Consider the following 124,096-nt stretch of genomic DNA (forward strand, 5'->3'; position numbering starts at 1 on the left):
CGGTAATGGTAATGGTGGTGTGGCAGTGGGAATGATAATGGTGGTGGTGAAGAAGGGGTGGTCCTGTACTGAATTGGTGAATATCCCTGCAAATGTTGGAGATCCGAATCAAATACCTGTAAAAAGTAAAATGGTCCAACAAAAATCGAGAATGGGCGTTTTTAGATAAGCTGAGAATTTTAGCAAATCACTAAGTATCTGAGAGAATGGACCAATTTTTCAGGACAATATGGTCATTTTCTGCTATCTATATCTCATCAGCCAGGTCATATCTTTATACTTGGTTTGTAAAGTTGCTGGGAACCTAAAGACAAATCTGCACCCCAAAGAAGTTAAAAAGGACGTGTGCACTCACTTCCACATTTGGCTGCAAGTAACATTGCGCAATTTTTTACCATACCATGTGAGCTGTAATTCTGATATGAGATCCATAAGTCATTGGATTCTTTGCAACTCTATGATACTGCTCTCATGTGAATGTTTATACCAAGGACTATTGGTCTAGTTTGTTTTTTGTGTTATTTTACCTTGCTTGTAGTTATAGCTTGTGACTTGGGCCTTGCTTGTACCTTAATTAGCTTGTGACTTCGTACGAGTACCTTAAGTGTTGTTTATGTTGGATCGATTTTCGAATCACACAGTTTCACAATCATCATCATGATATAAAACATGATATAAATCATAATATGCAGCAGGATACAAATCATGATTTTCAGCAGATCGAAACAGAAACAAGGAGTAGGCATGTCGGGTTCCGCATAACACCAAAATACAGAAACAAGCAAATAGACAAACAGATGCAAGAAACATAATAGAAACAACAAAGACATGTTTAGATTATATAAAAGGCTAAGGCATACAAAAGTACTTTATTTAGAGAAGATTCGCCCCCACATACAGTGCAAACAGGGTCCGGCGTCCTTCCTCCAAGATACAATAGCCTCGACGATCAGACCGGTGCACTCCGACGAATCGTCATTCGAAAACAACCTCCACGAACCGAAGTTGCAGAAAACCCCTTTCAGAATAACTCAGGAAAGAGAGAGAGAGCAACTGGGAAAGAGAAAACCGCATAACTCTTCTTCAAAAATCAGTGCGTCTAAGATCTGTCCTAAATCCAAATATCCACAGAAACTTTGAGCAAAAAGATACTTTGGTCTTGATTGGATATGGCCCTAAAGGGCCAATTACCCGAACTTGAACCCGAACCAGACCGGCCCGGCCTGACGGGCGGGCGCACGTGCGCATGTGTGTGGTAGTCATCCCAACCTTTTGTTCTCAGGAACAAATGTAAAAGTTTACATGTGGGTTATAAAGCCCACAACAAACTCAAACACAATCAATATGGAATTATTTCACGTCATCAAAACCAAACATTCTCTAAAACAACTTATGTTTCTTCTTTTGAATTCTCTCTCCACTCCCTTCTTACACTTAACAATTTATACCATGAGTTTTATCTGGTTTACTTATGCATAGTGTAGAAGACTCATAGTTACCAGAGGAATAAGTAGGTGTGCGAAGCTACGTGGGAAGCGCAAAGCAAGAAGTGAGTGCCTAAGAAGTCCTTTAATACATGAAACATGAAGCTGGTAAGAAGCATAAAGGGAAGTGAGTATGAAGTAATTATAAGAAGATAATAAAAAGTAAACACAATTCGTGTTTTTACTTAAATGCATCTTCAAGCTTTATCTTCAAAATATCCATCATTTATATGTTTTATAATAAAAATATTAAATAAGAATACAATTCTTCTAATATGAAAAGTTCATTTCAATATTATAGGGGAAGCTTGGTTTCATATTTGGGGAAGTGGGTCCCCCATGAAGCTTACGAAGCGTGAAAGAAAGCATATGCATATGGTTTCAGGCTTCTCAGGTAAGCTTCCAGTAACAGGAAGTAATGTCTAAATTGGCATCTGGCAAACCATGTAAACTATGCCTCATGTGATCACCATTTGCCAAGTGTGTCCTTGTCTTCACTTGATTAGCAAGATCCTTTATAAAATCACTATGGATGTATACTATAAAGCAACCATCTTTTAGTTTACGTTGATAAACAGTTATTTTTAGTTTTTTTTACTTTTGGTCTTTTTTAGAGTCTAACCAAGGGCATGTTAGTGTATGACAACTCTAGGTTCATCAAATCTGGATAAACGGTCCTAACCTCATTTGTAGAATGATTAATTTTGAAGGCAATGAAACATCAGTCTATTTCTTCAACATAACAGATCATTAAATAGCTTTTAGAGCATCTCAGATCCTTGGATCTAAGATCTTCAAAACACTCTTAATTAAGTTTGGTCATAGATCCATGTAATGATATGAACAGATATAGCTACACTCACCCACAAGCAGACAGGTCTAGATGTGATGCTACATTTTAGAACCATTGTAAAAGCCTCCAAGAGGTTGCTTCATCTTTTAGTTGTTTAACGTCTTTAAACTATTTTGTCCTAGAATAAGCCCTGCTTGGTTTTGTCATTGACAAAAGGCAAAAAGTTACCCACAGGAGTGGGCAACAGGCCCAGCGGCCCGATGGGCCAAGCCGACCCAGCTCGTCATGGGCCGGGTTTGGGTCAAGGTTTTAGGTCCAGTCCTGTTAGTTACCAGGCTAAAACCCGGCCCATTATATATGTGGGCCGAGTCCAGGTCAGCCCGCGGGCTACCGGGGTAGCCTGATGGGCCTGAGCTATTTATTAATAATAAAAAATAAAAAAATAATTAGTTTCATACTATCTTGGTAACTATTATTGTTTATCTAATTAGTTGCATTAATTTTATGAAAACTAGAAAGATAATTAGTTGGGTACATAGGAACTATTTACCTAATTAATCATACTAATTAGTTGGGTTTAAGCCGGGCCGAGCCCGGCTTGGCCCACCTCACATTGGCACATTGGGCCAATAGGCCGGGTCATAGGCTGCTCTTCAAACCCGAGCCCGTTAAGAACCGGGCCAAAGCCCAGCCCATTAGTAAATGAGCCGGGCTATCTCTGGGCCAGACTGCACTTAAAGTCCAGTGGGGCGAGCTCTAAACGGACCCGGGCTGGCCTGATGCCCACCCCTAGTTGCCTGGTAGGTTTATGCACACCTGGCTAATGTTTGGTATAAGTCCATTTCTCTGTGCATTTCATGCTAATAACATACAAAATGAATCAGATTTTATATGACACTTTATGTCTAGATAAAGATTCCTAAATAAGATAAGAATTTGTATCACAATCAGAAATTAATTTGCTTAATTGGTTTTTTGTTTTCAGCATCCTGCTTCAGTTCGGTTCAATATTCTATGTTTGATCTATATTTGGATTTAGATCAAACCTGGTGTTTTTACTTTTGCGTTGTAGTCACAAATATTAGCAAGATTCTGCCTATTCTCTAAATATCATATATAAAGTACAACTTAAGACTAATTAAAGTGTGCAAAGAACAAAAAGCATATTTTTCTTTCCAAAAAAAAAAGCATATTATAATCGATGCTCCAAATGTAGCTATTATAATCATATAACACCACATAGATGTTTGAGCTACTTATATTCTATAGGGATACAATGCATTTCAATCAATATATAGGAATCCAAGAAGGCAATAACCCATCAACAGTTGATGCGGAATACTGATTAAGGACATGAATGGAGTGGATTGGATTCACTACCTTCTTGAACTATTCCATCTTAGGCATTCCCACTTCTTGGGGAAGGGGATGGATGTACTTTATTATATCAAGTTGTAGTTGGGGAGCTTTGTTTTTTCTGTTTTAATATATAGTGCTGGGAATGTTCAACAGTGCAATGCAAACTCTGGTGATGGTTGGGCTTTTTGGAGAAGCAACCGTAGTTTCTTTTTTATATGAATGAACTGGTTGGCAGCCCAGATTGTGAAGCTAAGAGATAGGTAAATAAATGTAAGGCTTTTAGACGTGTTTGAGCTATGAACTAATTGAATGTTAGCGTACTCTTCTGATCTTGGCTTATGGGAGGAACCAGTGCTGTGAGAGGCTTACGCCTCAGTACCTGAAGCTTACACCTGAGAGGTGAAGCGCAAGCTCAAGGTACTGAGGCACTGTATGAGACCTTTACAGGCTTGAAGCGCACGCTTCACATGGGTGAAGCGCACGCCTCGCATCGAGGCGCGCTTCGCTTCTAAAGCGTGTGCTTCATGTACAACCCACGAAAATAAAAAACACAGGGGGGGAGGGTTTCTTTTAAACCTTCATTCTCCCCCCCCCCCCCCCCTTTCCTTTTTCGTGCCTCCCCCAAACCTCTTTAAAAATCGCAGAGGGGAGGGATAGCTTTCTCAAAATCTCAACCTGCACCTCCCTCCTCCTCGTCTCTCGCTCCCAGCACCGATGACCTCGCGTTTGACGCCTCTCAGGGGATCCGATGCCGCCTCCTTCCACGTGTTTCGATCAACACCGTCAATGACCTCGAAGGTACGCACCCTCTCTGCCTCTGTCTTTTTATTCTCCTTCTCCCCCTTTTCTTTTATGTTCATCGGGAGGCCGACAGGGGGCCGGCGGCCCCCTGTTGCGCCTCTCCTCTCTCTGCATACGTTAGGGGAGCGGCAGGAGGTCAGCGACCCCCTGCCGCATCTTCCACCTCTCTCTCCCTTTCTGTTTTTGGCAGGCATGGGCTTGCCCCCTGCAGCTTTTGGAATCTTGGCAGGAGAGGGGAGGGGAAGGTACCTAGAGAAGAGTTAGCAGAAAAGATGATGACACCAACTTTAGCATCACAAAGAATGGAGAGTTCTTGGGCTTTCTTGAACAACCCTCTCCTCTTCTTTGAGAAGGTCACTTGTCTCGCTGTGATGTTGTCGATCTTCTTTATTTGGATCTTCTCCCGCGCCATTTCAGGAACCACACAAACCCTGAAAATAGAGAAAGCAAACCACCACTCTAGAGAATAATAAACTGGCTATCGATGATACCAATACCACCAACAAAGGCCGTACCTTTTTTCTGAGTTGATTTGAGATTTCTTATTCATTCTCGATATTTATTAGCAGTGATGTACCTCTTTTTTCTTTTCTATAGTTTTTCTTTTCTAGTTTTTTCTTTTCGTTATTTTTTTTTTAAAAGAGAGGAAGATAAGTGTAAATCAGTAGAGAGAGAGGGAGATTTCTATTGTGATGTAGACTGTCCCGTCCGTATTTTCTTCCTTGCTGGCTTGGCAGGAAATGATATAATTACCGACGTACTAGCATTAATGCAACTACTTATCTCTCTCTTTTTTTACAAAACTTTCTTACGATTTCAATTCCTATTATCTTAGATCACATACTTTGTTTAAAATATGTATTGATAAATAAACATATTAAATAAAATAAAAAATAAAAAAACATGAGAAGAAAAGCTTTTGAAAAATTTTTCCTTTACCTTTTTTTAGCATTGATCAAGATAATCCTGTCTGTTATGAACATAGAGGAAACCAAATCCATCTAATGACTTGAGAGATATGGGTACACATGAAATGGAAGCTACTCATATAAAATTTTTATTATTTTATTAATATTATATATTTTATTATTTTGATCATGAAGCTTACGCTTCAATGCCTCGAGGCTCGCTTCATAACAGGCTCAACTCCTCGCTTCTCCTCATCGCATTTAACAACCTTGGGAGGAACTGTTTGTACCTCTTGGTTTTGGTCTTCTAGTCAAGTCATCAATGTTCACACATTGTGGAAAATTCTCACTCCCAGATGTAGAGAGATCTAGTGAGAGATTTTCTTATGAGTGCGGTCTATGTCACAAGGATACCACTATGACTGACATGCACGTCACGTGTATTGATTTAAAAAGTTCTAAAAAAAACAAGGTTTTTTTTTTTTTTAAACCAACCTCAAAAGTGTTTGGCTTACTCGTATGGCGCTTAGGCCGTCTAGGTTCAAATCCCATGGACATCACTTCTTGCGCAAGCCAAGTAAGGGTCAAGAGTTTTAAACTACCAGGACAATAATTGTAAGTACAACAGGCAGAGCCTAGCACGACTAGGTCTTTGATTCTATGAGCGGTTTCTCCCTGTAAATATATAAAAAAATTAATCAATACAAAACATGAAAAAAGTATTTTAGTAAAATATTACTAAAATATTTAAAAATATTAAAAGGTAAGTGTCTGTGTCTGCAAGCACGTTGATTGATACCACCAAAATGGTGCAACCCTAGACAGACGATATGGTGTGTGTGAGAGAGAGAGAGAGAATATATATACTTGGGTCTTAATGACCATGAGAATGATTAGTCACACGAACTCTAATGTTTCACAATGTTGTTATCGATGCTATTGACTGATAAGCATCGATCCATACATATCATATCGGCAGAAAATCGACACGCTTCACCCTTGAATAAGTTATTTTTAATAAATATGAAAAAAATACGTTTTAATATTATTTTAATAGCTTTAACACACTCACATTTTGATTGACACATTTGTTATACACAACGGAATAAACATAAGAAAGATTTGAGAAGAAAACAAGCACGTACAAAATGACACATGATTTACATAGTTGGACCAATGGATCGGGCTCATCAGTCCCCCTGCTGCCCAGAAAATTCTTCAATATGATTTTCTTAAAGTGACATATGTCCGGGCTGTAATATGAAATTCAAGGCACATCTCAACACACAATATTTTTAATCACTTTTTGGCCAATTCAGAACGATTCACTTGAGTATCGGTATCGGCTGATTCACCTGAATCGTTGGCCAAACAATTAAGGGCCAATAATAACAACATTGATGTTTCAAACACAAGTATGACACAATCAATGAGCTACATGAAGCTCAATATGCCTAATAAAAAAAATATTAGGACATATGTTATTTCGTTTAGGTGAACCTGCCACATTTTCTAGTAAAATATAGCCTCACATTTTCTAGTTAATGAGGCTAAAGTCATTAACTTTAGCCTCCCGAACATTTCAACAATTGGTTGTTTATTTTCTAAGCAATTATGCTGAAAACAAAGACAGGAGAAAAGCCAGAGGAACACACCCAATTCATGACTACACTGTGTTCTAAAATTGTGAATGACAAATTGCCAAAATTTTGTGATTTTGGTCCTATAAATTATGATTCTTTATAACATTTCACATTTGCTTGGCCCCTAAATGAAAATCATTCTTCCAATGGTGAGATAAAAATTCTCATTGGTCCCATTTCACACTTGCAAACAAACGTGAGAAAGTGGCAGTGAGATTTAGAGCCATATTTTGGCCCATTTAATTTACTCACTTTTCATGTGATTCCAAATCACATTATCCACCCTGTGATTTGGAATCATATGCTTTTCAAATCACGAGATAGAAATGCATATAATTTTGAATCGCAGGATGATTGGTCAAGTTGTCTTCTGGAATCTCCATGGCCTACATCTGGCTTTGGTCAATAATTGATGATCGTATATTAGAATATTATCACCAAAATGAAAGATAAGACACTAATTAGGTAGGCCAACCATACGTTAAGATTGAATTTAACAAAACAATCTTTTTCTCTCTTTTCTTTTCTTTTGTTTTTTCCTTCCTTTTTGTCAAAATAGTTTTTACTAAATGTTTTGAAGTATTCTATAAGCAATATGCAATTTTTGATAGGGTAAGTCATCTAGAGCAGTCTTGTCAAGTTTTGAAGGCGATATCTTATCTTCTCACAGCCATGCATTTATTTTCAATTAGTAGAAAAGAATAACACCCATGATGTTCTTGTCTTTATATTGGTGTCATTATTATTACTGTATTAATAGTAGAACCACATTTTGAAAGGGTGGGGTTACTCAACTTGCCAAATTGGCCTAAAGAAAATTACCCTGTGATGATATAATTCTAGGGTCACGTTTGGATGTTGAGTGAAACATGTCTAAGTTTGTGAACTCCAATGCTCTAAAATAGTACGTTGGCTTGGTAGAATATTTGTGTTGAGGTTGGTCAGATGTCATCATAGGCCAAAAATATACTAATAAAACGTGGCCACCTATTGGCCACAATGGGGATAAACATGCTTATATGGATATTACAAGGTGCAAAAGTATCATAATAATATAAGTGTAGCAGTATTAATAATAATGGCAACTACTAGTGAAAAAACAATAGCTAGCAGTAATAATACCAACGGGGGATCAGCATGGTTGGTAGGAGCTGTTAGTGCACGTCTTCTTGTGGTGGGAGTGGGAAGTTGCAGGTTCAAAGACCAGTGGTACGTTGAATAATAACTGGTGGGGTCTGCCTAACCCCAGCTTGCCTTTCAAAAATAAAAATATAAAATAAAATAATAGCAACTACTACAGTACTTCTACAACAATAATTATAATTTGATAAATATAATAACATTTGTACATAGTCGAATTTGTCAGGCTTCATACCCGGAAATAGTAAACAACGAATATATAGTAATATTCAACCCTTGCATAGCATTATTTTACTAATATGATTCTCTCTCTCTCTCTCTCTCTCTCTCTATATATATATATATATATATATATATATATATATATATATATATATATATATATATATATATGATACAGGATCCCTGTTAAATATGACATGATTCTAAATGAAACATTTTATTTGATTTACTATGTTTTTTCAAAATTCTGACTGTACATATATAATCTATATGCGTGTTTTTATAGGAATCGATTTTTGGAAAATTTGATTATGATGCATGGGATAGGTTTTTAAAAGGTTTGAAAAATCAATTGTCTACAATTTTCATAAAATTTTGATGCTTTAAATACCATTTTTTCATAAAAAATCCATGATCCAAGTGTCGTTTCTATTAAATCAATCATGCTGAACGCATATGTATGGTTAGAATTAAAAAATAAAACACCAAAAATTTGATAAAATATTTCATTTAGCATAGTGCCATTATATATATATGTATATATATGTGTGTGTGTGTGAAAAATGATGGTTGTCTATCATTTTTTTTATTCTACTAGGGGCAAACAGGTGTTTTTCACAAATCTGACATGGAGATGTGTCAACATAGTCAATTTGTTAAGAAACAACACTTAATTATGTTTTTTTGATAAAAAAAATATGATTTTTTAAGCCTTGAATATTTAACCTCATAAGAACCTATGTGTGTCAGAATCAGATAATCTAAGAGTTAATTTCTATAAAATCAAGCGTGCAAAAAATATCTTTAATTACAGTCAGATTTAAGAAAAAACATAAAAAAATCCTTTAGAAACCCAATACACTAGTGGTAGGAAAGAAAAGTGGTAGTACCACCTATATATATATATATATATATATATATATGTGTGTGTGTGTGTGTGTGTGTGTGTGTGTGAGAGAGAGAGAGAGAGAGAGAGAGAGAGAGAGAGAGAGAGAGAGAGAGAGCGCACGGATCAAACCAACATCAAATCCTGCTGTGTACAAAAGTATAAGTATAAATCATTATGTTTTCCAATATTATATATGAAAGCATTCTGTACTAACAATAATAAACTAACAGAAAGCAATCTAACATAGGAATTCTGACCTCTAGATATGCATCAATTTGTCAATATTAGTTTACAATTGAAATTGTCTAATGGATGAAAATCTTTGTTTGTAGCTATTTATTGATAGGTTCCACCAAACTTGAAAATAGGATGAGCCACAACACTGCTCAGGTCGTATACAGTCTGTCTATGAGTTAGATCCGATCCCGACCCCATGGTTTACACCTTACTATTGTTTTATCGTGTGGTGCTTGGATTCAAAAGTTGTATCGTTGACAAACCATAGGTCAGATAGGGGTCTAAATGCGTCGGGTATACCTGACCTGAACATAACTGACACGAGCTTGACAGAGCTGTAGGTTCGGGTAGGGTCTGAAATCTTGACCTATCTTAGATATGGCTAGGTTCTTGGGTAAAAAGAATATAGGCTTAAACCTTTTTTTTTATTTACACGGAGAAACCACCTCCAGAATTAGAGACCTAATTACGCTGGCTCTGCTTGCATAAAGTTTGCATATGAAACAATAACAATGCAACAAAATTCAACAATAACAACGCAAATAGAATCATTCAAATAATAAAAATTCAAATAGTGCGTTCAACAAAATTCAAATAATAATAGTGCATATGGAATATTTTAAAAAACAACAATTCAAACATTATATTAAAAAAAAATTCAAACAATAACAATTCAAACGATTACAATTATACAATCAAATAAAAGTATATGATAGCTTTAATATTCATTAACAAAAAAAAAGTTCACGTTACTGAATCATTGACACGAATGCTGGAATCACTCTCATTACTAGCCCAATGGAATCATTCAATAATGAATTAATCAACCAATCAACTTCATGTACCAACGAACTAATCCTACTTCTCTCTGCGTCCCTACCATAAAAAATAAAACATGTTAGTACCTATAACAACTATTAAGAATATAATGCTCAAAATCACACACACTCAAGTAAACGTGAACACGCCAAAATATTATTCACTTGTTATACATTAATTAGAATTTAAGATATACCAACAAAGCACTTTATAGAGGCTTACCTTGTAGTCAAAGTTAGACATGCCATGAGAAAAATGTGGCTCATCAATGCAAAAAAAAAAAGAAGTAAATAAGAATATTTTAAAAAATCAGTTATATTCTCAAATTAGGTAACATTATTTCACACTTAATTATTTTTTGAGAAGACAAGCAGCTTAACATGTTTGTAAATATAAATATAAAAGCTCATAAGGCCTAAACCCATTTCTGTTATTCAGGATGTTGTCAGGTCTACAAGTAATTGAGCAGAAAAGTGAAGTCTTCGTCTTCAAAGTAGACCTCATGATCATCGTTGTTGCATTCCACATTTTTTGTTGTCATGTGAGAAAGCTGCCTATCTCTTACCTTGGGCTTAAATCAGTCATTTCAGCTATTCCTTCATACTTTATGTTAAGATGTCTGATAAGATTGAGAGGCATATATATCAAGAGACATGTTTGGGCTTTCCTGTGGGAAGGTGACTTTGAGGATTCTAAGAGATTGGCCTGATTGCTTGGTCCCATGGCTGACTAATAGGGGCCTTGGGGATCCCCACCTTATATATAAAAGAATGATGCATTGTTGTCCAAGTGGTGGTGGTGGTGGGCTATTTCTCATAACGAGGGTGACATGGCACCATACTTTCGCTAAAAATATGTGTTCTAAGTGCCCCATGCGACTGTACTTCGAATAGAGGGATGCAGGTATGCTATGGGATTTGGCTACAATGGTGTAGGGTTTGGTTGTTTGGGTTTATTCACCTTCAGGCGTGTTCACTGTGACATCTATATGTCGTGCATTTGGTGAAATGAGCCTGGCTGGTGCATATGGGGATGGAGTGCTCACACATGAGAACCTGTATAGGAGGGGCTTCTTTTCCGAGCAGGTTGTATGTTACCCCCTGAACACGGGGCCGCGTGTTCAGGGGTCTGAATGAGTGCCACGTGGCACTCATTCGGCTGGTTGTGCAGGGAGGAAGGAATATTGCAAAACCCAAGATCTTCCTCGGTACATAACCAGCCGAATGAGTGCCACGTGGCACTCATTCGGACCCCTGAACATGCGGCCCCGTGTTCCAGAGGGAACATACACCACCCTCTCGCTTCTTTTTTATCAGTGTATGTTGTATGTGCAGTGTTGATGTTGAATCTACCCCATTTGTTGTGGTTCTGTTTTTACTTTTAAAATATGTTTTCAACCTCTTGGCAACAACTTCAAATCCCGGTTTGCTCGTCTTCTTTAGACGGGGACCTCATCCTCCAGCAAACACTACCAACTTGGAGCAACAATTGGTACTTCGTGTGGCGTGTTGGTTATTCTCTGCTTGATGAGTTGTTTGGAGGGAAAGGAACACTAGGATCTTCGACGGGGCCTCGCCCAACATCTTCTTTGCTCTTTCATGTGCTATCAAATATTTTCCAATTTGGCTAGGCAAAAATGGCCGACAATGGACCTTCATTGGATGTTCGAAAGCCTAAATACCTAAAAAAGTGGTTAGCAGCTACCACTTCTCTCTCTCTCTCTCTCTCTCTCTCTATATATATATATATATATATATATATATATATATATATATATATATATATATATATATAGGAAAATGAAAACCTACCCACTAAAAAACATGTCAAACCAACCCAATAAAAAAATAGTATTTTTTTAAATTTTGACCGTACAAATATGTTCAACATGATTGATTTACTAAAAATCGACACTTAGATTGGATATAAAAAATGGTATTTGGAGCCTCAAAATTTTATGAAATTTGTATGCCATTGATTTTTGAAACTTATAAAAACCTATCCATGCAACAGAATCAAATACTCTAAGAAATGATTCTTATAAAGCATGTAAATCACGATTGTACCATCAGAATTTTGAAAAAAGCATAAAAAATCCAATAAAATGTATGGTGAATAGGGTTGACATGTTTTTTAGTGGGTAGGTTTTCAATTCTCTATCTCTTTATATATATATATATATGATAGCGGCCTACCACCAATGAACAGGTTGTTTTGTGCAAATCTGACTCTCCATATATGTTTGGCATGGTCCATTTGTTAAGAAATGACACTTGGAACATGTTTTTTCAATTAAAACATGATTTTTTAAATATTTATTTTTTAAAAATTCTAGATCACAAATTTTTAAATCTTATAAAAACTTACTTGTGTTGTCGAAATAGGATGATCCAAAAGTAGATTCTTATAAAATCAAACCTGTAAATCACATCTATATGGTCAGATTTTAGAAAAAAAAACTTGAGGTAGACTAGAAAAATGATAGGCAACTACTGCTTACTCTTGAAAGAACCTCAGATAACGAGTTAATAAGGTGTTGGTAATATTGCTATTAACATCATTAGCTGCCAGAAACGTCTTAGGTTAGGATTCATCAACTTACTAAAAGAGCCAGTGACCAATTAAGATTGTGAGAAACTTTTTTTTTCATGAGTTTTCAAATTTTCTTTTAACTTTTTCTTTTTAACATATGAAAGCCCACATGGACTCCACACACCTGCCTAGGTGGGTTGGCTTAAGGCTTTCAAGTTGAAGAAGATGTAGAGTTCAATACCTGAGGTATGCGTCTTTCTCGCAAGGTCTATTCCAGATGGAAAACTATCTCCGGTGGGCAAGGGGGGGAGTCCTCTACACCACACTAAATCAAAAGAAAGAAAATAAGTTGTTGAATTTCAATCAATTTAAGAATTGCAAATCCGTACAATAGATATTATTGAGAATAGTTGTTCTCATGTTTTCGGTGGCAAGCACACTTTAAATTTGTGAACCATGGTCCTAGTATGCAGTGCAATATGCCAGCTAAGCATACCTAAAATTCCAAGCTATATATAATCTACTCTCAACGTTAATCTGCAGCTTAATACAAGCTAAGTGTAGCTAAAATTCCAAGTTATAATTCTATGCAGAATATTTAACAATAGATATATGGGTGGTAAAGCTCGATACACTCCAAGTAGACAACGAGGGTGGTAAAGCTCAAGTGGAATCAGTTCAAAGAGCCGGGAATCATATATATGCCTAGCATCACCCCCCACGAGAGGGGATGGAACCCTCGCTGCATCAGCAGGGAACGCAGGTAAAAACAAGGACGACCTGACATTCAGCAGCCCCGTTGAGCCCCGCCGGCCGACCAACCGATTCCGGCGAGGCAGCAAACACAGGAGATGGACCCGGACACAATGATGGGAGATACGTTGACCCAGACGGGGGCTGCGCCCGTACCTCTTGCAGAACAGCAACTTAGGGTATTGCCCAAGGAAACGACTGTTGGCTCATGCCATGTCTCTCTCAGCACCTCTGTCGAAGAGGCACACCTGGATAAAGGCACAACTCCCAATTGATTTCCTTAAAGATGGTGGAAAACATGTAACCAACATTGAGAAACTGGTTGATAGAGAACCGGATTTTCCTCCTGATTTCCTACTCACTTGGGGAAACCAGGCCACCAGAAAAGCTCTCGGTTCGCCCCCACATGGACCGAATCCAACTAATAATGATCCAATATTCAAAATCACCATTAAGGGATCAAGTATAGTTACAGATTCTAATGATTAATGGAACCTGGTAGGGGTCTGCCTAACCCCTTTTAAAAAAAACTGGTTTTTGAATCAACAGAATCCTACCTGTATACAAGTGTTTTTTGTCATCCAAAAACTCAACTGTTATCTATTTTTCTGACTTATAAAAACATTTTTTCATCAAAAAGCATGATCCAAATTTAGATTTCCTACTAAATCGAGCATGTTGAACACATCTATAAAGTTAGATTGAGTCAAAACAACTGGCATCATTAGATTCCAATTCAATTGCAAGTACAATCGACTGGAAAATGAAAACCCACCAACTATGAAACATTTTATCAGATTTTTTATGTTTTTTTTGAAATTCTGAACTTATAAATGTGATCTATGCGCTTGTTTTTACAGGAAGCAGTTCTTCGAGCATTTTATTATGATGCATGGATAGATTTTTATAAAGTTTCAAAATCAACCAACTATAAATTTTCATAAATTTTTGAGACTTTAAATACCATTTTTTTCATCCAAAATGCATGATACAAGTGTCAATTTATAGTAAATCAATTACGCTGAATACATCTATGGGGCCAGAATTTTGACAAAACACTGAAAATTTGCTAAAATGTTTCTTGGTGGGTAGGTTTGGTAGGTTTTCATTCCCCCAATCCACTGTAGCAAATATATACAGGGGGAATGAAAACCCTCCTAATGATTTTTTTTTTCAAAATTTTGACTGTACGGATGTGTTCAACATGATTGATTTACTATAATCGACACTTGGATCGTGAATTCTGAATAGAAAAATAGTATTTCGAGCTTCAAAAATTTATGAGAAGTGTACGTCATTAATTTTGGTACTTATAAAAACCTATCGACTGAATCAAATGCTAAAAGAACTGATTCCTATAAAAACAAACATATAGATCACATTTGTACTGTCAGAATAAAACCTCCATTAAGGAGGTTTGGGAGGGTTTTCCATTGAGGAGGTTTTCATTTCCCTCCCGGTATATGTTAACTACGATATTTGGTGGGTGCTTTTTCAGTGTGACAAGTTGGGCTCCTTGATTCAATGTGTGTGAACGATAAACTGATGAAGTGTGTGCGAATTGGGAACTGAAATTCACAATGGCCTATTTACAACTTACATGGTATTGAGCCTTGAAATGCTACAGAATGCTACCTAACATATGAGCTATTTACATGGAGCTGTCCAACATTTCATTTATTACCATTAACTGCCTTCTTTATCCAAATGCATTTTAACATTTTTATTCTTTTTTAATAAACTACTCATGTCATTTCAGGTTTTCTGACATTTTTGTTACTTTTTTTGCTACACAGGCCAACTGACTGATTTTAGGACCGAACATGTCTTTGAAGCATAATTTATAAAAGCAAGCGATTAACTGAAACAACTGCTTTCTGTAAATATCTGAAAGATTAGGTGTTTTTTTGTAAGTTCTCATGATTCACTAGCAAATTGGTAAAGAAGATCCACAAGCTTGAGGCTTTATGGGGGTTATTGGATCATCCTCAGTAGCAAGCAAGATATCCAAATTGATAAAATGCCATTTCAATCTTATCAAGTGGGACCACAAAATTAAACTGTGGACAATACATGTGGTTCAGTGAGGGACCTAGATTCTAGACACTAGTGAAGTTTGGGCATATCAACCTAAACAAATAGGAAACCCCAATTCACAAGCAGTATTTTTGGTGGGTCTCACAAATCAAAACTGTAGATGAATCATGTGTTGGGGGTGGAGGGCATTCAAAGGTGAATGATTCTGCATTTGTAGAGCCCAAAACAAGGAAATCAACTTCAACAGATGGGAAGTCAAATTTACTGTGGGTAGTATTGTCATTTTGTGTGAAAATTTGTACTTCTTCCATGGAGAGTACAGAAATTAAGAGGGAAGAGAAAGGGATATTCAATCATTTTCTTTATTTCAAAGAGAATAAAAAAACACATATTTTCCCTGCAAGCTCAAGTAACGCAGAGGTGTATATAAATTGCAAGGTCACTGTCATCAATTTCTCTCTCTCTCTCCTCTTTCCATCTTTTTTTTTCTTGTCTGAATCTTCTAATGAGATTGGGTTTTTAGCTTCTTTTGGCCTGAATGATAATTACGATGTAAAAGTAGATTGGTGCTCTCTCTCTCTCTCTCTCTCTCTCTTCAATTTTCATTTCTCCCGTCTGCGGTTTCCCATTTGTACTAGTTGGGGGCGCCTAAGAGTGAAGTTAGTTTCTCTCTCTGAAACTCCATAGCCCGCCTCCCACCCTTCCCCCCTCTCTCTCTAGCATGTCTGCCGAATTACCAAATGCACCACCATCTCCACCAGAACCCGGCAGCAGCAGGAGTTTCAGTAGAAAGGCAAGGTCAAGCCTGAAAAGAAACAGCGGCAGCAGAACCAGCGACCATGAGAGCCCCAGATGCAAGCCCTCTCTCTACTCCATGCTCCTCTCTCTAACGTTCACCAACACGCCCGGCAAGAACGCCTTCAGAGGCCTCAGTTGCGCGTCCACCCCCGAGGTCTACAACCCCTCTTCAGGCTACTCTCCGGTCCGGCCGTCCGCAGATTGGGAGGCGAAGAAGGCGAGCCAGAAACCGGTCAAGACGAGCGGCGGGAGGGGGCGGAAGAAGAAGACCCAGATTGTGGACTCTGATGTCTGGTGCGCTCCCGGCATCCCCTTCGCCACCGATGCGGATTCGGTGGAATGTGTGGTTTCTCGCAGGCCGGCCGAATCGGTGGGAGCGAAGAGGCGCTCTCGACATCAGAGGAGTGTGGCCTCTGATTTCACCTTTGATGTCGATAGCAAGCATAGAGAGGTATTTGCTTTTGGGGGTCTTTTTCCTTATGTTCTTTGAAAGATTTGATTTTGCCCCGCTTGTTTTTTTTTCTTTGTTTACTGGTTTGATTCTTTTTTTCAGTTTCTGTGGACATGCTGTTGGTGTTTGTTTTGGATTTGAGTTTGCTTTTTCTGAAGATTTTTTTGGTATGGTTGTTTTAGTTCTCTCTGTCTCTTTTGGCATAGCAAAAAAAAAGAACTGTTTCAATGGGTGTTTCGAATTTGGATCTTCAATGCTTTCTTGGTTGATTGCTTTGATGGGTTTTTGGGATTTTGATTTTCTTTAGTTGTTTGATCATTGGTCCTTTTAATTTACATGCTTCTTTTAAGTAAAGTATTGATATTGTCATTTTGGTACTTCCGGTTGCGCTTCTTTGATTTTCAGTGTTATGGAGAAGTATCTTCGGGACATAATCTTGATAAGTTTATTGATTTTGTAAAATCTTCGTGATATGGATATGGAAGTTGTTAGATTTTCCATATAGTTTGTTTTCGTGTTATTTCTTTATATATCGTTGAGGAATGTCTGATTTTGATTTCTTAATGCTTTCATTCGTCTATTTCTTTAATTGTGTTTCTTTCTTCTCTGCCGTCTTCTTTTATCTCTCTTTTTATGTAATAGTCCTAAGTTTGTCCAGGTTTACCCTGTGGATGGGACAATGCTTGATGGTGATTATCAAGATGATGCTCAAACTTCTTGAGTTTCCTCTTTGAATGTTTTCCAAAAAATTATATTCATTTATTTTGATTTTGTTTTAACTGGCTTGTTCTATCACTGTTACTTTTTTAAAGGATCTGAAAACGTTGCGTGAGTTCTTTTTTGCTTTAACCAGAATGCTTGTAATTTTTTCTGGGGTCTTTGTTTTGGCCTTCCGTATGTAGATTTAATTTAAACGGGTACTACCTCTTTGAATTGCTTTTTCTTTTAAAAGAAAAAAAAACTGTGTTTTTCTTCATCTTTGCAGCGTCCTTACGTTGGAAGACCAAGCACCATAATGGAGCATATTTCTGAACTGGACCCCATGCCTGTATTTGAAACACTTTCTCCGATAAATTATCGGCAATTGCAAGGATTGCGTCGCACGCCGGGAGACCTTGCAGAGGTATGACTTCAGAGTATTTTTTTCATTGTTTTCCCCCTTTATGTTCACTCTCCTTCATTTGAAACATTTGAGTATGAAAAAAAATGATAATTACTGGCCTTACAAGTTGATTATCTGTCAAGTCTTCAGATATGTAATTTTGTTTCATATTCATGTTCTGTAGTCTTAATCATATTTGAACTTTAAAGCTAATGTCTCTTGAAAAATATATTGAACCGTATGATATCATTCAATACTTTCATTTATCTTCATATATTGAACCGTATGATATCATTCAATACTTTCATTTATCTTCATCTATATTTTTTATTTGCACAGTTTCTTCCAGTATAAAAGAAGACTTTGTTTAGGCGATGCTGGTTATAATATATACTTTGTGCATGTCCAAAAGGTAAAGCATGGGGTGAACTTGCACTAATGGATCTTGGCAGTGGTGACTAGCCTCTCCTTCTCTCTTCTTCCCTTGAGTGCCATCTCACTCTGGTGATGGGGCCTATGAAATTGCAAACTCTTGCTAGAAAATAAGCCTTGATTGTTGTTACTGGGACAGAAAGGGTTCAATGTCTACTCATGAAGGTTTTAGATTTTGGATCTTTTGTTTATACAGTCCCCATATATTTCCAAGGTTGTATAATATACAGCCAAACTCATAAAGGTTTGAGAACTGTCCTGTGTATGATAATAGAGAAGTACCACCGAGGTGGTATCCCATGTGGTAAGCGGGGTCCTGTGCCAAGCTGAAGGCCCAGGTTCGAATCCCTCTGCCACATGGGGCTTAAGAGTTATCTGGTAGGGGTCTGCCTAGTCCTAGCTTGCCTTTCAAACAAAAAATGATAATAGAGAAGTACGACCCATCTGTTACTGTCAGGCATAAATCGGTTTCATTTGTCTCATGTATGATTAGTATCAGGAGCCAAATACGACCATCCAGTGTTATCAAACATATACAAGTTGACTGCACTTGTGGTCTGTTATTCAATGTCAATAACCATCCATCCACTGCGCTGTTGATTGTCTAGTGCCACCATCATCCAGTGCCATGATTTCTTTCTCATAAGCTATCATGACCTTTCTTGCTAGTCCTAGCACATTAAAACCATTTGTCAGTCTATATGTCATCCTATCAACATGTCTCTTTCCGTCTTCTGTGTTAAAGCACAGGAAAGAAAAAAGGGCAAACAAAAAAAAATCAAAAGCTTGTGGAGCTGAAACATGTTCATCATGCAAAGTAGAACAATCAGCTGGCTTAAATGATGAATGCTGAAAAGAAAGTTAAATATATGCAACATGTGGGGAGGCTAAGATTGACTTGAGCAGTGGTTGATATGGCTGCTGGATGAGGTTTTGCAAAATAGAAACTCCTTTATTTTCAGCATGTGCTTCCAAGATATGCATGCATTTTTAGGTTATTTGCATTAAATCATTGGTGCTTTTATTCAGCATAGTGTATATTGAAATTTGAAAACGATTTTCTGGGTTGCCGTTTTGTATTTGAAAAGATGGCCCTTTTTATGGTACTTCCAAGCGTAAAAGTGGTCCACAGAATTCCTTGTCTCCATCCCCGTCTAAGTTCCAAAGCACCATTGTTTCTGTACAGCAGGTTAATTTTTAAGATCCTTTTGGCAGTCAGCATATTGATACTGTTACATAGCTAGATATTTGTATATTTCCAGATACTGTTGTTATTTGGACATGGTTATCATGTCATCTGGTCTTGATTCTTGCTCTTAATCGTATAAATGGGTACTCTTTTCCATATGGAATGATAGCTTTCTAATCTTGCACTTCATATGCATTTGAGGCTGATGAATAAAATGTCTTTTTTTCCTCAAAAAATTATGTACCAGTACAATTTTATGTGGATTCCGGCTTTTCTTTCTTTTTCACACAATCTGTTGGTAGGAGTGCACGTCACCTTGTGTTGGGACATTGCTAGTTCAAAACCCAATGTTATGTTGTATAACTGGTGGGGGCCTGCCTAACCCCAGCTTGCCTATCAAAAAAAGAAAAATCCCAACATGTAGTCATATAGTTGAATAGATGTTGGTGGCATTTGATGAATACTTCCTCGATCTCATGCATCTCGTTATGCTTCTGTAGTCATATAATTGAATAGATGTTGGTGGTGTTTGATGAATACTTCCTCAATCTCATGCAGCTCGTTATGCTTCAAACTGGCCTTCTTTTGGGTGGAGCGGATTTGTGTGATCAGTTCAGAGGTTGGCGGCTTGATGTCGACAATATGACATATGAGGTATAGACTGTGTGTGTGTGTGTGTGTGTGTGTGTGTGTGTGTGTGTGTGTGTGTGTGTGTGTGTGTTGAACACCAACATTTTGGACAGGAGCTGCTTGAGCTTGGTGACAGGATCGGATATGTGAGTACAGGGTTGAACGAGGAACGGATTGCCCGTTGTCTTAGGAAAATACATCATACAGGCTCCTTATCCTCACATTTTTCATGCGAGAGAGAGAGGAAATGTAGCATTTGTCAGGTTGGCTTTTTTAACTTGATGGAGAATAGTTCTTTTCTCATCCTCATTTTCCTTTCCACCATTTACCATTTCCTTATGTGATTTGTTACAAGCTAAAATTACTTAAATTGTACAGGAGGAGTACGAAGAGGTGGATGAAGTGGGAAAGCTAGAATGTGGTCACAACTTCCACATGTGCTGCATAAAACAATGGCTCTCACGAAAGAATGCTTGTCCTGTCTGCAAGGCAGCAGCATCTCCCTATTAGAACAAATTCTCTTGCTTCCGTTTCATGATTTTCAGGTTTGGTTCTCTGTTCTGGTTATCTCTTCTATTACATGTATAGTTTTAGGCTTGCAATAAGCAAGCATTTATTCTTTACCATGTTACAGTTTGGTTTCAGTAAAGTTCCGTGTTAGCGCAAACTATGACCCTTCTGTGTGGTTCTGTGTTCATATAACGTATGGATTTTGGGATTTTTCAGTGGGATGGTTCTTTTGAAGTCATGCTAATTTTTGTTCTGTCTAGTCCTGTGTCAAGGGTTTACAGATTTATCTTGTTGGGGCATTGATTTGTAAGAAAATGGAATACAATATTATTCACTCGGTGTTGCTCTACCAATTTTTTGAACGTATTCCTGTCGGTACTTCAAATTTCTATATGTTTGCATATGGCAAAAGGGGGTTTGTATTACATAAGACAATAGGGTGATACTATATTGCAAGGGTGTTCCAACAATGAAAAGAGTTCCAACAGAATAATGAAATCTTTTAGTTCTTTCACTATATGAATTCTTACTATGAAACACCGTTGTGAAACTCCTTGCAAGGTCTATCATTCGTTCCACATTGCATCCTATGTTCGTCCTCATATAGATCAACAAATGAATCAAATTCATTGTTACAAAAGTGGACAGTCACATTTACTTCCATCAGTTTCAGCTCCATCAGAAGTTTCAATAGCAGAGGCTCCATGATGGTGTAACATGATGCTAATTTAGTACAGTACCGAAGCAACAATACCTTGATTTCATGAGCATAGGCAGAGCTTATTTCTCTCGAGTACTATCTAACCGTCATAACGATGTTCCTGTGCTTGATTTTGTTCAAGTAGTAACTGCACAATATTAACAAATTAAAACAATTTTTCTATAAGATCAGTATCCATCTGCTTGGGAACTCAAATTTTTAACTGGTCCACTCGAGCTACCGGTGGGAACCAAGAGCTATTATCAGCTTCCCAAAGATGTCACATTATAATAACGACTGCATTTTTTGCAGCATACTAATTTCCTCATAAAAATTTAGTCATGTCCTGGTCATGTAAATGATTTCTGTTGAAATCTTCATTGATGCACTAAGCATGATGCACCTCCATGAACAGCATGCGCTCAACTATCGATGGATGTCTTCAAGGGCCAAGCACCAGCATCAAAATGCATCAATAACATCATGACGAGCAAGAAACTCAATTATGCAAGGATATACCTCAATATTAGCCTGCAGAAACATGGAAGAGAACCAATGCATCAAGGAGAAATCTGTGTGTGTGTGTGTGTGCGCGCGCGCTTACATGTAGAAATTGGTAGGTGTGACTAAAAAAAAGAAATTGGTAGGTGCCCAAGTTTTGTTGTACACTTGTGTGCACCATCCTTGAACTGTCCAATCCAATAATCAGATGGTAAAGAAAACCTACAGATGTAACCTACATGGTTGCTTGAATGATCCTTAGTAAACAAACCATGCTTAATACGTGAAAGGGGTCAGATTGAGAGAAAGGTTGTTGACCCAAGTGTAAGTTGCGGGCACACTTACCAAGCGTATATATATCTGTGTGTGTGATATTATTTGAGCAGGCATACCATTCGCCCACCAACAAGATCATAATGGGCATAGTGATGACTGCCTCGTTCTCCAAATACTTCGTAAGTTACCACATGTGGTTGACTGAGTTTTACAGTTTCTGTCAATAATATGTATTACACAAAAGGTTATATAAGAAAATCTTCTCAAAAGAAAGGTACATTCCATTGTAGAATTCTTACCATATACAGCCTGAGGTGGGCAAATCAGATCTTCATCTCCTGCAAGTGCTAAGACAGGGACATCACACTTGTGTAGATGATCCTTGTAGCAAAACCTACCAATTCTGTCACGTAAACCACCACAATATCTGAAAGCAGTTGTTGTTGGGTTAAACCACCACGTTGGTGGTTACCCACGATGTGGGTAACACTTCCCCACATAAATTGCTCCTTCCGTTAAACCTACATTAATCCAGAGGGAACGGTTACTCAACCGTTCTAAATTTTTTGAGCTTATAAAAGGGTATCCATGAGCGACCCTTGAGAAGAGCGCAAATATACAGAAATTTTAAGAGGGAAGAGGTCGACTCACCGGTAGCATTCGGAGGCCTGCGCTTGTGGTGGCTGCAGACCGGCTGAGTTGAAGGTAACCCCTCTCCGGCAAGCACATCAGCTCGTCAATGGCCGCCTCAGGTACGCTGTGCGTTTCATTTTTTGCAGGGGCTGCATACTAGCTGGTGGTGGAAACCCTTGTCTGACCCAACATTGGGTTATGGGCCCACTCCCCGCTTCCGCTGCGGGGTGTGCCTTTTGGTCGTCCAGCAAAGCAGGTCACCGTGGGGTGACGCTGCTGCTGGTCGCCGGAATCCGGCGACTGTCGTCATTGGGCGACAGACAGGCATTTATAAAAAAAAAACTTACCAGTGTCGATGGGGTTTTTTCGAGTCTTTCCACCGTCAGGGTTGCCGTTGAAGCCATCAGAACCGTCGCCGGCGACTATTGAGTCGCCAGATTTCTGAAGAGGCTTTTGTGTTTTCTCGTTTTTTCGCCGGCGGATGAATAGGCTTTCGCCGGAGAAGAGACGCCATCAAGCGGCGACATTGGTCGCCGGTCGGCAGGCGGCATAGGTCGCCGGTAGGCGGCGGCTGTGGCCATCTCCCTCTGCAACTGTTGTTGCAGATGCTGTCGCCCCACCGTCAACTGCGGGGTGACCATTGGGTCACCGATGGTGGTGGCTGACACCTCCTCGTCGTCAGAGTCGCCGGCGATCGTTCGATCGTCGGAGCCGGCGGCAACACTCTGCAACAAAAGAAAAAGGCGAAATAGGGTTCAGAAAACCCTATTTCGCCTCTTATGGTTTTATTTTTCGGGTTGGATTTCTTAATCCGGACCCTACCCACCCGACCCGATCCATAAGGCTCCCAGGATCGGATCTGGGATTCGGGTGGGGACACGCTCTGGTCTGAACCGGGTCCGACCCGGATAAGGCAAATACCGGGTTCGAACCGGATTCGGGTCTGAACCGGATCCGGGTCCGAACCGGATCCAAACCTTACTGGGTCCGACCTGGGTCCGGTTCTTACCGGGTCCGACCCAGATCCAGATCTTACCGGGTCCGACCCGGATCCGGTTTGTATTTGTTCTGACCCGGATCCGGTTACAGTTGGGTCTGACCCGGATTCAGAAGGGTCCAGGCACTATTTGGCCTGAACCGGATCAGGGACTGATTCAACCCCCTTTCGGGACCGGTTCAGAGTCATTTTTGACTGGTTCCTTCCAGTTTCTCACCGGTTCCGAGATGCTAAGACCCTGTTTTCTTAAGTATGAGAAAATACAGGGATTTTGGCATACGGTTATAGGGTTTTTATGAACTTTTGTCCATACTTGACCATGTTCATAAGGTTCAGAACCGCTTCGGACCCTTGGATGACCGGTTCGGGGCCATTTCAGACCGGTTCAGAGTGCTTTAAGATCGGTTCGTGATACATATGACAGATTCATTTAGTTTTCGAACCATTTCGAAGGTCATATGACTGGTTCATTCCGTTTACGGACCATTTTAAGATATTTTGCATATTGGCATTAAGGATAGTTAGATGACTCAGTGTTTTCATGTCACCAAAGTGACTGAATACACGTAAGTCATCAATGAATTTTTACTATCATACAGTTGAAGCTGATATGCACATTGTACTTAGATTCATGAAACGATAGATGACCCAAATGTAGTTTTATCGTGTTTGGAATTTAAGTAGGGTAGAATAAGGTAAATGTGTCGAGATACATCACACATGAGTATCCAAAGATACCTTGTGTTGATGGTCTAACTTCACAAGAACCTTAGTTTTACCGAATATGGTCGGTAGGCGAAGTGGTTTCACGTGTCGGAGCTCTTACCAAAGTAGGACTCTGATGACCCCCTTCACTCGCCTGGAAAGAAGCATATCAAGGGCCTTTTATTCTTTTGCTTTTTCCACTAAAGTTTTAGTCTCGTATGAATGTTTCTTGATACGTGTCTTTTGTCATGCAGTTTCTAGTTCTGTGATTTTAAATGACTCTAGCTCTATATATTTTCTAGATGGATCTAATTTTAGTGATTGAAAATAAATTGTTCTTTTTGCATTATGGTATATGGATCTAGATCTGGCCCTAAGGATAGATGAACCTGCTGCCCTCACTGATCAGAGCACTGCTGATCAAAAGATTGCTTTTGAGAAGTGGGAGCGCTCAAATAGGCTTAGCTTGTTGCTTTTGCAATCTAAAGTAGCTAAGAATATTCGTAGTGTTATCTCATAATGCAGAACAGTGAGGGAATTCATGAATGCCATTGAGGCACAATTTATGAGTTCAAAAAAGGCCAGAGCCAGTACCCTGATATCAAAACTCATATCTATGAAATATACTGGAGGGGAAAACATTCGCCAACACATTTTGGAGATGAGAAACATAGCGTCTCAGCTGAATGACATGAAGCTCACCATCTCTGATTCTTTCCTAGTGCATTTAGTCCTAACATCCTTACCCTTGGAATATGGACCTTTCAAAATCTCGTACAACACACATAATGATGAATGTACATTTAATGAACTCATGTCCAAGTGTGTTGAAGAAGAAGAGAGGATGAAAGGTGAGAAGGTGCAGAGTGCACATATGACTTCTCATACATCCAAGGTAAGACCAAGGAAGAATGCATTTAAGAGAAATGCTAGGAAGAAACCAACTGGGGATAAGTCATCCCAAGACAAGCAATCCAACTCTGCTCCCATAAAGTGCTTCTTTTGCAAGAAGAAGGGACGCATGAAGGCATATTGCATAAAGTATAAGAAGTTGTTGGAAAAGAGAGGTAATTTGTCATTTTTTTCTCATGAATGTAATTTATTACAAATTCCTGAAAATAGCTGCTGGATTGATTCTGATGCTACTGTTCATATTTTCAACTGTCTACAGTTGTTCCTGAGCAGAAGGGAACCAACAATGCATGAGAAAAGCATCTATTCGGGAAACAAGATGCGTTCACATGTGAAGGGTGTTGGAACCTGCATGATTACTCTGGATACAGGCGTAGTTTTAGATCTTCATGATGTCTTTTATATTCTATCGTATAATAGAAACTTAATTTCAATTTCAAAGTTTGATAAATTTGGATATTGTTTTAAGTTTGAAAATTCCAAATTGTTCATATTCAGAAATTCAATTGAAATTGGTTCTGCATCAGTTTATGATGGTTTATATAGATTGAATGTGAAGATCCAAACTCAGGAGTCTCTGACTTTTGAATACGCATTGGTTGGAAATAAACGTAGCATGACAGATGATAAATCTTACATGCTTTGGCATCGAAGGTTGGGTCATATCTCTGAAAAGAGAATAAAGATACTGGTAAATGAAGGGATCTTGCAATCTCTAGATTTTACCGACAATGACCCATGTGTTGATTGCATAAAGGCTAAGCATACAAACACATATAAAGAGGGTGTCAAACGCAGTAGTGAGATATTAGAAATAGTCCATACTGATGTATGTGGACCGTTTTCCCCTTATTACACAGGCGAAAAATATTTTGTCACATTTATTGATGACTATTCTCGGTATATGTATCTCTACTTGATCTTTGAAAAATCTGATGTTTTCAGATGTTTAAGGAATTTAAGAAAGAAGTAGAGAAACAAACTGATAAAGTTATTAAGATAGTCATGTCTGATAGAGGTGGCGAATATTATGGTAGGTTTACTGAGATGGGGCAAAGGGAAGGACCATTAGCACGATTTCTTGAAGAGGAAGGCATTGTGCCTCAATATACCATGCTTGGTAGTGCTTATCAAAATGGTGTAGCTGAAAGAAGAAATCGTACGCTTAAAGAAATGGTTAGAGCTATGCTGAATTATTCAACGCTTCCCATAAAGTTGTGGGGTGAAGCTTTAAGGACTGCTGTGCATATTTTGAATAAGGTTCATATGAAATCTGTGCCTAAAACTCCTTACGAGCTGTGGACAGGTAGGAAACCATCACTGTCTTATATGCACATATGGGGATGTCTTGCAGAGGCTAAACTGTATAACCCCCACATTAAAGCCTTTGATCCAAGAACAATCAATGGATATTTCATTGGTTATCCAGAAAGATCAAAAGGGTACAGGTTTTATTGCCCATCTCACTCACCACAGATTGTTGAAACGGATAAGGCAAATTTCTTAGAAGATGGTTCAGTAAGATTAAGTGCATTTCAAAGCCTCGGTTTTGAGGAAGTACATGATCAAGTTTCGTCACCTATTAAGGAAAACATCGAAAGATACCACATTGTTATTCCTAATGATGATGTGGTTGATCATTCGATTGTTAATGCACAAATCCAAAGTGAACCTATTGTGGACAATGCAGAAGAGCACGAACAGGATGATCAGGTTCAATCTGAGCCTAAGGAATGACATGTTTGGAGATCCACAAGGATTAGGAGATCTGCCATACATCTTGATTATGTGGTGTACCTTCAGGAGCCTGGTGATTTCATAGATATGGATGATGACCCGTTGACTTTTATGGAAGCTGTTGAAAGCAAACAATCTTCGCACTAGATAGAAGCCATGAAAGAAGAGTTAGACTCTATGGCTAAAAATCAAGTGTGGGATCTTGTCACGTTACCTAAAGGAGTAAAGCCCGTAGGGTGTAAATGGGTCTTTAAGACCAAGAAGGACTCCAAAGGTAACATAGAGAGACATAAAGAAAGATTGATTGCTAAAGGATTCACACAGATGGAGGGCATTGACTATAATGAGACATTTTCCCATGTCTCAACTAAGGAGTCAATGAGGATAATTTTGGCCCTCGTAGCTCATTATGACTTAGAGCTACATCAGATGGATGTGAAAACAACATTCCTCAATAGGGATCTGAATAAAGAGGTATACATGGAACAACCTGTTGGTTTCTCTGAAGATGATCGTTTGGTATGCAAGCTTAACAAATCAATATATGGACTTAAACAGGCCTCTCGACAGTGGTATATTAAATTTTTCCAAGTCATTGTGACTTTCGGGTTTACAGAAAACATTATTGATCAATGTATATACCTTAAGGAAAGTGGGAGTAAGTTCATTATATTGATGTTGTATATGGATGACATCTTACTTGCAACAAACGATATAAAGTTGCTTTCAGAGACAAAACAGTTTCTTGCATCACATTTTGATATGAAAGATATGGGTGAGGCTGCTTACGTTCTTGGTATTGAGATTCGTCGAGACCGAACAAAATGTTTTCTAGACCTCTCCCAAAGATCCTATATAGAAAAGGTGTTAAAGCGATATGGGATGGAGAATTGTTCTCCTAGTTCTACATCCATATCAAAAGGTGATAAACTGAGCCTAAAGGATTGTCCACAGAATGATATTGACAAAGCACAGATGAGTGCTTATCCATATGCATCAGTTGTTGGCAGCTTGCAGTATGCCCAGACATGTTCTCGACCAGATATTTCTTTTGCAGTAGGGGTACTTGGCAGATTTCAGTCTAACCCAGGTTTACCCCATTGGAAGGCTGCCAAGAAAGTCTTGCGGTACTTGCAAGGGACAAAAGACTATATGTTAACGTATCATAAAGTTGATCACCTCGAGGTCATTGGCTACTCAGATGCGGATTTAGGAGGATGCCTAGATAGTAGAAAGTCTACTACTGGGTACGTCTTCTTACTTGCTGGGGGCGCGATCTCTTGGAGGAGTGGAAAGCAGACGACCACTGCTGCCTACACCATAGAGGCAGAATTCATAGCATTGTACGAGACTACTTCGCAGGCTATATGGTTAAAGAACTTCATATCACAGTTAAAGGTGGTCGATTCCATTGAGAAGCCACTGAAGGTCTACTGTGATAATGAAGCTGTGGTGTCCTTTTCGAACAACAACAAAAGTACTACGGCATGCAAGCATATGGAATTGAAGTATTTTGTCCTTAAAGAAAGGACGGAGAATCATTTAGTGCATATTGTCAATATTGGTACCATAGAGATAATCACTGATTCTCTTACTAAAGGGCTAGCACCGGGATTATATTCCGAACATGTAATGAGGATGGGATTGTTAAACTCTTTTTTGACATATGCATATAAATAAAGTGATCACTTTAAGTTTTTGATTCTCATTATGGTTGTTGTCAATCTCTTAAGGATTAGAGATTCAACTAAGGACCTTTAGAATAGAATAAAAATGCCATTCTATTCATCAAGTTATTCCCATAAGGTTTTCTGGTTAAAGGGTTTATCGTCGGAACAAGTGGGAGAATGTTGGGTTAAACCACCACGTTGGTGGTGGTTACCCACGATGTGGGTAACGCTTCCCCACATAAATTGCTCCTTCCGTTAAACCTGCACTAATCCAGAGGGAACGATTACTCAACCATTCTAAATTTTTTGAGCTTATAAAAGGGTATCCATGAGCGACTCTTGAGAAGAGCACAAATATACAGAAATTTTAAGAGGGAAGAGGTCGACTCACCGGTAGCATTCGGAGGCCTGCGCTTGTGGTGGCTGCAGACCGGCTGAGTTGAAGGTAACCCCTCTCCGGCAAGCACAGCAGCTCGTCAATGGCCGCCTCAGGTACGCTGTGCATTTCATTTTTTGCAGGGGCTGCATACTAGCTGGCGGTGGAAACCCTCGTCCGACCCAACAGTTGTAAGCTGCAAAAGAACTTTGGCAGGTACTGTACCTGCAAATTATTTCAGCATAACTTTGTGAGATGGAAAGAAAACTCATAAAATCCATGTAGAGCAGACACACTGGCAGATATTAGATGCAAGAACAACAAAATGATTCATGTTTTGCAAACTAAAATGAAAACAATCACGTGCACATAAATCGATGATGTTGACAGCAAGAGTCTTTATACTGTAAAAACCAAAGAGGATCAACTCAAAGTTTTTTTCCAACTTGAACAATAATACCGCAAAGTTACAGTTCAAAGGGCTACGAAGAGGCAACACAGTCTGCATCAGTTTCACACCCTGCGTGTGAGATTCTAAAGGCAGAGGATGGACATTCAGATCTAAGCTGCTTACATAGGCTACCATGTATAGCAAAAAACTTTAAAAAGGACATCAAACTTAAAAGTTAAAAACATTTTTTAATGTACAGAAAAAAAATCAACATCTTTTAATACATAACATATTAAGAAGACATAAAAATAGCTCTTATTATGGGCCATGAACAAATTACATAGCTACTAGTTTCTTGAACTTACAGAAATTATTCAAAACAAGCTTCTCAAACAGTCCAGGATGCATCATATTCTCAGCTGTAATTTGAGGGTTCAGCCAAGACAGCACATGGGGAGGACTGGAACAAAGCGGATATGCTGCAGCCAATAATGCACCGAGTGGAACCACAGGAACATTAAGAGCCTGTGCTGGGTCTGCCTACATGACACGATCAATAAATTAGTCCAAATATTTGATCATAAAGAGCATTCTAGAATAGATGTAATGAAACAAGAAAAAGTACAAAAGAGTGCACGAATACAAAGAGCCTCTTATGGGCACAATACAAAACTCACAAGGAGACACGCAAACACCAGCCACTAAGGCTACACTATATAAAAAATATAAATATTATTTAGCACAAATATGCTTGAGAAAGCATAAACATAGACAAGGGGAAGATCCCCTTTTATAGAGCATAGTGTTAAAGGGCTAGTCCCAACAGCTAGAAAGAATATAAAAAATAAAAAACAGAAATCAGTTTTACAAAACTGCCCCTAATGGGCAGTCCCTATTGCAAAAACAGAAATTACCGAAAATGCCCCTAATGGCATTACCTATTAAATGTATATATATATATATATATATATATATATATATATATATATATACATACACAAGTACATATACGTTAACAATAAAAAAATTGCTAAGAAACTAGATTCAGTACCAACTTAATGAACCCCAACATGTAGCCGACATCTTACATTTTTATTCAATTTTTGAAAAATTAAGCTTGCCAGTGAATGGAATAAGCTACATTCTGTTGGTATTCAAAGATAAAGAAGCACTGAGTGAGACCTACAATTAACTGGCCCCGGAATAGGATGCAAAATAGTACCATCTAGGCTCGAGTCAGCCCTTCCGAAAAGCAGGCTAGGCCTGCCACTGTGGCCTACATCAATATGTGGCTATTCAACCTGCACAGGTGGAACTCAAGCCTAGCAGCCTAGTTTACCTCTTTTCAGAAGCATTGCATCCCCTGACTCATGCAAGCAATTAAGAAAATCAACTAGACAAACTTAGAATGTTTTGAGAAACATATACAGATTAACTTACAAGGGGCAGCAATAACTTAAGAGAGGAATTTGAAGATGTATAGTCAAGGGAAGAGGCTAATGTCACAACTGCAGCCAGTGTTGCTTTACTTCCTTCAAAACCTGTTCAAGAAATGGCATATTAGTATGAGGATTATTCATTCGTTAATTTTCTCCAATCATCACATTAATATCTCCATCATGCATAAAAACTCAGAGCCACTTCATATTAAGTTTTTTTCTTTCTGAAATCATGGTTTTAATATCACAAAGATTGAAGGTTAATCTCAATAGTAAGCATAGCCCCAGAGGAACCACAGACAGACGGATGCAAACAAAGATGCATGCACACACACGTTCACATATCATCAACAACGATAACAAGTCCAGGTTGAATGGCCACATGAGAAAGTGGAGCAGCCCCAGGTTCTAGTTCTTTATAGAGATGAATGAGCACATGGTGAACTAGGAAGATGAGGCTTGATGATGATGATGATCAACTCACATGACTGTTTTACAGATAAAATCAAATAGATCCTATCTTTTCTGAAAGTCATCCTTTCTAAGCTCAGAAACTCATTAATGAAAGCAAATTTCAAGCATATGCAATCTCACCATGTCGTGATAACATAGCATATAATAGGATACCCCCCATTGAATGACCAATAGCAAGTATCTTCCCATCCTTGGGATTGGTTTCCGCCAATATGTATTGCATCTGCATGATCTAAAATAAAATAACCCAGTTCACAGGCTTTTCAAGAAGAAAATAAGGAAATCATGAACTTTTCATGCATGTGAAAGTAATTCAGGTTACTTTAGGAAGATTGAATGTGCACATTCCATGCTCATGTAATGGAGGATGCAAGTTCATCTACCCATGTATTCATTGCATATAGTCACTGACTCTACAGACTGTAACTCCATGGATTTTCAATATGTCCATAAGACTGCACAAATTTTTCGTGCATAGAGCCTCTTGTTTGAGTATCCCATTCATTTTGCAGAAGTAAATTTGACATGGAACATGCACAATTTGCAAAATATGGATGACCACGAAACAGGCAAAAATAAACCATGAGATATCATCAATCATACCAACGAGCTGAAGTGTATGATGCAGCTGTTATCTTTAACTTTTAAAAGAGGTAACTAGTAAATAACTGACGAGAGATTGTGCTGCTCAAAATAATAAAAGGATGCAATCATCAATTTTCCATGTCTTACTAATAAATATGCAAATATCACCCCTGTCAAGTTGGATGTTTATCCAGACCCAAAAAAAAAGAACTAGAATTCAGAAAGGATTCTACAGAAAAGAAAATAAAGGTCTGTGAAAATTTTGCTTGGGAACATGCAAATAAGAAAAAATAAAACATAAAGAAACAGTCACCCTTATCATGAGGAAATGTCACCTAACCGCTGCAGGAACATCTTCTTCCAAATAGCGATCAAAGTCCCAATCATATTTCACAATCAGATCAAGTTGCTTCTGGAAGTCCTCTATTGTTGTAGCAAGGCGCTCTTGCAAGTCATATAATTGTGTGGGTCTTTGACCTTCCTCAATGATATTTATAAGCCTCTAGCTTAGATCTCTAATTTGGCTAGCTATAGCAGAATTTTGCCTAGCTTCAAGCAAACCTGAAATTTTTCCTCTCACCTCGTCAAAGCGATCCAATAACTGAGTATCTTCTAAAATTTTTGATATTCGATCAAATAATTTAGCAGACACAATCCTTGATTGACCTTCATTGAGGAAACCAGATAGCCTTTCATCCAAAGGCATAAAAATATCAGATAACATAGATGCTAATTCTGATTCTTCCCAGCAGTATGCTTTTGCTTTGCTCAAAACCTGTACTTCCAGTATCCAACAAATTTCTGGCTTTCAAGACTGACCGTTTTTCAATAGGTGGTGAACCATCTGTAACAACCACATCAATAGATCTATCATGTGCTTCACAGATACATTATATGAAGAAATCTCCAAATTAAACTCCCCTTGTCTTTTGCTCAAACCAGCACCTCGAACTTCAAGAATCCATGTATCAAACCCTTGTCTAGATATGTGCCTTGCAAATGAAAAATGCAAACAATTTTAAACACGTTAATTAGGAAGGCTAGCTGCACAGCACACCACCTGCCCCCGCCCCCCTCCTCCCAATACATAATAACTAGGAACATAATCAACATGTCACTTTAATGTTTAACAATGATATCTAATCAAATAGAATAGTATACAACAGGTAATAATTTACTAAAGCTGGATATGTACAATAAAGACTCGGAATTTGAAACACAAATCTACCGATGTGAAGAATCATGTGGATGGGTTCAACAATGTGGTTGTTTTTCTAACCCATAGTCACAGATATAGGTCTCTAGTAATGTTGACAAGAGTTTTTGTTGTGAGGACATCTGCTGGGGAAAACCTCAGAATTGAAAAAAAAAAAAGTGAAACTTTTTAAATGAAAATTATAAAAGTGAACATGAATTCTAAAACCTGTAACAATAATGTGATATTATCAAAAGCCACAGTGATTTTTTTTTTTTAAATATTGCAATTTTCTTTTCATGAATACAAAACCGTTAGAAACACAGTAAGTTTTGAAAGTTGCCAAAATTAGTGACTATCCTAAATAAATCTCCTACCAACAACAAAAGATGAAATTACAAATTTATATAATTCTTCAACCATGCATTTACTGTGGGATGTAGTTAGGGGTGGCAATCGTGTCGGGTTGGCGGGTCAGCATACCTCAACCCGAACCCGACCCGTTTATTAAACGGGTCGGCTGTGGCAAACACGAACCCGACCCGTTTAATAAACGGGTAACCCGACACAACCTGCCAACCCATTTAATAAATGGGTTGGGTCGGGTAAACGGGTTCTCAGGTTTGCGGGTCGGGTTGGCGGGTTGGCAGACGGGTTGGCGGGTCGGGTTGGCGGGTTGACCCACCCGCCTAACCCGTTTATTAAACGGGTCAGCCGGGTTGGCGGGTTGGCATACCCCCAACCCGAACCCAACCTGTTTAATAAACAGGTTACGCGGGTCGACCCGTTTATTAAACGGGTTGGCTTAAGCCCAACCCAAACCCGCCTAAGAGGCGGGTTGGCCCTAGATGTAGTCACGGTGAGTAAGTGAATTCATCCTGCCACCAACTGTGAATTTAATCACCAAAACTAGCAAAACAACCAATGCATCGTCTCCATGTTAAAAAACAATAAGAATAAGAAAGAAAGTGGTTTTAATAAAGTATCTAACTCTACCTTCCGAAATTCCATGTGCATAATTAAAACTGGAAATGAGCAAAAACTGACAATAAATCCAACAAGAGTAGAGAAAATTAAGATAAAGCTAAAATAAAGGCAATCTAAATCAGAAGAGATAAATCTGCAAATCCAAGAAAAAATACAGAATATACTAAATAAACATACAAAAATCACAAACAAGCGTCTGAAGAACCAATAAAAACTAGCAAATACGATGTAATAATCTCAGCCAATTATCCAACAATTCCGGAAACTCAGTTAATGAAATCCACACAAGGCACAATTCAGAGGGTACCCACCCCTGGTGACAGATCATATCCGATGGCATTTGTTCCCACGCCAGATAATAGCAATAAAGGATGGTTTCTAGCAGTTGCCTGCAATAAGAAACAATAATAATAATAATAATAACAACAACAATACTATTACTACTACTAATAATAATAATAATTTACCCAATTTCTTGAGAGAGAGACAGAGAGAGCCGAAAGTAATTCAACATTACCACTCATGAAGATCAACAAAATGTTGAACCCATGAACTGAACAAGAGCAAAAGCCAAAACAAATAAAGAAAGCAGAAGAGAAAAGAACATCAGACATAAAACGGGCTCACGCCGGAGCCACTTGCCCAGATTGCGGCAAAAGAGAGGTAGCGTCAGCAGGAGGGAGTGGAAGATCACTAAGATGCATATGCAAGATCGCATAAACATCTACCAAGATTTTATGCACCAAGTTTTGAATGTTAACCGAAATTTGACGAAAATGAACATCATTTCACGTCATCCAAACAAACCACAAAGAAGTAAGCAACCACGTACGCCAGATGAACCTCCACCTCTTGTTGCGCCTAATACAAACCGGCCTCAAGATCAGATCTAGCGCAAAGGACTCCTCCTTAACAAACACTTCTGGATGCCTCCAGGTCCTGCTAAAGAGATCCACAAATATTGGGCAAGACCAGAACAAGTGAAACGTAGATTCTTGTGCAGCTTGACAAAGCATGCACCAACTCGGGAGCTGAATGCCCCACTTCTTTAAATTATTGTGGGTTTGGATCCTATCGTGCAAAATTAACCAAGCCAGAACTCGAGAACGGGGAGAAGGACCCTTCGCCCAAAGCACATCCTCGGGCAACCAATCAGCCCCCGGGGGGGAGCAACGATCTATAGACTTTTTTTGTGAAGAACTCTTCGCTTGGCGCCAGCATCCACTGCAACCACTGACCAAGATTCTCGGAGTCCTCAAAATGGTCTCTAAAGTAGACTAAAGCCCTCAACCACGATTTACACAAGTGCGAGAGCGCCAAACCCCGGGTTCCCAGATGAACCGAGATAAGAGCAGGAGCCCCATATTTAGCAAGAAGCAAACTAGCACAAGGGTTACCCGGTTGGTGGGCCAACCAACATTGCTTGGCGATAAGAACAATGCTTCTCAGTCTGAGCGCAGGAATGCCTAAACCAGCCATACGCCGAGATAAGTGTAAACACCCCAAATTTTTTAAAGTTTTATAAAATGTCCTTTTTGCCCCTGGCTCCATCTTCTAAGAAAGTCAAAGCAATTTCAAAGCCAAATTTTAGTTATTCTTCAGATTTTCTGGATTAAAATTCCATGTTGATATATCCAACTCGATTTCAGATCTGGATCCAGTATTTAAAATCCAAATCTGAGCCTCGTTATCCAAATTTTCAAATTAAAATTTCAAAATACCAAAAATAAATTTTGAAAGGCTCAGACAGCCCATCTGGTATCCTGTTGGATCCACAGCTTTGTATTTCTCGATTCGAGGTTTTAAAACCTCGAATATTTCCTCAAATTCTGGATATAAACTCACTTTCTGAAGAATTTTTCAAAAAAAAAAATAGCCTTGAATTCTCAAAAAACCTCTCTTTGTAAATATTTCTCAAAAATACAAAAAAAAAAGTTTTAAATCTTTGATTTCTCATAAATTTTAGAATTTTATTCCAAAAATACAAAAATACGGAAAAACAACAAAAAAAACAAAAAAATCGGAAAAACTATGCAGAAAACAAGTGGTTTTAAACTTCTTCAAGATTAGTTTTATTAAAAAATTGTTTTTAAACCATTTTATGAAAATTTGTTTTAAAAGGGACCTCCTTTTTGAAAAAAGGAAAAGTTTGCAACGGCCGCAGGCTTGCCCCTCTCCCGTGCATTTCCTCTTCTGGAAGCTTCCATCGAGCTCCTGTTCGCAGGATGGCTCTCCATCGTCCATCCTCAACAAACCCCTTTATTCTCCACCCTCAATCCTCAATGGATTTTCCCCTCTCGAGGTTTCCATTTCCTCTTTAAAAAGAGGCACCCAAGCCTCTTCTCATATCGACTTTTCTTCTGGAGGATCCATCATCTTGAGAAGGAAGCCGACCTCCCTCTCCAGCATCCGTTTCCTCACTCCTCTTCTTCTCGATCATAAGAAGAGCATGAAAAGGAGATAGAAGGAAAAGCCCTCCTCTCTCCTTCAGAGGTCCTGCGAACAAGGAAATTGATCCAGTCTCTTCCTTCAGGACATAAGCAAGTCTGGTAAGAGTCCCTTGCTCACTTCCAATTCTCTATAGATATCCCTTTATATTGCTACGTTTTTCCTTCTTCCAACACCTCGTTCCTTTTTTTTGGGTTTTTTCTCCATTAACGCACCACTGAGTGCTTCGGTTTGCTTGTAGCAATACCGACCTCTCTCGTGCAAGATTAACGGGATCACCGTGTTCCTACATTTCTTTGATTGTTTTAGCAATTCAGAACTCCTTTTCGCATATAATTTTTGTTCATATTCTTAAATTCAGAACTACTCTGTAGCAACTTATCACCTTCTATTTTAATTTCACCGTTGTCATCCCCATTATAGCAGTTCATTAGCACTTTTTCCGCACCTCATGCTCTTACACACACTTGTGTATCTGCATTTCTTTTTACTGTATATTAATTTCTGCATCACAGGCGTGTTTGTATGGAATTACATTTTTCAGTATCTCACAATGCACCCCTTTTTATCTACATCTTTTTTTTTATCAGTCATTTTAGCGTTTTTTATGCATTCATTTACTTCATTATTGATCTGCCTAGTATACTGGTTTCAATCTCGTTAAATCAGGATTTTCCCCTTTTAGCCTATACGCTATTTCAATATCGTCTTTGTGTTTGCACATTTTATTTTTGATCTACTTCATTGACAGTCGCCTACTATGCATTTTGTCTGCTTCTTTCTTCGTTGGTCATCTATATGTATGGACATTGATAGTTTCCTTCCATTGGTTCATATTGAAGTCAATCATCTCTTATTCTCAAACCAAGAGAAGCTACAGGCTGAATAAAGGATTCTCATGTGCTCTTTTACATATTTTGCATTTACCTTATTGTCATGTTTCATATGTTCATAAAAAGCTTATGATCCGAAAAGGGAATTACCCCATCTTGGAGCATTTTGATCTTCCTACTGAGAGATCGGCTGGACCGAAGTAATCCCACCTTCAGAAGTCGTTTCCCTTCACAGGGATAGAATCCCAAGGGTTACTTTCTGCATCCCCATTTTTTCATGTTCTCTTCTTTCTTTTTTGCTCAATTGCCAACTTCATTTATTAACTCACTGTATTCCCCTCATTATATATATCTTGTCTAAGTCATGAAGTCTTCAACTAAATTGTTTCCTATTCTTGTCAAACGTGCTTTAGACAGTTAATGTCAAGCCCTAAAAATTTAAGTGGATTATGAGCAATCCTCACGCATAAGTCTTGTATACAATATGCTTGTATGGGCGTGTGTTGTATGTCAGTGCATTTGAAATGTGTGAAAAACTGGTGATCACTGTGTGATAACACAGTCAGGCTATGTGATCCCCTTCTTTATGAGAATCGGTCCAGCAACACTTACTTAAGCCTAATGATATCTGAATTAAAGCCAAATGCTGGTACAGAATTCTCCAAAACCGTGTCATTAGATTGGAATTCCAAGAATGGACTCCACGCTGATAAAGAAAGTAGGCAAGGTAATGTCGCTTCAAAAGAAAACGCGTGTTCAAGCATGATTTCAATGACAGGAAGCACTGTCGTATGCTTCTGTTATTTACTGGCAGAGGATTTGTTATCTATACCTCCTCCTGGAAAATATTCTTAATCTTCAAGCCCAAGAAGAAGATTTTGCAAAACATCCGAGCCTTGGGGAAGAGAAGAACAACAACCTTGGAATGTCCCTCCAATTGATCAGCGGCCCAAGATTCAGATGACCTTCAAAAATCAAATTTTCTCTTATGATCGATATAAGAGCATTAAGGGTTTAAATCATTCTCTGCTAATGTTCTTGTTGAATCAGGCTGAATTTTTTTTAGAACCGGCGCTACAGAAACATTACCTTCATTCCATCTGTTTTCCTGCCACCATTGGCTCCTTCATCCTACTGAAACTCCACTCACATAGCACCCACAGCATCCCTATTCACATAATACACTCGTTACATAATTTTTCTGGACTTCCTTCATCGCTATTCACATTCTAATGTCACTGCACCTATGCACTTGATTCATCACCGTGGCCTCCACGTGCTGTCACTATTTTTTGACATGTCTATCACTTACACAGCACCTCTCACACCTTCACAGCCACACTTTCACATCTTGTTGCACCTGTACATTTACATATATTCTGTGTTATCATCCTATAATATATTTCCAGCACTATTACATTTCCATATATATAGTGTAGTACCAGGTTGCATAGTTTCCATTGACTGAGCATCAGCCATCCTACCTACCACTTTAGCCCACCACTGACCATCTCTATGGTCTTCATCACAGATAACACCTGCAGCTCCTACAGCAGGTACACACACCCACTGCACTTCACTTTCAGCACGCGCACATCAATGTGCACACATTCATTGCTGCATGATGTCTTCTTTTAAATCGTTGTAATTTTGAACAGATTTTTAAATGTAAAACATGTGAAAACCAGACATCAAATAATAAAAACCGGTTCTCACTAGTGGATGAGACCCGGTCGAACTCAGGGAACGGGAATATTTCGTATTCAAGCACACAATTCTAAACTATTCTTTATTGCCAAATTATTGAAATGTAAAATATTCAGAAAAGGTAAAACAACTAACTATTACAACAAATGAATACCCTTCGCAGAGGGCGTAAAGTGCAATATTTATAAACCCAATTAAAATCCTAATTCTAAACTGAAAAGTAAAAAAAAACTTTATTCTTCGTACTTCGTGTCACGTAATCACTTCCCGCTCCACTCCTGTGCTAACTTGCACAATTCAAAGGAACACGAGCAGCGCAAGAGAGAAATATAGAAACTAAACAGAATACACTAACTAAATACTAGAACAATGAAAGACATGTAAAATAACATGAAATGACAATTTCATATGGAATTGATTACTACTCACTAAATCATATGCTAAACATGTAATATTACCAATTCCTAACTACTTAATCTAATGACAAAACAATTAACAATGCTAACTATTATTAAATGCAAAGTATGTTATCTAATGTTAATACTATAAACGAATACTACTACTTCACACAGTAGATGCATCAGATTGCTGTTATCAAATATTTGTTTATTAATCAAGAACAATCATGACTCCGCCAGAGATTTAAATACAAAAGTTAATCAGGAATAGTTATTGATCAATTCAACTACATGTAAAGCTTTCACTATTTAAAACTCAGCAATTCAATCTGGAATTTCACACAGTCTCCAAAAACAATTTTAGCAATCATGTATTAATCAGATTCAACTTTGATTAACTCTGAAAAAATATTTTCTGATTAATTTTGAGTTACTTTGATCAATACAAAACATAAAAACCTTGATTAACTCAATTCTATTCACCGAAAATCAGGTACAACAATTTCAGAACTCTGCTATCAGAACTTTTGATTTCACTTGGCTGATTGATTTCATATGATCGATTGGAGATGCAATGTCCATCAAAGATGCAATATCCAAAACATTAATAAAACTCTTGATCGCTCAATTGCAGTGCAGGGAATCACCAGATACACAGCAAAGGCTATAGTTCACCTACGATGCAATGCTTAGAAACACTCCAAATTGTCGGATAGATGAGGCGATCTACTGCCTGTAGCAAAGATGTCGAAAATTTTGTTCACGACTGTCGGATTTCATTCAGTCTCAGCCGCCAGAGTGATATCACCGGAAAACGTTAAAAACATCCTTGAAGTTCATCAGATTCCTTTATGAATCACGACTGAAATTCTCAATTTTCCAGCTTACGCAGGGAATCACCGAAGATGCAATGCTTCAGGCACAATATCAAGTCGCCGGATAAAAACAGAAATCGATCCAGATGATCGATCAAAATTTTGAAGAAAAGTATTGGAATCCGGCAACTGATTTTTAAATCAAAGAAACTATGGATTTCAGAATGTACTGGAATTTAGAATCAATCGTTCATCTAACTACAACATCAATTACAGAATTAAAAATCAGGAAAAAAAATCAGAAACAACAATGATCGAGTTTAATTTTTTTCTTTCTCTTTTTTTTTAGTTTTTCATTACACAGAAACATCACTTGAATTCCTTAAACGAACCAGAAGAAGAAGATTACTGTGGAAAAAGAAGAAGAAGAAGAAGAAGAAGAAGAAGAAGAAGAAGAAGGAAAAGAAGTTGCAGAACACTCACCGTGGCTTTAGATGGGTTAGAAAAGAAGTGGCCGGCCTCCTCCCGTACGTCGTCGTCGTTGCTGGAAGTCTCTCCACCGGAAAACAGGGAAGAAGAGAGAAAGAGGGAGAAGGAGAAGAAAAGCTCAGAAGAAGTGGAGAGGAGGGAGAAGAAAAGAGGGTTGTAGCTCAGAAAGGGGGAGACGGATTTGAAAATCCCCCTTCGTGGGTTTTTAAAGAGCAAACCGGTTTGTTAAACCGGTTTATTATTATTTTTTCAAAAATTAAAAGAAAAGCTACAAGAAAAAAATTATTTGCTAAAAAACTCATTTGATTTAAAAATATAACTACTCTACTATTTTTATAACTATTTATATTTAATTAATTTTTCTTTTCTTTTCTATAAGGAAGACTAAAACAATTTTAGTAACAATATCAAAATGTATACTAAATTGCAAAAGAAAGCTATTTTTCTCTATTTTCTCTATTTTTTATTTTTTTATTAAAATGCTCTATCCTAGCATATAAATGGGTTTTTTAATTGATTTTAATATAAAATCATGCATGTTTTTATGTAAAATGTACCTAAAATCTATGCATGATCAAATACCCCCATGCTTATGTTTTGCTAGTCCTCGAGCAAACTAGACAAATGCACGAAATCAAACTATCAACTAACTCACTTTCGTAGGAATCACGGTTGCATTTAGCTCATGCAACAAGCCCTTTCAACCCCTGGGTTACCCCAGTGGACGAGTAAGGTCTCGTGAGGGTTTGCAGTGATGCTACGCACAAACATGTTTGTCATGTATGCAAAATATTACACATCATCATAAGCAGTAGGTAATTAAAGACTTTGTTTTCACAAATATTTCCTGTTACAAAAAAAATCAAGACATAATTAGAGTCTTTTATATACCGCCACAGAAAAAGAATTTCTTTCACTTTTCTAAATATCACAATTATTTATGTTTTATTCTTAGAAAATCCAAAAAAAACATATTATTATTTACTTATCCTCACTCATATGTTTTCTGCACAGGTTTTCTCAATCACACTTCTAAGCACTGAACTTTTCTTTCTTTTTCAGCTCTTTTCTCGATTTTTTTCATTTTTTGCACGCTTTTTCTTTTTGTGCACTTATTCTTCTCTTATAGCTTGCGTGTGGTCTGCTTTTATGCCTTGTGCAATGTCAATACCTTCTATACTTTTTCAATACATACCAAAAGATATCAACTAAGACATAAAAGTGACTTCCTTCATTCACCTTTATAACATGAGAATCAAACATTTCAACTTGTATCTGTTCTCAGTTACTTAGGATCACGAAGTTTTCCACTCTCCTTTTCGAAAATGGAATTAAAAGTTTCAACTTACATCTAAGTTCCATCTACTAAGGATTGTGGAATTATCCAAACAACCTAACACATGCTGTTTTTTTCTCTTTTGAGCTCTTTTTTTACACTTTTGTTCATTTGCTTAGTTTTTCAAAAATAGCACTGTGCATATTCATATTTATGATTCAAAATAAATTCTAACATGTATTTATCATCATTTCTTCGAAATCCGCATAAACAACCATAATTTTTAGATCTATGTCAGAAAAAAAATTTCGTGGGGCTTAAAAATCCTCTAAAAACATCATATTTGAAATAACATTCATATAAGTTCAAACTCTTTCTTTAAAAATCTACTTTTCATGAGAGATGTGTAAACATGTGCAAGAACGTAAACAGAAATATCAAGGTGTGCAAACTACACCCTCCCCCATGCTTGAATGACACTGTCCCAGTGGCACTCCCCCATGCTTATATGAAACTAAGTGAATGCACATGAGAGAAATAAATGAGGAAAAAGAGTAGAATAACCTGACATGAATTAAAAATACACGTCCTATGAATGAAATGAATGCAATGTATACATGACAAAACATAAAACTCATGAATGAAACAAAAAGAACATGAAAAACTCATGAAGAAAACTAAAAAAAATAAAAACAAAATAAACTCTATAAATTCTGAGCAAATCTAATACTATACAAGATATGGGTTGCCTCCCATAAAGCGCTAAGTTTCACGTCCCCAGCCAGACGGATCCCTAGAAAATCCTTCATCGTCTATGAGATCAATGGACATGAAGTGCGACTCAACCGGGCTCTATAAAAAAAAGAGTGTCATCTGTGACACTACGCACTGTGTTTCCATCCCGTCTACCTCCAAATGTAGTATCATAACTCTCTCGACGTGAAGAACAAAGATTAGTCTCATCTGAGAGACTGGTCAAGAATCGAAAGTCTAGGACCGACCGACTATCAATGAATGCAACTTCAGACAAGTGGTGAATATGATCTGGCTTGACTTGGTCAAGCACCTTTTGCATCTGCACCTCTTGCTTACTAAAAACAATCGGTGATCCTACAGGCTGAGAAAATGGGGCTTTATATGATGATAATGCATGCTGTGAGTAAGGCCCCTTCTGTTGAGGTATCATGGAGATCGACTCGTCAGTAGAAATGATATGAGGTTCATGAGTCGATTCCTGAGTGGAGTGACATGCCTTCCCATACTGAAGGGATGTAATAGATTTGACTTGCTCATGATGTGAATCGGTGGGTTGCAAGTCAAATGACATGGAATCCTCTCCCTTTGAGACAACAGACTGACTATGAAGGTTCCCCTGGCTTTGCCTACTGAAAGTCTCAACCAATTGTCCCATTTGAGTCTCTAGCTTGGCTATTGACTGCGTATGGGAGCTCAAAACTTGTAATATCCTATCTTAAAAGGATTGACTAAATGAAGGCTCATGAGGATGGGGTTGAGTATAAGCATGTTGGGCTGGGGGATGAACCTGTGGAAAAATGAGATGCGAGTAACCTTGTGAAGGGTTACTGGGTCTATACTGTGTCTAGGAGGGCTGATGGGATGGGGAAATAAACTGGTTTCGCCAACCTGGGTTATATGAGGATGTAAATGAATCGGGCATGGGTTTAGCGAAACCTTGGGCAGCATTCACCTGCTCCTGAACGAATTCAGGATATAATGGCGCTGCCGGACAATCCGCAACACAGTGTGCAGGGCTAGCACATATCTCGCACACTCTTTCTACTGGATTTCTCGAGGAATTGGCTAGGAATTGATCTAACTTCCTAGTCAACTGGTCAACCTTGGTACGCAATTCTAACTCAGACCCAACTTCGGAAATCCCAACTTTCCTAGGACCACTATACAGAGATGTAGTCCTATCGAGCCGCGAAGACAAAGCATGATGCATCGTGTTTTCACTCAAGGTCTCAAATAGAGACCACGCCTCGTCCTCACTCTTGAGCATAAAAGTGCCCCCACAAGACGAATCAACCATTTGACGGTGCTTTTCAGTAAGCCCGTCATAAAAATACTGCACCAACTGCCAACGAGGCACCTGGTGATGGGGACACTTGCAGAGAAGATCTTTTAATCTCTCCGAAGACTCGTGAAATTGTTCTCCCTCAATTTGAGAAAAACTGGTTATAGCTTTACGAAACTGGTTCGTCTTACCAATTGGGAAATATTTTTTTTAAAATTCTTTTTGCATTCCTTCCCAAGTAGTAATATGAACCGTCTCAAGAGATTTTAGTCAATGCTTGGCTTTATCTTTGAGAGAGAACGGAAACAAAGTCAACCGCATAGCATCATCTCCAAAGTTATTGATTCGCACAGTCGAGCAAATCTAAAGGAATTCGTCGAGATGACGATATGGGTCCTCATTGCTAAGGCCATAAAACGAAGGTAACATTTGAATCACACTGGCCTTAATCTCAAAATGGCTTGCTCCTACATCAGGTCTCGTGATGCAAAAGGTGGGAGTATACGTATTTGGCATGAAGTACTCCCTCAAAGGACGGATCAATTGATGATCGTCAGCCATTGCGTACACCTTGGAGTAGACCGGTGTAGCACACGTCCTAACTTTGGGTTTTCTACCTAACTAACGCACTAAGCGGCCAAACCACGCAAACCACAAAGCAAGTGAACTAAAAACAACAAAAACTAAACAAACACCACGCAGTTACACATAACAGAGATTATGCAAAGAAATATGAAATCTATGTGTACGGTACCAATCGTACACAGTCACCTCTAAGGGGGTCCTAATAGGTGGGCTGTGCAGAAAAGTAAGCTCTTCTCTAAGATATGCACATACGTGGTTCTAAACCTAAATGCAACACAAACACTAGGCAATAAAGTGAATACTAATATTACGCCGTTCCCCGGCAACAGCGCCAAAAAATTGATGTCTTCTTTTAAATCGTTGTAATTTTGAAAAGATTTTTAAATGTAAAACATGTGAAAACCAACATCAAAAAATAAAAACCGGTTCTCACTAGTGGATGAGACTGGGTCGAACTCAAGGAACGAGAATATTTTGTATTCAAGCACATAATTCTAAACTATTCTTTATTGCCGAATTATTGAAATGTAAAATGTTCAGAAAAGGTAAAACAACTAACTATTACAACAAATGAATACCCATCGCAGAGGGCGTAAAGTGCAATATTTACAAACCCAATTAAAATCCTAATTCTAAACTGAAAAGTAAAAAAAAACTTTATTCTTCGTACTTCGTGTCACGTAATCACTTCTGCTCCACTCCTGTGCTATCCTGCACAATTCAAAGGAACACGAGCAGCACAAGAGAGAAATATAGAAACTAAACAGAATACACTAACTAAATACTAGAACAATGAAAGACATGTAAAATAACATGAAATGACAATTTCATATGGAATTGATTACTACTCACTAAATCATATGCTAAACATGTAATATTACCAATTCCTAACTACTTAATCTAATGACAAAACAATTAACAATGCTAACTATTATTAAATGCAAAGTATGTTATCTAATGTTAATGCTATAAACGAATACTACTACTTCACACAGTAGATGCATCAGATTGCTGTTATCAAATATTTGTTTATTAATCAAGAACAATCATGACTCCGCCAGAGATTTAAATACAAAAGTTAATCAGGAATAGTTATTGATCAATTCAACTACATGTAAAGCTTTCACTATTTAAAACTCAGCAATTCAATCTGGAATTTCACACAGTCTCCAAAAACAATTTTAGCAATCATGTATTAATCAGATTCAACTTTGATTAACTCTGAAAAAATATTTTCTGATTAATTTTGAGTTACTTTGATCAATACAAAACATAAAAACCTTGATTAACTCAATTCTATTCACCGAAAATCAGGTACAGCAATTTCAGAACTCTGCTATCAGAACTTTTGATTTCACTTGGCTGATTGATTTCATATGATCGATTGGAGATGCAATGTTCATCAAAGATGCAATATCCAAAACATTAATAAAACTCTTGATCGCTCAATTGCAGTGCAGGGAATCACCAGATACATAGCAAAGGCTATAGTTCACCTACGATGCAATGCTTAGAAACACTCCAAATTGTCGGATAGATGAGGCGATCTACTGCCTGTAGCAAAGATGTCGAAAATTTTGTTCACGACTGTCGGATTTCATTCAGTCTCAGCCGCCAGAGTGATATCGCCGGAAAACGTTAAAAACATCCTTGAAGTTCATCAGATTCCTTTATGAATCACGACTGAAATTCTCAATTTTCCAGCTTACGCAGGGAATCACCGAAGATGCAATGCTTCAGGCACAATATCAAGTCGCCGGATAAAAACAGAAATCGATCCAGATGATCGATCAAAATTTTGAAGAAAAGTATTGGAATCCGGCAACAGATTTTTAAATCAAAGAAACTATGGATTTCAGAATGTACTGGAATTTAGAATCAATCGTTCATCTAACTACAACATCAATTACAGAATTAAAAATTAGAAAAAAAAATCAGAAACAACAATGATCGAGTTTAATTTTTTTCTTTCTGTTTTTCTTTCTCTTTTTTTTTAAGTTTTTCATTACACAGAAACATCACTTGAATTCCTTAAACGAACCAGAAGAAGAAGATTACTGTGGAAAAAGAAGAAGAAGAAGAAGAAGAAGAAGGAAAAGAAGTTGCAGAACACTCACCGTGGCTTTAGATGGGTTAGAAAAGAAGTGGCCGGCCTCCTCCCGTACGTCGTCGTCGTTGCTGGAAGTCTCTCCACCGGAAAACAGGGAAGAAGAGAGAAAGAGGGAGAAGGAGAAGAAAAGCTCAGAAGAAGTGGAGAGGAGGGAGAAGAAAAGAGGGTTGTAGCTCAGAAAGGGGGAGACGGATTTGAAAATCCCCCTTCGTGGGTTTTTAAAGAGCAAACCGGTTTGTTATTATTTTTTCAAAAATTAAAAGAAAAGCTACAAGAAAAAAATTATTTGCTAAAAAACTCATTTGATTTAAAAATATAACTACTCTACTATTTTTATAACTATTTATATTTAATTAATTTTTCTTTTCTTTTCTATAAGGAAGACTAAAACAATTTTAGTAACAATATCAAAATGTATACTAAATTGCAAAAGAAAGCTATTTTTCTCTATTTTCTCTATTTTTTTATTTTTTTATTAAAATGCTCTATCCTAGCATATAAATGGGTTTTTTAATTGATTTTAATATAAAATCATGCATGTTTTTATGTAAAATGTACCTAAAATCTATGCATGATCACTGCACATCTGTAACAACAAAATTCTATAGGTGTATAGTTCACATAAAATAGTACACATATTGGAACATTTCAGTAGATTCTCTGTTTTTACATCAGAGTCTCTGATGTTAGCCATCCCATTTGCCTTAACAACACATGATTAGCTTAAGTTTTCACTTAGTGGATGCCGCTGGAGGGTTTAATCCTTTGGGATCGTTGTGCATTACTGAAAATTTATCCACATCTATCAGAATTACTTTGAAACATTAGTTGAGATATAGATTTTCTTATGATCCACTGAACATCAGGGTTTGATCTGCTGCATTGAACTTTGGTCATAAGCAAGCATTGTGAAAGCATTGCCTATATATTAATTTGTTTCATCCATATTCAGCATATTTCACTTGTATACTTGTCCACTTCATCAACATCACTCTCATCCACCTATGTTGCCTGTATGTCATATGTAATGTAAGTATGCATGTATATATATGTATGTAAGCATGTATATATCACTTCTCACATGTTGAATCATAAAAATTGTGGCATGTGAGCATCTCATTTTGCATATTTGAAATCAAGGTGACATTCTCTTCTACTTTCATACTAACCAAGTGTTTTTGCAGGAATCTCTGGAAAATGTTGGTTTTCCTCTTAGATTAGGATTCTATCATGTCAATTCTCATTGTAATAAGCTACCTATTAATGAAATTTTTTTTACATTTTCAGTTCTATATAGAATGAATGAGCATATAAATGTCATAAATCACTTTTTTTCATATCATTTTCATCTTATTTCTCAAAATTTTTACAAATGGGACCACGAATGACACGTGCACCATTTTTTTTAAGAGGTAATTAATCCTAAGTTGATGATTTACATCAATGGCCATAGTCAGGATGTAAACAAAACTTAGGATTTTTATCTTTTATGAAATAACACTGGATCCATATTAGATCCTTTTCAAAATTCATCATATTTTCTTTAAATATTTTTCTCTTTTATCAGAGTTTAGTTTAAAATCAATTCAATACATATATCAATGGCCATAGTCAGGATATATTGAGAGTTAATTTCATTTTAAACTCTATAAAAGCACCAAAATATATTTTATTCTTCACTTGAATTTAAATGTGATTATGATATAATACATTCAATGACCATAGTCAGGGATGTATTATATCTTTAATCTTATTTTTAATTCATGTAAAGAATAAAATATGCTTTTCAAATCCAATTTCAAAATTCTTTAAATTCATTCATCATTTAGGATAGAATTGCATCATATTTTTAAAATTCCCTTTTAAAACTTCAAGTGATTTTGAGTATTTTCTTTATTTCTCAGATCAAATCTTATTTATAGATTCAAATTCAATTCTATCTCATTTTCAAAATCCAAAATTCGATTTCAAAGTCTAAATTGACTTTGAAATTTCAAATTCATTTTGTATTCAAAACTTCAATTTCCAAATTCAAAAATTCAAACTTCAAAGTTCAATTTAACTTTAAGGTTCCTGATTCATCTTCTGATTCAAAATCAAGTTTATCTTCTTATCTTCAAATTCAAAATCAAAGTTCGAGATTGATTCTGAATCTCAAAATTTGACTATTCCTAAATTTTAAATCCAATCTGGGTTTTCAAAACCCAGATCCATCTTCAAAAGTCCCATTTGGACTTTCAAAATCCAAACCCAAAGTTAAAACCCCATTTCATCTTGGATTCCAGATCTTGTATCCAATTCCATTTAGGATCCACAATTCAAACCTATCTTGGATCTCAGACTTCAGATCCAATTCCATTTAGAATTCCAGAACTCAATCTCATCTTGGATCTCAGACTTCAGATCCAAAATCCATTTAGGATTCTAGATCTTGGGTCCAATTCTATTTAGGATCCAGAATCTAATTCCATCTCGGATCTCGAATTTAAGATCCAATTCCCATTCAGGATTCTAGATCCAAGATTCAACTTCATTTTGGATCTCAGACTTCAGATCCAAATTTTATTTAGGATTCCAGATTTTTGATCCAACTCCATCTTAGATCTCAACTTCAAATCCAAATTTCATTCTAAATCTCTGATCCAATTCCATCTTAGATCTCAGACTTTAGATTCAAATTCCATTTAGGATCTAGAATTCAATTCTATCTTGGATCTCAAACTTCAGATCCAAATTTCATTCCAAATTTTGGATCCAATTCCATCTTGGATCTCAGACTTCGGATCCAATTCCATTCCCGATTCCAGATTTCTAATCAAATTCTATTCCCAATTCCAACTTTCAAATCCAATTCTATTTCATTCCAGATTTCAGAATCCAAGTTTATCTTAATTCCCAAATTCCAAAAACCCATTTCATTTCTCTTAAAACCAATTCCATTTGGATTTCTCAGATCTCATTCTGATTTCAAAGCTTCAAATGTAGAATTCAATTCCATTCCAAATATTCATTCCCTCTCCTAGATTCAAATTCAAAATTCTAATTCAAAGTCCATTTATGACTTTGAAACTTCCTTTCTTCTCCTTTTATCTCAACTTCAAAATCATTCTTTTCGAAGTCCAGATTTATTTTCCCAAACTCTGATTATTCCAAAAACTTAGAACTTTAAATCTTAAGTTCTAAGTTAAAAACCATTTTTTCACTCTATTATCAGATTCATCTCAGAAACACTTATGGATTTCCAAATCATTTTTCAAAAAGAGCATATATCCTTGCATTGCACAAGAATGATTCTTCGTGCATTTAGACTTAGGATAAATTCTTATATAATCTTTTAGCAAAGCAAAGAGGCATAAATTCGATCCTTAGTTTGATTAGCCCTGGTAAAGGCGTTAGGAACAGTCGAACCTTGTACTGACGAGCGAATCCCGTCTTCCCATTTTCCCGCAAATATTTTCAAAAACGGAGGCGAGTAATTTTCTAAACATTTTCAAAATTAAGGTCACGTGAGACCTTGCAAAAGAGTTACTTTCTCTTCTTTCTTTTCTTTTCTCTTCTTTTCTGTCTTTTATTTTCTCCCTTCAAAAAGGAGAAAATAGAGGTTGGAAAGGAAAAGAGAAAGGAAGAGAGAGAAAACCACAAGAAAGGAAAATTTTTGCGATGATCACAGTAAGACCACCGAACGCCAACCAATCAAGTGACGCTTACCCTTGAGTTGACACCCAGACCATAGAAAACCTGCCAGCAAGAGCGCCAGCTGCTTCTCTACTCCCACAAGCATCACAAACATAGACATGAAAAATTCTGGAATAGTTGAAAGAACATGTCTGACTAAGGTTAGACGAACAGCGATGGAGAGATAAGACGACTGTCATGAAAGCAATTTGCGCTTCACTTTTTAAAGCGTCAGAGCCCAAGCAACAGAAGAGATGTGCTTCACTTGTAACGGCAAACCCAGGTACATAATAGGCAAGTAAGAAATAGTGCAATTAAAAATTCTCTTTCCAGTTGCAAGCATATTAGCATTAACATTGAACATGGTAATAGAGCATTTGGTCTCATTTAAAGAAAGCCCAGATAGGGAGAGAAAGAACTGAATGATAAGCTTGAACCTAAGCATCTGTTAAACATTTGCATGACAAAAAATGATCATATCATCAGCATAAGTAAGAATATGACCCGGGAAGTTGGAAACCTGCAAGGGATCAATGAAACACGATACAACAACCCGCTTAAGAAAGACCACAAGACCCTCAACAACTGCATTGAACAATAAAGGCGATAGGGGGCACCCTTGCCGCAAACCCCTCCCCAGCTTGAACCGGTCTCCTCTAACACCATTGATATTTAACATGGTCTGGGCATTTGAGACCAGCTCCCTCACCCAACCAGAAAAATGACGACCAATACCGAAATTTGCTAACATTTGAAATAGAGAGTTGGTACCTCACGAGGCGGGGGGTAACGTAGTGCAGCTCATCAGCTATGCAGATGGGCGGCTTGTTCTCTGCATTGCTCATAACTTGGAGCACCGCCAGGGTGGTGGTGGTCGGCCAACCCCATGAGCCTCCGTCACTCTTCGCACGCTGCCACCACCGCCACCGACCAGTGTGTGGCATCACATGCAGAGCTGAGCCGAAATCCGCCCGCTTGCTCATCGCTCCCTCTGTTGGCCATGAAACGCAGGATCAGGGTGGGCATGCAACCCTCATGGAGCCCCTATGGTAAGTGAAAGGCGACCCCACCTTCCCTAATTGTAACAGAGAGGCCATAAATATTGAGACCAACTTTGTTTAGCAAAATCAATTTTTTAATGCGAAACAGTTTTTACAATTAAATCGCAATACCTAAGATCAACTGGGCCGTTTCTCCAGGAGAAACAGTCACCAAGGGAAGGAAAGGTATAAGGTTCTACAGGTAAGATTGAGATATATCAAATCTTATAAAACAAGAAAGTACAAACATCTCAGGAAGAGCCCCTGTGGAATCTTTTCTCAAGATGTTGAGTTTTATGTCATGCACATCAATCAGTGGTATCAGAGTCATAGTTAAGATGAAGTTATACTCTTGTGACACCAGAAGTGTAAACATCAAGCACGCATCAGTCCAGCGGAGAGCAATCTGAGCACTAATAGACACAAGTTGTGGAATTAAGACACAATAAATAACATGGCCCCAACTCAGATCTGCAAACTAAGCCTTCTTTCAGGCATTTTGTCGAACAATTAGCGTGCCAATCATAATCCAATTTGATTCCATCAATGATGTTCAGCCAAGAAACTGGTTATAGCTTATTTTGCTAGCTACCTACAAGAAAGTTGTTTGAGACATTAGAACAAACACTTGGTGGTAGCAAGTAAACATGATGGGTGTCTCAATCAACTGACCCAGTCACAGACAGTTGGGGCACGGTTGGACGGGGAGAAATGATCGCCCTCCCCACCCTTTAATCATGGTGCCCTTTAAGCTAAGGTCTATAATCCCCTTAGTACTCTGAGATTCACCTAGGGGTGTCAACGAGTCAGATTTGGTTTTGACCCAAGACCAGGTCTAGATTTGTGTGTGATCGAATTAGTTCCATAAGTATTACATGAACTCGACCTCAGGTATGAAATTTTACAAACCATGTGATGCAGAGTCGGTGACGAAGTCGATCTACAATCTGAGATTCAAATGGATCTCAAACGTGCAAAAGCAAATATTTTGATGGATGAGTCCAACTCACGAGAGTCGAACAGAACGGTTTGGTGTTGTTTGGGTTCAACGGATTTCAGACCCAGAACGTCACATAGAACAAAACTCGTTTGATAGAGTTCTGGTTAGAACTCACAAACAGGACAAAGAGGTTGCCAAATGTTCAGTCGATGGACAATTTATCAACTTCGAGAGGGTTTTCAAACCCTCAGACGATTGATTTGGGGAAAACTCAAAACATGAAAGTTGTGCTGAACGGTCTCATCTTTACAATGAACCAAAATTTGGAATTTTTGGATAAAACTACAGAGAGTTATGATCAAAATACATTGATGTATTTTTTGTCTTAATACATATGAGATAACAAATAAGTTATTTGACATGCAATAAAATAAGCTAACTTTTGAAACAGTAAACGGGTGATTCACTAATTTGCCAATACATGAGTTAATTCATATGTTATCTTTTGAAATTGACAAACGAAACAACATGGATCAAGCTATGATTCTGGACTCAGTCAGGAAATGTATTCAGCAGTTCAGTAATTTCGTTTACATTCAGACAAAAGAAATTGTCAGTCTTTTTAGACAATTCATGAAACAGATTCAGAAAAAATGATAAATATGAAAGTTGGAGAGTTGGATGTTAAATTTCCAACAAACTAAGATTTAGAAATTTTTGTTCAGCCGTTTGGAAGAACTGAGCAAAATACCAAACTGTGTCCACTCTCATCTGCAGGTTGCACAAACCCGATAATATAAAATAATTTCCTTGAGAATAAAATTAGATTTTATCAGAGTTCAACCTGCATTCAAAATCACTTTTAAAACACTTTTACCTCGAATAAAAATTACCTTTTCTTTGTTTTCAATTTATGATTAGAAACAGAACTATCGAAATAAATAGTTTAGCAATCGAAACAACAAAGATGAAATACAACTTTCAAATTTCAACTAAACAATAACATGCATAGCAGTCATTCAATCACACTAACACAAGTTCAGATCTAAGATTAATCACCACAAGGTATTAATCATAAGATTTCAGTATAAGATACCGAAGGAAGATAGGAAACAAATATATGTGGGTTGATGCCTCAACATCTGACACAAACAGCAACAAAGGTGTGAGCAACAAACACCAGAGGTTCTTGAGCTGGGTTCAGTAGCAACACAACATAACATAAGTTCGACCAGGCCTCAATCATCCGCATAATGGTACAAATCGCATGCCTTCTTGAACGGAAACAACAATAACACCTTCTCGTGACCTCTCCAAGGTCTCACATCCACAACCTTCACACGTTAAGTTACAAACACAATCTCACAAGCCTTCATGCACCAGCCTCCACCAAGGTCTCTCTACCTAACTCCATCCTCCTCTCCAGATTTTTTTTTTCAAAAAAATAATAACAAAGCCAAGGGGTTGGTCGACTTCTCTTAGGGTTCTTAAACCCTAAGGGAGAAGCCTCATAATAGATGGGGGTTCTTCCAAAGCTGTTATCCTTCTTGACCACTCAGAAAGCAATATTCAAAAAATGTTATTATTACATTTTAACAACCCTTAGACTTTTTGAGTTAAACTAGAATTCAAATGAGGGTCATGGTTGTCCACTTGAAGTGGCGCCACCTAGGGTTCAAGTGGTTTAGATCTTAGGTAAGATCCAAACAATTATATTCATTGAAACCCTATACAAAATGTTTAAAAAATTATTTAGACAAAAAAAAAACTTTCCTGTATCCTCGTACACCCTCTAGTGCTACAAAAAGATCCTACATGACACTAGAACTATCTAAATCCATAGAATCTGGTACATAAAAATAAAAAATAAAAAATAAAAAATAAAAAATAAAAAATAAAAAATAAAAAATAAAAAATAAAAAATAAAAAATAAAAAATAAAAAATAAAAAATAAAAAATAAAAATAAAAAATAAAAAATAAAAAATAAAAAATAAAAAATAAAAAATATGATTACTTAATTTGACAAAATGTAATCAAAAATAAAAATGCAATTTCTAAGAAGGTAAAAGCAAAAATCTCATAAATTAAAATACGACAATCATAATGGATTTTGTTTCTCAAAGATCCAATTGGACTCGAATAGTCTTATATGTCATTGAATTTATCAGGTATCATATCTCGAATCAGGTCTGGTGAGTTGGATTTGGATCCAACTCATCTTTACTGAATTGATGATTCAGATGCTCTGCGTCACCATGCATAGTTCTGTATACTAATCAGAACCCCTTGAATCGATTCAGTTTTTAATAGGACATCTTTCTTTATTAATGCTTGAAGTCTTAAATAACTATGTAATGGTTAATATATTGATATGATAGTCATCCTATATATGTTGGAATCAGCCCATTCTCATAAAATCGAGCAGATCACATCTATATAACTAGATTTTAGAAAAAATAGAAACAATCGGTAGGCACAAAAAGCTTCACCTACCCATTACTCTCTCTCTCTCTCTATACATATACATATATATATATATATATATATATATATATATATATATATATATATATATATATATATATATATATATATATAGAGAGAGAGAGAGAGAGAGAGAGAGAGAGAGGTGGCTAACTTTTTTGTGCATACCATGTGCTTATTGAGCTTTTGAAAAGATTGTTTTTATTTTTTCTAAAATCTAACCATACAGATGTGATCTACATGTTTGATTTTGTGGGAATAGGCTTTTAGATCGTCCGATTCCAACACCAAGTAAGGTTTTTATAAGATTAAAAAATCAATGGTCTACAATTTAAAAAAAGAATCAATGCTTAAAAAATCATTTTTTTTTAAAGTCATGATTTAAGTGTGATTTCCTAATAAATTTGTAAGGTTAGATTTAAAAAAAAAACTTGAAAACCTCTATCCAAGCTAGGTAGGCATGCAGTAAGCACAAAAAGAATCAGGCACTATATATAGATATATATATATATATATAGAGAGAGAGAGAGAGATAGAGAGAGAGATGACTTTTAATAACACTTTACAAACATGGTTAAAGGTGTGGATAGGAAGACAAATGTGCCCTTAGGATTGGTGATCTAAAGATGTTGGATTACCTTGAATCAGAGGCTGGATAAAATGAAAGCACCTTGTTAATTCTCAAGTATTCCATCATTTTGGAGAATTTTGTTGTATCTTTTAATTCCTCCTAAAGTTTTTCAATAGTTGCTTCATCACGTCAAGATACTCTTGACTCTTGATCATGCAGAATGAACCCCTTCAAATATTGCCTAATTTTCAAATACACAATGTATTGTTAGTAAAGGATGCAAATAAAAAAGCCCAAATCAATCTCACCTTATTTGAGATTGAGACAAGTGCTTGCAAAGTTTGGATTTTTTGGTTGAATTTGTCCCTTCCTCTCTGTCAATGAAAGAAACCCAATCAGCTTGTAACTTAAGGGCTTGTTTACTGGCTGGTCTAGGATTGAACGAAATAAACAAATAAAATGGACAGAACACTCTTTCTGATCGTTCTATATATAACAATTGTACCAAGTCCAATGTTTGTTTCCAATATACAAGAAATTATGCTCTTTGTGTTCAATATTTGTTTTATGTTGTGTGCAGACAACATGAACACACATGGCTAATGGGCCAAATAACTTCATTTTGAATCGTAAGACTCGATCAACCCGACCATATGAGTGTTTTAACATGTTTATTATGGATTTTAGCCCTGGATATGGATTTTGGATTGAATCTAAAAACTAAAAATGTTTACAATTTGAGTAATTTGAGAAAAACTAAGAATTGATATTTTTATATATAAATGATTTAATCATTGTCATATCACATCTAATTATGAAAGTTTATCATAAAAATATCAAACCCTAAAATCAAATTAACTATAAAAAATCAAATTATCAAACTGTATTAAATCATAAAACCTTAAAATATAATAAAATAAATCATAAATAAACAAAAAACCCTAAACTATAAAAAAAAAGCCATAAAATTAAATAAAAAATCCATAATTCAAACCCTAACCAAAGAAAATAAAAACCTAATCAAATTAACTACAATAAAAATATAAATAGAAAATAAATAAATATATCATAAAACCCTAAAATGCAAGAAAATAATTCATAAATGAACCAAAAAACCCTAATCTACAAGAAAATTGAACCAAAAAAACTAAACTACAAGAAAAATAAACCATAAATAAACAAAACACCCTAAACTAGAAGAAAAATAAACTATAAATAAACAACAAAAACCTTAACCACAAGAAAAATAAACTATAAAATTAAACATAAAAAGCCCTAATTCAATCCCTAATAAAAAAAATAAAATCTCTAACAAAAGAAAATAAAAAAAAAATCCCTAATCAAATCATAAAACCTTAAAATATAATAAAATAAATTATAAATAAAATAAAAAAATTTAAACTATAAGAAAAAAAACATAAAATTAAATAAAAATCCCTAATTCAAACCCTAACCAAAGAAAAAAAAATCTCTAATCAAATACAAGAAAAGACCTAATCAAATTAAATATAAAAAGCTTTAAAAAATTGATTCAAAGCCCTAATCATAAAAAATCAAAGAAAAACTCTAATCAAATTAAAGAAAACCCTAATCAAATTAATTATAAAAAGCTCTCATTTAAAAAATTTGATTCAAAAAATCTAATCAATGAAAAAAAACCTCAATAATAAAAATCAAAATGAAAAAGAAGAAGAAAAAGAAAAAAGAAAAAGAAAAAAAAGAATGAAGAAAAAAGGAAGAATAAGAAGAACGAAGAAAAAGAAGGAGAAGAAGAAGAAGAGGAGAGAGAGAGACGGTTGCCGGTTGTTGGTTGAAAAGCCCTAATTCAAATCCTAACTAAAGAAAAAAAACTAATCAAATTAACTATAATAAAAATATAAATACAAAAAAACATAAATATAGCATAAAACCCTAAAATATAAGAAAATAATTCATATATAAACAAAAAAAAACTAATCTATAAAAAAAACCCCATAAAACTTAAACTACATGTGAAATAAACCATAAACAAATAAAAAAACCCTAAACTAGAACAAAAATAAACCATAAGTAAACCAAAAAACCCTTAAACTACAAGAAAAATAAAACATAAAAAGCCCTAATCAAATTATAAAATCTTAAAATATAATAAAATAAATTATAAATAAACCAAAAAATACTAGACTATAAGAAAAACCATAAAATTAAATAAAACCCCCTAATTCAAACCCTATCTAAAGAAAAAACAAATCCCTAATCAAATACAAGAAAATCACTAATCAAATTAACTATAAAAAACTCTAATTCAAAAATTTTGATTAAAAAAACCTAATTAATGAGAAAATCCTAAATAATTGAAATTAATAATAATAAGAAGAATGAAGAACGAAGATGAAAAATAAAGAAGAAGAAGAAAAACGAAGAAGAAGGGAAGGAGAAAGAGGAACAAAGAAGAAGGGTTAAAAAGAGAGAATCTTGGCCGATCGCCGGTACCCTCACCGACCGTTGGTGGCCTCGCCCGACCTGCACAGGGTTGAGAGAGAGAGACCCCTTCCCCCGATTTTTTTTAACACCCACTCACTCACATGTTTACGTTCTAAACATAACAGTGGGGTGTTACGAAAATTACAGTGTTTTTTGGATGCGACGAACAAGAAGTTTATTAGAAAATACATTCTTGGTGTGTTTTTCATCTCGCGTGATGTGCAGGACGTGCCATCAAATATGCCCTAATTGTTCAAATAAACATGTCCACACATGCACACAAATGCATGACCCCCCCATGTGCACAAACATGTGTGCATGCACGCATACATGTAGTCATATGGTGAAATTGTTCACATGATCATGATCATGATTGCATACTAATGATCATGCAGTTTCCATCACTTGTTCTTATTGATACAATTACAATTTCCTGTGGTGCAAATTCTATAAAATTCACCAATCATTGAGCTTTAATCAAATATGATATCAGGAGTATTGTCTTAATTTGGTTGGAGCAACCAAGAGGGATTCAAGATGTGTGTATTTTATTTTTTGAGAGAAGGGAACTTAATTTTATTAAAACAGAAAACAGTGAGAGTAAGAAGCTCAGGGTGATGAGAAATCGACCCCCAGTTTTACAAGAAAGGCAGGGCAACTGCGAAAGGAATTCCATAGATAATAATATCTTCTTGAATATAACATCAAGTCTTGCAATGATACATGTCAAGGAGCCAAGCACATGTTTCCCGAACAATATTCTTGAAATCTTGCAATTTTTAAGTTGGTTTACTCGAATATTTGAGAATTAGACCTTGCCGTATCTGACAAAGACTTAGATGACACTAACTTTTGCACAGAATGTCAAGATTGGCTACAAATTAGAGAATAAGACAAATCTGTTCAATTAATTTTTTTCTTTACAATTTTGCCCTTTTGTCAATTAAAAAATTATGCATCCACTTTCTAAGTTGTCGTTTAAACAAATCAAGCGCCATGTAAGTTGTCACATGAAAAATTAGGCACTAGGACAAACTGCAAAACTGTAAAGAGAAAAGGTAAATCGATCATGTTTGTGATATTTTGTAGGTAAACTGGCCATGTTTGCAATATTTTATAGTTTGTTGCTGGTATTGTGCCAAAAATTAGTTTCGTCTACCACATTTCCCGATTAATATATTTTCATTTTCTTATGTGATTTTTCATAAATAATATCTATATGTTGAAGTCTAAAAATAAATTTATATGATGATTTTGTCACAATAATGTTCTTATAAATTTTTTAGTTAGATATTTATAAAGTTTGTTTTTCATTATTTGCTTGATTATCTTCAAGGATATGGAATAACACCTTAAGCTTCTAGTTCTTAAACCCCCAGCAAAAGCAAAGTGAAGATGGAAGAAATGAAAACATTTAATGACATCTATGGCATAGGTTCCCACGGTCCACAAATAGCAACCTAAGATTATCAAGGGTATCCCAAAACTCCAAGTGTCTAAGTTGTTGCATGAAAAAATCAAGCACTATGGAAGTGTCGCTTAAGAAGATCAGGTGTCATGTAAGTTGTTGCCTGAAAAAATCAGGTGCCATAAAAGTTGTCTCCTGAAAAAAAAATCAGATGCCTAAATTTTCAGTCGATGGGCAAAAATGTTAAGCGGTAAATTGGCCATGTTGATATTTTTTTTTTAGCTTGTGGTTAGTAATGGTATTTCTAAAAAAAGTGAGGACCATCTATGCAATTATTCGTAAATTAAATGTAATTTATTTTGTTCAAAGATATTAATGAACATTTTGGTTAGGTAATTTTCTAAACCTTTTAACCTTTTATTTTTATTTCTAGTATAAATGCTTTCAAGTTTTTATCTGTTTTAGCTACAAAGCTGTTTGGATCATATAAATTGATAACAAATTCCACATTTGATGTTAGATTTTCCCTTTTTTTTTATAATCCGGAAGGGGTCAAGGTTGTGTTACAACTGTGAAATAAGTAAAGAGGAAAGAAAGAAACAGGTAGGAAGAATAGTTTTCTTATCTTCCATTATGTATGAAAATGTGATATTTAAATGTACAACCAGGTAATCCCTTGACTATAGGGATGACAAAATAGAAGCAAAGCAAAATACACGACGATGCCAACCCACGTTTCTTGATTCACGTAGATAGGGACATCTTTACATTCACGGTAAGCTCTATCTCTTATCTTTTTTTATATACATTTGGTTATGAAACTGTATACATTTCATATATGTCCAATACTCATCCTCAAGTTGGTGAGTGTAGATCCATAACTCTTAACTTGCTTAAAAGAAATAGGAACTGGTCACATCCACCTTCGTTAAGTTCATGGGACCAGTTCCTATTTACAATAAGCAATGAGTTGTACTGAACTTTTGGCATCCAGGGGAACCCCTTTGCTTGGACAAGATTTTAAATATCCAACACCTTGATAGCTGCATCATAATGAGGTTTTTGTGTACGTGAAGTGACTCATAGTGTTGACTGAATAGACTACGTTTGGTTGGGTCACTATTAAATAAATGAGTCTTCGGACAAGGCGACGATATTATGCAGGGTTATCTCGTTCATCACTATTAAATAAATGAGTCTTCGGACAAGGCTACTCTTATGGGATGATATTCTGGTTCAGCAAAAGATCTTGAGATAGTGTGTTGCTTCTTAGTCCTCCAGGGGATAGGACTGTGGCCCAAAAAGGTGATGTAGTCGATTGTGAATCGGTGTGTCATGGGACAGCTGGCCCAGTCTAAGTCATAATAAGTAACGAGTTGTATTAAACTTTTGCCATCTAGGAGAACCCCTTGCTTAGAGAAGATTTTAAATATCGCAACACCTTGATAGCTGCATCATAATGAGGTTTTTGTGGCTTATGCACAAACTAACTCATTTTGTTGACTGAATACACTATGTTCGGTTGGGTCACTGTTAAATAAATGAGTCTTCCGACAAGGCGACAATATTGTGTAGGGTGATCTAGTTCATCACCATCCTATGCATGTACGGTCCCACCACTCACACAATCACTGGTAAGTATGATCCAAAAGAAGAGTTCATTTTCTAAATTCTCAATGTTTTCAAATACGAAGAGTCAGCACTAATCTATAGGTGTCGACCTTTAGGTAACTCACACTCATGAGAAGAATTCAAAGGAGTCTATTCGCCCCACATTGGAGTCGACTCATAGACCATTGAGTACAAACACAAAGAAAGAACTCAAGAGAAGTCAACCCTCTGCTTAAGCTAATTTACTCTAAAAGAGCAAGGAGGGGTTGACCTTGCAACACCCATGAGGCGGCCCTCAAAACAAAACATAATATAGAATAATTGAGGAGTTGACCCTCCTGATTGAGGGGTCAACTCTCAGTCCAACAGAACCATGATGAAACATAGAAGAGTCAACTCTTAGCTTATTTAAACCATAACTGAACAAAGAGGGGTCGACCCTCTACTCAACTGCTCCACAATGGACTCACAGAAGAGTCGACCCTCCCAACTCAAGGGAGAACCCTCAGTGAAACTGAACACTAATTGAGGCTAACAGGAGTCAACCTTCCCAACTCAAGGATCAACTCTTAGTGCAATTGAACTTTAAATTGAAACAAACAAAGGGTTGAACCTCCCAACTCAGGGGAAAACCCTCAGTGCAACTGAACACTGATTGAGGCTAACACAGAGCCAGACCTGTAAAGAGGCTAATGAGGCTTGGGCCTCAGGGCCCCTGGGCCCAAAAAAAATTTAGGGGCCCATTTTTAAGGCCCGAGCTCCCCCCATTTGTTTAGAAAAGGAACAATCAATTATTTTAGGAATCAATTCTTTTTCCAATTTACTAGTCCCTATAATGGATCCGAGCTAAAATGTCCAGATATTAAAAGAACCTACTTTTTTTGGCGATAGTGTATGACACACTGTGTTGTATGATATGTATAGATGCAATGCAATGATCTATATGTTACGGTATCATAAGATATGATCATAAATCTTGTCATTTTTATGACATTTTTTACCACATTGCTTCAAAGTAATTTGTTCTTCATTTTCTTTTTCACCTACAATCTCTAGCATCACGCCTCCTTGATATTTTATTGGACCAAATTTTCATCTTTCTTCTCTTGATGGTTTCTGGCTCCTGTATTGTTTCTAAAATTAGACCTTCCTTACATACTGTGTTTCTTTTCTAATGTTCTCTTGTTTTAGAACTTCCTTTGTCCTTTGAGGAGTTTGCACCACTGACCACTCTCATTTCTCCATTTATTTTTTCCCTACCCTCACCATCTTGATTTCTCGTGTTCTTTTAGTCAATTTTCCACCATTAGGTTCTATTGGTCTGTGCCCATTTGCGTGCTTACATGGCTTTTTACTTGCTACTGATCTTTTTTTTTTATTCTTTTTTTCTTGAAAAAGGCAATTCTTCTGGTTAATTTTGCCACCACCATGCACTTTTTTCTTCATGTCTTACAGTTCTTATAAATTTAAGGGAAATTGTCAATAAAAATTTACCATTTTACTCTTTGGAATGTGTTGTGTATGATCATGGTGCTACCGTGTTGCCATAAGGGTGGTTCCCATCTGTGGTGGAATTGAAAAGAGTCTCCATTTGATCTTTTGAGAAACCAAATGGGTTGGTGCTGAAACCAAATATTAGTTTGTTTTTTCCATATTCAGAGGATTTGTGCATGAAATCTCCCTCTTTGACCATTGTGGGGAGTTTCGCATTCGCTCCCGGAGTTTCCCATTTTCCAGTGTCATGGATGAAGCTAAGAAACTAGCAAGTGACATGAGGTTTGAACCTAAATTTCGAGAAAAATGCATAACCCGAAGAAAGAAACAGTTTGATGAAAGTGGCAGTGACGATGTAATACTATCAAGTGAAGAATCTTTTAGAGTAGAATATTTTCTGTTTATAATTGATCAAGCTCGATCTTTCCTTCAACTCCGATTTGAACAATTTAAACAATATGAAGAGACTTGGATTTTTGTTAAACTTAGAGAAGTTGAAGACTGAAGCCGATCCCTTAAATAGCTTAAATAAGTATTGTGAGAAGCTTGATAATTTTTTAAGTCACGATGGACGTTCAAATATTGATGGTTATGATTTATCTACAGAGTTGATGACCCTGATGTGTTATTTAACCACTGAAAGAACGACAATTGATGTACTACGTTATTTGGCGAAACTGAATGGTTTATTCTCAAATGCTTATATTGCTTATAAGATTTTGCTAACAATACTAGTTACCATTGCATCATCGAAAATAAGTTTCTCAAAATTGAAGTTAATCAAGAATTATATTGGATCAATTATGTCTCAGGACAGATTGAATGGATTGGCTATGTTGTCAATTGAGAAAGAAATGGTTGAACAACTTGATTATACTGATTTGATAAATATTTTTGCATCTAAAACAGCTAGATGAGTAGTGTTTAAGTAGTTTATATAAATATTTTAGACATTGTTATTTGATATAATATAAATATTTAGAATATCATATTTGTTTAGTAAAAATATAAATCTTATCATTATTTGAACTCAGGTTGTGTCTTATTCTCTTGACTTTCTTGTTTCACTGTAATTTCTAATTTCTAATTTTTGTTAGCAGTTAATTTTTGTTAATTAATTACTATTAATTATTGTTAGTTAATTTCTGTTAATTGATGTTATTGCTAGTTAAATATAAAAATAATATAAATATTTTTATTAGTTAATCTTTGTTAATTAATGTTGAACAACTTCATTAAACTGATTTGATAACTATTTTTGCCTCTAAAACAATCAGACGAGTATTGTTTAGGTAGTTTATATAAATATTTTATACATTTTTATTGAATATAATATAAATATTTGGAATATTATATTTGTTTAATGTGAATGCAAATTTTATTGTTATTTTGATTCTTTAAAAAAAAATTGGAGGCGCTGCCCCCCAAACTCCTACTATTAATAGGGGGCCCATTTTTTCCCTCCGCCTCAGGCCCCATAAAACACAGGTATGACTCTGGGCTAACAGGAGTCAACCTTCCCAACTCAAGGATCAACTCTTAGTGCAATTGAACTTTAAATTGAAACAAACAAAGGGTTGAACCTCCCAACTCAGAGGAGAACCCTCAGTGCAACTGAACACTGATTGAGGCTAACAGGAGTCAACCCTCCCAACTCAAGGGTCAACTCTTAGTACAATTGAACCTTAAATTGAAACAAACAAAGGGTTGAACCTCCCAACTCAGGGTTGATCTTCAGTCTAATTGAACCATAGATTGGAACAATAGTTGTCGACTCTCTCAATACAGGGGACGACCCTCAGTGCCCAAGGCACTTACCCGTGGACCCATGTCATGACTATTTATGCATAAATATTTTATTAAGTTTTTATGTTTAGTTGTTGCATTACATGCCATGTTCCACATACATTTATTATTTCAATCTTGTTTAACTAGAGGGGCACCACTCTCCAGGCCCACTTGAGCACCTAGGACCCATTCAGGGGGTTTATTAATCCATTTGATTGTATATTTTGACCTTGGAAGATACCATGATACTTGCACCGAGGTTAGAAGCACGTCACTCCATTCCCATGGAACAACGTAGTATACTATAAAAGGCATACTACAACAACTCCACCTTCGCCTCGAGTATCGGAGTCCAATATCCCCTAAGTTCCGTGGTGGGAGACAAATCCTTTAGATCCAAATGATAGGAGCTGGCTCAACTGTCCAAAAATTTTCCCACGATGTTGGTGCTACTGCTCGTCCATACTTGACAAGCTTGCTCCAACCACACACTTTGACGAGTATAATAAAATATTTAGTGTAGCTTGTTTAAATTATTATTTTTTGATGTGTCATAAAATACTCTTTGGGTACCATAGTCCAATGCCCACACAAACCACACTCAAACTGACATCATACTTATGTCATGCATTCAGTCACATATTACCTATCCTTGCGATACAAAAATATAAAATTTTATGCTCATATAAGCACCATATAAAATTTTATGCTCATATAAGCACCATGATTTCATATTGCCATACTTGCAAATACGAACCAACACAAGTCAAACCATGCCTACTCAATTCAGTAATGTCACACTTTCATTGCGATATAACAAGTTTTCATCCATAGTTACTGAAAAGAAAAAACATGAACATATTAATATGTAAAACACCATGCATGCATGCATGCATACTCGTGCATCTCAACACAAACTGAATCCCTTCATAGACCACTGAACACAAATCAATGCAGCAAACCCAAAAATACTACAAGCAGAGGTCTCTCAGGATGATTTACTTGAATCACAGGCTTAACAACCCTAATTTGAGCCCAAAACAAAAGAAAACACATTTTATTACACAAGAGTCAACTTTTCTGGTCACCAGAGTCGACTCTTCCCTTAACAAGGGTAAAAAGTTTAAGCAGGAGCCGACTCTCCCTCTACAGGAGTCGACTCTTAGACCAAAAGAGTCGACTCTTATGAAATAAGACTCAACTCACCCAATGCAAGAGTCGACTCTCTAAAACTAGGAGTCGACTCTTTGAAAAGCATGGGTCAACTTAACCCCACGAGAGTCGACCCCCAGAAAGCAGGGGTCAACCCTCGTGTCTTCCCAAGGACTTGTGAGGCAGCAAGGGTCAACTTTTAAGTGCAGGAGTCGACTCTCTAAAACTAGGAGTCGACTCTTTGAAAAGCATGGGTCAACTTAACCCCACGAGAGTCAACCCCCAGAAAGCAGGGGTCAACCCTCGTGTCTTCCTAAGGACTTGTGAGGCAGCAAGGGTCAACTCTTAAGTGCAGGAGTCGACTCATGTGCTTCATAGAGCCAGGTAACTCTATTAAAACAATAAAAACATCGATCGAAATATCGCCCAATAGTCTTTTTATCTCATTAAATTTCACCAGAGTCTTCTAGGGGTGAGATAGAACAAACCGAAAGCTCATAATTCATACAAATCCAAGGCATGGAATTGTTCTCAGCAACCATAGCCATAAATATAAACTTTAACTTAAAAAGGTAGAACATATTTTGCAAACCACAACTCTCAAAAACATAGATTTTGTTTTCAAAACTCAACTCATCATTCCCATCATAGCTTTTTACTCAAAGAACAAAAAACTACACAGTTTACAACATATAAATACAGAAAACATGATAAAACAAAACTTTCTTGAACATGGATCATGTTGTACATAAAAATCTCTGATTTACATGCCTTAAAACATGCTTTTCTTCAAAAATCAATAGCTTAGATTCAAAGGAACCATGCTCAGAAATACACAACAAGATAGAATAGAATCATAGGTCATGGATTATGCATGCGATATGCAACAGAAACCTCTTTTCCTAAACATGGTTTCTAAAATACATATTAAAAAATTCATCTACATGTTGCATACTTCCTGAAGTTCTTGGGATTTGGGTATCGTACCTCTTAGATCGTGCAAGAATACCAAAATGTAACTTAAAAACTACACCAAATCAGCCCAATTTTGCAGAAATCCTCAAGGTACTAAAACTCTTCTATAACACAGGTTCTACTAGTTCAGCAATTCCTTCTGGCAATAGAGTGAGAGGGCAAGATGAAGAAGTTGAGTGAGAGGGGGGGGGGGGGGAGAGGATGACAGGGTATGCATCTTGGTTGACTGTTTGCATTTTGGATGAATGCCATGTGGTTTTGTTGACTTTTGAGCTTTTTAAAATGCAAATCAGATGGCCACGATGTCAGCATGAGAAAAAACACTCATTTTCAGCATGACCTGATCTGCTTCCCACTTGGAGCAAAGCAGGTTATATGTCCCCCCCCCCCGAATAGGGCAGTTAGCTACATCTCATGTTAGGGGGTCCCAAGGAGCACCACATATGTAAGCATGTGCGTCTCGTATCCCCATGTTTATCAGCATTAATTAGCATTGGAGTTTGATGCGATTGCAAAGACTTAAGTACCCTCTCCTCCATTGGTGCAAAAAAAATGACGATTCTTGAAAAGGAGTGGTTGTAAAGACTTAAGTGCCCCGAAGATGATTATTTAAGACCCAGTCTCTGCACTACAGGATTATCTGAGAAAGAAATTGCCCCTGGAAGAGGCCATGAACATCAACCCTCTCACTCTCTCTCTCTCCCTTATCTTTCTGCTTCTATGCACATCCAACATAAGATCTTGCATTGCTCCATCAAGCACCGGCTGACCTGCACATTGACTGTTGTGGAGCCTGATTCAGAGTTTTTACCCTTACAAGAGGAGGGTTTGGGGGCTCCTCCCAGCGTGGGTAGCATCATTCAACTAAATGAGTTGTAGATCCTGATTCAGAGTTTTTACCCTTATAGAAGGAGGGTTTGGGGGCTCCTCCCAGCGTGGGTAGCATCATTCAACTTGATTTGTTGTGGAGCCTGATTCAGATTTTTTGCCCTTACAGGAGAGGGGTCTGAGGGCTCCTCCCAACGTGGGTAGCATCATTCAACTTGAAGAGTTGTAGAGTCTGATTCAGAGTTTTTACCCTTACAGAAAGGGGGGTCTGAGGGCTCCTCCTAGCGTGGGTAGCATCATTCAACTTGATGAGTTGTGGAGTCTGATTCAGAGTTTTTGCCCTTATAGGAGGAGGGTTTGGAGGCTCCTCCCAGCGTGGATAGCATCGTTCAACTTGATTCATTGTGGAGCTTGATTTAGAGTTTTTGTTCTTATAGGAGGAGGGTTTGGGGGCTCCGCTCAGCGTGGGTAGCATCGTTCAACTTGATTCGTTGTGGAGCCTGATTTAGAGTTTTTGCCTTTATAGGAGAAGGCCATGAACATCAACCCTCTCACTCTCTATCCCTTCTCTCTCTACTTTTGTGCCTGATTTAGAGTTTTTTCCCTTACAGAAGGGGGGGCCGGGGGCTCCCCCCGGCGCAAACGCTATAGCGATTTGCGATTTGTAGTGTCTTCCGCAAATCGCTATAGCGATTTGTAGATTCTTCCGCAAATCGCTATAGCGATTTGTAGTGTCTTCCACAAATCACTATAGTGTTTCGTTGGAGACCCGAAAATGCTACAAATTGTTGTAGGAAAGCCCGATAATACTACAAATCGTTGTTGGAAGGCCCAAAAAAATTGCTATAGGAATCCGCGCCGGGGGGAGCCCCCGGACCCCCCTCCTGTAAGGGCAAAAACTCTAAATCAGGCACAAAAGTAGAGAGAGAAGGGAGAGAGAGTGAGAGGGTTGATGTTCATGGCCTTCTCCAGGGGGAACTCTTTACCTCCCTTGATTTCTTCTCTAGAGAGAGGGGGTTTTACAGTGTTTTACGGAGAAGGAAAAAGAAGAAGATGGCGATGGATCAATGTAGGATCGTCTGTTGGATGTGCACAGAAGTAGAGAGAGAAGGGAGAGAGTGTGAGAGGGTTGATGTTCATGACCTTTTCTAGGGAGAACTCTTTGCCTCCCTTGATTTCTTCTCTAGAGAGAGAGGGTTTTACAGTGTTTTACTGAGAAGGAAGAAGAAGAAGATGACGATGGAGCAATGTAGGATCGTCTGTTGGATGTGCACAAAAGTAGAGAGAGAAGGGAGAGAGAGTGAGAGAGTTGATGTTCATGACCTTCTCCAGGGAGAACTCTTTGCCTCCATTGATTTCTTCTCTAGAGAGAGAGAGGGTTTTATAGTGTTTTACGGAAAAAAAAGAAGAAGACTTTGAAGAGTCAACATCATCCTCGACTTTCTGGATGGAGGACATGTTTGTCCTTTTTTTGAACGGAGAAAGAAGATGAAGACTTTGAAGAGTCAACATCATCCTCGACTTTCTGGATGGAGGACATGTTTGTCCTTTTTTTGAACTGTTTGTTTTTTCTTTTTTGAATGAAGGGCATTTTTGTTATTTTCTCAAACCATCACTTTATGAGAAGAATAGCAAAAAAGGGTATTTAAGTCTTTGCAACAACACCAGAGTCTGATGCAAAGTTATGTCAACATACACGGGAATACGAGCCCCATGTGCTTGTATATGTGGTTCTCATTCAAAGCCCCGAACACAGACGTGGGATTCAGTGAATCATCGGGGGCGAACATACACCACCCTCTCCACTTGGAGCCCTACAAAATTTGCTCCTCACAGTTTAGTTATCTTGAATGACAATTGATTAGCTTGCTTGGTACAGAAAACCACGTGCTCTCTCTCTCTCTCTCTCTCTCTCTCTCTCTCTCTCTCTCTCTCTCTCGTACACGAGGGTGGATCAGGTTGGGTAATGGGTACTACTATTAGTTGTGGGACCCAACAAAAAATGATGGGCAGATCAGGTGCAACGGCACACTAAAGTATGCAATGTGATTGCACCTGATCTACAGTGGTCCGGCCTTGGTATACTGAACTTGAATAATGTCCAATTTTAACATCAATTCTTGTCATTTGTTCATTGAGAGCGATTATTGTACATGATGTTATATTCCATCACCACCTTTGAAAGTTGTTGCCCATCTGGCCTTACATCTCACTTGGTGGGGGTGTGTATGGGGACACTCACTTGGTGGAGGTGTGTACTAAAAGCTCTTATGTTCTTTCGGTCATGTCCAATGACATAGCTCTAAGTGTTTGTGACATAAATATCCTAATATCATTATTATTTCCTTCTATTTCCTCCAAAAGTTTTACAAATTCATTGTAAGTTAATTAAAATACTGTGAAAAGCTTTGAGGCATACCAAGGCGCTCCACTAAAAACTGAGGCTATGGGTAAACTTTGATGCTTAAACTGTAAATCTCAAAAAAAAAATGGAAACTTAAAAAAAAATTATAAAAATATCTAAAAATACAAATAAATAAAAAATTACTTTATTGATGAAACAACAACCTTTATTGATAAAACAACCATAAAAAATCTACGCAGCCTAACTGGATTAAAAAAACTGATTAAAAAATTTATAAAAAATAACAAAAACTAATTATGTCCTAACTTTATGTATTTCGGTTTTTCACACAACTTTCTTTGTTCTTCATGCCTTTGGGCCTCAAGTCGCGCCTTTAACAGCACTGAACTCAACATTTCATCGTGCACTTACTTCGTGATCTTGCATCATGGTGATAATTCTTGAAATGAGCCCCATACTACATTCTCTCAATACTATTTGGCAAGAAAGTTGGTACAGCCAAAATCAGATCCACATTTCGTGCTCAAAGATGGTTCGATGGTTCGCATAAACATCCTTGAACCTGAAAAAAACTGTGTGGTTAGCAGCTGCAAAATTTATAATAAGAGTGAAAACAAGAAGGATATCGTGGAAGGTTAGAGGGCATAGCCAGAGGCGGAGCTGGGGGAGGACTAATTGTAGCCATTTTTTATTTTATCTCAATTTTTTTTTCTGGGGCGCTGCCCCCCAACCCCCGACTACCACACCAATTTTTTTTTTTTTTGCTATACCCCTGTTTGCCCCTCCCCCCCCCCCCCCCCCCCTCACATGAATCCTAGCTACGCCACTGGGCATAGCAGTACCCAAATTACTACTTTTCATTTTGCCAGCTGACTCAGTCTCCTGCTGCTAAAAGATAAAATAATATAGTTAATGTGTTATGTATATAGGGTTAAGATTTGCTATACGACCTAGTAAATAGAGTGGAACCCCCTTGTTTGTTTGTAGGGGTGGCAATTTTGACACGACCCGCCAACCCACCTCTTAGGCGGGTTCGGGTTGGGCTTAAGCCAACCCGTTTAATAAACGGGTCGACCCACGTAACCCGTTTATTAAACAGGTCGGGTTCGGGTTGGGGGTATGCCAACCCACCAACCCGGCTGACCCGTTTAATAAACGGGTTGGGCGGGTGGGTCAACCTGCCAACCCGACCGGCCCGCCAACCTGCCTACCTGCCAACCTGATCCGTCAACCTGCCAACCTGACCCGCGAACCTGAAAACTCGTTTACCCGACCCAACCCATTTATTAAATGGGTTGGCGGGTCGTATCGGGTTACCCGTTTATTAAACGGGTCGGGTTCGTGTTTGCCACAGCCGACCCGTTTAATAAACGGGTCGGGTTCGGGTTGAGGTATGCTGACCCGCCAACCCGACCCGATTGTCACCCCTATTTGTTTGTTTGTTTTTTTAATCACATCTAATGCCATAATGTAATCTACAGGTTTTATTTAGTGAGAACCATCTTTTGGCTCGTCAGAATCTGGCCTGTGTGTAGGTTTTTTGGGTGGTAAAAAAACATCTATGAGGGCATCAATTTTTCATGACTTATAAAAATATTTTTTTGTCAAAAAAACATGATCCAAGAGTCAATTCTTACTAAATCTAGCATATTCAAACTAGACAGCAGGTACATTAACGATTATACCAAATACTATATATATATATATAGCCCAGGCAGGTTATATGTGCACCCCCGAGCACTGTAGCTACAGTGCATGTTCCGGAGCTCCGACTGAGCGCCACACGATTGAGCACCGCGTGGCGCTCAGTCGGGTGTACGGGGTGTCGTACATCCTGCATGCTGATGTACGGCAGTGTACAACACCCTCATACATCCGACTGAACGCCACGCGGTGCTCAGTCGGGACCCGAGAACATGCACTCTAGCTACAGTGCATGTTCCGGGGGTGCACACACAACACCCTCTCGTATTTGGCAGATCATGTGATCTGGGAAAGGTTGTGGCACATGTTATTGCCCAAATTAAGACTTGGACATAATTTTAACCCAAGGACCGAGTGTTGCTTAGTTCACTTTGTAGCGTAAGAAAGATGAGCCTAACTGAAAAAATATGGAAAGCTTGACTCAAATCCAGGCCCTCTCCCAAACAATAGCAATGAACCTGAGCTTATAACAGAGTCTTATTGTAGAGAGAGATGAACCTGAGCTGATACGCGCAACTGCTGATCATAGTTGGCTGCCACTGAAGGAATTAACATGCATGGCAACATTGGCAGTGTTGAATGAGGGGAATGGCCCAGTGAAGGGTAAGGAATCAAAGGAACATTTGAGGAGCTTGCCCCGCCTGGATTGCCATTACCAAAACACATTCTTTCACTGATTCTTAGTCCCATTGTTCCAAACTGAGGATAGTGCAGATATTGAAGTCCAGTTGTGGAAGTAGCCAGTGGAATTGCACAGTGACTACTTCCCGTCGACATTGCCTGATCAATGAATGCCAACGTAAAAAATTAAAAAAAAAAAGAAGAATCAAATAAGAGTATAATATGAAAAAGATACCTTTATAATTTGGTTCAATTCAAGGAAGAATACCCTTTTTTTGATCAATAAAGCATAAATAAGCATTTTGAACTCGCAAATAGTACTTAGTAAAGTGATCCAAATTTTCAGTTCATTGTGTTTGGGGCCATATGGTCCATTCAATATTACACAGGTCCCAATATTGAATGGACCATATGGCCCCAAACAAAATGAACTGAAAATTTAACTGTCCTCCCAATAACGTGAACTTTCCAATGTGAAACCCATTTATATTGAACTTTGAAAGGAAAATGATTCATTGATTCTCAGTAAAAAGAAAGCATTACACAGAATAGGAACTCAAGTAGTCGGCATCCATAGCATTTAAAAGGTCAGGAAAATGAACAAACAGGTTTATCGAGCCTAACCGAGCTGGACTACCTGTTCAAGCTCGGCTCATTCTCATGTACCAAGCTTATACTTTTGTTCAAGCTCAGTTCATTTATTTTTGAACCAGCTCCAACCGAGCTTAAACGGGTCGATCCCTAGCTAACTTAGCTCGTGGTGTATCCCTAATTACAAGAACACAAAAGGAGCAAATAAGGTTGAATAATACAAATCCTGGAAGGATCATCCCGGAAGGCAACCGAATCCATTGAGGTATTTTTTACTATGAAAGACAAAAGAAAAAGGTTGAATAATACGGAGATAGCACTTGAAATGTATCAATGGTGACATCATCCAAAATTTGAGTCAAAAGCAAATAAAGGAACAAGAAAAATTTAATAATTAACAGCATACTGAAGTTGAAGTGATTTGACGTATTCAATGACTTCCTCAAGTATAGAGGCCATGTCAACCTGAAAAAATAAATGGTAACTCAAGTATAAAGTTGTAGCTAGTACACATTAATATATTGCCTTACTTTCAAAAACATAATATAATGTTGGCTCAAGGTAGAAAAGTAGAAGGGATCTGACCTTATTTTTGGAATTGGGGACAAGTACTTGCAATGATCTGATTTTCTGGTTGATTTTGTCTCGTCTTTCCTGTTGAGAAGGAAACCCAACCAACCTGTAACTTAGAGTTCACATACATAACGCGCCCCCACACACACAAAGAAAAGGCCTCACAAGCACGTTTTAGGCAATAGGATACAACTCCAAAGAAAAGATACAGATGGCAGCAAAAGAGATATCAGGGGTGAGAATTGGAATCAGGTGCAATCAAATCGCACAGATGCAATGTGTCGCTTTACCTGATCACCCTTCATCAGTTGTCAGCCCGACGGTAGATGAAGGGTGATCAGGTGCAGTGGCATATCTTACTTGTGCAATGTGATTGCACGCCTGGGGATGTGAAATCAAGTCTAAAGGAATATGCTTTAGACTACCTACAAAAAGGTATAATTGGAAGCTTCGACAACAAAAACAAAAAAAAACAAAAACAAAAACCAACTAAAACTCACTCTTTCTGTTCTGCTGTGCTTTTCTGCATCTCTAACCTTTTTCCCATGCCTCTTCGAGACCTTCTGTCAATGAAAAACAAACAAAAGAAAGACAAACTTCATTTGTAGGTTCTCTTGCTTAGCTTTACTGAACCCTTTCCATGTTGGATCTGGTATAGGATTCAATGTGTGGTCATAGGGTCTCACAAATGGAATCTAGAAGACCACAAACTGGTGAGCTCATGACTCATAAGATACTCAACACTCTTGAGAATCCAAAGGGTCAGCTTACAGGAAAGATCGATCCAGAAAATGGAGATCCTTCTTGAAGCAAGCCTTCTTCTCAATCTCCCTCTTCTTCTCTCTATTCTCTCATTCTTCACACACTCATATCCTAAAAACCCATCCCATGAGTGATCTCACATCATCCCTTCCATCTCTAGTAGGAACCTCCCTATTAACACAACCTATATCACTCACCGAGTAGAGTTGGGAACGTGTCGAGTTCACTTGACCCGAGTCTTGTAGGGATAACCAATCCAAAGTCATCCCACTCAAGGTGGCTGGTGCGCAGGCCTCAGAAGGCAAGGACAGATGAAATGATTCACGAAAACACTCTTGATTAATCGGATTCGGCAACAAAGACGCCTTGTCATATTCATGAATGTCAATAGACGGCAAGTTGCCACCGTTCCCGTTGCCGTCGACGCCCTCAAATAGAAGATCAAGCATTTCATCATACTCATACATGATGACTGGAAGATATATTTACGAAGCAAACAGTGCAGGGGAAGCAAGCAAGTGGGGTCTATTTATAAACGTTGGATGCAAAGGAAGAGAGCACCAACAATATTTATCAACATATGAGCTGCTCTATGCTGTTATATATATATTTTTAGGATAGAGAAAATGCGAACCGCACCGATTTGTAGTCCAGCCACAGGCCAATCGCCCGAAGGATGAAAAAGCTGTGGGTGTTGGAAATTTATGTGCACTACAAAATACAAAGTCATTTACAAAAAAAAAAACAATGTGCTCTCTCTCTATATATATATATAAATATAGAGAGTAATGGGTACGTGATAAATTGGTTTTTCTGGTTTTTTGCAGTTTTGACCTCATAAATGTGTTGGGCATGGTCGATTTACGAGGAATTCACACCTGGATCATGTGTTTTAGATGAAAAAAATAATATTTGGAGCCTAAAAAGTTTACAAAGATTTTATACCGCTGTTTTTTTTTAATGTTATAAAAATTCACCCATGTATCGGAATCCAACACTTCAAGAGCTGATCCCTATAAAATCAAAGTGCATAGAAAACATCAGAATTTATAAATAACAGGAAAAAAACCTGAAAAACTCATTTAGCATAGACTCATTACTCTCTCTCTCTCTCTCTCTCTCTCTCTCTCTCTCTCTCTCTCTCTCTCTCTCTCTCTCTCTCTCTATATATATATATATATATATATATATATATATATATATATATATATATATATATATATATCAAAAAATGGTTGATGCTTAATGAGTTTTGTGCTTAATACAAACGTGCGTTGAGCGTTCATATAAATCTCTCTCTCTCTCTCTCTCTCTCTCTCTCTCTCTCTCTATATATATATATATATATATATATATATATATATATATAATCTCTCTCTCTCTCTCTATATATATATATATATATATGTATAGAGAGAGAGAGAGAGTGGGGATGGTCCTACCCCTTTTCTCATTAAGTCCCGTAAGGACTAGGGGTGCCAAGGGGTCATTTCTGGTTTAGACTCAGGTGGAACCAGACATCGACAAGATTTTTGGGTATGGTATTTAATCGGGTCCACTATAAGAAAAACCATACCCGGTAAATCATATTTTTTATCATTTTTACATTCAAAATTATGGGTATTAATTGGAACTTGGGTCGGGTCTGGCATAACATTTCATAAACTATACCTGGGTCCATGTATTAATCGGACCTTTAGGTCCTAACCCGTGTCTTAATTGGGTCTTCTTATTTATCACCATACTCGGACCTATAGGGTTTGGTTCAGGTCGAGTCCAGGTAAACCAGACTCGTTGATGCGCCCTATTGAGTAAAAAATCACAAATACATCTAACGGTATAGATCAAGAAAAAAAATACTTTATGATTTTCAAAAAGTTCTCATGAAAAAAGGTAGGATCATCCTCCTTTTATATATATATATATATATAAACTAATTTTATTTAATATTAGATAGATTCAACCTTATTAAAATGATTAAAATATCCTTAAAATGACATTTTTGAAAATATATAGTTATTTTTTGAAGTAAAAAAATAACTTTGATAGATTTATAAAGTTATTTGTTTGACTTTATATTTTCCACCTAGTTCAAAAGACCTATAATGCCAAAAAAGTTACCATTCATTTTTCAAAAATACTATTTTTTAAGAGTATTTCGGTTATTTTAATTAAGTTAAATTTATATAATATTAAATACAATTAATTTAATGTCAGATTAACTCTCTCTCTCTCTCTCTATATATATATATATATATAAGTTTATATTTGGTACAATCAATTGTACCTTCAATCTAGTTTGAATCTCATTATACGAATTGTTTTGAGCGTTGGAAAAAGAATCATAGAAATCTGAGTGTTGGGAAAAAAAATCTCAAAACACGAGTGGTGACAAAGAGAAGACTGTGGGAGTGAAGCAGGGTTTGATTAGCCCCTCGTTTGGGGAGATTGCTAAGGAGAAACATTTGGCAAGCCTTTGCTATGCCAAACGTAAGAAAGGTTTACCTCAACAGAAAGTCCCTTGGATGTCTCTGGGTTCTTCTTGAAAGCTCATCAGGTTGTAAGCTCTTTGGGCTCTCTCTATACGTGTCTCGCATTCTCAGAGTGAGAAGGGTCTAGGCTCATCTAACCACTTCTCAACCCACCATCTGACTTCGACTGTTCCTGGTATCCCCTTCTCTCCTTCTCAGATGATTCTCGACTCATTCTTTTTGCGTCCAAGTGTTTGTTCTTTCCATCATAAAAATGAAACGGCACTTAAAGACAATCAAAAGTTTCTTGTTTTGAACGAACCTCAGCTGTCCATTTTTTCGACCACTGATGTCAGTCATCTACAAAGCGAACGGCATCCAAAATTTTTGTGGGACCCATCTAGGTGGGACCATCCTTCTTTACAAAGTTTGGGTGCCATTCATCTTGATGATGGACAGCATATAAGTACTGTCCAGGGTTCTTTGGATCCGATCCGCTCTCCACGCTGTAGTGATAGTATGATTATTTTGGAGATGGCACAAAAAAAGGAACATTGAGAAGCTTATTTTGAATTATATATCCTTACTAAGTTTAAATATAAATATGAATAAATATATATAAAAAATTTGGTTCCTCTGTCAATAAATTGTCGACAATATATATATATATATAAGAAAATGAAAACTACAAAATGGGCACAATGCTAAATAAAACATACTATCGGATTTTCGGTGTTTTTTTCAAAATTTCAACTCCATAAATGTATTCGGCACAATTGATTTACTTGATACTTGGATCATGCATTTTGGATTAAAAAAAATTATGAAAATTATAGGTTGTTGATTTTTGAAACCTTGTGTAACACCTCGATCTGAGGCCTCGGGAGTCCGAGTTCGGTTGATATTACTTTCCAGAGAAAAAATATACAGAGAAAACATGGGTTTTTTTTTCATTCTTTTTTCAATTACTCACTTTTTTTCACAAGGTTTATCATTCATAACAAAAGAAATAACAAATACAACAATGTTCAATGACAAAAAAATTAAAAGTTATTAAGTGCTCTGATGAAAAAAAAGTTGTTGATCATGTTCTGCCTGTGCTAGTGTTCTTGGAACCTACAATTGTAATTATACAGGGGGTGAGTCTACAACCTAGTAAAAAATAATTATAAGTAAATAAACATTTTAAGTTATAACTTTAGTGAAATCTAAGCTCATAATCTGAGTTTAGTTTTTGACACAACACACTAGTTTGTATATTTTAATTATCCTCTCATTAACTCTCTTAAACACTTTGTCACACCAAACAAGCCCTAGGTCAACTATACTAGTTATAGTCGTCTATGGGCATAGCAACCTGCGTAGAACACCTCAAATTTTACATATTAGCCATACAATGAACCATAAACTCTCAGTGATCCCCAGACCACCAGGCACTACAGTGAAACAAAAAAGGAAACCCACCGATAGATAAGCGGGAGGTCATACTCAATCTCAATCTCGACATGGTTTATGCTATATCCTAACCATGATGGTTTCCAACTATCCATGGTCGTTTAGAGTTCCAACCATTGTGTGAGTATAACCTTAAGTCATAAATTAAGTTTAACACATTTAACCACATTCTCAAACTTGTATTTTATTCGTTCTATCATGAGTGATATCGTGAAATGATCACGATGAATCTCACTCTTTAATCTCGAATTGATATTATGATTCATATTTATCTTATACTAAGCACACAATGATGTAGAGTCCCTACATTGTCAAATCACCACCGGCTGGTAGCTGCACTTTGAACACAAACCAGGTAGCCTTTTTTAGAGGTCGCTACTTTCGGGATTTAAGGAGTTATGCATGCTAATCTCAAAATATCTATTCACATAATATGAATAGAATAAAGGGATTCAAGTCTAAACACAATCTTATCATAATATATGTTATTAGCAATTTATCATACAGATATACTATAACAAAATAATCTCTTTCTAATATGCATGACATATCACGACTAACATATGTATGTAATTATCTCATAATTTTATGCATATCATGTTCACACTCAAGCGCTAACTTTATAATCATGCAAGTTTACAATATTACAATAACATGCAATACAAAAGGTTTATTCATAACTAAAATTACTTATAATATCCCTTACCTTGAATATAAACAATGTGCTCTAGTCGCAAATGAGTCTCAAGATGCTCTAACAGTAGAATCTAGTCATTACACAAGAATATTCATATTAATACACATAATCTCTTATATTTTAACAAAATTACTAAAATACTCCTAAAATGACTCATAAGACCTTGATTTTTGTGCTCCTGATTTGACTAAAATTAGATAACATAAAGATTTTTCTCTATGATATGAGTTCAATGCACCAAACCTCACTCAATTCTGAGTTCAAAATGCAAAGTTATGCCCATTTTACCAAAAACGGATCTTGGGTACACACAAGGTTACTTTGATTATTTCAATAATTATTCTCAAAATTAAAAAATAAATCATCAATTCGATCCAAATCCATTTCTGATCTAGATCTAGAACTGGTCCATCTAATTATGAGTTGGATCTAGATTCAACTCTGATTTGGATCTAGAACTATCAAACTAGATTTAGACCCAGTTCTGATATAGATTCAGAACTAATCCACTCAATTAGATCAAGATTCAGTTCTGATCTGGATCCATTATTAATCCAAACCAAATCCAGTTCTATGCTAGATCTAGAACAGTCAGACAGGATCTAGACCCACATCTCTCTAGTTCTAGTTCTAGTTCTATTTGGATCAGTCCAGATTGACTAGATCGAATTGGATCTAGGTTTGATCTGATCCATATTAGACTAGTTTAGATCTGAGATCCAGTCAGACCCAACTCAGTCTGGTTCACACCTGGACCGGTTCGGTCTGACTGAGTCAGTCCAAACCAGTTCAGTCCAGACCGGTTTGCCCTGAACTGACTCAAACTAAACTGGTTCAACCCGATTATTATTATTATTATTATTATTATTATTATTATTATTATTATTATTATTATTATTATTATTATTATTTTAACATACATGGTTCGGTCTCGGCGCGACCCAGGTCGACCTGGTCTGGTCTGGGTCGCATCGAGGTTGATCCAGTCTATTTTTTTTTAAAGAAGACACGCGAAAGGGGATCTGCCACTTCTGTCATCTCAAACATAGAGGGGTCGGCCCCTACCATCCCTCTCCTTCCTTCCTCATTGTGACAAAGGGGCTGACCGTTCTCTCTCTCTCTCTCTCTCTCTCTCTCTCTCTTTTTCTCTCTCTCTCTCTCTCTCTCACACACACACACACAGTTTCCCCATTTTTTTTTCTTCACTGCAACTCATCGACAGCCATGGCTATATGTCATCTATTCAACTAGAAAAAAAAAGAAATGGGGCAGGACGCTTACCTGTTGGCGGTGAGCTCTGATATGCTTCCTCCTCTCTCTGCTCCTCGTTACCCCTCTTTCTTTCTTTTTCTTCTCATGCCTCTCTTTCTCTCTCTATCGCTCATTGTTGCATGGTAGAGGGGGGTTGTGTGAGGACTATAAAGCCCCGACACAAGGTGAGGGGGATGAGGATAAACCTCAACCGCTTTCGTGGATTGTGGGGGGTGAGGTTTATCCTCATCCCCCTGGAGGAGGTTCCCCTAAATGGGGAACTATCTTCACTGTTTTTTTTTTAACTCTATCTCCTTCAATAATTTCGTCAGAGGGGGTGGTGTTACAATTATACCTCTCTTAAAAGAAGATTCATCATGAATCTTACCTGGAAATAATTGTAAAAATTATACACACATGTTTGATTCGCGCTCTCATATGACCTCATTTTTGTTGTGATGACCCCATTTGACTAATATCAGAGATATCTTTTTGTTTCTCAGCTAAAGTATTTTTGTGTTCAAGATTTCTATAGGCTTCTCACTCATGTTCAAATCATCTTGTATTTTCAAAACTGACTCAACTGCATTTAGTATGTGGGAGGGATTAGGCACATATTTCTGCAATATAGAGATATGAAACACATAAATTCTAGACAAAGATGGTGTCAAAGCCAATCAGTATGTTGTCTAACTATCCATTGCAAGTATCTCAAAGGGTCCAATATATCTTAGACTCAATTTTTCCTTCTGATCAAAGTGAATTATTCTCATAAAGGGAGATATCTTCAAAAATACATGATCACCTTGCTTAAATTCTAACTCACGACATCTTTAGTCTGCATAACTTTTTTGTCCACTTTACGCTGCTAAAAGATGCTCTTGAATAAATCTCACTTTGGCTGTTATTTGTTGCACCAAATCAGGCCCTAACAATCTTCTTTCTCTGACCTCATCCCAACATAAGGGTATTTAGCACCATCGACCATACAGTGCCTCAAATGGAGTCATGTCAATGCTTGCTTAAAAACTATTATTGTAGGCAAACTCTATTGAAGGTAAGATGTCATTCCACGAGTCACTATACTCTAAGGTACATGCCTATAACATGTACTTCTAGGGTCTGAATAGTTCGCTCTAACTGTTCGTCTGACTGAAGGTAAAATGTTGTGCTCATTTTTAACTATGTTCTTATTGCCTTTTGAAAACTCCGTTAAAATTGTGACGTAAACTTGAAGTCTATATCTAAAATAATTGAATCAGGTACTCCATGAAGTCTAACTATTTCTCTGATAAAAAGTTGGGCCAACTGGTCACAAGAGTAAGTTGTCTTACAGGCCAAGAAGTGAGTGACTTAGTTAGCCTGTCTATAATCACCTATACTGAATTCATTTTATTCTTGGTTTTTGGAAGTCATAAGACAATGTCTATAGTGATATCAGGCAATTTTCATTCAGGTAAGAGAAGTGGTTGTAGTAGTTCACCGGGTCATTGGTGTTCAATCTTCACTTGCTGGCACACTAGACACTTTCTTACAAACTCAATAATGTCTCTCTTTATTCTGCTCTACCAAAATGTATCTTTCAGATTTCGATACATTTTGGTACTGTCAGGGTGGAAGACATATCTACAATGGTGTGCCTTGCCCAACAACTGATTCCTGAGTTGATCATTCTTAGGAACACACACTCTATGATGAAATCTGAGAAGTTCTTGATCATCAACTTTGAAGTCTCGCTCCTCACTTTTCAAAAAAAAAATCTCACTTGGGCCAACTCTAGATCTAAGGGTTGCTTTTTCTTAATTTGTTCCCATAATTCAAACCTCAATGTGCTTTGTACAAACAATAACTGACTTGCTAAGCATCGAGCTTCTATTTTCTTATACGCGATTATAGAAAATAAATCCCAATCTGCGAGTTTGGCCAATGCTCCTGATTTTCTGCTAAGAGTGTCAACGACTACATTCACCTTTACCGGGTGATATTTCAATACAAAGTCCTAATCTTTTAAAAATTTCAGTCATCTTCTCTGCCTCAAGTTCAAGTCTCTCTACGAAAACAAGTATTTAAGGCTTTGATGATCAGTGAAAACTTTAAACTGCTCGTCGTATAGGTAATGTCTCCATATCTTGAGGGCGAATACAACCGCTGCTAGCTCCAAGTCATGCGTCAGATAGTTGACTTCATGTGTCGTCAGTTGGAGAGATGCGCAAGCTATCACCTTGCCATGTTGCATCAGAACACAAATCAATCTCTTATGAGGAGCATCACTATAAATAGTAAAACCTTCAGATCCATAAGATAAGACCAACACTAGAGCAGTGGTCAAACGCTTCTTTATTTTCTGAAAACTTTGCTCACACTTGTCATTTCACTCAAACTTTATGTCTTTCTTAGTGAGCTTTGTTATTAGAGCTATCAACATAGAAAATACTTGCACGAATCGTCGATAATACCTAGCCAATCCTAAAAAACTACGAATCTCTGTAGGATTTTTTAGTCTAGTCCAATTGGTGACTACTTCAATCTTCGTAGGGTCTACCATAATTTTCTCTTTAGATACAATATGTTCAAGGAATGACACTTGCTCTAACCAAAACACACACTTAGAGAATTTGGTATAGAGTTGATGTTCTTTAAGTGTCTATAGAACTATCCTTAGGTGTTCCTCGTGTTGGTTCCTCGTGGTTGAATAAATAAGAATGTCATCAACAAATACCACCACAAACTTATCTAAATAAGGTTTGAAAACTCTATTCATCATGTTCATGAAGGTTACTGGTGCATTAGTCAGACCAAAAAGCGTAAAAAAAATCCATAATGGTCGTATCTTGATCTGAATGCCATTTTAGTTACATATTCTTCCTTAATCTTCAGTCGATGATAACTCGATCTCAGATCCAACTTTGAGAAACATGCAGCTCCTTAAAGTTGATCAAATAAATCATCAATCTGTGGCAATGAATATTTATTCTTGATGGTCACTATATTTAATTATCGATAATCTATACATATTCATAGTGATTTGTCTTTCTTCTTGATGAACAAAATTAGATCACCCCAAGGAGATACTGATGGTCGAATAAAACCTTTCTTTGATAATTTTTATAGTTGTTCCTTGAGTTCTTTAAGTTCTATAGGTCCTATCTAATAAGAAGCCTTCAAAATAGGCATTGTTTCCAAAACAAGATCATTTTGAAACTCAATTTCTCGATCAGAAGAGAGACCTAGTAGTTCCTCTGAAAAAACATCAGCATATTCTCAAACTATGTTCATATCTGATATGATGAGGTCCTCTCTCTATTCGGTCTTTATGTAGTCCAGAAATCCAATACATCCTTCTCGAATGTATTTATTGGCCTTCAAATAAAATATGATCGTTGTTTGGGGCAATTTCCTAATACCCTGATATGTGAAAGTTGGAGTCTAGAGGGTTTGTAAACTGACACACTTCTTTCTGCAATTATTGGTGGCATGGTGGTCCGACAACCAGTCCACACTAAGGACAATGACTATATCTTTGAAATCAAGTTGCAATAAATTCACAAGCAACTCATGATTTTTTATTTTTATTATACAATTGTTATACACAGTGTCTACTACGGTGGACTCGCCTATAAGTATTTTTATCAAGTAAGAAACACTCAATCATGAAGGTGCAACTGGCAACCCTTTCGCAAAAGTTGAGATAGTGAAACTATGCGTAACTCCAAAGTCAAACAACACATGTGCTAGAATACCATAAACATGGAGTATACCTTCAACCACTTCAAGGCTGACAAGAACTTCCTAAAAAGCAATCGCGTAAGTGCGACTTGGTACTACAGACTTCTGCATCGGGGCTGCACTGCTTCTTCGATCAGGTGTGGGCAGTCATTGGCATAGTGACCCATCTGCTGACAGTTGAAGCATCTAACATTCCTTACATCACACTTGCATGTGTGCCTCTGAAGACCACAAGTCCTGCACGAACTGTCCGACTTGGCCGACTTCTAAATCTTTTGCCTCTTAGCTTGTTGGCCTCCCGTATTCTTGACTTGCCTATCCTGGTTCTGACCTCCCACTACAAGAAAAATGTCAAGTAGTGATGGATGTTATCTGTCGCTAATCCATCACCAATTCCATCGCTAACGTGTTTAGCAATGGATAGCGTCCGTCGCATAATCTTAGTTACTAAATTTCAATGGAATTTATATGTCGCCAGTTCATCGCTAATTATCGACAGCTTATTTTCATCACAAATCCATCGTAATTAGCAACGGATTTGCGATGGAGTATATCCGGATAAATTTCGTCGCTAACTTTTGGTCTGCAAGTTAGCGACTAATTTGAGACAGAATACAATCTGTCGCAAAACATATCATCATTGAATATTAGCGACGAATAATAGCCATCGCTAATCCATCATAAAAATTAAAAATAAAATAAAAAAGAGAGCTCTGAGGCGTGCGCCTCATACGCCTTGAGGTGCCCCTCAAGCTGAGGCGTGCACACTCATACGCCTTCCCTAGGGGCAGTGAAATTTCTCTTCATTATTGGTCTTGAGGAAATAAATCTCAACCACTTTTCTAGGGGCAGAGTTCTACTTTTCCACTTGCAAATTTGCCTGATAAATTAGCATTGGGAAGATAATACCATCTGTTAGCATTACATGTGGGCTTCCATTCCTTTACAACAGCTACTAAATGAAGAAAAAATCTTTTTTTAATTCCATTTCAATATTGTGCACTGCAAATGTGATTGCACAGAGTTTTTTTAAAGACAACCTGAGAAGCCATGACTCGTAAGCTCATAATTAATGAGAACATAAAACAATACATAATGAGTATAAATTACAATATAATCCACTTCTTCTGAATTCAAATGCAATTGCACAAAGTATTTCTAACTACAACCTGAGCAGCCATGACTCATAAGCTCATAATTAATGAGAACATAAACGACGATACACAATGAGTATAACTTACAATATAATCTACTTTTTCCAATTTTTTTCCTAAGTACGTCTTGAACATCTCATCACTACTCATGTCACTTTATCGTAAGTGACGTACCTTCTCCAATCTTCTTGTGGCACTGGAGGCATGGTAGTGAATTTTGCTTGACTTCTGGTGGTGGTAGTGTTACATCAACAAGTAGCAAGTAATCTAAAAATGCAACCCAACTAAAAGAGTTTGAAAGTAATAATCATATCACAACAGGAAATGAGACATTAAGCTACCTCCATTCATCCTGGTAAAGAACTTCCTTCTAAGTTTCCCACCATGAATCACCTTTTGTATTCTTTTCAGATTTCTCCACACCTACCAAAATAAAAAATTGGTCAATATAAAATGTAAATTCAACTTGCCTGGATATATAACAGTGTTCAATCATGAGAAAGGTTGTACCAGTCCATGGCAGTAACTTCTGCTTCATGGCCTTCCAGCATCACAGGTGCAGCTTCAGGTTTATCTACCAGAGTATTTTAGATGTTATTATCCAAACAACACTTAAATAATCAGGAAATAGTTCGAAATTTATGGATCTTAACGGGCACCCATATCTATAACAGTTGGACTCTTAAAATATTTATCACACGATCTTAGCATAGACCAACTTTGCCAGTTGCCAAAATGCCTAAAGTAAAAACTCAACAAATTTATGATTGGTAAACTCATGCAACAATGTATGTGTTAATAAACTCAATGGAAACACCTTCTAGTCGAGGTCACTATTTTCAGAATATCACCACAAGCAACGAAAGTCTCTGCTGTGATATTTTTCTCTTTAGTACTGCAACGACAAGGACAAATGATTAAGATAATCAACAAATGAAAAATAAACAAAAGAAAAGTGGTCCAGGGGACCAAGGAAATTATTTTTAAGGAAGCATTTCATTTTAGAACCAGAAAAAGTTGTCTCCACTAAGTAGGTCATACACACAACACTTAAAACACATTACATGAAAAAATTAACATTCATAACCCCCCATACAGTGATCAACAGGCTGATCAGGGTTGATGGCCTTAAAAAGTTGAAACATAACGCAATGAACAACACAAAAAATTCTAATCAGACAAAAAGCTAAAACAGAGCTGTGAAACTAAAAATAAAGGTAAGAAGTACAATCACAAACAAAATAAAAAACACAATTGCTCTAGCAAAAAATTCTAGAAAATTGGAAACTGGAACTCTCGCTTTCTCTAATTAAACGAACCGAGTAGTCTGAAACTTCTAGAACCAGAATCGGAAGCGTACTCATTCAACGGAGCTTTCTAAAAAAAAAAGAAGAAGAAGAAAACAAAAACAAGAATGCGACTGGAAGATTCAGCTAGAGAAGCAAGAGAAACTAAAAGAACAATCTTTGCATCAGAACAAACAAACGAAACATAGAAATTTTCAAGAACAATATCAACATCTAGAAATCGTGAAATCGAAAGATCGTTCACCTGAAATTCCAACATCGTAGCATTCGAAGCCCGTCGCTGGAGAGCGGGAGGTGAAAGAGGGAGGGTCGCCGGAGAGCGAGAGGTGAAAGAGGGAGAGCGGGAGGTGACTGGGGCCGTCGCCGGATAGCGGGCGTCCAAAGAGGGAGGGGGCTGTCATCGGAGACCAAAAAGGGGGAGATCACCGGTAGCTGAAGAGAGGGAGGGGGTGGTAGCCTGTAGCTGGAGAGAGGGAGGGGGAGGTAGCCGGAGAGAGGGACGGGGAGGTAGCCAGAGAGTGTGAGGGGGCGGTCGCCGATAGCCAGAGAGAGGGACAGAGCGATAGCCAAAGAGCGTGAGGGGGGTAGTAGCTGGAGAGAGTGAGGGGGCGGTCGCCGGTAACCGGAGAGAGGGAGGGATGGTAGCCGAAGAGAGGACGAAAAGTGACGCGAGTGAGAGAGAGAGAGAGGCGCGGGTGAGTAAAAAAAAATCGATTTCGTGCCCTAGGGCATTTTACATCGACAGTTAGCAATGAACTAGCGACAAATTTTTTCTGTCTCTAGTCCAGCGCTAATTAGTGAGATTTTACAGCAGCATTTAGTGACAGAATATTTTCATCGCAAACTCCATCACAAACTAGCGATGAAGGTATTCTGTTGCTGAGTGCGACAAGTTTTGCAACATAAAATTTTAGTCGTTAATCCGTTGCTAAGTAGCGACGGAGTTGGCGACGAAAAATTTTTCGTCGCTAATTTCGTAAATATTTGCAAACTTAGCGACATATGTTTTTCTCTCGCTAATCCGTCGCAAATTTTTGATGAAAAAAATTTGTCTTAAAAGTTTGCCGCTATTTGGCATTTTTCTCATAGTGTCCATATTGCCTCTTGTGCTCTCACTGGAATCTCTCTTTATACTAAAACTTCCTTCGAGAGGACTCTGCCACATCACCACCATTATGCTTGGCTTTAACTTTAGCCTTGAGCTTTTCTTTCTCTTGGGGCTTCTATTTCGTCCTCAACTCCCAAAATTCATACCTTGAGGCATAGTCCACGAGCCAACTATATTTCTTTATCTGTTGTGGCCCTACTAACCTTAGAATTTTGGGTCTCAAGCCCCTCTCAAATCATTTATACTTCTCTTTCTCATTTGTCACTAAGGACTCGGTAAAACGAGAAAGAGAGTTAAATTGAGCAGTGTACTATGCTACAGTCATATCACCCTGCTTCAGCTTCTTGAATTCATCTTCTTTCTCCACCCTCTAACACTTTTCAAAGAATTGCATATAAAACTTTTTCACAAAGGTAGACCAAGGCAAATAGGTGTCCTGCTCCAGGGTGTCACGAATAGTCCATCACCAGTGTTCTGCATCGCTGGTCAAATTTAACACTGCTATCCATACCCTTTGATCCTCTGGACACTGAATGACATTTAAGGCCTTTTCACTTGCATGAGTCAATTCTCTACTTCGATGCCAACCGGAGTGTTGTCAAAAAGTGGAGGTTGCATGCTCTTGAACCTTTCATCCCAAGAGGTAATGCCAGAAATATTCGTCTATGGTTGACCTTGTTTAGCTCGGGTCGCCTGCAAGAGCTCGTACAGGAAGCGGTTCATGGTATATTTAAGAGGTATCCTAGTTCTTTTTTCTACTGAGCTTCCCAGTGGGATCTCCATACTCTCTTCTCCACCAACATGTGGAGCATGCTTCTTAGGGGTACAAAAAGATGAAGGCGCTCTTTGAATTGGTGCATCTTCTAAGGTGAAGGATGATAAAGGCACCCTTTGAGATGGTCTGCCAAGGTGCTCCGCATCTTCAGCCACTGCGTCGAGCAGCCCCATCTCTCGTCTGATAGCTACAGTGTCCTTAGATAGATAGGATGTTCTTATACAAGTAGCCATGTATGTTGCATTGGAATAATCACGTAATAAGTTTATCATTATTTGAATCATTTATACATATACAAAATTCTATCACATGCTAACAATTATGATACTCATTTGTTAAAAAATATCTTATTTTATTTAATTAATCATCCAAGTACACATAAATGAAATATTACTAAGCAAGCAAGAAGAAAACAAAGAAAAACAGAAATAACCGAACTAGACTAACTAATACTAAGCATTCCTAAATGTGACGTCAATCACTCTTTAATGCATCTGAAGCTTAGTTCTCTCTCTGAACTTCTTCGCGTCTACTAAGTGTGTGTTATAGGAAGAGCATTCAAGTCGTATTGGGGCAAAGCAGGAGTGTACGTAGGTGAGACATGATCAACTGTGGGAACCTCATACTCGCTTTCGTTCCATAAACTTCCTGATGTTGCTCATCCCTGTGCTAGTCCGGAGTCGCTTTTGTTTGCTTCTACAGCTTGCCATGTTGCTTTTACGACCTGAATTATTGCTCTCCTGGTTACTTTATAAAGGAACTCCCCAGTCAAATTTGAAACTCATCGATTGACTGCACTTATAGCAGCCGCATAGCTGACTCGGTACATATGTCATCTCCATGCACTAGCCATAAGGGACCCTCCCTGAGAAGCAAAGTTTGTGCTAGGGGATGACCTCCTTGTGACTCCTCCTCGATCAGTCATATAATCCCTCGTCATTCCCTCATACACTGATTGAGCTCTCAGATGGTGGGACAGATGAGTCCCTCGCCCGTAGGACTGTGGCTATCGCCTGTAAGTAGTTTTAAGGTAGTCTTATTAGTACGTATCTCTTTCCCCGGCTCCTGTGATTGCTTCATTGCATAATCATTTGTTTCTCTGTTTCATTTGATTTCTGTGTTGCATTTGTTCATCTCATTCACTGCATCGTGATCTTTTAATTTTATGGCACAACATCGGATTAGCATCATCATTTCCTGTGTTCTTCGATTCATCTTCAGCATCCCACTGCATCATAGCATTCATCATGCTTTTGATCCATCATTGTCAGACATCGGTTCATAGATGCTCTACAAAGGACCATCCTACAACATTCACAGTTTTCTTTATTTCATCAATTGCATGTACTGACCACCCGATCATTCCCATTTCAATTGAACTGTATTACTTGAACCGACTGCATCTTGTTTTATCTTCCTATTTCATCACCCTCTCTCGTGTATTGCATTTTGCAGATCCTATATGTAGGTACATTCATCTGCATCTATGGCGTCATCTGATCCACTTGATCTTGCATTCATCATCTATGTATTTCAATTCCCTGTTTTATATCTATACCTGCATCGATCTGCTAATGTCTGAACCTGGGCTCCTGCAATATGAATTTGATCTACAGCAGGTTATGTTGTGTGAGTTCAACTTGCTGAAATCGATTGCTGCAATCGATTTATGAAATCGACCTACTTATGTGAGTTCAATTTGTGAAGGTCCGATGTATGAAACCGATTGGCTATGTGAAATCGATTTGAGAAATCTGCTGTGTGAGTATAATATGAAGTAGCATGTCATAATCATATGCATTTAGTAGTGTGTACTAACATTTAGTGAAGGTGTATGTGTGTTTAGCATTACATGTTTATTTATGTTTACTCGTTATTTGGCATTTAGTTGTTTAAGGTGTGTTTAGTATTTACTGCGAAGGTGTATTTGTTGTTTAGCAATTGTTGTATAAGTTAGTATTTTTACCTGTGTATGTTCAGTCTTGTTACTTTACATTTGTTTGCATTAGCATTTAGCATTCACTTAGTAAACTTGCATTCATAATGGTATTGCATCCCTGCGATTGTTTCAATATCATCTTCATTATTCCCTTTGTTCTTTTGTTTACTCATATCTAAGCATTTCATTTGCATAAGCATGCCCTTTCAAATATGAGAGGTGTCTTCATTGGCGTGAGTTTAGCCTGTATGCATCGACATCCCCTCATCAATATCATCTGCATACCCGCATTTGTTTCAATATCACTGCATTGCATTCACTTTCCTCTGTACTTTGAAAACCCCTACAATCCCTGTTCATTCCCTTTGTTTCAATATGTTATTTTCCTTTTTGATTCATAAGATTTCCTCACTTCCATTTAGCATCACATTTTCTGCTCAATTTTATGCATCTATGTGTTTTTGTTTTAAATTGATTGCATTCTCCCATCATGTGTTTCATCTCACTGCACATATCATAATTTGCAAGTTAGGCATAGCATCTTAGCTTAGCATCCAGTTGCATCCTCATATGCATTTAGTTTGCGCTTCAGCATCTTAGAATGTTGCATTGTAATCGTCATCAACATTGCATCCACCATCGAATAGCATTACCTGCATATAAGCATCTACGTATATATCATCCAACATATGATCTAACATCTTCATCTATACATCTTCATTGAGTCAGCATTTGTATCGTTTGGTTCATTGTATTTCACTGTTACCTGTGTATATACTTCACTATATTAATTTCAATTTGCATATCTGCATTTCATTGCATCAAGTAATGTTTTGTAATGGTCTAGTGCACAACAATTAGGTGTTATCATCTTATGCACAACACCAAAGTCCAGTCCAACATTGGATTTGATTAGTCTCATAGCAAATGCTTCGGTTCGATCAGTTGTGACATCTGCATTCGGTCTTACCATAATAACTTGAGTCTATTTTTGCTATGAGAGCAGAATGACTTTATTGTGAAAGTGATTCACCCTGTCGTGAAATCAGATTTGCATTTTGATGTTTCTTTTTGTATCCTTGCATAGGTTGTCGCATGTTGATCAGTTCGTGGTATAACATTATTGTGCTATATGCAATCGATTTGATGAAATCGAATTGATGTGTGCTATGTGAAGTCGATTTGCAGTGCAATGTGTAATCATTTTGAGAAATCGATTTGCAGAAATCAATTGACAAATCGATCTGTTGTTCTTGTTTTGTTGATTAACTGTTTTGTTGATTTATTAATTGACTTTTGCTGAAATCAATGTGCTAGCTGAAATCGGTTTGTAGAAATTGATTTGTTGTGTGCAATCGACCTACTGCAAATTGATTTGTTGTTGCTGAAAGTGATTCACGGATCTACTGTGCTATGGTAAATTGATTTGAAAACTCAAACGACTGTGAGCTGCTCACCCTGTAGCATACATGATTCATCAACATTTTCATTTTCTGTATTTGCATATTAGCATATGCATATGCATATGCATTTCCTCTTAGCACATACAATGTACTTAGGCACATGCATATGCATTTCCTCTTAGCATATACATTGCATTCAGGCATATGCACATGCATTTTCTCTTAGCATATGTATTACATCTTAGCATATGCATTAGGCATTTCATCTATGTATATGCATATGCATCTTATCTATGCATATATATTACATCTTAGTATACGCATACACATCTCATTTATGCATATGCATTGCATCTTAGCATATGCATTTCATTTAGCATAGGCATATGCATTTTCATTTTAGCATAGGTATATGCATTTTCATTTAACATAAGCATATGCATTTCTATTATAGCATAAGCATAAGCATTTCAGTTTAGCATAATCATATATATTGCATTTTTAGCATAGTATTTTTAATTTTTTTCTGTATTTTGCATTTCTGCTGCCTTGTGTTATTTTGTGTTTTGTAGGGAAGCATGGAAGACCCTAATTTCTTGTCCTAAATTGGGAAATTTCAATATTCCATTTCAATTTGGAGTTGTAACAAATTCATATTAATGAGAATTTCAATTTTTCCTGTTTAGATTAGAATGGATGAGCATGTAGTTATATTTTAATTTTCATAATTGACTGTGGCATATCATTTTTATCTTTTTTTTCAAAAGGAGCACTATGGTGAAACACGAATGGCACGTGCACCATTCTAATAAGAGGTAAATAATTCACATTTATGGCTATAGTCAAAATGTGAATAATACTTAGGGTTTTTATCTTTTATAGAATAAAATTTCACCTTCACTTTAGGTCCTTTTTGAAAATATCATATTTTCTAAAAAATGCTTTTCTTTTTTACCTCTATCAGAATTTAAAATATAAATTAATTTGAGATATATTTGTAGCCATAATCATGAATATATTAAAAGTTAATCTTGTTTTAAATCCTGTAAAGGCACAAAATCTATTTCATTCTTTATTAGAATTCAGATAAAGATTAGATTAGAATATGTTTGTGACTATAGTCATGAATGTATTAAAATTTAATCTTATTTTAATTCTATTTAAAGAAAAAAATTTAGTTTTTAATTCCAAATTCAAATAAAACCTTTTTTTATAGAATCACATCATTATTTTTCATCTTTTTCAAGTTATTTCAAGTTATTTTCAAAATTCTAAGTGATTTTCAAAATAAATTTTCAAAAAAATAAATTTTCATTCCTAAATTCAAAGTCATTTTCAATTTCCATCTATAAATTCAGGTTTATCTTCATTTTTCCATTTCATTTTCAATTTCATTCAGTTTTAAAACTTGTTTCAAATTCCAATTTTGATTCTTATTTCTAAAACTTCCCATTTTTGAATTTCTTACTTTTAACTTGGAATTCCATTTCAATTTTAGATATTAAGTTCAAAATTCTTTATTCCTTTTCAAAATTCCCAACTTTGAATTCTATTTTCACTTCAAGTTCTATTTTAAAAAATTTGAAGTTTATTTCAATTTAACATTTAAATCTAAACCAAATTCTGAGATTCATTTCAAATTCCCAATTCAATTTCGATTTTAAACATTAAATCAAATTTCAGAATTACTATAAAGTCTCAATTTCAAATCTTGATTCAATTTCAAGTTCCATTTCAGAAACAAACTTCATTTATCAATTTCAAAATTCCAAACTCAGTCTTTTGATTTCCAATATCACTCTTAGTTCTATTTTTCTTTTAAAATCAAAATTTCATTTTTAATGCAGATTTCGAATTTCCAAACCCTTAAAATCTTAAAAGTCTATTCTAGTTGCAATTTCAATTCTTTTCCCTTAAATTCCTAATTTCATTTTTTGATCTTAAAATCCATTTCGATTACAAGTTCAAAGTCCAAAATTTGGATTCAAAATTTCAATTTTCCAAATCAAGTTCAATTTATGGATCACTGAGATATTTTCAAAATTGCTTTAAAATCACTTAGAGAGCCCAAATTTTTGAAGTATTTCCAAGAGCATACATCACAGTACAAGCATGATTCTCTGTGCATTTAGGATTTTAGAATAATCCCTTAGACCAATTTAGGCAAGTCAAAGGCATGAATTCGATCATTGGTTCAATTACCCCTGGTAAAGGCACTAGGAACGGTTGAACCTCGTACCGACAAGCGAATCTCGTCTCATTTTTTTCCAAAAATTCAAGACGGAGGTGAGTAATTTTAAACCATCTTTTTCAAAAGGTCAAGTAAGACCTTGAAAGAGTTTTCTTCTCTTTTTCCCCTCAAAAAAAGAAAAAAAAAGATAAATTTTTGTAACGATCACAAACATGCTCAACAAGTGGTGTGCATTTTATGAAAATGATTTTTAAAACAATATTTTTAATTAAAACAAGTGTGAAAGCCAGACACCAAAAATAAAACTGGCTCGCATGAGTGGTGGAGTCTGGGTCGATATCGGAGAACAGGCGATACTTGTAATCAAACATGCAACTAAACTATGCTTTATTGCCCAAAATGGAAAAGTATGAGAAAATAAAACTACTTAGCTATTACATTAAATGTTTACCCTACGCAGAGGGTTAAAATTGTTTTATTACAATCCAAGAATTAAATGAAATTCAAATCCTAATCTAAAGAAAAGTAAAAACAGTCTTCTATGCTTGCGCCTTACGTTGCATGTCGGATACACACAACAATGTATCCCTCGCTTGCTCCCGCTTCATGCCTTCCTGCACAATCACAAGCACACGAGCAACAAAAGAGAACAAATAACACTATGCTAAAAGATATAAATGCGGAAATAAAATAAATGCTAGAATATACTAGAACTAAGCAAAGGACGTAAATGTACTAAATGAATGCTAAATAAAAATACGGAATTTAAAATGAACAAAATGAAATGCCGTAAAAACCTAACTAAACTTTCCTAAAATGTGATGCTGTGAAATTATATTTAAAACGTCGTGAAACACAAAATGAAATAGCATGTCGTGAGGTGTAAAATGAAACAGCCGTGAAATTCTGGTTCAGTCGTGAAGTGAAAATCACGTTTAAAAACTGTCATGAAATTCATTTAAGGTGTCGTGAATGGCTCAGGTGGAGGGCACAAAGATTCATAACAGATTTCACTGTAAATCACATCTGATTCACAGTGAAATAACAAAAGAGATCACAGTGGATGCTTCACCGTGAAATCAAAGGATTTCATGGTGAAGAGTGACAAGCATTCACTGCCAACTGAGTCCGGCAAATCAAGATGTCGGTGAACAGAGGGGTTCCTGCCGGTCTGAAGCAAACCTGGCCGATGAAAAGGATTCCAGCAGACGCTTGAATGATTTCATGGCATCTGCAGAGCAGATTTCGGCAGACAGAAGAGGATTCCGGCGGATCTGCTCTTCACGGCAGAGCATAGGGCAATTTCAGCAGATTTGCCCAAATTCCACGTTCTCCATTTTGATTCACCACAGAAGCAGAGCGGCTTCCACAACAGATCAGAGAAGAGATCAAGTTTCACTGTGAATTCGTGGATTTCATGGTGAATCTGAGCAAAACTTTAGAGCCACTCCAAGCAAAGGGATTCACAGTAGAGCTGATCAACTACTTGCACAACTGATGATGGATGATGCAAGTGATGGATGGTGCGATGAATGAAATGATCAAATGGATGCACAGTTCACAATGCAATGCACAAACATAAGAAAAACAATGAACAAAGGGAAAATCAATGAACAGAAACACAACAAAATGTTAAAAATACTTGCAACAACAGAAGCTTTATCTACTTTTTTCTTTCGATTTTAAATCAAAATAAACTAATCTAAAACAAGAATCGAAAGAGAAGAGGAGGTAAGAAGAGGCAAAAGAGGAAGAAGGAAGAAGAAGAAGAGAGTTCTTACCGTGGATTTGGTTGAGAGAAGAGGTGGCCGCTCCTTTGTCGTCGCTGATCCATTGAGAGAAGCCACCGATGAAAAAGAGGCTGAGAGAAGGAGGAGGAGGAAAGAGAGGGCAAGAAGAACCGGTGGAGAGGGGTTGGGAAGGAGACGAAAGGAGGCTTGGCAATGGAGGACCCCCTATTCTTCCTCTACGTGAGGTTTTTAAAGAGAGAAGGGTTTGCTACTTTTTTTTCAAAGTACTTCTACTAATTTTAAGAAATTCTAAAAAGAGATCTTAGCTAAAACATTTTCCCTAAAGTGCAAAATCCTACACTATTTAACCTAAACTACTTTTATTAAACTTTCTAAAAATGTGCCTCTTTATTTTTTGAACTTAATCTAATTAAAATCTAAACTATTGAAAAGAAATATGAGTGACAGAAATTTACTAACTTCTAAAACAAACACTAAATCATAAAATAAAACTTGTAATTCATGCTTTTTCTGATATTTTCCTTTTTCGCACGATTTCTTGAAACTAACAATAAACTTGAGAATTTAATGCAATTTCTTATTGGATCATGCATGAATTAAATGATTTAAATAATTTAAATGTTAAAATAAATGCATGATCAATAAGCTCGGGGTCAAACAAGCATCAGCCTTGCATACACCTCAGGGTAGACCAGTAATAACAACTGTCCTAAATTCGAGCTTTCTACCTACCTAACATGCAGTGTATTCAAACCACAATAACCCATGAAGCGAGTAAAATAAAATAAAGAAAGAAAGCAGTAGATACACACCACACACTTGCACCCAAACAAATATTTTGCGAAAAGCAAACTATGAGCATGGTACCAATCGTGTGCAATCACCTCCTAAGAGTAGCCTAATAGGTGGGTCGTGCAGGAATAGTAAATTGGTCTCTAGGGCTCACAAGCACGTGGTTGTATAATCCTAAGTACTGAAATAAACTAACAATCCTAAGTAATAAGCAGAAAAATAAACTAGCAGTCCTAAATAAGCAACAAAAATGAAACTAGCAATCCTAAGTAAAATGAGAACATACAATGGGCAATAAAATAAATACTTGTATTTCTATCATCGTTCCCCGACAACGGTGCCAAAAATTTGGTGTAAGTTTTATGAAATAGGTTTTTAAAAGATATTTTTGATATGTACGGATTTTCAAAATTAATCAATAAAACTGGGAAATAAAAATTAACCTAAGTTATTCAATAATCAAATAAAATAATAGAAGAAAAAAATGACTATCTATTCATTTACCTAAATATGTATGATAAATAAACAACCAAAAAATAAATCTAAAGTAATTAACATGACTTGAATCTGATCTAAACTCACTAAATTGATTAAGCACTACTCTAAGCTACAACAAAATGTGATTAACAAAGTATTCTACACTATACTAAAACCATAATGGAGAAAGAACAAAAACCAGCTAAATTTATTTCTAATTAAGAAAAATGATAATCAAATGAATAACAATATTTTCTAAACTAAATACAGGAAATAACGTGCTGGAGTTAAAATGACATAACTAATTAATAAAGAAAAGAGAATAATCGGCTGAATAAAAAAACTAAATACTCTAATCTATTTTAACTATCGATTAATCTACTATTCACCAACTAACGACAATTACAATTAATAAAACTAATTTAATCATGATGAAAACAAACAAGAACGTGATTCACTCAATAATTAAAAAAAAAACTAACTTGTTAATGAATATAACTAGAAATGTTAGATCTAAGGATCAAAAATTAAGAAGAATAAAAATTACTATAAAAAAACTCTAATCAGCTAACATATATTAAATCTAATCTAAATTTTAATTAACTAATTTATGTTTAATGAACACAACTAACTAATTCTGATAAAAGACAATACTTGACGTGAATTAAATTTAAGAACTAACTATATAAAATAATACACTTCTCTAACTCAGCACACAAATCGAGAAAAATGACTAAACTAAACTATTTTAGTTTTTTTTTAATAATAAATCTAAAACTAATCTAATTTGCATGCAATAAATATGCAATAATCAAGTAAACTATATGCAATGATATGATGAATGCTATGTAGGAACTAAAACTATGAAACTATAGAGCGACGGGAGAGAATAAACATACCTCACAATCTGTTTCTAATGAAGGGATTGAGAAGAAAAAAGTGGTCTTACCTTTGAGCTGCACTTGCCTTCGTCGAGTGTGGGTAAGAAGAATTGACGCCAGAGAAATGTTAGAAGCAAGACGAAAATGAGAGAGAAAGGATGAGATCGACAAAGAGCTGATTGAGAACGAAGAGAAGAGAAGAGAAGAGAAGAGAAGAGAAGAGAAGAGAAGAGAAGAGGCCTGTGATTTCTCAAGAGGCAAAAACGTGTTCCATGGTTGAAAATAAGGTTTTTATATTAGTTAGTTAGGTCAAAACACGATTTTCTAAAAAACTCCATTAAATTTTCAAGTATTTCAAATAAGCTTCTCTAGAAAAACATGTTTCTCAAAAATACACTCCTAAATAAAGAAAAATACTAGTTAAACACTTTTAAACTAACAAGACTAATAATTAAGAGTTATAAACTAAATAAAATACTGAAAAACGTAGGGAAAAGCTTGAAATGTGTGATTTTACCTTTATTTTTTTATTTCAAAGCAGTTTCTCAAAATTATTGATAAGAAAAAGGTTTTAATGCAATTTTTCATTGGATCATGCATAAAATAGTATGAATAAAATGCAAAAATTATGCATGAGCCCTTCTTCTCCAAGAAGGGTGTGTGGGAGGAAGAAGGAACATGAAGAGAGAGGTAGAAAATAGGGATTAGAGAGAAAACTAAAAAAATTAAAGAGAAGATAGCGGGCATAAGATGGTAAGAAAGTAGGTACCCTCTTTATAATTCTCATTGTGAATTTTCTAATTTCATAAAGAAACTCCCTAATTCATATCAAATTTGAGTTTCATTTGAGTTTTATTTAATTTCATGAATACTAGCTAATTATGATTCCTTCATAACATAAGAAATTATTGGCATATTAGCTAACTAAATTTCTTAATAAAATTAAGAAACTAATAGCTAGTTTGACTTAAATCAATAAGAATTTAATTAACTATATTGAATCCTCCTCACATAGACTCTAAAATCTAAAAGGGGCCCACATAGGGTGAAGGGAGTCACACACTATGGTTTCAATCTTACCAAATTAATTCAAACTAATTCTAAATTAAACTCTCAAATTAAATTTAAATTAAAATTTAATTAAAATTTAATTCAAATTGAAATCCAATCCAAATTATTTTTTAAATCAAATTCAAATTCAAATTAGAATTAAATCTCAAATTGAAATTCAATTCCAAATTGAAATTAAATCTCAAAATAAAATTCAAATCAAATTGAAATTCAAACTCAAATTGAAATTCAAATTAAGTTCTAATTCAAACTAAAACTTGAGACATAAAATTCATCTTTATTTATTATAAAAAATTCACATGTATTATACCTTCCAAGAGGGATTTTTCATTCAGAGGTTCCAAAAAAATATTATTTTACTACCCTAAAATTTGATTACATATTCCAATGTGATGATTTTTGATGATCGAAAAAATAAATAAACATACATTGACCTTCACCGCTATTCTTTGTTTTTAATTTTTTGATAATGGATTATGTGATCAACGATCGATGATTGGCGGCAACAAGTAATGATCGACAAGGTGGAGCGAGGTTTGTCGATGACGAGCAATGATTGGCAATGTCGAGCGATGATCAACAACTTCTCTGCATGCACGGGTAGGGCTCAGGCTTTGATACCACTGTGATACTAAATGTAGGACGGATAGGTGTGCGCAGAGAGAAGAATAAAAGATAGAGAGATTTGTATTTATATCCTGCTTCAGGAGGATAAGATTTTTATATATTGTGCATCTCCAACTAATAAAAGGGGCTGTAAGAAATTATCAATTTTAACTTTCAGGCAATTAATTTCTCACGAGATTTTCATAAATCTCACGATATTTACCACATGGATAGCTACAGTGGTGGTTATCATGGTTAGCTAGTAGTGGAACTTTATAATGCAGGAAACATGTACATAACCAAGACTATTGGTGCATAGGGCTGTCAACGGGTTGGGTACCCGACCCATCAGGGTGTACCTGAACCCATTTAAATAAAATAGTGTCCGGTTCCGGTTTTGCCTGGTCATAAAAATGAAATCTCAAACTCAAATTGGTATGATTTCAGAAGTTTTTTTTTTACTTAAAATATGCATAAAACACTATGGACGGGTCAAGTACTTGGCAAAAATCATAACCTAAACCTGGCTGCATATTGCTCGGGTCAGGTTTGAGTCGACATTTTTATGCCTTTACCTGGAATTTGGGTTCGGAGCGGGTTGGAAACAGGTACTAACCCCACCTATTGATAGCCCAGCCCTAGTGGTGCAAACAGATCAATACGGGCCAGGATACAGGTTGATCTACATTCCAAGATGAATTTTAAGCAATAAGCCCAAATCTGGATCTGGATCTGAACATGAAAGAGAACTAACAAAGTGGATTTGGATTTGTATCCAGGTACAGATCAAACTACAAGCTTCAAGCTTGACCTAAATGTGAAAAACGACCATCCTCATAAGTCCTAATCCAGTCTAAAACATATCTAAATAGCATTGTAAGATTGAATCCACTTGCGTACATACTAGCTAGTTAGGTCTAGATAGTGGCCATTCGAACCAGAACTTGAATTTTAAGCAGTAAGCCCGAATCTGTTATCGGATCCAGATCGTAAATAGAGCAAACTAATTAAATTTGAATCCATATATGAAAGCAAATCCAACTAAACTTTGACTTTAATTGAGAGAGTTCATCCTTATAAATCCGAATCCGATCCAGAAAAGAAAAATTTGGAATCTATTTTAAGATTCATATCCTACAGCATTGCATCAAATTATTGAGACTTGTTCAACAGTACAAGTCCTCCCGTGTCGTATAGTCATAAACGGGTCAGATCAGTGCTGCCCCGATCCATTGAGAGAGGCCCCAAATAAGAAAACATGAAAGCGGCAGCAGAGAGGCCAGGCCAGAGAGACGTTATTTTTTAGGGTTTTACGAGGGGTTTTGAGAGGCTTCCTCTTTCCATGAGAGCTTCTCACGCGAAACCCTAGCTCGAATCTGCTTCCTCTGGCTAAAATGTGAGTGCCCACAAAAGAAAAAAGAGGGGGAAATATTTTTTTCGAGAAATTGGCTAATTTTTTGATGTATTTTTACTGATTTTACTGTATTATTTTCTTTTTTTTTTCAGTGGATTCAAGTCCATGGGTACGTCGGGAAATCGCGGTGTGAGCGTTATCGAAGCCGATGGTGTGTTCATCGGGGCCGGATGCAACAAAGTCGTGAACAACGTATCATGGGGCGCTTGCAACTTGGTTGCCTTTGGTTCCCAGAATGCCGTGGCTATATTTTGCCCTAAGGTTTTCATCATGATTGTTATTTGCCTCCTTTACTGTTTTTGTGATCTGGGTATTGATTGTTGGGTTAATTGGGGTTTCGTTCTCCAGACGGGGAGGACCTTGACAACGCTTCCTGGTCATAAAGCCTTTGTGAATTGTACTTGTTGGATCCCTAGCTCTAAGGACTCCCTAAAAGGTTTGTTTGTGTCGTTTCTTTCTTTTCCTTTCATTTATGTTCTTTTTATTGTGGTTGGTGAATTGGTAATTCCTAGAATTGATTTTGGTTGTGTGATTTGATCTTCTTATCGCTGTTTTCGGTGGAGATATGTGGTTTTAGTCTGAAATTCAACGTGGTTATGATGACGAGGATGGAGTCATGGTGAAAAAGGGCATCCTTCTTGTGTTTGTTGATGTTGTGGAGAAGTAACTGAATGTAGTCTTGCCTGAAGTTTTCTCTTTTGTAATGGTTTGGGAGCCAGTTTACATTGAAAAAATGAAGTCTTATTGGGGAGTTCAAAACATCTCTGACTACGATATTGTTAGGAAGGCGTGGAAATTGAACTTTTCCTTCGTTAAGGCACACAATACTCACAGTGTTCAATTATTATCTCGAAGCCCTCAAAAGTGGAGGTTGGTGATATGCTTACATGGTTGTATACAGTATGATCCCGTTAGATCAATCACCAGCTTGTCTAATGATAATGACAAGAAACATTTCAATTGGAACATGAGACTAACCTTACTGTAGTGGATAGGTTCACACACACATTTTAGCATCTTGGATAAAGCAGTGGAAGTAGCAGCGGGTGCACTGTGTGCCGTAGGTTTTCTCTGGAACATGTTGGAAGCTTGCATAATCTCGCATACTTGAAATGGTGGAAAATTATGTGGTTTCATTGCATACATGCAGATATTGCATGGCTTATTCCATAGTCTTTCTGTCAATATTTCATTAAAGAAGATGTATATTATCAATACGCAGCTGATGGATTTCTGAGAATGTCATTGATAGCTGTCTCTTCATGCTTATCTTCTCGATGGTATGGAAGGCATGTCCATTTTCCGTCTGGATGATAATAAAAAATATGGCTGGTTACCGGACTTGGTTGCTCCACAGCCAGCCTGTTTGGCTTGGCTGGGCCACTTTTAGCCTTTTAGGGACCCCGCCCAGCCTGTTTGATGGGGCATGTGCCACCTGTGTCAATGGGCTGTGTGGCCAGGTCAAAATAGACCTGGATACCCTTTAGAGGGGCGAGTAGCCCATGTCTGTGGCCCGGCCTGGGGTGGGATTTTGACTTCCATTGCACCCCATTCAAATGGCTGTCAGTTTGACTGGGCCATGACCCATTAACAAGCTGGCCTTCTGACCACCCTACCCAGAAGTCTCGAGTTAGAAGATAGCAGCAAAAAAGAGGTGTACTTTGTTGCCTTCTATAATCACATGAATTATAATTATAGAATGCTATGAGACAGATACACAATACGTAAGTATCTTTTAGATGTAGCTGAAATAAATAAAGGGACATAATAGCCTTTCTCCACCTACCCACCCCAAACCAAATCTGACTGTGGCTCAGAGCCATAAACTTGACCTTTAACATATACATGCACACATATAAATGAGTAGAAATAGAATGTATTCAAGTAACACATAGGTCATAATTTATTATATGGTGATTGTGTTTTTGAATATTTAAAGTTTAAACATCTCCAATTTTTTGCTATCAAAGAGAGACTGCTAGGTTACAATAACTTCCATTTTTTTTAATTTTGGTCTCATGTTCCCATTATAAATGTGTACACTTTCCATGCTTTAGTTTTGAAGATTTTAAGTGGATCTTTGTGAATGAATGGACACCTACAAATCCAGAAATCCTTTCATTTTGATTTGTTTTTTGTTCTTTACTTTTTTACAGTTCGGTCAGAAGAGGAACATTTTTTGCTTTCTGGAAGTGCTGATGGGGCTATTGTTGTGTGGGCAGTATTTCTTAAAGACATGAGGGTAATTGCTTAGATCTTTTCTCAAACATGTTGAATTTTGAGTTTGATTTTCACATTTAGATATTGTCATAGTACTTGACTGCATTTGTTAAAAGGAAAGAATATGCTTGACAAGTTGCACCTGTTTCAGTCCAACTTTGCTGCTCACTGTTAGGATATTTGCCAGAATCAAGTATTGAAAATTTACTTGAAAATTATAGACACTCTTGTTTTCAGTGTCTCTAGAATGGGTACTTCTTTTTAAAATTCAATGGTAATCTCTGTCAGTCAAAACCTTTTTGTCGAAGCAAATACATATGTAAAAGTGAAATAGGAAATGAGAACAAAGGTAATGTCTAAGACCCTTGAAAGAGGAACCCGATGTTTACATGACTTCACTTGAACTATGTACAGAAACCCAAATTCTTTTCTACAGAGAAAAGCTTCCAGACATGGTTCTTAAATGTGACCTTAAACTGAGCTACAATAAAACTTGTTATCTAAAACTTACATGGGCTTCTTAGACTCAACAAAAAAAGGAAAAGGATTACATGCACTGAGAGTGGATTATTTTCATAATTGAAAAAATGTAATAATTGGTCTGATGTTAGTGTCCACAATGATGCTGTGCTTGCACAAAGCTGTCTACTTGTGTGTTTGACACTCGTTGGTAACTGGATGCTTGTTTATGATTGTCTGCACCAAAAATAGAGAAGAAAAGTGTTTGGGTCATTTGTCTAATGCATTTACCTTGAGGTTGTGGATTTTTCAATACTGCATTGCTAATGTTAAATTATTAACAGTCTACAAGTAGTTGATGCATTCTGGATCTTGCTTTACCTATTAGCTCTTATTGTAACAGTGGAGGTATGTGACACAAGTGCCAAAATCACACGAAAAAGGCGTAACATGCATTACAGGACTCATGCTTTCTGACGGTGTTTCTCTATTTGCTACAACTGCATCTGATGGTTCTGTTTTTGTATGGGAAATGGCTCTTCCATCCAGTTCTGGAGGTATGTGGAATTCCTATCTCATTTGACGTCTAGATAACTTTGCAATTAAACATGGAAAAGGTGAAACAATGTCTACAAATAAATGATGACCTGTAATTGATTATTCCATACCCTGTTAATCTTGCAGTAACAAAATATTAGAAAGATGTGTTTTACCAAACATTTGCAGCATGTGATACCTGAGATAGATGTAGTTGCTTACAGCTCCTTTCCAGATCTCTGGATATATTGTGTGTCTCCATCTGTTTCAGAGCACAGTTTTGTCTAATTGAGAGTTAAAGTTGGGCAAGATTTTGAAAAGGGGTAGAACAGAAAGAAGTTTGTTACAAAGTGTTGAACACTTTAATATCTCCTTGTAAAATGTTCTTTCGAAAAAGTTAAGATGCTTGCTGAAAATATGTGCTTAACTGGTATTTGGGGCATGTACTCATTTTCTTTTAAAATATTGATGTAGGTGTCAACGTGTTTCCAGTCTTTTGTCTTGATACTTTGTCACTGAATCAGGTAGCTGTCAAATAACGTGCCTGGATTCTATATCTGTTGGGTCAAGACCTATGGTTGCACTCTCATTGGCAGAGTTACCAGCAAATCCTGAACATGTTATTCTTGCAATGGGGGGGCTTGATAATAAGATCCATCTTTATTCCGGAGAAAGAATGGGGAAGGTCTGTGTGTTGCTTTAAAATATAAACTTTGCTTTGTTAGTTTCTCTTTCCTCCTTTAAACTTCATACCTTCTTATTTCCATGCATCAGCTTTCACTTGCTTGTAAGTTAAAGGGACATACTGACTGGATCAGAGGGTTGGACTTTTCATTACCAATTTTCCCTGATGGAGGAACAGATTTTATACTTCTAGTAAGCTCATCCCAGGATAAAAGCATACGTGTGTGGAAAATAGCATTACATAGATTTTCAGCTAGCAATCAGGCAACAAATAGGCAAGAAGGCATTTCCTTGATGTCGTACATTGAGGGTCCAGTCTTCACAGTTGCAAATTTCACCTATCAAGTTTCCCTTGAGTCTCTTCTTGTTGGACATGATGATTGGGTGTATTCAGTGGAGTGGCAACCTCCTCTTAGCATTCCTGATGGAGAAAAGGAATGGTATCAGCCTCAGAGCATTTTATCTGCATCTATGGACAAAACAATGATGATATGGAGGCCTGAAAAAACTAGTGGTATTTGGACAAATGTGGTTACTGTTGGGGAGCTCAGCCATTCTGCTTTAGGTTTTTATGGCGGCCATTGGGGGCCTTATGGTGATTCAATTTTAGCTCATGGATATGGTGGATCTTTTCATTTGTGGAAGAATGTGGGTTCACAACATGAAAATTGGCAACCAAAGGTAGTACCATCAGGGCACAGTGCAACAGTAACTGATTTTGCATGGGCCAGATCTGGTGAATATATACTTTCAGTTAGTCATGATCAGGTATTTCACTTATGTAGAGTGCTTATCTTTATGCTTTTAATTTTGGTTAACGACTCTATATGGGCTGAGCCAAGCCAAACTACTTTTTTAGGTGTATCAGCTTTTCTTTGATTAAATCCTAGACTCAACATTTCTTTGGTTGATTATTCTGTACTTTCATACTTCTGATTCATTGGTTTATTCTTACAGATAAACACACACACACACACGTGCACACATGTGCATTCACATACATGCATATTCAGAAGATCCCTTTTGAGTGCATGTATGTGGCAACCTTTAATTTTAAAGGTTTAATTGGCATTAGTTGTTATGGATCTCATTGTTTTTGCTTTCTGATTCTGAGTAAGCTTAATTACAAAGCCTGAAGGGTTTAACGTGTTGAAGAACTGATTTAAAACTTGGAATAGCTGTAGCTCCTACTGATTTGAATGTCTGGCTTTATCAGAATATCTTACAAGCATTTACTAATTTCTATGTTACATGCAAGTTAAGTTTATAAACCATGAACCTTATATTTGAACATTAATTGAATGGCAGACTACTCGCATTTTTGCACCATGGGAGAGTAAAGTATGCTCTGGCAAGAAAGCTTCTTGGCATGAAATAGCTCGTCCACAGGTTCATGGTCATGACATCAATTGTGTAACAATCATTCAGGGGAAGGGGAATCAGCGATTTGTCAGTGGAGCAGATGAAAAAGTTGTCAGAGTGTTTAGTGCTCCTTTGTCATTTTTAAAGACACTGAAGCATTCTTTGGCACAAAAATCAAGTTCCCTTGAGGATACTGGAGAAGATGTACAAATTTTAGGTGCAAACATGTCTGCTCTTGGGTTATCTCAGAAGCCTATCTATGTCCATTGTAAGATATCCTCTCTTTACGTTGTTTTACTCTTCCTTAACTCATGTTATTCATAAGAAATCCCCTCTTTGCCTTGTTTTTACTCATGTTATCCATCTACAAAATGGAGGTTAGGCATGTTATTGCGCACATTTTCTGAATCTGCTGAACTGTTTTTGTGGGCTTTTGGGCTATCATTTGCATGGACATTCCCTTGGTATTATTTGCTCATAGGCTAATCAAATGGACTTGCACATTTAAGAATGAAACCGATGCTTGATTTCTGCAGCCACATGCATGTGCAGGCACAGCACGATGCTCACATGCACTCGCACACACACATAATCAATCACAAATAACTGCAAGATAAAGGATCAAACTGTAAAAAGGCAGGGATAAACTTAGGCATACAGTGTTGGCCATGTCAGACAGATGCTTGATGTACATACAAGTGTCATAGAATTGTTAAAGGACCCGATCCAAAACATCAAGGTGATTGTGATCCAAATCCAAGTCTAGAGGATTCCAACGTGTTGACCAAGCAAACTCAAGATATGGAGAATGGAGATAAGGCATTCAAGAGTGTTTCCAATGGTGTAGAACTCTCAAATTATAAGGTTTCTAAAGTTACCAATTCAAAAAAGAAACCTTCTTCTAATTGTAAACAACTTCTATTGAAGTGTAAAGGTCTTGCATATATAGGAACCTCTTCCTCACGTTGAAGTTGAGAGAGGAAGAGAGTATTGGGATCGTGGATGTAGGCATAGCCTGCTGAACCACGTTAAATCTATTCTTTATTTTCCTGTGTGTGTTTTTGTTTTAGAATGGTATCAGAGCATAGGTTATGGTACATGATTCACCTTTGCTCGTTGTATTCAACTCATCTTGCTCACCATCAAGAGTGGTGTCTTCTTTCTTGCCACAACAGTCTCATTTGTGGCGCGTGGTCCTGTTTTTCGGATATGGCCTCAGCTAAGTTTATCTTCATCTTCCCTTCTTTTGCTTCCAGCCTCTACTAATCTCCAATACTTTTTGAGCACAGAACGTTCAGCAAATAATTTTTTGTTGTGGGAATCACAGTTTACCTCACTATTATTGTCATAAGACTTGTATGGGTTCATTGATGGCTCAAAACCTTGTCCTCCTATGACTAAAGTTTCGAGAGATGGCTTGACTCATGAACCTAACCCCAAACACTATTTCTGGTTAAGGCAAGACCAATTGTTATTAAATTGGCTGGTATCATCCTTGTCAAAGAGCGTTCATGCTCACATTGTAGGGTGAAGACCTCCTATGAGGTTTGGAACACACTCAAAGACATTTACGTGGCTCACTCTTGAGCTCGCCTAATGCAATTGAAAGAACAACTTCAAAGCATAAAAAAAGGGCACTTGTTCCATCGACAAGTACTTTCAAAGAGCAAAGATGATCGCTTACCAGCTCTCAATGGCGTCTAAACCTGTGGGTGACGAAGATATGGTACTGCATCTTCTTCGTGGTCTTTCGCCAGAATACTTGGCTTTCAGGACTGCTATATCCACTCGACATGAACCTGTAACTGTCATTGAGTTGCATGGTTTGATTTTGATGCAAGAATCACAATTAGCCGATCATGAATCAGAATCGTCTGCCCCTGTTGCTAATTATGCTCAACAGCAAGTCTATGATCAGAAGCCTCATTAATTTAACAGCGGTGGTCGTGGAAATCGGCAGTTTGGCTAGAATAGAAGTAGAGGTTGGGGACGAGAACAACAACAGTACAATCGGCCAGATCAGGACAGGAACAAAGTTGTGTGCCCCAAGGCATAGGCTAAGTCTTGTTTCGAAATCACCTGCAATCTCGTTACAAATCTTGGAAATACTGAAAATAATAGTCAACCACAAGCCTACCATGTTGCTCAATTCGTTTCTAGCGAAGCCAGTTGGTATCTTGATTCAGGCATATCACATCATGTGACGCACAACCTGAATAACCTATCAGTGCATGCTCTGTATGAAGGTCATGATGATATTAAGATAGCTAATGGTACAGGTTTAGGAATCAGTTACATTGGCTCTTCAAGATTTTCGGTTTTAGATTCACAATTTATGCTCAATGATGTTCTATATTTTTCTGAAGTTGGAATTTACTTTCTGTAAATAAATTTTCTCGAGATAACCAAGTTATATTTGAGTTTTGATCAAACGAAGGAGGCCTGTGTTGGAGAAATGACAAGTATTAATCAGTGGCATCAACGTCTTGGACACCCAGCCTTTCGGATAGTAAAACAAGTAGTTAGTCAGTTTGGTTTGTCGTTTTTCCATAAAGTAGAAAACAATGTTTGTGATACTTGTCAACAAGAAAAGATTCATACCTTGCCTGTTTCTTTATCTGAGCATAAAGTGTCTGGACCTCTTGACTTGGTTTATTCTGATGTTTGGGGCCCAATTCCAGTTGTTAGTATTGATCGCTATCGTTATTATGTTGTCTTTGATGATGCTTTCTCTAAGTTTACTTGGATTTACATGATTGCATACAAATCTGATGTTGAGCATGTTTTTAGTCAGTTTAAAGCTCTTGTAGAGAATATTTTCAATAGAAAGAAATATTTACAAACTAATGGAGGTGGAGAGTATCAAGCCCTTGGTTCTTTCTTATGTAGTTGTGGTATTGGACATTGAGTGTCATGTTTGCATACGCATGAGCAGAATGGTACTGTTGAACGTAAGCACCGGCATGTGGATATTTGTTTGTGCCTCTTGAGTCAAGTAAGAGTTCCTTCTAAATATACTGGTTTGTCCCTCTTGAGTCATGTAACGACCCCAATTCATACCCTTTGAAAAATGCGGAATAATTTTTTTTTTCTAAGAGTTGCAAAAAACTTTCCAGAGACCTGGGGTCCCTACAGTTCCAATTTCAGTTGGATAACCACACACAACAAACCAACTTACATTTATCATTCATAACCAATCCACTGAACTTTTTTATTAATGAATCAATAAGAGTCATATTCAATGTCAAAAGTGAAATATCAAATTGCAGGAAATAAGAAGAACTAAAAGAAAACAAAAGTAGAGTCACGCTGTCCGTAAGTGAAGCCGTCTGAAGTAAACGTGACCCTCGTATCCCCTCAGAAGTGAGTCGATTTCACTGATCATCTGTGTCTGGGAAAAAACCAATAAAATGAGAGGGTCAGAAATCCGAAGAATTCTGGGTACAGGTTTCATGTAATGAATCAAATAAGAAAAAGAGCATAAATAAGATCCATGTAATATTTTGAGGAATATGGTTATAATCAATTCATAAGACAACCATTCATGCATAATTAAACTTTGAATATGAGGGAACATGAAGTAAGTAACATTGATCACAACTTAATCAATAAGGAAATTAAATGCATAAGAGATCAATACCATACAATGATCAACATAAACAACCAAGTGAACAGGTAAACATGCATGAACTAATGCATAACAAGAATATGCATGATGTATGTGCAATGCATGAACCATTTATTATCTTTCATTTAAGCTTTCCTCTTTCCATATGCATATCCTATTAAATGCACACAATCCTTAAGTTCCTCTTTTTAATTTACCATTGCCCGCGGATACACCAAACAGGTATAATCCCCGAGGTTAAGCAGGGTTCCCGGGGTAGCTTCATACACAATTTGTATTTTATTACCGGGTTCCACACTTAGCCCTCGACCGATATCAGGAAACAACACCATCCATCGGAACCTTGGAAAACAACATCCAAAGTCGGGGACACCATGGAAAACAACATCCACTGGCGCCACTTTCTTGGTATACCAAAACAAACTCACAGCTGTAACTAACACACCACTCCCGGGTAAAGTGGCGGACTCTCCCTAAAACCGTGGCCAGGAGAAGAACCTCAATATCGGGTTCAGGGGCAACAAAACGCACACGGAGTTTTTGTATCCTCACGGTTTCCCCTAAACCGCAATATCCAAGATTCCCACGCTAAAGCAGCGACATCAAGGAGAAAGTGAATTACACTGTTCTTTACTTTCTTTTATCTGGTTATTAATTCATTTCTTTTACATTTGTAAATTTACATGCAGAATTAATAACATAAGCTTGCACATCAGCATGCTAAGCTTTTCACGGGACCACAGCCCGTGACAACATAGAACAGTGCGGTATAACAACAATATCACATTTGATTTGTTGCAATGCATCAAAATAACTAAAACGGAGAACAACTAGTTCTCGAGGCTCACCCAGCCCCTGATGATCCAATTTGATCATCAGTGCATTTATAAGCAAAAATCATAAAGAGTATGCCACTCATGCATTCTTTTCAAATGCTTTTCAATGCGCATTCATGTATGCAAGCTGTGCATGAAACAATAATTTCAAACAATAATTTCATAAGCATAAGCATAACTTCACTCACCCACATCAAATGCATGTTCTTGACATGCACATACTCGTGTCAAATGCAAGAGTTCATTCATGAATCGATCCAATTAAAACATACGAACAACCTTGCCATTTTGACCCTGCAAAAGCATCTAAATTCCATATGTGTATATGCACCAGTACACTCACTTACAATAATAATTTCGAACAAGGATTATTTATCAAGTTTAGGCACATAAGGAACATCACCCTAAATAAGCCTAACATCACCAATAGGCATGTGGGACATACATAACCCCAGTAGAGGTATACATAGTCAAAACATGAGACTTTCCATTCGTAACATGTATTGAAAGACAACTTGTCTGCCCACAACTAGGGTCTGGAAATTTAGAACACACACTATGAGTCGGATTATGGATTTAAAATAACATTAAGTTTATATAAGATTTTTCTTGAAATTGGCTATTCAAGCTTTGCCGACTTAATTGACTAGGGTTCAACCTCGCTTCAATCGAAACCCAACAGGCACCCACCTGTCAGACAAGTCTTTCTTTGGATCTGTAAACCCTTGTTTCACAATTTATATTTCATACTAACAACAAATTTTTTTTTTTCCTTTTTGCAGAACTTACATCCAGTTACAGGCAACTGGCCCATCTTCATAAGAATCTAAGGAGTTATAAGATATGCCCTGGAGACCAAAAGGAGAGTCCAAAATAATGTGCCTAGAACTACAGAAAGTATTTCTCAATCATGCATTTAAGTGTCTTGAGGAGACCCAAACACAGCCATGACATCCATGCAGTATATGAACAAGACCTTAGTAGCTAAAGAGAGTAATTTATATAAGGACAATTCAAAAATTATGAAAGATATTAAATATATGTTGATAATCCCATCCAAATTTTGTACTAAGCACAGAAAATTTTCATCAAATATGCACAGCCAGTTTAAGCATCTTGAGAGTTAAAGACTACTAAAAGTAGCATAAGGTATATCTACTATTATAAAGCATGCCATCTGATTAAATGGTTTTCAATAATACTCTAGCAATATTTGCATAACACACTTGAAATCTCAAAAAAAAATCATTGCGTGTGAGGTTCACTTGTCATCATAGCCACAAATTTAGTTATTGGGATTTTCAGCAAAAGAAAATCTGGTGAACAATTAAAATCTATCGTTTCCATAAAATCTTGAAAACAGAAGTATCGCATATCTAGTTGCACAGTAGATTAACTAAACAGAAACATAGGGAAAACGTCAGACTGAAATTTTATAGTACATCATCAAACATGTACTTGCATGCATTAACAAAATCATGGTTCAACAACTTATGTAAACCACAATCGCACTACCTATCAACATGTTTTTTTTTTTTTTTACATGGCCCAAAACTGATTTCAGTAGCCCTTATATAAAACCGACACTAGAGAACTCAAACCCACCCCAAATAGGTACCAATAAAATCCTATAGCATCAAATCTCACAAATCTGTCGATTTGGGGTTTCCGGCGCCTCAAAACCCCCAAATCTGCCTCTCTCTAATGATTTCCCTAAACTATTCCATGAAAAACAAATTTGCACCCTCTTTCCCACTCGAAATCAAGAGGAAAACCCGTACCTTGTTGAAGATTTCTCCGGCGGTCTTTCCGGCGATCTCCACCACTCCGACTGACGCCCACACGAGAGAGAGAGAGAGAAACGAGGGAGACGAGGGAAGAGGGTGAGACCCCCTCTTCCGCCTCCCCTTTTATCGCCGAAACCCCCCCTCTCTCGCCGAGATGGGGGTTTCGGTTACGCCTGCGTAACCCCCCCCCCCTCTTGCCCCTTTCTTGTTTTGCTGAAGACCTAACGGGCAACCCTTATCGGGTTGCCCCTTTCTTTAAAAGGGGTTACACAGGGGCGCGGCTCGGGTCCGGACCCGAGGCCCGTAACCCGACCCCCAAACTATATGGATCCACCAGTTGGATCCGAATGGATCCAACTGTGGATCCTCGGATAAATAATAATAAAAATTTAAATTTTATTTATTTCTTATTACTATTATTATTATTATTAGTTTTTATTTAAAATTTACCCTATCCATACCAATTGACCCCCATCAATATGGATCCGCAAGTCGGATCCATGTGGGTCCAAATGTGGATCCTCGAGTTTGCTATATATATATATATACATATGTGTTCATGTATATTTCTCTTTTATTACTAATATTAATATTATTTTAGTATAACGCAAATATTTAGGCATAAATACCCCTTTAGGGGTCCCGGATCCGCGACTTGGATCCCGGGCCCAAATCACATTGTTATGAAATATTTATCATAATATATTTAAGTAAAAGCCTAAAAATTAAGGTTATTACAAGTCAAGTAAGAGTTCCTACTAAATATTGGTCATATGCTTTTAACATTGTTGTTTTCTTGATAAATCGACTGCCTTCATATGTACTGGAAACAGATTCCCGTATGAGATTTTGTTTAAGCAAAAGCCTGATTATACTTTGAGTATTTGGTTGTGCCCGTTAGCCATGTTTGAGACCTTACCGTGATAATAAATTGGACTTTAAATCCCAGTGCCATGTGTTTGTCTATGTAGTCAAAAGCGCTAGGTGGTGCCTAGTCGGTGGACCCCTTAAATGCTTAGTCGGAGACTAACCTGGACTAGGTGGACTAATCGGTACCTTAATTAAAAAAATAAAAAAAATAAAAAAAATGCAAATGATCTGCTAAAATTAGTAATGAACATGTATGCAAACATAAAATTAAGTAAACGTGCTTTTATTCAGCCAAGCAACTAATGCTTCATAAAATCAGAAAATCAGAAAAACACACAACATGCTTTGGTAGAATCAGAAAATCAGAAAAAAAGCATGCTTCATAAAATCAGAAAAACACACAACATGCTTTGGTAAAATCAGAAAATCAGAAAAAAAAACCACGCTTCATAAAATCAGAAAAAAAATCATATGCCAGGAGAAAAAAAATCATGCTTCATAAAAAATCATCACACGCCATAAAATCAGAAGAAAAATACAGAAAAAAGCAGACTCCCATTCAGCCGAAAAAAACAGAAGTCGTAGAAAAAGAAGAAGACGGGAGGAAAAGAAGGAGAAAGAGGGGAGGCAGAAGGAAAACAAGAAGAAGAAGAAAAGGAAGAGGTGAGAAGGGAAGGAAAAAAGAAGAGATGGGAGGAAAAGAAGAAGAGGGAGACGGGAGGAAGAAGAAGAAGAAGAGATAGAGAGAGAGAGGTGTACCGGGTTGGCTGATGTCATCCTTTTTCGATAGTGTGCATGCTCAAATTGTCGTGTTGGATCACACTAAGTTGAAAGAACTTCAAAGCATCAAGAAAGGCACTCATTCCATCGACGAATACTCTCAAAGAATCAAGATTATCTCACACCAGCTCTCAACTGCATCTTCTTTGTGGTCTTTCACCAGAATGCTCGGCTTTCAGGACCACTATATCGGCTCGACGTGATCCTGCAACTTTCACTGAGTTGCACAGTTTGCTTTTGATGCAAGAATCACAATTATCCAATCATGAATCAGAATCGTCTGCATAGGTGGCAGATACCTTGATAATAACTGTCCTTTTAGATAGTTTTTCCTGAATTTGAATAGCATCTAACTTTCACGTTAAAGTTTTATATTGATTTTTGGGTTTTTTCTTTATTCTGTTAATCAAAATAAATCTTTTCAGTATTGGTTTCTGGATTTTTTAATGATTGTGAATTACACTTTTCCTTTCTCTTCTCAGTGGAGTATAATGTAGCAGATGTGACTGCACAAAATGGTTCAGAATCACTGGAAACTATTCCAGATGCTGTTCCAATTGAATTAACAGAAGCGCCAATTGAAGAGCAACTGGCATGGCATACTTTATGGCCTGAATCACACAAGCTTTATGGTCATGGAAACGAGCTTTTCTCCTTATGCTGTGATCATGAAGGGAAGCTTGTTGCCTCATCATGCAAGGTATACCAGCTGGAATGCATGCCTTTCTTTTATTATCAGATGTGCTTTGCATACTTACAATAGGATATTTTGATCTTGTCTTCAAATTCCCAACAAGAGTCTTCAATTACATGGTCGACATCTTGTTGTTTCGATCCTTTTGAAATTTTATATTTTTTGGGGTTTGGGTTTTCTTCATTCTTCAGTTGTAGTTGTTTCTCAAATTTGACAAATTAATCATCGCTGATTTGGCAGTGATATCTGAATGTTCAAACTCATTGTATGTTTTTTAGAGATTCTTAATGCTATTACACCTTGTTTAATAATGTTTGTCCTGTCATACTTTTATCTCATCTAGTGTTTGATTGCTGATTGCAACTTTGTTGATTGTTTTGTATGGCAGCTTGACTTTTATGTTCACTTCTTACACTGAATTCCCAATTGTGGTTGCCCACTTGCTTTGGTCCATTGTGATCAACAGATAATAGTTTAATCTAGTAAGTTGGGTTAGCAGTTCATTTCTCCTGTTCAGGCAGGAATGGGTAAAGTGTTTGATTTTCAGGATCCAGCCTGGTGAGCCAGGAGTTATTGAAATTTCAACTGAATGACACATACTTTAGCCAACCACGTTTTTCTTTCACTAATTCATCTGGAGTATGGTCTAAATGACTCTTAGATGTTTCTTATGCCTTTTCTTTGATTGTTCTTGTCGGGTGCTTGTTTCAGTTGTTTCTTTGTTTGCTTCATTTTAAATAGTGCTAAATTTCTTGTCTAAGCCTTTTGACACAATGTAACGGATAAATGGGTGAGATCTACACAGAGGGCTGTTGATCCTGGAGCATAACATTTTGACACTGCAAGCTTAGAAGACTACCTCCCTTTTAATTGCAATGTTCAAGTTGTGAAACCAGTGTTTATTTTGTTGTTAACTGCACAACTTTAATTCTTTCCATTCGATAAATCACAGACTACCAATGACTCTTGTTGAAAATCTATGTTTTGTATTTTCCATGCATTTTTGGCACTGTGCACTGTCAATGGGTATGCATGAATGACATTCATGCTTAGGCAAGTTCCTTTGCTGATCAATGAAGTTTTAAATGCCAATAATGATATTCAGAAAAGTTCCCCAGCAAAGCTGAAACTGGCAGCTTGTCATTGAATTTGCATGAAATTACATCTGTAATATGTGGGACTCTTTCTCTCTCTCTCTCTCTCTGCAGTTCCTGGTATCTCTTTCTCAAGCAACTTTTGGCAGGCACAATCAGCGAATGTTGCAGAAATATGGTTGTGGCAAGTAGGATCATGGAAGGCTGTGGGTCGGCTACAATCCCACAGCTTGACTGTAACCCAGATGGAATTCTCTCCAGATGACTCCTTCCTGTTAGCTGTCTCAAGGGATCGACATTTTTCCATTTTTTCAATAGCAAGAGATGGTACGCCCTATTTTTCTATCTCTAGCAACGTTTCTCTGTATTTTGATATATGCTGGTTTTGATTTGTAGGGATGCAAAAGGTGAGCCAAAAACTTGTTGGAAGGATTGAGGCACATAAGAGGATCATATGGGCATGCACTTGGAACCCACTTGGCCACCAGTTTGCAACTGGTTCAAGGGACAAGACTGTGAAGATCTGGGCTGTTATCCAACCTGATGAGGAAGCTTGTGTCAAGCAGCTGGTGGTGTTGCCGCAGTTCACTAGTAGTGTCACAGCTTTGTCTTGGTCTAGTGGGATTCGACCTGACCATGGGCTTCTTGCAGTTGGAATGGAAGATGGTCGGATTGAGCTATGGAGCACTAATTCTGAAAATGTTAGCAGCGATTCTCTGGTGCAATCAAAGTTCAGTGCTGTGCCTGCATTGCGGTTGGATCCGTTTCTGTGTCATGTTTCAACAGTGCATCGTCTAGCCTGGAGGAAAAACTATGAGGAAGATATTGATAGCCAGAAGACCTTGCAACTCGCTTCTTGCGGGGCTGATCATACTGTGAGAGTGTTTCACGTAAAGATAAGTTAGTATTGTCCTAATGCTGTCAAAACTATTCAAGGGCCGTATGGTCAAATTTTTGTCCGTCGGTCCATACATACAAGCTCATTGGAGATGCCTGTTAGTTTGGGGTACACTGAGATGAAAGCCCCCAGTTGTATGTGGATAAGACTGTCATAACAAAAGCGTAAATGGGTTGAGCAGTTGCCAGAAAATTTTGGGTGAAAATATGTTGACCATTACAATGCCATAGAGGAACCGTGTGTGATCCTTGTCCGCAGTCAGAATGTGGTAGCATGGTTTCTTTGGGACACACATCAAGAAAACATTCATAGTTATTGGTTCCAATTTTCAAGAACCAGAAGTATCATTAAAGCAGGAGGGCTTGGTGCTTTGAAGAATATTTCTGTACTAATCTACCTTTTTATGGCATGCTTCTGCTTATCTATTGGGAGCAGGTGTTGGCGTTCCCAATTTTAGAATTGGTCAGAGAAAGAAAAGCTAAAGGGTATTTACAGTTTTCAAAATGTAGTATAATTGTGTAATTGTGCTTTTTAAAATCATATTTTGGCCCTTGCAAGGCAAATCTATCAGGTTAGGTCATGAATCAATGATACTAGCAAGTTTTCATTTGGAATCCAGCACACTGCGTTGCATATTTATTGCTTTGTTATTTCGTCTCTACCATCTGGTACTCGATAAAGCGTATGATTGAGTTGAATTTGACTTGGGGAAGTTGATGGGCTCCCTTGACTTCACCATCCAATCAAGCATGTAGTGTTTGTGCATGACGTTTTTCACTAGTTATGTCCCACTTGGGTTTGGAAAGCAAGCTACCAATGGTAGCCACTGAATACCACTTTTAGACACGAGCAGGTGGTATTTTGAGGAGGATATTTGGGGAAAAGTGTGGCATGTTCAATCATGGAGGCACACCACTTGGTACCTAGTTTCTAGACCTGGCCTCTCGATCTTTGTAGGGGTACTCTAAAGTACCCCCATGTAGGGCTGATAAACGAGCTGAACGAGTCGAGCTTAGGCTGTTCAGGCTCGGCAAGATCACGAGCTGGCTTTGTTTTCTAAAAAAAGTGTTTCTTAACCGTCTTTTAAAGCTTGATAAAATATGAAATATATATAATATATGTATAAAACATATATAATAAGCAGCATATTGCATATATAATATGTATAAAATATATAAATATATGATATTCAAAATCAGCTTATGCTAACCGAGCCAAGCCGAGATTGTCATGTTCGTGCTTGGCTCATTTACTTGAACGAGCTGGCTTGTAGCTCTGCTCACTGATCTCAATTGTTGAGCAGAGCCGGGCAGAATGAGAGCTGCTTGTTTCGGCTCCCAGCCCTACCCCAATGTCTTGTCCCCTTATATACTATTCTTAAATGAAAAATTAAACAAGGCGTGTCGTGTTCTTTTTGTTGTGTCTACACTATATGACAATTTCTCCTTGGGTTTCAAGTCATTGGCTTTGTGACCACCTTTTGTTGCTTTGCAGTAATTACATACACTGCATGCCTGCACACAGGCATCAAAACAGACACGAGCACATGCATGGGCATGCCCGTGCACATAGAATACGTGTGAACCCTAGATGCAATTGGCTCACAATGTTTTGCTAAATCGCATTTTCATGGCGGCATACCTGGCTTGCATATACAAACAGGTCCTTATCTCTGGGGCACAGTGTCAATCAAGAGTGTACATACATGTGCCTTCAAAGGCACATCTTGGTTTATCAATCACCAAACCATTGCCTACCATGTCAAACACACTATCAATCCACTCACATGAGAACATGCACATTCATGCACATGACACATGCTTTCACAGTGCATGATTTGCTGCTAAAAGTGAATAAATACCTCCATTTTTTGCCCATTTGGCAGATGGGGAAGGGAGAGAGCAGTATTGGGTCCAGCCTTATCCCTCATTAATGATATGGGGAAGTGAAATAGCCACCCAAGGGCCAAAACCCCTTCGGTTTTTGGAATGAGTCTTGAAGGCTCACATCTAGAAGACTATATGTCATCTATAAATAGGGGTACAAAAGCTGTGTGCTTGAGGGAGAAGAGCAGAGTGACTGTGTGCAGCGTGCAGAGAAAGAAGAAGTAAGAGAGAGAGAGAGAGAGTAAAGAGAAGAAGAGGAAGGAAGAAGGTTCGTCACCACACATTGATTCTCAGAGAGAAGTGTTGGTTGTGGTGTGGGTTTTGACTCGGGTTGTACACCCGAGAGGTAATCTTGTATCTCTCTCTTCCTGTGATTTCTTTGTTGTTATTCTTTTTAGCTTTGGGCAATCTATTGAACATTGTACTCTCTACTCTTATTATAGTGAATTATTTTTTCTGTGCCTCATAGATGTAGGTCGTATTGACCAAACAACGTAAACCCTTGTATTGTGATTTGATTGTGCCTTTATTAGATCCTATATTACTTCTGCGCGAATATTTTTGTTATCTTCATTATTCTACAAGTGGTATCAGAGCAGGTTCGTGAAAAGTCATGTCTTCCAAGTTGGTTAGCTTCAAGTTTGAGGTGGAGATGTTTGATGACAAATAAAACTTCTCCTTATGACAAAGAAGGTTGAAGGCTCTACTTGCACAACAAGGGTTACACAAGGCCCTTATTGAGAAGACAAATAAGCCGAAGACCATGACTGATGATAAATAGGATGATCTTGACTTAAGGGCCGCAGGTGTAATTGAGTTGTGTCTATCAGATGAAATCATGTGTAACATGACAGAAGAGATGACAACGACAGAATTGTGGTTGCGGCTAGAGAGCCTTTATATGACTAAAAACTTGTCCAATAAGTTACACCTCAAGAAACAACTTTATAATCTTTGTATGAAGGAAGATACTCTCATTCTTGACCATCTTAGTGTGTTTAATAATATTATTGTTGGTCTATTTAGTCTGAATGTTAAACTTGAAGATGAGGATAAAGCTTTGTTGTTACTAACCTCATTGTCACCATCTTATGAGCATCTTGTGACAACCATAATTTATGGAAAAAAAACATTGGATATGGAAGAAGTCACAAATATGCTCATTTCAAATAAAATTAGGAGAAGACCATCACCGAATGAGGATTCTGGTGAAGGATTGATGGTGAGTTCATCAAAAGGCAAGAGTCGGTCAAAGGACAAAAAAAATGACCGTAGATATAGGAGCAAGTCCAGGTCAAGGAATGATATCACTTGCTACAATTGTGAAAAGAAAGGGCACTTCTAGAATCAGTGCAAAGAGCCAAAGAAAAATCAGAAAAAGAGAAAAGAGACATAATCATCAGAAACCAAAGAAGATACCACAGCCACAGTTGAAGGTGAGCTTGTGATTTTGTCTACTACTAATAATCCATGTATCTGTGTGTGCCAGGATACAGATTGAGTTATAGACACAGGAGCCTCGTACCATGTCACACCACGGAGAGAGTATTTCAATACATACAAGATCGGTAATTTTGGTGTTGTCTGAATGAAAAACACAGAAACGTAAAAATTTATAGGGATTGGAGATATTCATCTCCAGACCAATCTTGGGTACATGTTAGTGCTCAAGGATGTTAGACATGTTCCAGACTTGAGGTTGAATTTGCTTTCAGTAGAAAAGCTTGATAAAGAGGGCAGAAGCAGTGTTTTTAGCTAAGGACAGTGGAAACTCAGCAGCAGGTCATTGGTTCAGGCTAGAGAAAAGAGATGTTGTACTCTTTACAAGATGCAATATAAGGTATGCAAGGAACAATTAAATACAACTGATGACTCTTCTATTGATTTGTGGCACAGTCGATTAGGCCACATGAGTGAGAAGGGCTTGCAGATTCTTGCTAAGGGGGAGCAACTTCCAGAGTTAAAAGGTACACATCTAAACCCGTGTGTTCATTGTTTAGCTGATAAACAATATAGAGTATCTTTTGTTAGAAATGTCTTTCATAGAAAATCTCTCATTCTGGAGCGAGTTTATACTGATGTTTGTGGTCCTCTGAGAACAAAAACTGTTAATGGTTTTACTGATGTGAAAACTTTCAGTGGTGCACTTTATTTTATTACTTTTATAGATGACTTCTCCAGGAAGGTTTGGGCATACCCTCTAAAAACCAAGAGTCAGGTTCTTGATGTATTCAAGCAATTTCATGCTATGGTTGAGAGGAAAACAGGAAAATAACTTAAATGCATCAGGTCAAATTATGGTGGCGAGTACATTGGTCCATTCCATGAATATTATAAAATTCATAAAATTCGCCATGAGTTGACAGTTCTAGGTACCCCACAACACAATGCAGTTGCATAAAGAATGAATCATACAATTACAAAGAGAATTAGGTGTATGCTTGCACAGTCCAAGCTGCCAAAGAAATTTTGGGGTGAGGCTTTAATGACAACAGTTGATGTGATCAACTTGTCTTTTGCTCATGCTTTAACAAATGATGTTGCAGATAGGGTGTGGTCAGGAAAGGATGTGTCCTACAAACACCTGAGGGTATTTGGATGCAGAACATTTGCACATATCCCCAAGGAGGAAAGGTGCAAGCTTGATAATAAGACGAGGCAATGCATTTTTTTGAGATATGGTGATGCTGAATTCAGCTACAGGCTATGGGATCCAGAGAAGCAAAAGGTATTCAAATCCAAAGACGTGGTATTCTTTGAAGACCAGACACTTGAAGATATCAAGAAAGAGGTGACAATTCAGACTTCTGCAAGTGAATCTATCTACTTGGATCCAGTTACTCCTCTAGTGACACAAGTTGAAGGAAGATTACTGCAGGAAGATGATGCAAATGTTGATGTTGATTTACCTGCAGACCATATTGAGCAGGAAGAAGTTGGAGAGCAACTCAACTGAGAAGATCTTTCAGAGAGTCACAACCTTCCAGAAGGTATTCTCCACATGAGTATGTAATGCTTACTGATGCAGGTGAATCAGAGAGTTACCATGAAGCACAAGAGTGTGAGCATAAAGAGCAGTGGCTAATAGCTATGCACAATGAGATGGATGCATTGTAGAAGAACCACACTTATGACTTGGTGGAACTACCAGATGGCAGAAAGGTCTTGAAGAACAAATGGGTTTTCAGGTTGAAGACTCAAGAACAATGTTCCCAACCAAAGTACAAAGCTAGATTGGTTGTGAAAGACTTTGGTCAAAAGCAAGGTATTGACTTTGAAGAGATTTTCTCTCCTGTTGTTAAAATGTCTTTTATCCGTGTTGCTCTAGGTATTGCTGCTAGCCTGGATTTGGAGATTGAACAGCTAGATGTGAAGACTGCTTTCCTCTATGGTGATTTGGAGGAGGAGGTATACATGGAGCAACCAGAAGGCTTCAAAGTCAAAGGTAAAGAAAATCTTGTATACAGGTTGAAAAAGAGTTTGTATGGGCTGAAGCAAGCTCCAAGACCGTGGTACAAGAAATTTGATTTATTTATGGCTGAAAATGGATATAAAAGATCGACTTCAGATCATTGTGTCTACATAAAATGGTTCAGTGAGAATTTTGTTATTCTCTTGTTATATGTTGATGATATGCTTATCCTTGGACTGAGTATGACCTATAATTGACAGGCTCAAGAAGGAACTGAGTATGACCTTTGCAATGAAGGACATGGGGCCAACAAAGAAAATATTGGGCATGCAAATCTCTCGTGATAGAAAAACCAAGAAGATATGGTTATCACAGGAGAAGTACATCGAGAAGGCATTGGACAGGCTTAGTATGAACAATGTAAAGCCAGTTGGTTTTTCTTTTGCAGATCACTTTAAGTTGAACTCAGAGCAGAGTCCATCAAGTGATGAGGAGAAGGAGAAAATGAAGAAAGTTCGTTATGCTTCAGCAGTCGAAAGTTTGATGTACGCGATGATATGTTCGAGACCAGACATCACATATGTAGTAGGTGTTGCTAGCAGATTTCTTGCAAATCCAGGAAAAGAGCATTAGGCAATAGTAAAATGGATCTTTAGATATCTCAGAGGGAGCTCCAAAGTTTGTTTAAGCTTTGGGGGTAGACCACCTGTATTGACATGTTACACATATGCAGATATGGCTGGAGATATTGATACGAGGAAGTCTACATCGAGTTTTGTACTCACTTTTGCAAGGAAAGCTATATCATGACAGTCAAAATTGCAAAGGTATATTGCTTTGTCTACTATTGAGGCAAAGTACATTGCTCTTACATAAGCTTGCAAAGAGATGTTGTAGATGAAAAGATTCTTGAAGGAGTTAGGTTTAGGACAAGACAAGTACTTGGTGTACTGCGAGAGTCAGAGTTTCATTCATCTCGCCAAGAATCCGAGTTTTCACTCAAATTTGCTTCATCTTGCAAATATCTCCACAAATGATAATGGTGCAGATATGCTGACAAAGGCCTTATCGATGGAGAAACAAAATACATGTCGGCAGCTGACCGACATAGATTCCAGTTGATTAGATGTATTGGAGTACCCCTTGGGTTGGATGGGGAGATTATTGGGTCCAGCCCTATCCCTCATTAATGATATGGGGAAGTGGAATAGCCACCCACTGCTTCTCATTAATGCAAGAGAAGTTGAAGGGCCAAAACCCCTTCGATTTCTAGAATGAGTCTTAAAGGCTCACATCTAGAAAGCTCACATCTAGAAGGTTCACATTTAGAAGGCTCTATGCCATCTATAAATAGGAGTACAGAGGTTGTGTGCTGGGGGGAGAAGAGCAGAGTGGCTGTGTGCAACATGTAGAGAGAGAGAAGAAGTAAGAGAGAGAGAGAGAGTAGAGAGAAGAAGAGGAAGGAAGAAGGTTCGTCACCACGCATTGATCCTCAAAGAGAGGTGTTGGTTGTGGTTTGGGTTTTGACTTGGGTTGTGCACCAGAGAGGTAATCTTGTATCCCTCTCTTCTTGTGATTCCTTTGTTGTTATTTTCTTTAACTTTGGGCAAGCTATTAGACGTTGTACTCTCTACTCTTATTATAGTAGATTATTCTCACCATGCCCCGTGGATGTAGGTCGTGTTGACCGAACCACGTAAACCCTTGTGTTGTGATTTGATTGTGCCTTTATTAAATCCTATATTGCTTCCGCGCGAATATTTTTGTTATCTTCATTACTCTACAAGCAGTACCAATGGGGTGTTACGTAAGGGCTAATATCTGGTAATGTCACCGTGTGAGGTACGAACATCTCTTTTCTTTCACAAATCTAACCTCATAGGTATACATGTTATGTTTAGTAGGAATCATCACTTGGATCGTCGAATTATGACATGTAGGCATTATTTCAAAAGGCTTCAAAAATCAACACCCCATAATGTGCACTATTTTCATGACACCTTATTTTAAGATGAAAAACACAATCCAAATGCCCATTTCTAACATTTGGACTATGTTTAAGTCATCTATGATGCCTGGTTGGATCAAAACAACTTGTACCCATGTGAGCTAGAGATGTTTTCACCTCATGCCACCATGACCAAATTGTAACCCATCACACAATGTGTCTCAAAAAGAATATACCTTTATTGCTTACTTGTACAACAAAATAATAGCAATTTTACAGAAAAAAAAAGATGGAGATTTTAAGAAAAATGGCAATGTCTCTGAGTTGATTAAGAACAAAGAAAAGTGTGGGTGAGACCATGTGGCAAAAACATCCTCTAGCCTTGGTTGTGCCTGTGAATGCTTCAGGTTTCATTAGGATCAAATGGCTGGGTCCAAGATGGAGATGGGGGATTTTCTCCTAGAGGGTGCAAAGCAGGAG

At 37.2% G+C, this 124,096-nt stretch overlaps 2 protein-coding genes and 1 pseudogene across 3 annotated transcripts; 2 read left to right on the forward strand and 1 right to left on the reverse strand.

Moving 5' to 3' along the window:
• Positions 1-16,162: 16,162 nt before the first annotated feature.
• Positions 16,163-21,932, forward strand: LOC149832107 (E3 ubiquitin-protein ligase MBR2-like). 2 transcript variants are annotated; one of them, XM_090014323.1, is made up of 6 exons: positions 16,163-16,866; positions 17,852-17,989; positions 20,148-20,243; positions 20,333-20,482; positions 20,598-20,764; positions 21,845-21,932. In XM_090014323.1, exons 1-5 carry the CDS (start codon positions 16,339-16,341, stop codon positions 20,727-20,729), a joined length of 1,044 nt encoding a protein of 347 aa, XP_089870449.1. In that variant the 5' UTR covers positions 16,163-16,338; the 3' UTR covers positions 20,730-20,764; positions 21,845-21,932. The 2 variants fall into 2 exon arrangements, with proteins under 2 accessions (XP_089870449.1, XP_089870448.1); XM_090014322.1 differs by lacking the exon at positions 21,845-21,932 and having other exon boundaries at positions 20,598-21,093.
• On the reverse strand, positions 21,892-74,519 carry LOC149832108 (uncharacterized; annotated as a pseudogene).
• Positions 74,520-100,619: 26,100 nt separating this feature from the next.
• Positions 100,620-116,984, forward strand: ELP2 (elongator protein 2). The gene is made up of 10 exons (XM_090014325.1): positions 100,620-100,782; positions 100,870-100,957; positions 102,678-102,763; positions 103,604-103,757; positions 104,262-104,422; positions 104,512-105,189; positions 105,730-106,051; positions 114,167-114,384; positions 115,622-115,799; positions 115,869-116,984. The coding sequence occupies exons 1-10, from the start codon at positions 100,627-100,629 to the stop codon at positions 116,375-116,377; spliced, it is 2,550 nt and encodes an 849-aa protein (XP_089870451.1). The 5' UTR covers positions 100,620-100,626; the 3' UTR covers positions 116,378-116,984.
• Positions 116,985-124,096: the final 7,112 nt, after the last annotated feature.

Source organism: Nuphar pumila, chromosome 7 (genome assembly GCF_984573655.1).
Source record: "Nuphar pumila chromosome 7, dmNupPumi1.hap1.1, whole genome shotgun sequence".
Lineage (NCBI taxonomy): Eukaryota > Viridiplantae > Streptophyta > Magnoliopsida > Nymphaeales > Nymphaeaceae > Nuphar > Nuphar pumila.

Excerpts from the sequence above, each read along its gene's own strand:
- LOC149832107 (XM_090014323.1), top strand. The coding sequence starts at position 16,339 with ATGTCTGCCGAATTACCAAATGCACCACCATCTCCACCAGAACCCGGC. Across the intron at positions 17,990-20,147 it reads CGCCGGGAGACCTTGCAGAG|CTCGTTATGCTTCAAACTGG; the intron begins GTATGACTTCAG and ends AATCTCATGCAG. Across the intron at positions 20,244-20,332 it reads TCGACAATATGACATATGAG|GAGCTGCTTGAGCTTGGTGA; the intron begins GTATAGACTGTG and ends CATTTTGGACAG.
- ELP2 (XM_090014325.1), top strand. The coding sequence starts at position 100,627 with ATGGGTACGTCGGGAAATCGCGGTGTGAGCGTTATCGAAGCCGATGGT. Across the intron at positions 104,423-104,511 it reads CCGGAGAAAGAATGGGGAAG|CTTTCACTTGCTTGTAAGTT; the intron begins GTCTGTGTGTTG and ends TCCATGCATCAG. Across the intron at positions 106,052-114,166 it reads GAAGCCTATCTATGTCCATT|TGGAGTATAATGTAGCAGAT; the intron begins GTAAGATATCCT and ends TTCTCTTCTCAG.